The sequence below is a fragment of the Dipodomys merriami genome, unplaced genomic scaffold, assembly GCF_024711535.1.
Source record: "Dipodomys merriami isolate MVZ:Mamm:240054 unplaced genomic scaffold, mDipMer1.0.p SCAF_171, whole genome shotgun sequence".
NCBI classification, from domain to species: Eukaryota; Metazoa; Chordata; class Mammalia; order Rodentia; family Heteromyidae; genus Dipodomys; species Dipodomys merriami.
The window spans coordinates 76,264-220,442 of record NW_027203060.1 but is presented as its reverse complement, the minus strand read 5'-3'; the positions used below and the strand labels follow the sequence as shown (position 1 = coordinate 220,442).

Here is a 144,179-nt window from a genome sequence, read left to right as displayed (position 1 = left end):
ATTCCACTTTGGGGCATTTACCCAAATGATCACAAACAAGGGTGTACTAAAGCTACCAGCACAACTATGTTTATCGCAGTATTATTCACCATAGCTAAGATATGGAACCAACCCAGATGCCCCTCAGTACATAAATGGATCAAGAAAATGTGATATATATATATATATATATATTTATACACACACACACACACACACACACACACACACACACACACACACACACACACACACACACACACACACACACATTGGAATTCTATGTCCCCATCAGAAAGAATGACACTGCCCCATTTGTTATGAAATGGAAAGATTTGGAAAAATTATACTAAGTGAAGTAAGCCAGGCCCAAAGAAACATAAGTCCCATGGTTTCCCTTATTTGCAATAACTAGTATACATCTAGGATAATCTTACCAGACAAAAGCTATGTACATATGACCATATAAGATGATGATTTCACTTAGCATTAAGTGAAATGAACCTCAAGATAGGGACACAAGAGGTTTTATCTTTGTCTCTGTTGTTTTTAATGTACTATGTGGGGTTTTTTTTGTTTCTCTTGTATGTTCTACCCCCATGTTTTCACTGTATTTGATTCCTGTGCCCTACATCTTGTATGTATATTTTCTAATTTGGGGAGGGGAAGGGAAATAACAAAATGCTGAATCAAGGATACATGTTGACCCATTATAACAATGAGATGTACAAGACATTATGTTGAAAATGAACTTTACAACTTTGAGTGGAGGAGAAGAAAGAGTTGAGGAGGTGGGTAAGGAAGGGATGGTAGGAGAAAAACGAAGGAGGGTATAACAATGCCCAATAGGAAATGTACTCATTACTTTACGCATGCAATTGTAACCCCTCTGTATAATATCTTTTAAAAAATTTTTAAAAAACAAAAAATGCTGAAGACATCTAGCTCATCAAGATTATCTCACCTTATGATTATCAATAAGCCACTGTTACTGATAGTGAAAACCATTTACCCTTAAGTGTGTTAGAATAAAAAACAAACATTGAATATCACAGCCTGAGATGGCATACAGATTCCAGATTTTAGTCTTCATAACTGCCTTGAGGAGCCCTGTTGGATTCAGGGGTGATCCCCTGAGTAGTTTGTGGTTTGATTTGCAGTTTTCATACCCAATAAAGGCATATGGAAAGAGGAATATTTCCATCATAGGGAAATGCAAATGCTTTCATGAGGTCTACTTGCACTGCATAGTAATGTTCCTCTTGCACTGAGGATAGGACTGCTTAAAAGCATATGTGAGATTTTCCAAAACCAAGGGGAGAGTGTGTCTGTAGAGTTACTCTCTAAAAGGGAACTCCAAAACTGTGATTAATTGAAAAGCTTATCAGAAATAAAAGATATTTCCATACATGCATGTTTGTTCACATATATTATATGAACTGCAGCACAATTCACAAAAATATTAATAATTAGTTACAGATATAAAGCATCTGCTGCTAATTATTCTAGCTGTGCATATCAGTATACAAGGGACCTTTAAGGCATAGCTTATTGGTATTGGAATGTTTATATATCTATAGTTGAAAGTAAAAATAAGAAAGTGAATGTGTGGCTCAAATGGTAGAGCCCCATTCTTGAACAAAAAGGGCCAAAGAGAGAGAGTGTGTGGCCTTAAGTTAAAACCCCAGGACCAGCATATAAAAATGTAAAAATCAAAGAGACATGCACACTCTCTCCACTTTTTTTCCCTCCAAATTTGTGTCTATCCCACTTGAAGTGAGCTTCTCCGGGCATTATCTACTGAATATTCTCCCCCTAAGGATCACTAATTCTCCATACGTTAAATCAAGTGGATCTATCTTGACCCTATCTTATGCAATAGCTGACCATGTGGACCAGACCTTTCTACTCTCTAAGTTTTCTACTTTCTAAGTAGTCATTCTTACCTTTTATCAAATTCTCTCTTTGTGCCTATTATTGATATGTTAGTGTTTCCAGAGAATTTATTCATAACACTGTTTTCATACCAAGGTACGAACTCAGGAAAATCTTCTCTCACGGCCTCAACCACTACAATGATATACAGACATTTTTGTCTCCACCATGCACATAACTCCTTTACTTAAGATCCTGTCTCACTCAACTCTCTACTAGATTTTTATAGCTGATTTCTATTAATGACATTCTCATCTATCAAGTCACTAAATTAGACATCTAAGAGTCACACAAAAAACTTTTCTCTTCCCAGTAATGACATTTAATTGTCCACAAAAATCCTATTATATATCTTCTTTGGAATTGCCCTTAAATCATATTCCTCCACATTGTTTCCACAGTAACTGTCTTTGTTTGAATCTCACCTGGATTTTACAATAACCTTCTTTAGTCTTTTGCATCCATTCTTGCTTCCTTTCAAACTGAACTCCAGGTGGACGCCTGTGGCTCATGCTGGTAATCTTAGCTACTCAGGAGTCTGAGATCTGAGGATCTCAGATCAAAACCAGCCCAGGCAGGAAAGTCCATGAGATTCTTTTTTTTTTAATTTTATTTTATTTGTGAACATACTGTTCAGAGGAGTTACAATTACATGGGCAGGATAATGCGTACATTTCTTACCAAGCATTGCAGCCTCCTCCTGTGTTTACCTTTCACATCCCTTCCCAGCCTCCCCCCTCCCCCCAATCCCAATCCTTCTCCTTCCTCCCCCCTTCCCCCCCCCCCCCCCCGCACCAACATTGTAAAGCTCGTTTTGGACATGACAACTTGTACTTCTCATTGTTGCAACAGGTCCACCTGTATCCTTAAACAACTGGTTTTTCCCCATCTCCTCCACAAGTTATACTGACATCAAATATAGTGAAAGCAGGGGTTATACTGTGGGGGAGGGACATACAAAGCAACAAAGAGATAATCTTATAAATGCGTTAGAAACACATGCATGAAAGAAAAAAACCTTAAAATACACATCTAAGGGTTCATTTTCCTGACATCACATTATCTGACCTTTTCCGCTTGACTCATACATATACTAGATATTACGAATAAGGGAAACCATGGGACCTATGTTTCTTTGGGCCTGGCTTACTTCACTTAATATAATTTTTCCAAGTTTTTCCATTTCCTAACAAATGGGGCAATGTCATTCTTTCTGATGGAGGCATAGAATTCCGTTGTGTTATATATACCACATTTTCTTGATCCATTCATCTACTGAGGGGCATCTGGGTTGGTTCCATATCTTAGCTGTCCATGAGATTCTTATCTCCAATAAACTGCCAGAAAAAGCTGCAAGTGGTGCTGTGACTCAAGTCACAAAAGAGCACAAAAAGATTCAGGGACAGGATGTGAGGGCGATCTGGCTGTCACATCTGTCACCCTATTCATCACCAGAGTTGATTCGGCTGATCTGGCTGGCTAGGCGGGTGTCCCCTTCCTCACTGCTCCACGTGCGTCCCTCCCTAAGCTGCATGCTCAGTCGAAGAGGACAACCACCCCCAAAGAGGAGGACCGGTCAAGGGTATAGGAGTAGCTGTGCTCCCCTGCTAGAACCTCCAAATAAGCTCTCAAAAAGATTCAGGGACAGTGCCCAGGCCCTGAGTTGAAGCCTCAGGACCAGGGGAGGAAAAACTCTGCACTCCTTGTAGTTGCCAGAGTGAGCTTTATAAATTGTGACTAACACTATGCCTCTGCCAAAATAATGTTTATTGCTAAATCCAAGTGCTGTAGCATAACAAAGAAGGTCCTTCATAATCCCTCTACCTTTCCTTATTAGAAAAATCACTTGACAACAACTCAGTCAAACTGAATTTTTTACAGGTCTTAGAAGAGTCTATGCTGCTTTATATTTGGTAGTTTTGAATATGCAATTCTTTAGGCCTGGGATGATTTTTCTCTTCTCTGTCTTTGAAAGATAACTTACATGTTACTTTTTGAGAGCACTTCTCTGGTTCCCCTAGAACAAAGTTACACTGTTCTTCCTCTAAAATAGCACTTTGTCTGAGAGGTATTATATACTTCCATAATTCATGTGAGGCTCTAATTTGAAGGAAGATCTGTATTGTGGAACTGTAAGTGCTTTGAATATAAGAAACACATTTCATCTGTCTTTCTACCTCAATATCTAGTATACTGCCTGGTAAACAGTATAAGCTTAATAAAGTCAGGTAAAAAGATGAATCTGTGGGCCAGGAATGTGGATTAATGGTAGAGTGCTTGCCTAACATGCATGAAGCCTAGATTCAATTCCTCAGTAATACATAAACAAAAAAGGCTGGAAGTGGTACTGTAGCTCAAATGGTAGAGTGCTAGTCTTGAGCAAAAGAAAAGAAGCTCAGGGAGAGTGCCCAGGCTCTGAGTTCAAGCCCCAGGACTGGCAAAAAAAGATGAATCTAAATGGCCGCCTTGAGAAACACTATCTACCCTGTGTCCAAACATATGCCCTATTTAGAATACCTTGGGTCATGGCGAATGTCTATACGAACTTTATTCTGAGGATGCCCAGGAAAATAAAGGAAGGCTTTATAGCTGCAACCAAAACTACAATCACTAGAAAACTAAGTTATTGAGTTATATATGGCACTGTGATGTCCTCTTTTATTCTTTAGTATGTTCATTCTTGGCACTAAATAAGAAAAATACTAGCCTTGGGCTAGCAGTGGAGGTGGGAGTAGAGGAAGAGAGGAGTGAGAATTAGCTGACTCCTTCAGTCTCATTCACACGTTTTGGTTTCCATGGAGAAAGAAAGCACACATATTTGATGACTTGATGTCGTCAAGACTACAAAATCTTCCCTCATCATTCTTCTCTCTAGATAAGTCAAACTTTTTTACAAACTCTATTCTGCAAATTACTCTCACTCCCATCACTTGTCACACACAAAAAAGAATTTTTCTCCAGGGAGAAAAGTCAATGATGTTTTAGTATGAAGTCAGTCAATCTAACCACCTTTTTTTCTTATTATAATACCAGAAGTATATCTTAGTGAAGCTAAATATAACACAAAAGAAGAAGATTTATAGAGGAATGAAAATCCAACTAGAACTCAGCAGAACAAAGGTGGTTAGAGGAAAAGAATCTCAATACTGCAGCATGGCCATAGCTAATGGCATAGAAGAAACAAGAATCCATGCAAATCTTATGTAGATTTATTGATTGACCTGCATGTCAATGTCTTACGTTCTCAGTCGTATTAATACTAAGAGGAATATTCAGTGAGGATCTGGAAAGGCAGAACTTCATCTGTAAGATGCACTGAGTTAGATTCCCCCAAATTCATATGATGAAGCCTTAACTCACAACACTATGGTACTTGGAGATGGGACTATTTGAAGGTAATTATAGGTTTAGATGAGTTCATGAAGGTGAGACATTCAGGATGAGAGTTTTGTCCTTTAAAGTAGAGACACCAGAGAGTTTGTGTGCTCTCTCTCTCTTCTCTCTCTCTCTCTCTCTCTCTCTCTCTCTCTCTCTCTCTCTCTCTCTCTGAGGTTTCCAATTTTCAACACAACGAGAAATAATTGTCAAGAGATAGTAATTAAATAATAGTTTAAGCCCTTTCTCTGGTATTTTGTTAACATAGCTGACAATGATATTCTCCTAGGGCATCTCCAAGAGGTAGCAACACCACATAAGTGAATAGAATATGTGCTATATGTTCTCCCCATCCCTACTTCTATTCCTCAAGAAGCTCAAGGGAAAGTCTCAGACTCCATTGAAATCACTTCACTTTACTGTTCTCATTTGTACTTCATCTAGACTATGATCATGTAAACAATTTATTTTATTCTCATGCCTTGTCTTCTTGAAATACTACAGAAAGTTTGCAGACTTTACCAAATTCTGATTTTTACTCCAAGCCTCTACTTCTCCTACAAGAAAGTTGTAGGATAGAATACAGATGTAGTTGGAACAAAAGTGGACAATGGTAGGAATATATATGAGCATAAGAGAAGTTTTGAGAGGAAACACAACTCTGAGGCAAGAAATAGAGAAGGTAATTAGTAAGAGGGAGAGGAAGTATGACTAAAGAGCAGCTGAAGATGATTTCACATGTGAAGTGGACAGAAAATGACTAGGAATAGTAATAGCTAATGTGTTGTGCCCTACTGTCATTTATAGTGCCTCTGACACAATTTATTAGTGAACCTATTCTCCACAGAACTTGATTGATTTGGGAAAGGATCCATTTGAAGGACTCAATGGTAATGGACTACAGTTAAGTATCTACCTAATGAGGCCATTGGACAAATTAAATCAAATCATACTTAAACCATGCTGAACATGGAACTGGTTACTCCATAAATGAGAGTTGTTGTAGCTGTTGTTATTTTAGTGGTGATTATTGGTTAAGTTAGGGTTTGCTTATGATGTTAATCATGTTCTTAGGTTTTCTCTGAGTTGGTCTTGTGGTGTCATCAATTGTAGAAGTGGAAACAAACATGTTCATAAAAGTCCTGGAGAATAACATGAAAACAAGGCACCACACCAGGTATTGGAGCTCATACCTGTAATCCTAGCTACTCAGGAGACTGAGATCTGAGGATTGAGGTTGGAAGCAAGCCTGCACAGAAAAGTCCCTAAAACTCTTATCTCAAATTTTACCATCAAAAATCCAGAAGTGGAGCTGTGGCTCAAGTGGTGGTAAAGTGTCAGTCTTGAGTGAAAAAGCCAAAGAACAGCACTCAGGCCCTGAGTTCAAGCCCTAGTACCAACACATACAAACATGCACAAAAGCAAGAAACACATGGAATATACCATCTATCTTTGCTGTACAACTTGGGAATTATCATTGACATCCTCTCTCATCTCTCTGCCCACTATTCTCCATCCACCATCAAACTCTATTTCTCCTTTCAAATATCTCTTGATCAGCTGCCTTTTCTCTCACTTTCCTCTGTCACTGCTCTCTCATAGTCTATTATTCATACAAAGGGTCAGAGTACTCATTTTAACATATAAATTAGGACATCTCAATTACCATAATAATTTGAACACATGCATTTACCTCTACTCCTTTGCCAAAGCTCACTCAAATGACAGTAATTTGGGAAGAGAGGATAACAATGTAATTTTTGAAGCTACAAAATGGAAATATAAGGGTAACTGACTTAGCAGACCTCAGGAAATTAAGTCCCAAACTAGCAGAGGGAAAAGTTGATAGCAACACTGTTTGCAGCAAATAAACTCCAAAAGTCTCAGAAATTGGTGGAATCCGTACTTCTGGAAGTGGAAGTAAAAGTGAAACTGAGAAAGATAATATAAGTTGAATTTTTTGGGTGCCAGTCCTGGGGCTTGAAATCAGGGCTTGGGTGTTGTCTCTGAGCTTTTTTACTGAATGTTGTGCTCTACCAGTTGAGCTATAGCTCCACTTCTGGTTTGGAGACAAGGGTTTCACAGACTTTGCTGCCCAGGCTGGCTTTGAACCTCAATCCTCAGGTATCAGCCTCCTGAGTAGCTAGGATTAAAAGCATGAGTCATTGGTACCTGGCTGAAATTTTAAATAAGTATGTCAACACCAAGATCTCCACAACTCTGCAGTCAGGTGATTTTGCCCCAAACCCCATTTGATATGAGGATATTCTCTCTCAAGAGTAAAACAGGAGCCAAGTGCTGTGATGGTGCAGGCCTGTAATCTTGGCTACTCAGGAGGCTACTCAGGAAAGTCCATGAGACTCTTTTTTTTAATTTAATTTAATTTTATTTGTGAACATACTGTATAGAGGAGTTACAGTTACATGGGCAGGATAATGCATACATTTCTTACCAAGCATTGCAGCCTCCTCCTTTGTTTACCCTTCACATCCCTTCCCAGCCTCCTCCCTCCCCCCCAATCCCAATCCTTCTCCTTCCTCCCCCTTACCCCCCTCCATGAGACTCTTATCTCCAATAAATACCTGCAAAAAGGTGGGAGTGGCATTGTAGCTCAAGTGGTAGAGTGCTAGCCTTGAGCATAAAGAGGCTCAGGTATAGCACCCAAGCCATGGGTTCAAGCCCCAGGACTGGAAAAAAGAGAGTAAAACAGGTTGGAGGCATGGCTCAGTTGGTAGAGCACTAGCTAATGAGCAAAAGGGTCAAGTCCTGGTCTCAGACCAAAAAACAAAAAGAATGAAACAGAAGGTCTCTGTACTAGGAAAACGTTAAATACAACCAAGGAAGAAATATTATCTGGAAAACTTTACCAAGTTTTCCCTATTTTTACTCCAAGCCTCTATTTCTCCTACAACAAAGTTGTAGGGTAGAAAAGGAATCAGTTGGAGCAAAAGTGGTCATTTGTGGGACTATATATAAGCATAAGAGAAGTTTTGAAAGGGAACACAAGAGGCAAGAAATAGAGAAGGTAATTAATAAGAGGGAGAGGCAGTATAACTAAAGAGCAGCTTAAGTTCCCAGAGTGCTCATGGTTGTAAACTTCTGACAGGGTGCTTAGGCATTTTTCTTTGAAAATATGAAAAAATACACCCTAACAATGCTGATTTAAGGGGTTGCCCAAGAAAATGACAAAGCCATATCCTCTTGTAATGAATCCCTTGGTGGTAGAAAAACTCAAAGGAAATCACATGTGATTCCTATCTTTTGATTTTTATGGTTTTGTAAATTTGCTCTTCTTAAATGCAGGTGAGACATTTACTTCTAATCTACCAGAATATGGCAAAGGTGCTAAATTATATTGTACAAAGTTCTGCCTTATCAGACTAGAACCAGAGTTTAATCTTGAAGACTTGACAGGAATAGAGGCTATCTAAAGAAGTCTACATAGCAAAGAAAAATTTGTAGTAATTATAACCACTCTGTATGGTATTTTTACAATAAAATTTAAAAAAAAGAAAAATTTGCCAGTGACCTTAAGAAACTTTGAATGGCCCTTAGACTTGAAGGTGTCCTCTAGCCAATAAATAACAAAAAGTCAAGACCTTCAATCATAGCCATGGGGAAATAAATTCTGGACATGACCTGAATGATCTTAGAAGTATTATCTTCCCTATAGACAAGCACCAGTGTGTCACACCTGTAAACCTACCTGCTCAGAAGGCTATGATCTAAGGATTGAGACTGGAGACCAACCCAGGCAGAAAAATCTGAGAACTCTTGCCTCCAATTAACCAGCAAAAAGCTGAAAGTGGGGGGGAAGCACAGAAATGGAGGGAGGGAAGATGAACAAATGCAAAAATGGTATTCAGTAGACACTCTGTGGAAAATTAAGTATGCAACTTGTGGGCAGGTACAGGATGGAGTAGCTGGGAATGCAATGGAAGGGGTGACATTGTCCAAAAAGAATTGTACTAATTACCTGACTTACAAAATGATAACCCCTCTGTATACCTTAATAATAATACAATAATACAATCTTATTTTTAAGAAAAGCTGAAAGTGGAGGCATGATTCAAGTGGTAGAATAGCAGCCTTGAGTGAATAAAAGCTAAGTATCTACTTAGCTTTTAGTGTGAGGCCTTGAGATCAAGCCCGAATACCAGCACTACCTCCCACACACACACCAATACTCAAAAAACTCTAGGTGAATAGACAGCTGCATGGCTCTTTTTCATGGCTGCTTAAGTCACAAAACAGGTAGCAACACATTCACTGTTCCAGGGTTCTAATCTGTGTTTTCTTACAGCTCTATAAGATCCCCTGTAATTTTAATGCATACTATTTTTTTCTTTCAATGACTAATTTTAAAAGCCTTGATTTTTTTAAGCAAGTTAGCCATACTGTATTACATCCCCTTATCTTTAGTGTAGTTTGAGGGTGCAGCTCAGTCCCTACACCGCTATGTCCATGTCTTTGTGGGAGAAGGTGCTCAGCTGTCAAAGAATCTCCATGGATGCCACTGTCCTGTCATCTATAGTGTTTCTATAAAAATACCAGGTGACTTCACTTTTGTTACCTTGATAATAGCATTGGCTATCATGGTATAACATTGAAATACATAAACTTATTTAAAATACTTACAGAAGAAAAACATCTGTGGATGAGATTATACCCTTAGCAATCACTTAATTACAGTTTGTGGAGGCCCTCAGTAGAGGATTCAGTCATATGATGCCTGAACTCCTGAAGCACAATGGGACAAATTCAAATTGTAAATGTATATTGCTCAAGTTACTACATTTGCAGTAACTTGTTATGCTGCAATAAAAAATGAATGCACTCAGAGCCTACAATGACTAAGTAATCTGACATCCTAATTAGGTTTTTTGGAAAATACTCATAAATATCAGCAAGGATGAATGACAAGGTATCTTGGGGAAAGACTCTGATATCAATGATAGAAACCTAATCCAACAAACAAAGATGAACCTTAACCATTGTTCTCAAAGAGGTAAGAGAAGATACTGCATTTATCAAAAAGAAGATTATATTAAATAAGATACCCAGAGAATAAACATGCTCTTAAAATTCTTGCTCTTGAAATTCTTGTTATATAATGAAAACTTACATTTTTTTTGTCCCAGGTTCCTGGAATAGAATTTGCAAACGCTTGACATTTCTTTTTTTTTTTTTTTTGGGGGGGGGGGGTCTGGTCCTGGGGCCTGAACTCTGGGCCTGGGCGCTGTCCCTCAGCTCTTCAGCTCAAGGCTAGCACTCTACCACTTGAGCCACAGCGCCACCTCTGGCTTTTTTTCTGCTTATGTGGTGCTGAGGAATCGAACCCAGGGCCTCATGCATGCAAGGCAAGCACTCTACCACTGAGCCACCTTCCCAATCCATCCTTGACATTTCTTATGTGGTAGACAGACCTTTGTTATCCATGATGGGCCTCTAGGACCATGGCTGGATTTATGCTAATGGGGTGAACTAAGATGGATGTCTGAATAGTTTCAGGATGGGAACTGGCCACACTGAAAACACCAACCTTTTGGTTAGAGGGTTGGACCTTTGAGCCTGATGATATCAGCTCAAACTTAACCTTCTCCAGAGATCAGTTTGAGGTGATATCATCTGATTTAGGAAGGAAATTCAGTCACATGGCCAATGATTCAATTAATCAAATTTAATAAAACCCCAGTGAAGGGGAACATTGATCAAGATATATTGTATTTATAAACTGCTTTGTTAAATGGCAACTCCTCTGTACAACTACTTAAAGATAACAAAAAAGAAAAGAAAAAGGATAGAAAAACAGTGAAAATTCTGTACACCAAGGCTTGGGCATACTTCCTAGTTGATGAATGAATACATTGATATGTCAGGAGGGCACATCATGGAGAAAATACATAGAAGCTTCATAATTGGGAACCTCACAGACCTCATCTATTAGGTCTTTTTATTTCACTAGCTCTGATTTATATCTTTATTGTTAAAATTTGCCTGAGTTTTTTTAGTTGTTCTAGAGAATTATAGAACCTCCAAATTTGAAAATCCCAAATTTGTACCCATTTGGTCAAAAGTGTGAGTATCCAAGGGATATCTAGGAACTGTAGCTGGCATCAAAAGTGAGGACAACCTTATTAGGGACTGTGCCTATAACCACCATAAACAGTGAGGTCTGAAATTAACTTCAGGAACAATTGACCATATAAGATGATGCTAAGCAGTGATAGGAGGGAGGGAATGAGTGGGAAAGACAGAACAGCTGACACTAAGCAAAAGGAAAGAAATGTACATATCACCTGATATGGAAGAAATACTGCATTGGCAAAACTCATAATCTTTTTTTTTTAATTTAATTTTATTTTATTTGTGAACATACTGTACAGAGGAGTTACAATTTCATGGGCAGGATAATGCATACATTTCTTACCAAGCATTGCAGCCTCCTCCTTTGTTTACCCTTCACATCCCTTCCCAACCTCCCCCCTCCCCCCCATCCCAATCCTATTCCTCCCCCCCCCCGCCCCCCCCCCCCCGCACCGACGTTGTAAAGCTCGTTTTCGACATGACAACTTGTACTTCTCATTGTTGCAACAGGTCCACCTGTATCCTTAAACAACTGGTTTTTCCCCATCTCCTCCACAAGTTATACTGACATCAAATATAGTGAAAGCAGGGGTTATACTGTGGGGGAGGGACATACAAAGCAACAAAGAGATAATCTTATAAATGCGTTAGAAACACATGCATGAAAGAAAAAAACCTTAAAATACACATCTAAGGGTTCATTTTCCTGACATCACATTATCTGACCTTTTCCGCTTGACTCATACATATACTAGATATTGAAAATAAGGGAAACCATGGGACCTATGTTTCTTTGGGCCTGGCTTACTTCACTTAATATAATTTTTTCCAAGTTTTTCCATTTCCTAACAAATGGGGCAATGTCATTCTTTCTGATGGAGGCATAGAATTCCATTGTGTATATATACCACATTTTCTTGATCCATTCATCTACTGAGGGGCATCTGGGTTGGTTCCATATCTTAGCTATGGTAAATAATGCTGCAATAAACATAGTTGTGCTGGTAGCTTTAGTGTGGTCTTGTTAGAACTCATAATCTTTATAGACCACGATAAAGACAGTTTGCCCCATGAAGGTTAAAATGTGTTTGTGACTTTAGCTAAGTATCACTATCCCACAATACTGTGAAATTTATGTAATCAATCACAATAAAAATTGCTAAAAAATTATGATGCTAAATGAAATAAACTCCCAAGATATGGAAACAAGAGGGTTTTCTTTGTTGTGTTGTTTTTTAATGTAGTATGTGATTTCTTTTTTCTTTTGAGGTTTTTTCCCCTATGGTTTATTCCCTGTTGTCACTGTATTTGATTTTGGTACTCTGGATATTGTATATACATTTATCTGAATTAGAGAAGGAAAGGGGAACAACAAAATGGTGAGACAAAGGACAAAGTGCGAACCAACGCACAAGATGATATGTTGGAAATGAACTGTACAACTTGGGGGGGTTGGGGGAGGGAAAGTGAGAGAAAAATGAGGGAGGGATAACAAATTTGACAAGAAATGTAGTCAGTATCTTACATATGTAACTGTAACCCTTCTGTACATCACCTTGACAATAAAATTAAATTTTAAAAAAGTCTTTCAAAAATAGAGCAAATAGACGGAGTTGGAAAATGGGAAGCTAAAAGGTACAGGGAATCTACTAAAAGAATTACATGAGTTCTAGAAAAGAAATTCAATAGATAATTTAAGAAAATTTCTTGGCTGGAAATGTGACTGAGTGGTAGAGTTGCATGAAGCCCTGGGTTCAATTCCTCAGTACCACATAAACAGAAAAAGCTGGAGTGGCACTGTGGCTCAAATTGTAGAGTACTAGCCTGTTTTGAGCAAAAGAAGCTCAAAACAGTGCCCAGGCCCCAAGTTCATGCCCAGAACTGGCACAAAAAAAAAACATTTCTCAGAATTGACAGTTTTGAGAATGAGAGAGCCCACATTGTCCAGCACAATGGAAGAAAATAGACATGCATCTAAACATATCAATGTAATGCAGCAAAATTAAGACTATAAGAGGTTCTAGAGAAGAAAAATTAGAAGGTATCAAGAATCAGAATGACCTCAAATTTCACCAAAGTTAGGAGCTATAGCCTGGTGCTGGTGACTCACACCTGTAATCTTAGCTACTCAGGAGGCTGAGATCTGAGATTGCTGTTTGAAGCCAGCCCATGCAAGGAAGTCTATGAAACTCTTACCTATAATTAACTACCAGAAAACTAGAAGTGGAGCTATGACTCAAGTGGCAGAGTGCTAGGCTTGAGAAAAACAGCTTAGAGACAGGACTCAGGCCCTGAAGATCAAGCCCTATGACTGCCAAAAAGAAAAAGAAAAGGAAAACATAATTTATGATTTAATCTTGTATTTTTAAAGAAACTATGCAAAGTTTACTGGCATAATTAGAAAAAAACAAATATTCATTATCTGTTAGATGATATTAACTTATTTTTATGAGTATGATAATTGTATTGTGGTGAAGGAAAATAGCATTGCTGTTTATGAGAGATACAGATTGAAGTACTTGTGGGTGGTGTGTTACAATGTCTGCATTTAACTTTGAAATGGCAGAGAGAGAGAAAAAAGAGAGAAGTTATAGATAGCAAGTAGGGCAAAATGTTAATTAGTGAATATTAGTGAAGAAGATGTGAATGTTCATTTTATTAGTCTCAAAACGTTTGTGAAAGATTGAAATTTTCCAAATTAGAAGGTAGTTAGACCCAAGTGCTGGGGGCTCACATCTGCAATCCTAGATACTCAGGAGGCTGAGGTGTGAGTATCATGGCTCAAAACCAGCCTGGGCAAGAAGGTATGTGAGCCTCTTATATCCAATTAACCACTAAAAAAACAGGAGTAGAGCTATGGCTCAAGCATTAAACCATCAACTTTGAGGGAAGAAGCTAAGGGATAATTTCCAAGTCTTAAGTTCAAGCCCCTGTACCAATGCATGTGCACATACGCATATGCATGCACGCACGCACGCACGCGCGCGCACACACACACACACACACACACACACACACAAGTTGGTGGAAATTTTTGACTTTTGCTGTTGGTATGATCAACTTAATTACAAACTATTTTAGATGTGCAATAGATTACGCAAATGGGTAGATAAATTGAACAGAGTAGTCCTCCAGGCACTTTGTATCTCATCATCCTATTTTGTTTTCTTTATCACATTTACCATTTTCTGAAACATTTTTCCATTTATGGATTTGATAGCTTAATATCTCTGTTGCTCCAGAATTTGGAATATGGAATAGTGCATAATGCTATTTGAGCAGGGATGTTGTCTGTCTTGTAGATTGGTGAATCCAAAGCATACAATCAAGTGCCTTCCATGCAGTAGACAGATGTTCAATGATTACTTGTGGAATGAATGCATGAATGAATTAATGAATGAAGCAATTTCAACAAAGTCTGAGGGCAGGTAGCTGCAACTCTGCCCTTAGGGCCAAATTAAGGCCCAGAACCAAGTGGGAAAAGGCCTTGCTATTTCAGAGAATTTCAAAGCTAAGAAGAAGAGGAAGGCCTACCAAATTGTGGCATATGGAGTATGGTTGAAGGCATAGCAGTGACCACAAAGGTTATAGCTAGAGGAGAACTTTCAACCAAAGGTAAATGATGACAATAAAGTCCTGGAACTGATTGTTTAATATTTTAATCTCCATCTAAGGCAATTGAGTTATGTGAAACCTTGTCTTCATCTCACTTCAATTGTTTAAGATACTTTTCTCCAGAAAGAATCCCTCTTATAGCAGAACCAATAAACTGTGCATTTGGAGCTAACTTTCAGTAAGGGAAAACTGCAGGGGAAAAGAGAAGGAGACAGCTAGGAATATAGCAGGTGATTCTTGGGAGAAAAAAAATGCCTTCCTCATAGCAATTCTGCCCACAAATCCATTTTTTTTTTCAATTTTTCTCTTCTCCCTCTTCCATCACTTTCCTCCCTTGGTTTGATGTCACAAGTAAGTGTTTGTGAAGAATGGCGTTAGTAAAGTAATCTTATACAAAAATTGTTCTTACTAAAATTATACTTTTCCTTAAAAATTAAAAAAATTATACTTTTCCTGTTTTGAATATAGACACATAGAGACATGTTTAAATATTTAGGATGAGTTTTGCAAGTGTCTGCATTTTAATCACAGCACACAATAAGGGTTCTAAGACAGAATTCTTTCTACTCTTTCTAAACATCATCTTGGAGATAATATTCTCTTTCTTCTCTTTCTTGCTGCACACATATTTGTAACTTTCCACAGTAAATTCTACGGCTTCCTTTTTAAAAAATGTATAAGTATACATTAATAGTATAAAGAGGTTTTCATTTTGACAAATCCATAGATGTATACACTATGCTTTAAAAAGTTTATTTTCTCTATTATTCCTATTATTTCCTTACTTTTAAATTATTTTTCTGGGGCTGGGAAGGTGGTTCAGTGGTAAAGTACTTGCCTTGCATGCTTGAGGCCCTGGGTTAGATTTCTCAGCACCATATAAGCAGAAAAAGCCAGAAGTGGCACTGTTGCTCAAGTGGTAGAGTGCTAGCCTTGAGAAAAAGCAGCTCAGGGACAATGGCCAGGCTCTGAGTTCAAGCCACAGGGTTGGCGAGAGAGAGAGAGAGAGAGAGAGAGAGAGAGAGAGAGAGAGAGAGAGAGAGAGAGAGAGAGAGAGAGAGAGAGAGAGAGAGAGAGAGAGAGAGAGAGAGAGAGAGAGAGAGAGAGAGAGAGAAGAGAGAGAGACTTAAATTATTTTTCTGTTGATCCTGGGTCTTGAACTCAGGGCCTGGGCACTGTTCTGAGCTTTTTTTTTGCTCATGGTTTGCTCTCCACCACTTGAGTCACAGCTCCACTTCCAGCATTTTTAGTGATTAACTGGAGATAAGAGTCTCATATACTTTCCTGCAAGGCTGCCTTTGAATGTTGATCCTCAGATCTCAGCCTCTTGAGTAGATAGGATCACATGTGTGAGCCACTGGCATCCAGCTACTTTCTAATTTTTATGGGACAAGATTTTTCCAGGCTAGCTTGAAACATGATTCTCATGTCTCCCAAGTGCTGAGATTTCAGACATGTACCACCACCATGCCTTGTTTCTCCTCCACCTAGCCTATCTTCCTCCTCTTCCTTCTTGTGCTGGAGATGGAATCCAGAGCTTTGTGCTTGCTAGATGTGTGCTTTATCATTTAACTGCATTTATAGTCTTTACCACTTTTTTCTTGTGGCATTACAACAATATTTTTCTATTATTAATCTGAGCTCAGTTGAGAATCTTGGAAGTTCCTTACCCTTTTTCTTCATATATAAGCCATAGTACATCAAAGATTTGGCAAAGATTCTTTTTTTCTTCTCCTCCTTCAAACTGTCCTTGATCTCCTAATCTGCTTTCAGATCCATAATCATTCCATTCCTGCCTGCCTAGAAAGACTTTTCTCTCATTCTCTGGCTAGTTATCATCAGTTAGAATTTCAAATTAGGGATTTCATTAACATGTTGAATCCATGGAAGCCAAATGTCCCATTATGGACTAAATCCAAATGTATAGGCAGGAGGTTAAGCAGGTCGAGTCAGCAGCCTCAGCACAAGCCTTGGTAATTCAAATACAAAACTAGAAGTTGAAGCAAAATTAAAAAAAGAATCATGATTTTACAGGTGACCTCAGATTAATGGGATATCATCTTAAAGGAAAAGAGTAGATTTGTAGATGTTTCCAGAGCCAGGTCTGGGTAATATTGTGTCAAGGATAATTTTTCTCACTGGTTGGCTATACTATGTCACCCCCAGTCTTATACTCAACACAACTTTTACTCGACTTCAGTTACCTTTAAAACCAAATCTACATGATGGAATTCTATGCTTCCATCAGAAAGAATGACATTTCTCTATTTGTAAGGAAATGGAAAGACTTGAGGAAAAGTTCTATTAAGTGAAGTAAGCTAGAACCAAAGAATCACAGGCTGCATGGATCCCTTTATTTGTAATAACTAGAATAGAATGTGTCTAGGATATTCTTAGCAGAGCATCCTAATAGCTCAATAGCTAAGTGCATATGACCATATAAAATGATGCTTATCAAAATGAACTCCAAGAAATGGAAGCAAGAGTTTTCTTTAGTGTACTGTTTGCAGTTCTTTCTTTTTTCCTTTGGTTTATTCCCTGTTGACACTGTTTTTGGTTTCTGTACCCCTTGTCATATATTTATCTGATTTGGAGAGGGGAAAGGGAATCACAGAAATGGTGGGACAATGGGTGAACCAACACAAAAGTGATACTCACTAGACACTATGTTAGAAATGAACTTTACAATACAGGGTGGGGGCTGGGGGGAAGTGGGAGAAAAGTGGGGAAGGAGGGGGTAACACTGTTCAAAAAGAAATGCATTCATTACCTTGCTTATATAACTGTGATCTCTGTACATCACCTTTACAATAATTTTTTTAAAAACCTGAATCTTCAAATTTTTAATATATCATTCAAAACCTATTTTTACTCTTTCCCCTATCACTTATTCTACTCTAACTTCATCTCTCCTCATTCTGCAGTTTTGTCTCTCTTCCTCAACATCAAGTTTCTATTCTTCCCCTCTCCTTGCCTTCAATCCTTTTCCTCTTCCTCCTTGCTGATCCATGTTAACAGATTAGGCCCATTCAAAATATACTACCTTCCAATAATCCAATCTCAATTCACTCACATCAATGGTAATTTGTGCTAGAATAAATAAAATTAGTACCTTCTGAGTGAATTTTTATATTGTACATATATTCAACATGGTTCCTCTAAACAGCGAATTTGGTTACATGTTAGTAAAAGAGATGGGGGGACATAAAAGAGAGAACATAAGAGAGAGGGAATATAAGAGAGTGAGAACACAAGAGAGTGCTGAAAACATGGAGGTAAAAATGTAAGAGTCACTGTTCTTTACAGTCTTGAAAAAAAGAGCATTAAGGCAGCTTCCCACTCTGCTACAGAGAGGATTTACACATCTTCTGTCTCACAATGTCCTGATCACCACTGTGCTCTGGTCTCTCTCAGCTGGGAGCTGAGTGACACAAGTTCTAAACGTCTGTTCCAGCACTAATTATCTCTGTGACCTAAGACATGGCACTTAATCTCACCGGATTTATGTTTTTTTGTCTGCAAAAGGTTAGGGGGTGGGGATGTGCAATAGAAGTCCAGACTTATTTGACTCACACATTTGTTCTGAGGCTCAAGGGAGATAATATATGTGAAAGTCCTTTAGAAATCTAAAGGTATTATATAAATACAAGGTATTAACTTTCTAATTCTCTAATCCTATATCAATTAAATCCTCTGAGACCAGAATGAGTGATGGATAATAAGTTTGCATTTTATTGCCATCAAAATGAATTGTCTGGACCCTCTACTTTTTCCATAAATGATGCCCTTTACCCCATCTCTTTATTTTATTTAAGTTCGCTGGGTATGATGGCATGTGCCTATAATCTTAGCATTTGGAAGGCTGAGGCAGGAGGATAGCTAGTTTAAGGTCCATCTGACCTACATAGTGAGATCCTGTGTCAAAAGAGTCAAATTGATTTTATTTTATTCAGAGGATTGTTATAAAAATGACTATTCTAGGTGTGTACATTTCTGAGGTGCAATTCAGGGAGTGGCTGGTAGCTGCTAAAACTCAGGAAAGGCACAGAGTCCTTCCCAAATAGCTCAAAAAGGGAGGTCTCAGGGAATTTGAAACTATTGGAGATAGAGAAAAGGAAGGAAAGTGCTTCTAATACTCGTATTTAATAATGAAAGGAAATGATCAAAGGAGGAAGAAGAGTTTTAATTTTTTTCTTCAGATTTTCTCTTTTGTCCCTCTGGAACTCTTAGTATGTCTGAAACCACAGAATTTTTATGTTAGTTTGGGTGGATTTTATTTGGGGGTGGAATCAGAGAAAATGCTGGGGTAGAGGTGAAGCAGAACACTGCATGCTCAGCAAACATGAACCCACTGTACTGTTCAACCTTTCATGCTATCCAATCAAATAACTTATATAAGATGTCTAACAGGATTGGGTTAGGGAAGGACCTTATCTACCCTGGGACATTCAGGACCATATCTCTGAGGAAACATCTAAGACTAGAGGGCTGGTGGTACAATCCAACTGGTAGAGTGCTTATCTATCAAATCAGATGCTCTGAATTCAAACTCAAGTACCACCAAAAAGAAAAACAAATGTTCATCATTTCAGGTATGCCTGACTGAAGAAATTCTTACGTGTATTTTGACCATTTTTAATAAGTATTGTTTAATTAGAAAAGAGCCTCTGAGAAGTTCAAATTAATTATCTGATATATCAAATACTGCTAAAAAGAAATATAGGGGGAGGTGGGGAAAGCAGGCAGTACCTACAATGAATCAGCCATTGAACATACATTTGCTGAATACTTTCTATGGTATTAACACTGGCTTATTTTATTGTTGCTGCTTTGTTTCAGTTTTTTGTGTGCCAGTACTGGAGCTTGGGCACTATCCTTGGCTTTTTTGCTCAAGGCTGGAGCTCTACCATTGAACCACGGCTTCACTTCTAGCTTTTTGGTGGTTAATTAGAGATAAGAGTCATAGATTTTCCTACCTGGGCAAACTTCAACCATCAGTCCCCAGATCTGAGTAGGTAGGATTACAGGTATGAGCCACCATACCATGAGTGCCAAGCTGTGTTAGGTTTTGAGGAAAATACACAAGCAAAGTTCTCCCTGTTTAAAACAAAACAAATCCTTGAGGGGGTGAGGAGAGATTAGGATAGATGGGAGGAGAAGTTGGAAAATGGTGGAAGGAGTGATACTGATCAAGATGCACTGTACACAGAAACTGACATTTTAAATTGAAACTCTTTTGTACAACTATTTAAAGATAATTAAAAAATCCAACAGGTTACAAGAGAGAGGAAGGTGTACAGTAGTTACAGCAAAAGTGCCTCCCTCAGTCAGGCACTAATCAACTATTCTGGTTGTGGAGTGATCAAAACAAGCAAATAAGAAACACACAATGAAAGAAGCTATAAAACACTGGTAATATGACAGGAGACATGATAGGCTGAGAAAAAAATTAGAAACTCTCAAATCTAACATAATACAATTTGGGTTATATATGTCCACCCTTATTAGTAACCCTTATTAGTGAAAACAAAAGCCATGCACAAACAACCTCAAATTGACCTTGTAGCCAGAGTTTTCATCATTAATTTTGAATTCAACTGGGAGCTAGCAGCTCATACCTGTAATCCTAAGTACTCAGGAACCTGAGAGCTGATGATCTAGGTTCAAAGCCAGACCCTGAAGGAAAGTCTGAGACTTTTATCTCCAATTAACCAGCAAACAAAGCTGGAAGTGGAGGTGTGGCTCAAGTTGTAAAGTGTCAGCCTTGAACAAGGAAGCTAAGAAAGATCATGAAGGTCTAAGTTCAAACCCCAATACTGGCATAAAATAAAACTAACTAAATAAATATTGGACTCATTGTTATTAAGTACAGAATTATAGATAAGAGTGCCGATGAACACAGATAAAGCAACAGCTTCAAGTCCCCCCCCCACCCCTGTGGTGTTCTTCTTGAGGACACACTGTCTATGTCCACCTCCATTTTGTTTCTCTCTAATCCAAGGGTCACCTTACCTTACTGCTCAGCCTCCAGCCCTTCTAAATACATGTTAGAATTTAGAGGAAGGTAAGATTTAAATGTGAAACACTGTCCCCTTCTAAGGACAGGGATTTCACCAAAGGTGTGAAAGCTTGAGAAATGAGCTCCAAGCCTGAGCTTACCAGCTGGTCATATCTGGCAGCAGTAGGTTTCAGTTATGAGCTGTCAGAGTTAATGTTTCACTGGGAGGTAGGAGAGAGAACCAAAAGCCTAAGGAGGATGAGAAGGTGGGCTCATAAGTGAGAAGGTGGGCTCACAGGGTGAATTTACTGGAAGGATGCAGATCATGTGAGAGAGTTTAGCGCTCACCTCAACAGGGTTTCTCCTTTCCCCCAGAGGTTAAAGATAGACCCTATACTTGGCTTAATAGCTGTCAGGCAGTATAAAACATTTCCAGAAAGAAAGGCTCAGATTAAAATCCTGCAGCAAAGATCTGGGAAATGCAGAGATTCTGGTATTTGGAGGGGCTAGGTGAAACTGTCTTGTATAGGATTATTTGCTGCTGAGGTGTGGTGTAGGGTTAAAGAAAAAAAAAAAGAACCCTGCAGGTTCTAGAAAATTCTGAGCAAGTCCTGTGTCAGTTGGCAAAAAGAAGAGCAATTAGTGGGGAATGTGGTCTAGGAAGAGATTGCTAGAGGAGGGGCTGCAGATGGAGGGCTGCAATCCACAATTGCAGCAGTATGTGTGGAATGAGATAGGTTTACAGGCATTCTTTTTCCAGTTCCTACCCAGTAGTGGCTTCACGGGAAGTCTTAAATTTTATTTGTGATTAGTAGTATATTGGAACCTAAAGTCTAGGTCTTAGATACTGGTTTGTATGTATGTGTACATGATTACCAACTGAAAGAGCTTCTATAGTCTCCTGTAGTTCTTTCTGCAACAGAACCTCAGGTCAGAATGCTTCAGGAGGTGAAAAAGGCGTGGGTGTTGTCGTAAATTTGTGAATTTCTCCCAACACACACACACACACACACACACACACACACACACACACACACACACACACACACACACACACAGCGGGGAGGGAGAGAAAGGTCCTGCTAATGCCTGGAAAATCAAGCTGAAAGCAAAAGACATCTATGTATTGCAAAGCCCAGACAGACTGATGCCAGATAGCTGCGGAGATAAAGCTCCCCTTAGCTCAGGGGAGCGCTTAAGCCGCCAAGCCACCAGATACTAGGGCACTTGCTTTGGTCTTGGGGCTACCTCTGCAGGCTGCGGAAAGCTAGAGCTCCTTGTCCTTCCTTTCCGAACGCACCATAAACCCCATATCCAACAGCAAACCTCTAGGATCTGGTACAGCGCAGAAATGCAAAAACTGAAGAGGAAGAGTCTGTGAGGGGGAATAATTTTTACTTTAATCTAAAGGAAGTGTCTTCCCCTCAACCCCTTGCAGGTTGATTTCTCCATCCCCCCACACCGCCCCGGGGTTAGAGAAAAAGGTTTACAAGCCCAGCAAGGCTTGGAGATGGGGCGGAAGGGAGAGGGGAGTTATCAGTTATTTCCTGGCTAGATTCACCTGCTGCTAAGTGGTGAGAACGTCCATAGGATGAGCAGCAACTTGGCTGAGGTGGTTTGGGGGGATTTCAAAGATCTTCAACTTTGCCTCTGGTCCCCCTCTCCCCCCCACACACTCCATTTGAGTCACTAAGGGGTTAAACGCAGCCAGGCATCAAAACCTCCAACCAAGCCTCTCCACTCCCCCTCCTCTTTTTGCCTCCCCCCTCCCCTCCCGTGCGTCGCTAGGAGGTCATCAAGCTCTCTGCCCAGTCCGCGTTCTCAAGCCCCTCTGTTTCCCGCCCATCAGGCTGGTGGCTGCTTACGGAGAGGTGTGCGCTCACCGAGGGGCGTGTTCCGACACAGACAGCCGCTTTGCGCCCCCAGCTTAGACTTCAGAGCGGAGCCAGCCATGGAGCGCGGCGGGTGAAAGTTTGGCACCCCGCGAGGGGATGTCAGACTGGAGTGGGTGGGGCGCGCGAGGGCTCTTTAGCCCTCCAAGCTTAGGGACGCAGGCTGCCCAGACCTGAGGCGGTGTGCAGCTATGGACCGCGAAGCTGATGCGGCCCAAGGCACTGCCCCGCCTCAGGATGGAGAGCAGCCCGAAGAGTCCCCAGAGCCACCGCCGCCGTGGCCGCCACCGCCGCCAGCTCCACCGCCTGTCCCTCCGCCACCCGCTCCTCCACCACCAGCTCCTCCACCGCTCTCTGAGCCTTCGCCAGAACCCAAACCCGAGCCCTGTCCAGAGCCTGTTCCAGGACCCTGTCCCGAGGCGACTCCAGAACCAGCTACAGAATTAGACACCCATCCTGCCACAGAGCTGGCCACAGAGCCAGTCCCAGAACTAGCCATAGAACCGGCCCCGGAGCCGGTCCCAGAACCTGCCGCAGAACCGGCCCCAGAGCCGGTCCCCGAATTAGCCACAGAGCCGGTCCCGGAGCCGGTCCCCGAACTAACCACAAGACCAGCCAAAGAGCGGGTCCCTGAACTAGCCACAGAGCCGGCCCCGGAGCTGGTCCCCGAACTAGCCATAGAGCCTGTCCCCGAGCCAGTCTCAGAATCTGCCGCAGAGTCGGCCCCAGAGCCTATCCTAGGGCCAGTCCTAGAATCTGCCCAGGAGCCGGTCTCAGAAACAGTTCCAGAGACGGCCCCAGAACCTGTCACGGAGCTGGGCCTAGAGTCCTATCCTGAACCAGCTCCAGAAACCTGTCTGAAGCCAAGTCCAGCACCATGCCGATTGCAGTGTCCAGTGGTCCCTCAAGAGAGGGGACTAAAGACCTCGCCATTGCCATCGCCCCGAACGCCAGTGACATGGTCCAGAATAAAGGTAAGGAAAAGAACGGATGAAGGAAAGAAATAAGGGAGGTAGGGTGGCTATGGAGCTTGCTAGACTCAGGGTATTGCTTACAACCTGGCCACTACTGGTGGACCAAGATGCTCCGAAAGATGAGGGAATGGGGGAATGGGAAGGGACTGGAAGGCGGGAAGCAACATGTGGGAAGTGAGAGTGGGCTATTTAGGGCTAGGGATGGGATAGTGACAGCAAAGCTGGGAGAGAGGGCAGCCTCCCCCCATCCCCCCTGCCCCCGGGAGGGAGCCACAGTGCCCTGAGTGCCTCTGTCTTGAAAATGGTAGAAGACGCCCTTGGATAGCGGGTTGGGGGAGAGGAGGGTTCAAGAGATGTGAAATGTTTGTAGCTGACCTGGATACATAACTGATGGTACTGAGTGGGGGCAGTGGGACACGAGTTTTAGTGATGGTCACTGCCGCAGAGGCCCAAGCTACAAAGCCACTGTCTGCTTGGCCCCTTTCCTGCCACTGAGGAGGGGGCGCCTCAACCCAGGCACAGCTGGCGAAGCTCCAAGGAGGTGTCCAGCACCTTGGCTGGCTGCTGGGAGCTGGTACTCCCAATGGGGATATGGGGATGGGCGGCGCCCACGCGCACTGCAGGGGATGGGCAGGGTTCGCTGGGAGGAGGGGGAGAGCTAGAGTGTGTGTGCTGAAGCCACCATTCCATCTGTCTGCAGGATTTCCCAGCAGGTAAATGCAGTGATACAGTGATATATCACAAGCCCGCAACTGGAATCCTGCACCAAGATCAATTAGAATGGTTCAACTGGAGTCCTGATTAAAAGATTAAAAAATAAGAGTTGGGGTTTAAGAGCTTGTAACGGAAACCCTTCAGTCTACAGTGATGTCTTAGAAAACGTGGCACTTAGCTGGGAGGGAGGGGGAAGTGAAGGTACCTCCTACAACAGCCCAAGCGGGAGGGGGGAAGAAGGTTTTGTGTTGACCCTGAATATTAAAATTCCCCTTCTGTACATTTTCCAGTGGAAGACTTTTTTGGTGTTTCTGGTCCCCCTACTCATTCTTCTAAACTTTGTTTCACGAAACTGTGGTTTATGCATATATACACCTCACTTTAGCTTCCAATAAGGGGAAACACACAAATGCAAATAACAACACATTAACAATGCTGGTCCATCTGCTTGCTTAGTTGGGCTTAGGGATGTGGTTAGGGAACCCTTTAGCTGAGGATGCACACCTGTAGAATGTAGATGGGGAGACAGAGGAGTAGAGTTTGAAATCATAAAATGGAAGTGCTGCTTGCTTCCTGAGTTCTGGGGTGGGGTGGGGGAGATGCAAAACATCTAATTTGCAATGAAAAAAGACAAAGAAGTGGAAAGCTAGGGCAAAGAAAAGTTTCACAGAAAACAAAATGCACATTTTTAAAAATAAATAAAATGAACAGTAGGAAACTCAGACATTAAAACAAAATTCATATCTGCTTTCACCAGGGGATGGATCCTTCTCCTTCCTGCAAATACCTTTCTCAGTGGAGTTTTCTAGAAAAGGAACAGTGGGGTAGCTACACAGGGAGTTCATTCTAATCCTGGGGCTTGCTCTAGTCGTTTGGAAGAGTTTGAATTAAGTTGGTGGGAGGGAGATGAGCCAGTCACCTGAACTGTGGCCATCTTAAGTGAAATTTGGGAAAACTGGCAAAGAAACTGACACCTCAATTACCTGGATTGTCTATAAAACCATCCTTTTTTGACCTCTGGAAGGTATCCGCCACCTTTGTCCCCAATGAAAATTATCTTTCAGTGTGGAAACATCTCCTAGCAGCTTAACAAGAAAATGTCTGCCAGACAGATAGGGAGGATTAAGGAAAGGGGAATTGGTTTAGCTTCTTCTCCATAGATGTGCTGACCAGCTGGCTGAGACACTGGCAGCACTGGTAGGAGACAAAGACCCCAGTATTTTGACTTGGTCACCAGAAGAGCCAGACACTAGTTGAATCATTTATCTCTAGAACAGAGTTAAGAATCCTATCTAACAATTCTGTCATGTTGATTAACTAATGGATGGCTCCGGAGGATTTTGAAGGATTTAGGCAAATGCTTACATTGCTAGGAGCCCAACCCTTCTCCAGTAGGCTCCGTGTTGCTATGCAGTTGCTCCCTTGTGCACTGGGGAATAGCTGATCTTCAGTGATAGCACCATTTTTTTTTTCTGCATCCACCTGCAACCAGCTGACTTGATCTTAACATTTAACACAAACAGGTTGCCATCTTAGCTGGAGTGACATTATTCTCAAACACTGCCTCCTTGAGGACAACTTGGGGAAAAACAATCACACACACAATCAGAAAATAAAACAAAATACAAGTTGCATCATACAATGAATACCTACATGATAATCATGAAACTAGCCTGAGAATTCAAAAGAAAATAATGAGCAAAATCAAGTGTTTGAATAAGACTGAAAATTTATGCCAGGTAATTTTGCTGACTGGTATTGCAGTAAATAAGTAAATAAATAAACCTTTAAGCCTGTATTCTGTTCTTTTTAGGGATTTCAGTAAGGTTTCAGATCCTGCTGTTGGAATCCTTTGCTGAGCATAAGAGTAAAAACTGACTAAAGTGGGCTTACATTTTCTTTCAAATAGCTACCAGGGTAACACAATCTATGAATCAAACCTGTCTATTTCTTCCATTCTAAAATGCTTTGATTCCCAGGAAATGAGCCATGGTCTCCCACCTGGTTGCAGCAAGTATAAATAAGGACATGAGAATTGGTTCTTTAACAATGCTATCACTCTCTTGGAGGGATGGGTTTTATATGAAGTAGACCATATTAGTTTCTTCCCCTTCAGCTATGCTTGAAGAAAAACAGTTTGTATTGTTATTTATTGGATTTTGAGTACATATGAAATTATGATCACACCAAACAAATGATTGGTGAAAATTTGGGGAGAACTATGTTTTTGTGGCATTCATTTGAGAGGGAAGGAATATGTATACTCCTACTAATGACTACATAGTAATTACAATTACTCTTAAAACATAACAGGTTTTGAACATAAAACTGGTATTTTTGACACACATTTTCATGTAAAGTAGCCATTAGTTGTTTATGTAATGTCTGGTATGAACATTTTATTACTTTACCTATTTGTGAGCTTATCAAAAGTAGGATTTTCGCTGTGCTTGGTACAATATGGTCTCCCTGTATTGCTCAGGAAACATTTACTGAAGCTTGAAACTTATTAACTCTATTTCCAGCAATATAAAGTATAGTGCTGCAAGTGAATAAAAATGTATTTCATCGGTTTATGAGTTAAAAGAATACACTTATTTAAATATCCAATAATATATAGCCATTAAGGACACAGTCAGTTTTTTCAGAATGGACAATGGAACCATAGTTAAGAAACAAACTACTAAAAAATTTAATGGTTTGCAAAGTGTCCTTATCCTATGCAGTCATGACAGCAGCAGACTAATGGTGATGTTTGTTTCAGGAGTGGGTAATAATTTTTTTCCCTAAGTGAACCAAATTTCTGCAGTGACTATGAACAGCTTTGGAATTATAGATTCAGATATTTAACCTGTTGAAGGGCAGAATGGAATTACTTTCTTCCCAGCCTTTATCCCCTTCCTTGCCAAGCTTTAATGGTACCATATGATTTATTTGGTATTTTCAGAGAGCTCCTGGATATTTGCTGCAGGATGTTCTAGAAAAGATAATGAGGTATTTGGTCAGTGGGTCTTTTCTTTCTGAGTGTACAATTATTATGCATTTACAGAAATTTACAACTGCAGCTTCTGCCAATCTGCAGCCTAAAAGGAAAGACTGAGCCTTTTCCTAAAGCGTCTCCAAGGAAAGGTGAAAAAATCTATAGAGGCCAAGAAACCACTCAGGGACATTACAATAAGGGCTGTATAATCTTTTCTACTAGTGTATTACTTTACAATTTACAGAATGCTTTTCTCTGCAACATTAACCCTTTATATCTCCCAAAGAAGACAGTATGGTAGAGAACAACAAAGATTATAACAACTGCTAATAGGATGTACTGATTATTATATGTATTATGAATTTTTAAAATATCCAATATATGGCTTTCTGTGACATACAGGATCCTCATTTGTCTAACAATAGTATTTTAGCTCAGATTTCACCAGCTCTAACTTTTTCTAAGGCAATGGTTGCTACTCTATTTCTAATGTTCCCAGAGGGGACCAGCATAGAACAGGAGCCTAAGAAAGAAAGAGAAGACACACAAGACCTTGGATATATTACTCCCAAAGAAAACTCTTTTTTTTTTTTTTTTGGAAAGGTAATAAATAGAAATACTGCTGAAGCCGGACACCAGTGGCTCACACCTGTAATCCTAGCTACTGAGGAGGCTGAGATATGAGGATCACAGCTCAAAGCCAGCCTGGGGCAGAAAAATCTGTGAGACTCTTATCTTCAATAAACCACTAGAAAACTGGAAGTGGTGCTGTGGCTCAAGCAGTAGAGTGCTCGCCTTGAGCTGAAGAGCGCAGGGACAGCGCCCAAGCCCAGAGTTCAAGCCCCATGACTGACAAAAAAAAAAAAAAAAAAGAAATATTGCTGAAGATAGTAATAGGGTACTCAACCATTCCAAAGACCATTGACAGTAATTTCCTCAGTGGAAAAAAAAGAATTTCTTTAAAAAGAAAAAAAGCAATCATTCATAAAGGGAGATGCCCCATCCTCACTAAAGAAAATAAAACTTATTCTCAAATTAGATAAACGATTTTATGAGTTTTTATGAAGAAAAGAAAAGCATAGTCACTGTAGGTAATGAAACATGCTTCCTCTGAAATTTGTAAAAGAGCAAGGCACCAGCAACTCACACCTATAATCCTAGCTAATCAGGAGGCTGAGATTTGAGGATCACAGCTCAAAGCCAGCCTGGTCAGGAAAGTCCAAGAGACTCTTATCTCCAATTAACAACCAAAAAAAAAAAAAAAAAAGCAAAAAACAAACACACACAAAAAAACAAAAACCACCCAAAGTGGAACTGTGGCTCAAGAGGTAGAGTGCTAGCCTTGAGAAAAAAAGCTCAATGGGCTGGGAAGGTGGCTCAATGTTAGAGTGCTTGCCTTGCATGCCTGAGGCCCTGGGTTCGATTCCTCAGCACCACATAAGCAAAAAGAAAAAAAGCCGGAAGTGGCACTGTGGCTCAAGTGGTAGAGAGCTAGCCTTGAGCTGAAGAGCTGAGGGACAGAGCCCAGGCCCAGAGTTCAGGCCCCACAACGACCCCCCCCCAAAAAAAAAACTCAGGGACAGTGTCCAGTCCCTGAATTCAAGCTCCAGGACTGGTACTAAAAATATTAAAAGAGCCAGGCTATATGGCTCATGCCTATAATCCTAGGTACATAGGAGGCAGAAATCTAAGGATTGTGTTTTGAAGCCAACTCAGGAAGACAATTTCTTTTTTTTGGGGGGGGGGGAGTCGGGTCGTGGGGCCTGAACTCTGGGCCTAGGCGCTGTCCCTCAGCTCTTCAGCTCAAGGCTAGCGCTCTACAACTTGAGCCACAGCGCCACTTCCGGCTTTTTTCTTTTTGCTTATGTGGTGCTGAGGAACCGAACCCAGGGCCTCAGGTATGCAAGGCAAGCGCTCTACCACTGAGCCACCTTCCCAGCCCAAGGCAGACAATTTCAAGAGACTCTTAACATTCAATCAACCACCAAAAAGCCAGAAGAGTAGTTGTGGCTCAAATGATATGCCCGCCTTGAGCAAAAGAGCCCAGTGAGAACAAAAGGCCATGAGTTTAAACCTGAGTCCTAGCACAAACACACACACACACACACACACACACACACACACACACACACACACACACATGCATGCAAACTATCAGAAAAAATCCTAAAGGGAGTATTTTTTATCCTCATCAAAGCTTATGAAGCATCTATTCCTAAAGAAAAATGATTTAAAAATGAGAAATTATTTATTTGGTTTTGGTGGTACTGGAATTTGAACTCATGTCCTCAGACTTTCTAGGCAAGTACTCTACTCCTTGAGCTATCTCCCCAGATTTAAAAAATCACCATGTTAAACACTATTTCTAATCTTTAAAACTTATGAAATTTATAAACTTTATTTGTATACCATTTCTCATGCCTATTTCCTAGTACAAATTGGGGGATGAAGACAAATCTTCCAAAGGGGAGCTACATCAACTTCATTAAAGCTCCTTAACATTATTTCTTCTAATTCTACAAGATGTCCAGAATAGACAAATCTTTAGAAGTGGAAAAGAATGAGTGGCTGCCAGAGTCTGGAAGGAAATGGATGAAAATAAAGGGATGATGGCTAAGGGGTACAAGGAAGTAATAATAATGTGAGTAATAATAATGTTTTAATATTATATGATGTTGATTCTTGTACAATATTGAAAATACACTAAGACTCATAGGATTGTACCAATAAATTGTATAGTATATGAGTTACCTCTCTTTTCAAAAAAAAAAGTAAAAGAATTAGAGCATATTCCCAACCTAAAGATAAACCTATTATCACAAGTGCCAGTGGTTCACACCTGTAATAATAGCTATTCAGGAGGCTGAGATCTGAGCATCATTGCTCAAATCTAGCCTGAACAGAAAAGTCCACAAGACTCTTCTCTCCAATTAGACACCAAAAAGCTGGAAGTGGAGCTATGACTCAAATGGTAGAGTACTAGCCTTGGGCAAAAGAGCTCAGGGACAGTACCCAGGCCCTGAGTTCAAGTTCTAGAACTGGCAAAACCAAAACAAATCCCCCCAAAAGCTTACTAATATTCTCCCACAAAAATGTAAATAAACAAAGAACTTGAAAAAAATTGAAGGAATAATTTCAAACAAGAGAGCTTCTTAGGGATAGGGCTTTACAAAATAAATAAATAAACAAATAAAGAAATAAGTTTTTTAACTTTTAAAAGAAAAATGTAAAAGGAAAGCTTTTCAGGGAGAGATACTCTTAAAATCACCAACCAATGAATTATACTGTCCCCCTCATACATTCATTTTAATTTTAAAAAGTAAAGAAATATTAAAGGTGGGATGCAAATCTTATAAAATGTCTTGAAATTTTAATTCCATGCAAGAGGGAAAAGAAACAAAGAAAAGCCCCCAAAGTGACCAAGGAGGAGCTTAATCTAAAAGTATCATTATTTATTTATTTATTTATTTATTTATTTATTTTGTCATCATGGGTCTGAACTCAGGGCCTGGGCGCTGTCCCTCAGCTCTTCAGCTCAAGGCTCGCGCTCTACCACTTGAGCCACAGCGCTACTTTGGGCTTTTTCTGCCTATGTGGTACTGAGGAATTCAACCCAGGGCCTCATGCATGCTAGGCAAGCACTCTACCACTGAGCCACCTTCCCAGTTCTAAAAGTATAATTGTTAAGAAAAAGCATGTACTGACAGCACAGATATTATTAATGAAATAAAAACGTAGTTCTCTCAAAGAAAAGTCCTCCAATCTCACAAAACTCAAACTTTACTGTCAAAGCACAAGGTAAACAAATGTCATTTATTTTAAAGGTGAAAAAAATGAAGCAAATTCTTCTAATGACAGTTGACCAAAAGTCACATGTTTTATTCTTAGTATAGATTTTTTTAAATTGGAAAGTAGAGGAGAAACAAAGCTAAGAATGATTACTTAAGGGAAAGCATACCCAGCCTCCACAGAGCCCCTCCATTGTTTTCTCAAAGTAAGTGAACACATTTTAGGGGCATGGTGGGAGTCAGGGGGGAGAAGGCAGAACATGAATAGGATTAATTTTTTTCTACTTTCAGGAAACAAAAATGCCCCCAAAGTTATGGAATTTCTCTTTCAAAACAAGAGAGAGAAGCTCAAGGCCCTGAATTAAAGCTCCATTATGGGCACAAAAACAAGCAAAACAAAAATAAAATAAAATATAATAAAATGTGTGTGTGTGTGTGTGTGTGTGAGAGAGAGAGAGAGAGAGAGAGAGAGAGAGAGAGAGAGAGAGAGAGAGAGAGAGAGACAGACAGACAGACAGACAGACAGACAGACAGACAGACAGACAGACAGACAGAGGAAGAGACAGAGAGGCAGACAGAGGAAAGAGGAAGAGGTGGGAGAGAGACAGATAAGGAGAAGAGGAAGAGGTGTGAGAGGCAGAGACAGAGAAAGGGGAAGAGGTATAAGAAAGAGAAAGATAAAGAAAGGCAGACACAGAGCTGTAAGAAGAAGATGTGTTCCTGAGAGACGAAGATTCAAAAGAGGAAGGGGTGGGAGAAAGGGAAAGAAACAAGGAAAGAGAGCTAATAGGGAAGAGAGGGAGAGGGATAGAGAAAGGGAGGGGAATAGAGAACAAGAGGAAGGAAAATGGGGAGATAAATCAAAGGAAAGAGTGACAAAATGCAAAGAGGAATACTGCAGAGGAGGGTGAGGTTTGAGAGAGAATTTACAAAAGTAGACCTATCAAGAAGGGGAAGAGAGAAAGGAAAGAAGGGAGAGGGAAGAAGGAGTGAAGGAGATTGGGAATGAGAAAATAAATAAAAGGGGCTGGTGTGTGTGTGTGTGTGTGTGTGTGTGTGTGTGTGTGTGTGTGTGTCTCAGTGGTGGAGCCTAGTGTGCTCAGGGCCCTGGGTTTTATCTTAAACATGGAAAAATAGGTACACAGTCAGACAGCCAGAGGGGTGGCTCATGCCTGTAATCCTAGCTACTCAGGAGGCTGAGAGCTGAGGATCACGATTCAAAGCCAGCCCGGGCAGGAAAGTCCATGAGACTCCTATCTCCAATAAACCACTAGAAAACCAGAAGTGGTGCTGTGGCAGAATGCTCGCCTTGAGCTGAAGAGCGCAGGGACAGCGCCCAAGCCCAGAGTTCAAGCCCCACAATCAACAAGAAAAAAAAAAAGATAAAGCAAGAGGATTTCTCAGAACCCCCTGACACATGTACATACCCTTTGTTCTCCTTTGTTTTTCCAGACTGAACTCAGGGTCTTCTTTTGGCATTCCTAGGGTTTGAACTCAGACTTCAAACTTGCTAGATAAGCATTCTATCATTTATGCCAGCCTCCACTCCTTTTTGCTTCAATTACATTTCAAATAACTTCCCTGGTCACACCACCAAGCCAAAGTTGTTTGTTGAAGGTCTGGATTTTTACATATGCTTGCCTATAACTGCAAACCTCACAATTTCCCTCCAGGGGGAGGAGCCATGAGCCACGTTGACCAGACTCCACACCTATCTTCTTGAAGACATTTAATGTTATTTCTGGTCAATTCAGCCTTACGTACAATAAGGCAAAAAGTCTTTAGCCTCTTTAAGGGACACATTATCTTTCAGCCTTCATTGTTTTTTAAAGAAAAGAAAAAGAATTTTTTGTCAAGGAGAGGTATTCCTAATATAATTTCTTCCAAAAACTTATTTCTGTTAGAAAACTTAAAAAAAAACCCTTGGAAGGTTTCCCAGGGGTTCTCACTTGTAGCTGTTTTTCATAATCCCTTTCTTTTACCTTTCTTTTCATTTTTTTTTATTTTTCATTTTTATTTTTTGTGAACACACTGTACAGAGGGGTTACAATTACATGGGCAGGTTAATGCGTACATTTCTTATCAAGCATTGCAGCCTCCTCCTTTGTTTACCCTTCACATCCCTTCCCAGCCTCCCCCCCAACCCCATCCTCCCCCCCCACCAACATTGTAAAGCTCGTTTTCGACATGACAACTTGTACTTCTCATTGTTGCAACACGTCCAGCGTATCCTTAAACGACTTGTTTTTCCCCATCTCCTCTACAAGTTATACTGACATCAAATATAGTGAAAGCAGGGGTTTTACTGTGGGGGAGGGACATACAAAACTACAAAGAGATAATCTTATAAATGCGTTAGAAACAAATGCATGAAAGGAAAAAAACATTAAAATACATATCTAAGGGTTCATTTTCCTAACATCACATTATCTGACCTTTTCCGCTTGACTCATACATATACTAGATATTGCAAATAAGGGAAACCATGGGACCTATGTTTCTTTGGGCCTAGCTTACTTCACTTAATATAATTTTTTCCAAGTTTTTCCATTTCCTAACAAATGGGGCAATGTCATTCTTTCTGATGGAGGCATAGAATTCCATTGTGTATATATACCACATTTTCTTGATCCATTCATCTACTGAGGGGCATCTGGGTTGGTTCCATATCTTAGCTATGGTAAATAATGCTGCAATAAACATAGTTGTGCTGGTAGCTTTAGTATGGTCTTGTTTGTAAACATTTGGGTAAATGCCCAAAAGTGGGATTGCTGGGTCATAGGGGAGCTCTATGTGAAGTCTTTTGAGGAACCTCCATACTGCTTTCCAAACCTTTCTTTTCATTTTTTAAAATATAAGGTTTCTCTATGTAGTCCAGGCTAGCCTGGAACTACGCTTGTAGCCAAGGCAATTCTGCCTCAGCCTCCTGAGTGCTGAGATTACAGGTGTGATCCCATGCTCAGCTTCTATTTTTTTCAAATGGAAGTCCTTCGGGTTTAAAAAGAGCTGCTCCAGCTGGGCACTAGTGGCTTAAGCCAGTAATCCTACCTACTCAGGAGGCAGAGATCTCCGGATACTGCTTTGAAGCCAACCCAGGCAAAAAAGTCCCTGGAGACTCTTATCTCCAACAAATCAGTAAAAAACCAGATGTGGCACTGTGGCTGAAGTGGTAGAGTGCTAGCTTTGAGCACAAAGAAACTCGGGGATAGTGCCCAGGCCCTAAGTTCAAGCCCCACAACCAAGAAAAGAAAAGGACTGTTTCTTCAATTCCACTGCAAGCAAAGAGTTACTGCTCCACCACAGGTATATACTTTAAATAAAAATCTTATTGTAAATTCTTTCAATTTCACTAAAACCAATGGATGGACTTTATTTCTCTACACACCTAAGAGGAAAAAAGATAAGCAAAAAAAAGAGAAATCCTTTTAACCCAAAGCAAATTGGTCATAATCTTACCAACACCTTGGAACTTTCTTGCTTTAATAAGATTTTTCAAAAACAAAGAGAAAAGAGAAAGTCCTTTCAGGCCTGTCTTCTAAACAAAATCCATCTCTCCACCTATCCCTTCCACAGACTCAGACTATTATTATACAAAAGAAAGGCAATGCATACCATTTTTTGTGTTGGTCCTGGGACTTGAACTCCGGGGCTAGGCACTGTCACTAAGCTCTTTTGCTTGAGGCCAGTGCTCTACCACTTGAGCCACAGCTCCACTTCTGGCTTTTTGTGGTTAATTGGAAATAAAAGCCTCTCAGACTTTTCCTGTTCAGGCTGGCTTTGAACTATGATTCTCAGATCTCAGTGCCTTCCCCCACCCACCCCACCCCCAGCCCCGAGTAGCTAAGATGACATGTATGAGACACCAGTGTTTTGGCAATATATACCATTTTTGGCGGGTGCCAGTGAGCCTCAAATTCAGCTGTTTACATATTTACTAATCCCAGGCTTCCTTCCCTCTGCTCCAGGTTCAGTTGTTCTTACCTTTTTATTGGCTGAACACAGGAAAGTCAGACTCAGTTCAAGGAGAAAGAATGAGGAAGGTAAACCTGCTGGGAGAAAAGCCACATACCTATTTTCCAGACTAAACAGAAATGACTTATAGTTTATTTGCATCCTTGTTTCTTCTAAAATTGATGAGAATCAAGACTTGATCATAAAACCTATAGTAGTGACAATCTTGCTATTTACTTACAATAAGACACATGCCCCTACCTAGCAGGGGAGGATGCTTAGCCAATTCCTTCATGGGCTGACATACTATCTTGCTGCAGTCCTCTTATGTGCTGTTTTTGATGTCTCTTCTTGTAGGGTGATAAAGGACTTGATTTTCACAGACCTATTAAAACATCCAAGTCATTTTTAAGCAGAGAGTAAGACTCAGTGTTGGAAATGGAGGTGTGGATCAAGTGATAGAGTTGCAGCCTTGGCCACAAACGCCAAGAGAGAGAGCACCAGGACCTGAGCTCAAGTCCCACTATTAGCACACACAAGAAACAAGACTCAATGTTTTTCTTTTTCTGTTTTTCTGTTTGTTTGTTTTTGTGGTACTGAGGTTTGAATTCAGGGTCTTTTTGTACTTGCTAGGCAGGTACTTTATCATTTGAGCCATACTTTAGCCCTCCATTTATTTTTGTGCTGGATCTGGGGCTTGAACTCAAGACCTGGGCACTGTCTCTCAGCTTTTTTTGCTCAAGGCTAACTCTTGAGCCACCTCTCCTCTGGCTTTTTGGTAGTTAGTTGGAGATAGGAGTCTCATACACTTTTCTGCCCAGGCTGGCTTCAAACTGTGATCCTCAGGTCTCAGCCTCCTGAATAACTAGGATTATAAGTATATGTCACTGGTGCCCATTTAACTCTCCAAACTTTAAAATTCATTTGCTACTTAAAATTTGAATGTAATACTTGCTCTATGTGCCATGTTCTTACCATGTGCTAACATTGAGGATTTCTTATTCAACAAAATCACATAGGTGAGACTTATTTTAAATCAAACTGGTAAGTAAAAGACTCAATTACCAAAACAAACATGAAAATATGTAGTGATTATTTGTTTTACCAGATGCTTTGCCAAGATAGTCACTATTAATAGCCTCTTAGTATACCTCTTCTCAAACAAATAAGTTAATGTGATAAAGATAGAGAATGTGCTATGGCACCAGTGGTTCATCCTATCTGTAATCCTAGCTTCTTGGGAAGCTGAGATCATGGTTTGACGCCACCCCAGGTAGGAAATTCTGTGAGAATTTTTCCAATCAAAACAAAAAAAACCAGAAGTAGAACTGTGGCTCCAGTGGCATAATGCTAGCCTTGAGCAAAAGAAGATCAGGGACAGAGCCCAGATCCTGAGTTCAAGCCTCAGGATGGCACACAAAAAATAATCCGTGAGACCTTTATCTATAATTTTGTTAAAAAGCTCAAAGTGGAGGTGTGGCTCAAGTGGTAGAGCATCAGCCTTCAGTGAAAAAGCTAAAGGAGAGTACCCTGACCCTGAGTTCAAGCCCAGATACCAGTATAAAAAAAGGAAAGATGGAAAATGTGGAAAAATCAAGAAGGTATCAAAAAGTAAATAAAAATCTTCTAGCACTCCACCTCTGACAGTTAATCACCTTTAATATCATGCTATATTTTTCCTTTTATTTTCTTAGAATATATACTTTTAGTCTACATAGTAAGACTTCAGGTCATATACAATTGTGTCATAGCCTTCCTCTTCTTGAGTGGTTCCTCTCTTCACCCATCCCACACATGTAATTATTGTAACTTAGTCATTGTATACACTGTTTTTAGGAAACATGTATTAATTTATCTCATCTGACTCCTATATGATTTCATTGGTAAACAAGTACTTGATTTGGACAAAGAGCTATGCAACTTGTGGGCAAGGGAAAACTGAGGGAAAGCAAAGGAAGGGGTGGCATTGCTCAAAAAGAATTGTACTCATTACTTGACTTATGAAATGGTAACTCCTTTGCACAACACCTTAATAATAACAATAAAATTATATGTGCATATATATATAGAGAGAGAAATATACTTGAAATCTAGGTATGGATGTGCTATGTAAAGCAATGAGTAAATGTATTTGGAGACAGCATTTTAGAGGCTCCCATATAAAAATGTCAGTTTTATCTCAGATTTCAACTTTTTGGATACACAGATGTCATTTGTCTAGCTATTATGACTTGCCCTTGGAGAAAAGGATCTAGAATGAACTCCACCATCTTTCCACTATTAAGTTCCCAAAAGTAAATTTAAGTCATAGAGGTGTTTGACATCTGGGCAGGTATTCTACCTCTTGAGCCATGCTCCTAGCCCTTTAAATCCTCAGTTATTTTTCAGGTAGTATCTTGCAGTTAGCCAGGGCTGGTCTTAAACCTTGCCCAATCTCTGCTTGCCAAATAGCCATGATTACAGGTGAAACTTAGGCTACCAGGCCTGGCCCAAATTTCTGGGCCTCTGTTTGGATCACTTTTAACCACATGCAAAAAGTTACTCATGTCCTTGTCTCTAATACAATTACCATATCATGATCAGCTGGATACTTCCTACTGTGAAGGAAAATATGTGTGAAGACATTATCAATTATTATAAGGAAATAGAATATTCAATTCATCTACTTTAAAAGGCAAGTGTAATACATTATTGAGTAAGATCATATTCTTCAGCCTTGTCTGGGTAGCACTTAGAGATTTTCATCTTCCAAAGCATTATAGGCATTTAGTGTTTAAGCCTCTAGCTTTAAAGAGCCTACAAAAGAGATATTGGCCCCAAGGGACAGAGATTCACACTTCTTTTCCCTCAAGCACAGGGCCAGAGCCAGAAGATTCCTAATCAATAACTGGTATTCTGAGAGGTATATTTGCTGCTCCCTGGCCCCAAACTGCAGATTTCTTCCAAAACAAGAGCCAGGGTCCTGGGGACCACTCCAAGAAGAGAAGGAGGATGAAAATACTACTTATAGGACTTAACTAGCACCTTCCTAATCCTATTCATTAATTTGCTTTCTCCTGCAGCTCATGTATCTGCCTGTTTTCTTCTGAGATTTTTTTTGTGGCAGAAAATTAATAGTACTTGTTGAACAAAATTGGTTAAGTTACTGACTGTGTATAGAGACTTGAAACCCCAAGACTGTTTCTATTAGCCCTGGTATCTGTCAGTTGAGTCTTCCTAGCTTTCATACCAGGGTGCCATTCTCTGAACGTTAACTCTAACAGTAGTAGTTTCAGCATCCCATTTGATAAAGACCTTTAGTGTTAATTTTCCTTTGATAAGTATAATTTACATTTAATATGCACCTCCAACCTTATTTCATGGTTTATTTACATCATTATACACATTCCCTGTAGTGTAGTGTGAAGGAAAATACTATACAGCTTTATTATAAGAACTAAGCATCAACAGTTAAGGAAAAAGTAAATGAAGCTACAGAATGAGATTCCTGCTTTCCAAAAAGTTAACCACTTGGTAACCTTCTCACTAACCTCAACTAATGCTTACAGTGACAATTTCCCTGTTGTCAGATGAAGTAGAACATAACTTTTCTCTTATCCCCAAATTTGGATATTGCTCTACCTTTCTCCCATCCTCCACCTCTGGAAGCAAACTGCTTATGCTATTTGACTGTTAAAACTCATTAAAATGATCGTTTTGATGTCGATGTAGTCTCTTCTGCTTTAATTTATTCAACTTGATGACAAGATCTCCAGACCTTGTGGTGGTGGGGATTCACTTTGGTTTCACATGGAATAAAAATACTCAGCTAATGGCTTTCTTCTCGGATTTCCTCACACTAGAAATCCCTGAAAAGGTCTTACTTTGCTTTTCCATTATCCCTTCAGCACTAAACTTTTAAAGAATTTCTCCCATCTTTGATGGGAGACATTGATATGAAGTGGGCTTTTGGGGGGAAGTGCTGATGGTAGAGCTTAAACTCAGAGCCTGGGTGCTCTCCCTGAGCTTTTTTGCTCAAGGCTAGTGCTCTATCACTTGAGACACAGCTCCACTTCTGACTTTTTGGAAGTTCATTGATGATAAGAGTCTCATAGACTTTCTTGCCCTGGCTGGCTTTGAACCACGATGCTCACATATCAGCCTCCTCTAAGTAGCTAGGATTACAGGTGTGAGCCAGTAGTGCCTGGCTGAGGGGTGTTTTTTATGGAAATAAAAATATAGATATATAAATAAAATTAAGCAGTAGAAGTGAGGTTGTGCTTGAATTGGACAGGTAAGGCCAGGGCCAGGAGACAGAGAGTGAAGCTCTGATGGATAGTTATTATAAGATCCTCTTCCAGAGAGCATTGGGAGTTTGAGGCCAGCCTGGGCTACATGGTGAGCCCTGGTCTCAAAAAAAATGGGTACTCTTTGGAGCTGGGGATGTGAGTGCTTGCCTAGTATGCACAGGGACCAGAGTTCCAATCCTAGGACTGCAAAGAAAAAAATTATAAAAGGAATTTTGATAGAATCACAAGCACATATTGAAATATTATGGAAAATAAAGTTAATGGGACAAATCTTACTGAAACTATGAAGAAAATTGTCACAATTTTATATATCTGATTGATGATGTAATCATTAGAAGCCTATTGATAGGTATAACATAGCTGAACTGGAGGGGGTCCTGATGTGGCATATAATTAAAAAATGAATATTCCAGTGTTTATATGTCACTTAAACCTAAATAAAACTAAAGTAGGCAAACATAATTACAATTTTGGCCAGTCCTGGGGCTTAAACTCAGGGCTTAGGTATTGTCCCTAAGCTTTTTTGCTCAAGGCTAATGCTCTACTCTTGAGTCATAGCTCTACTTCTGGCTTTGTTTTTGGGGGTTACTTCTTTGGAGATAAGAGTCTCATGGACTTTTCTTGCCCAGGCTGGCTTCAAACCATGATTCAAAGATCTCAGACTCCCTAATTGCTAGGATTACAGACATGAGCCACTGATACTTGGCCATAATTACAAATTATAGTGCCATTTTTCTACTGGTTCAGGCCTTCTTTGACCCATATCTCACTTTTTGTAAGTCTGGTCTACTTTCTCTAAGATACTTTTTTCTACTTCATATCTCAGTGTTTTCCACAATGAAAATATGATACCATATCGGGAATCCAGTGAAACATATAATCACTATTATAGATTTATAAAATGTACTGAAAAGGGTCTTTGAGCATCAGCTTTTCAATGTTTTTAAAACATTTTAGTGGTATATTGTTAGTTTTTTCTTGATGAAATCATAAATGAAACTTGATATTTAACACAAACAACTAGTATTTCATTGGTTTTCTTCTATGCAAAAATAGGGTTGTAATGGAATTATATTCCTAATTATTTATTTTAGGCTAATAATGCAGTAGGCAACCCACTGGGTTGTTTATTCCTGTCTCTTTAGCAAGAAAACTAGTGACTTAGGAGCATATTGGTGAGGGAAATCAAAATCTAAAATTTGGCCTGTCATATTCTAGAACATAGTAAAAGCCTATTTTCAATACAGTCATTTTTGAAAGTTCCTTTTTCTTGCCCTCCCCCAAATGTGTTAGAATTATCCTATAAAGTAGATTTGCATTACAGTTCCTTTTGCTTATAGAAATATTATTAGAAACATTATTATTAAGGATTGTGTTCCTGAATAAGGACAGCACACCAAGTAAATTATAGAGATAATTTAAAATATGTAGTAAAAGCCTCCATAAACATTTAAAACAACAAACTTGTTCCAAGTCCTATAAGTGGGCATAAATGTAGCCTACACACTGATTTTGTAAGGTACCCTAGTGTACTATAATGCATACATTAAGCTTATAAAAGAGTCAACTGTACATAAATTGAATCTATTGTTGAGAATTTATACTCTTTCATCCAGAAAGAATATATCTTACAGAATTATGTGTATATCAGGACGATTAAGCCAAATAAAAACAGGACAAAGAAAATACAAAGTAGTGTTAAGACTTAAAACGAATGTGTGGCAGTTATAATAAACTCTAATTGCACATTTAATTAGCAGTACTTTTTCTGATTCTGGGTAGTTGAAGGACTTTGGGGAATGATTTGAATGACTCAGGCCTCTTAAAGTTGGTATCTGAGGAAGTTTGAGCTGATACCTCATTTTTATGTAGTACATCTTCCTGTAGCAAGCTATAGCAACCACAAAATTAAGAACTGAAGGTTGCCAGAATTGTAGTATAGGTGCTAATTAGCTGTCCTAGAAAGCTGTAGGCTTGGGTTATTTAAGTGTGCTTGAATTTTCTAATATCCAAATACAAGTGCCTGCCAGGCACACCAATATAAAACATTCTCAAATATATTATTTTCTCATGGGGCTCAATGATATACTGTGGCCAGTGGTTTAAAGGTTTGTCGTCGTCGTCGTTTCCTCCTCCTCCTCCTCCTCCTCCTCCTCCTCCTCCTCCTCCTCCTCCTCCTCCTCCTCCTCCTCCTCCTCCTCCTCCTCCTCCTCCTCCTCCTCCTCCTCCTCCTCCTCCTCCTCCTCCTCCTCCTCCTCCTCTTCCTCCTCCTCCTCCTCCTCCTCCTCCTCCCTTCTCCTCCCTTCTCCTCCTCCTCCTTCTTCTTCATTGGTCATGGGGCTTGAACTCAGGGCCTGAGAGCTATCCCTAAGCTCTCTTGCTAGCATGCTAACACTTTGAGCCACAGCTTCACTACCAGTTTTTTTAGTGGCTAATTGGACATAAAAGTCTCACAGGAATTTTTCTGTCCAGACTGGCTTTAAACCGTTATCCTCAGATATCAGCCTCCTGAGTAGCTAGGATTACAGACATGAGCCACCAGCACCTGGTGACTCTTTCTTAGATTAAGAGTCACTTCTCTTTGATTCTAGCATGGTTCTACTTTGGAAGTCCTGCAATGTAAGTTAAATGGCTTGCTCTTCTCATGGATTATGTCTCTTTTTTTTCCTTTTTTTATTGTGAACATACTGTATAGAGGGGTTACAATTACATGGGCAAGATAATGAGTACATTTCCTATCAAGCATTGTAGCCTCCTCCTTTGTTTACCCTTTTATGTCTCTTTCAAATGAAGCTTAAAAATGTACCATTGATTAAGCTCAGGTATTTCCTCCTGTAAGCTTTCAATAGTACCCTATGTGGGGTAGATACCCTTACTCTGGTTCCCAGAACACCAGATGCAAACTTTTCTCATGTGCCATATACTGAGATCACCAAATTGTGTATAACAACAAGGCACTTAGTATGCTAGGTAGTACAGTAGCATATAATAGCATAACTATCTTAGAAAAATATTGTAAAGGTTAGGTGAAAAAGTAAATTTTACTGTTGACATGGTACTTGTATATATTTATGGAATAGTTTTATATTCCCATATATTACCCAAAGATCAGGATAACTGGCATATCCAACATCTCAAATATCCATCTGAAAAATTAGATCTTATATATTTTAAAAATAAAAATATGGAACAGTATTTTCACAATAAAAATATAAATAAATAAAAATAAAAATATGGAAAATGTTAGTCTATTTTAGTGTCATTTCTATATGGACCATGATATTTTCTCTTAACATTATATGATTAATTAAGTAGATATGTTTTAATATATTCAGCTCTCAAAAAATAGACTTAGCAATTCAGGTGCCTTACAAGTAGGTGGTAGATACCAGGCAGAGCTGTCTTCTATCTTCTCAGAGAGCTGTGACTCCCAGAGGTACTTTATGTACTTGAAGTAGCTGTGTTCTGATTATATAGTCTTGAATTATTAGTATTCAGTCATAGACATAGTTAATTTTGATAAAAATGAAAACAATAAACTATCTAGACAGTTCTCAAGAAAAACAAAAAGGAAATTTGTTAATATATTCAATGCTATTAAAATTTGGGAATGTTATATTTATATACACATGTTTATGGTTATTTATGCTGTTGTAAACAGCAAGTATAAACAAATAACTATCATGTGATATTGTTTTCATTAATCTTAATTGTTAATCATAATTTAATCTATTTAATTATAATGTAACCCATTACTTTCGTATTAAATTTCTCTTGGAGTCCACACTTGAATTTGGAACTAGGTGTCAGTGGGATTATTCCAAGATTTCTCTTTTTCCTAAGAACTGAGAAGTAGCAGCTAAGCTTTGATGTTCCTTTGGCAGTCCAACCTGTGTCCAAAATAGCTTTTCACTAATTATAGGAAAAGTCTTAACTTGTTTTACCAGTGCCTCTGATAAGATTAACACCCATGATGTTGAAAGTAGCCTAGTTTTTATAAAAAGAACATTGAATCTTAATTCAGAGGGCACAGTACTCAAACAGTCATCTTGTATCCAAACAAAAGGAAACAGCTTTTTTTTAAGGTGAAATAGAAAATGTCTACCCTTCACAGAATTTCTGCAGGGCAGGATTACCACATAGTTATGTAGGTTGGACTCTATATGAAGGAAGCATTCCTAAGACAATATAGATCATAAACATCATAGATGTTTATCATCATTAACAATTTTATGGCAGATAGTAGTCAAAAGCCTTACTCTAACAAAATCAATGTGACAAATTAAAGTGAAGTATCTTTAGGAAACTCTATCTTTTCATGATTGGCCAAAAGTGTCTTGTAGGTTGACTTTGATACTAATTTGTTACGAGTAAATACAATGGCTTCCTTGACAACTTCCTAGAATCCAAGAAATAATATGCTCAGAACTGATTTCTAGAAGTACCCACTATATTTCATATCACATTTAATCTGAGCACCATTTTACAACAGACATGTGTAACAAAGAATCAAAACAGGAATTTAATGGCTCAAGCAGCCACAAATACATACTGGTACATTCACTGTGAGAAACATACCCAGATATATGTATTCCAAATGCTGAATAGCCCAGTAGGCATGCATATGTGCACCAATAGAGATTTGATTTAGGGGAGCAGGTATTCTATTTTATAAAATATGGGCCTGTTGTAGAATCACAGGAGAGAGGGAGGGAAGAAAGGGAGGAGGGAGGGGGAGCAAGAGAGAGAAAAAGAGAGAGAAAGAGAGAGAGAGAAGAGGAGAGAGAGAGAGATTTTGAAGCATACAAAGGAGTGAAGGAGCCCTGTTGCTAACTCCTTGCTCAGCATCCTACTTAACATATTTTAGCCTGTATCATTTCCACAAGCAGTGAGTTTCCTAAAGTCTGCTTGCACTTATGTGAGTTTAATTATGTAAATCTTTACTGATGGTTTACTAGTGATGAAGAACAGTGCTATGTAGAAATGAAAGCCATTCAGTTAGGAAGGTTGTCTGAAGCAGTCCTACCTACTGAAGAGTAGGTAGGACTTTAATGGACATGAGAAAAGACTTCCATTATACATACAGAATACCTTGAACATAGACATGGAAGAGTCAGAAATCCCACAAGTATGATTGGAAGTTTTAGTGCATTAGCAAGAAAGGTTGGAAAAGTCAGGCAGGAGCTACATTGGAGAAGTACTTATATGACTGGAGAAGGAATATGTGTTTTCTTCACTAAGTAATAGAGAATCCTGTAAGGTTTTTGATTGAAATCAACATGATCAGGTTCAGATTAAGGAAAACTGTCAGTATATATAATGCTTTAGAAAGAAGACTCTCAAGAAAGTAACAGTCTAGGTAGAGGATACTGAGGACTTAAACCTAAGGCAATAGATACAGGAAGAAGTTATAGAAGATGCTGTTAGGATTTGGTTTGCAGTTGGTTGATTAGGGAGAGAAGAGTAGTAGGTGACTCCGTCCAGGAGCTGGTGGTTCATGCCTGTAGTCTTAGCTACTCAAAAGGCTGAGATATGAGAATTGTGGTTTGAAGCAAGCTCTGGTAGGAAAATCCATGACACTCTTATCTCCAATTAACCACCAAAAAAGCTAAAAGTGTATCTGTGGTTCAAGTGGTAGAGCACTAGCCTTGAGTGAAAAAGCTAAGGCACAGTACCCAGGCTTTGAATTCATGCCATAGTACTAACACAAAAAACACAAAACCAAAAAAAACCCCACGATAATTCTGAACTTTGTAGTCTATAGTTGTAAAATTAAGATCAGGCTTAAGTAACAACTAGAAGAGATTAGGAATTCAGTTTTGGAGAATTTGAGTTCAAGGTGTTGATGAGGCTAAGCTCAAGGCAGTGATTAAAGAGAGACTAGAACTTATGGGTTAAAGAACCAAAGTGTGCATGTTTTTCAATAAAAGGTAGGCAGGGTGGAAAAATGTGTACTCTCCATTTGCATCAAAAGCAATAAAACTAAATCAGTAGGATCATATGAGAGAAGAGAGATAAATGTAGGCAAATGATGTTTAGAGAAAATACTTGAATTAGAGGTTGAACTACTAGAAGATAAAGGAGAAGAAAAAGGTATAATAGTTTAAAATTATTTTAAAGAGTAGATCTTGCCATGTGTGAGTGGCTTCTGCCTGTAATCCTAGCTACTCAGGAGGCTGAGATCTCAGGATTGCCATTTAAAGCCAACCTGGGCAGGAAAGTCTATGAGACACATATCTCCAGTTAACCATCAAAAAGCCAAGAGTGGAGCTATAGCTCAAGTGGTAGCATGCTAGCCTTGAAAAAAAAAAAACCAAGCTCAGGGACAGTGCTCAGGTCCTGAGCTCAAATCCCAGTACCAGCACAAATAAAAGAGATCTTGAGTAATTTTTTTCAGTAACTTCTGATTGACTTTCAGAAATTACCTAGTCTGAAAAGATCAGTTTCCTTGTCCATTTCAAACAGGACCAATTTCTACACAAAGCAGCATCTATACTGAATCAGTAGTATTCAGGAGACTCAGTTTTGCCGTCTGCATATGTCAGGAGTCTGGGGATATGGCTCAGTTCTCGTGCTTGCTAGCAAGCTTAAGAGGTAAGGTTTGATCCCCAATACTGCAAAGGAGAGGTAGAGGAGAGGAGGAGGAGAAGCAACAGAAGGAGGAACTGCTAGATGTCAGTGGCTCATACTTTTAATACTAACTACTCAGGAGACTGAGATCTGAGTATTGCGGTTTGAAACAAGCCCAGGCAGAAAAAGTATGTGAGATTTTTTTTTGCCAGTCCCAGGACTTGAATTCAAGGCCTGAGCACTGTCCCTGACCTCCTTTTGCTCAAGATTCGCACTCTACCACTTGAGCCACAGCACCACGTCTGGCTTTTTCTGTTTATGTGATACTGAGGAATCAAACCAGAGCTTCATGCATGCTAGGCAAGCACTCTACCACAAATCCATGTTCCCAGCCCCAATATGTGATATTTTTTTTTATCTCCAATTACCCAGCTAAATGCTGGAAGTGGAGTGGTGATTCAGGTGATAGAGTGCCACCTCTGAGCAAAAATGTTAGGGGACAGTGCCCAGGCCTCTGTACTAGAGAGAGACAGAGAGAGACAGAGTCAGAGAGAGGAGAGACGAAGGAAAGAAGGAAGGAAGGAAGGAAGGAAGGAAGGAAGGAAGGAAGGAAGGAAGGAAGGAAGGAAGGATGGGAGGGAGGGTGGGAGGAAGAAAGGGACGAAGGGAGGGAGGGAGGGAACGATTGCCATATCTTTGGAAAGTCTTGTCATGCATGTAGAAGGTGCTACTCCTAATTGGCCCTCCTTATGTGGTTAAAATGCTGACATTGCAAATTCAGCATGTGATAACCATAAAATATAGTGGTTTTCTAGACTGTCATTTGATTTTTGTATCATACTCTACAGCCTTACAAAATGTTTTCACATTTTCCATATTCTTTTTTTTAAATTTTTTTTTGGTTGGTCGTGGAGCTTGGACTCTGGGCCTGGGTGCTGGACCTCAGGTCTTCAGCTCAAGGCTAGCACTCTACCACTTGAACCACAGCACTACTTCTGGTTTTCTAATGGTTTTTAAGTGTCTCATAGACTTCCTGCCCAGGCTGGCTTTGAACCATGATCCTCAGATCTCAGCCTCCTTAGTAGCTAGGATTACAGTCATAAGCCACCAGTGCCTGGCCACATTTTCCATAGTCTATATCAGTGAATGCTCACCTAACTCTGGAATTAACCATATCAATTCCATCCTTATTTTTCATTTAGGAAAACAAAAGCTAAAGGACTAAAGATTCAAGTTTCAAGTTCAAGGCCTCTGACTAAAAAGCAATCCCTAACCCATCTCAAGCTTATTAGTATAAGGTTTTTAAACCAGAAATTATTCATGTTCCTTTAACCAAAATGAAATAAATGGGGACCACCTGCTTTCATTTTAGTACTAATTATTTTCTTTAAAGCTAACCAAACTATTGACTTAAGATGAGATACAGTTTTAAGGTAGTTGTAATTATTGTCTTTTTTAAAAGGTAAAAGCTGATTTTGAATATTTGTAATGATTCATCTTTTAAATGGCTTTTGGCTTCCTAAAATAAGAATTGTCAAAGAGTTCTATAGCGCTTAAAGGATTAAAAACACACTAGTGTAGTAGTTTACGCTCAGAATTGCAACTTAAGAGGCTGATTCTACTCCTAGGTGTGCCTTTGTGATTTGAGGCATATCCTTTAATCACTCAGTTCTTATTTATCCATTTGTAAATAAGCATACTTCTCATCATAGAGTATCTAGGATGCCTTACAAATTCAGTAAATCAATGCATAGCTTTAAAATAAATATAATGTCCATATAAAGTTGGAGGCTGATGCAAGTGGATGGGAAGTTTGAGGGATGCCTAGGCTAAAAAGTGAAACCTATAAAAAAAAGACAAAGAAAAAATGACAAATGTAAAGTATATGGAGACAGGGTTAGAGCAGAGATTTCTCTCTCTTTATTGAGTGGTTTTGTTTTGTTTTTACAGGTACTGGGTCTTGAACACAGGGCCTCGGAGATGTCCCTGAGCTCTTTTTGCTCAAGGCTAGTACTCTACCACCTGAACCAGAGCTCCATGTACAGCTTTTTGACCACAACTCCACTTACAGCTTCTTTTAGTACTTAATTGAAGAGTCTCACAGACCTGTCTTCCTTAGCTGGCTTCAAATAACAATCCTCAGATCTCAGCCTCCTGAGTAGTTAGGATTACAAGCATGAGCTACTGGCTTATTGGTCCTCTACCACCTCTTTTGATAAGAGTTGTTTTGAATCAACCACCAAAAACAAGGATTGCCTTGTAGTTTGTGACTGCAACATAGGATTACTGGTACTGAGCCTTGAACTCAGGGCTTCATACATTCATCTTGCTTTTTCACTCATGGTTGGAGCTCTACTACTTGAGCCACATCTCCCACATATGAAATGATATGAGTGAGCAGAAAACTAGGCGGATAAGTATATTGTTTAGTAATTGGTAGTGTAACACTTGCTAATATTAAGAAATCTGAACCGTGACATTAATTTTGGCTGCCCTGAAAATGTGTTCAAGATCCTGGGGATCCTAGGAGTAGATGATTCTTGTACAACTAATTATCCACCAAGAGGTGAGACCACAAGAGATTCAAGTATTTAATCCATGGCATGAAGAATCCTTGAGATGTCATAGAGGATGATCATGGCAGAACATATTGCCTGTCCTATGGACAATTCTTAGATTTAGTAGTTTAATGATAATATTTAGCCAGGTGCTGGTGGCTCATGCCTGTAATCCTAGATACTCAGGAGGCTGGAATCTTAGGATCACAGTTCAAAGCCAGCTTGAGCAGAAAAGTTCATGTGACTCTTATCTCCAATTAACCAACAAGAAGCCAGAAACTGAGGTGTGGCTCAAGGTGTGGAGCACCAGCTTCAAGAAGAAATATTCAAAAGGAGAGTAGAGGATGCTGTGTTCAAGCCCCAGAACTGGCACAAATAAAATCTGAGTTCCAAGCAAATGGTTATAACTGGTTATGGAGAGACAGGTCTGTATCTCTGGGAAGTATGAGCAGACCCAGCTTACATTTTATCCTATAACAGAATCAATCTGTCCACAGTTGACATGCAGTGGAAAGCTGCCACTTAGAGCCATATAAAAGTTATGCCAGCAACATCCAGGTTCCCACCACACCTTGATTCTTCTGATTCAATGCTGTATGAATGATATACAATTACTAGAAAGTAACAGCAGGCATAGTAAGAGGTAACATCCTGAGAAGCCTAGAAGATGAAGAAAAGCTTCCAAGACATAAAATGAATCTTAGCTACAAAGGTATGAAAACACATGGCATAAGTAATGGACAAGACTGGTCTCAAAAATAGGGTTTGTGTGTAGAGGATAGGGTTTGTATATTTATAGCCATGTGTATACATGACTGGTCATCACTCTCATCTGTAGCACATTTCCAGCATGAATGACAAGATATGTCCATTGTTTCCATCTCAAAAGGCTGATATGCATGTTTTCAATGATTTATGGAAGAAAATGTTTAAAAAGTATATACTTTTTAGGCTAAAGTCAATTTTACAGGCTCTATTGTGGTTACCAGGGAAATTTGTGTAAGGAAAGTTAAAGCATTGGGACTGTAAAGAAGAATAAAATCATGCCATTTGCAGGAAAATAGATGGAATTGGAGATCATCATGTAGACCAAGATAAACCAAGTTCAGAAAGACAAAGATTGTGTTTTTGCTTATGCAGAATCTAGGCCTAAAAAATATGGCAACATTGTAAAAAGGCAACTGTTTATGGGGGACAATAGTGGGAAGAGGAAAAAGAAAAGGAGACATGTAAACATGATCAAAGTACAGTAAATGTATGCATGAAAATAGCACAACTAAGCCCTATAAAGCATTTAAAAGAGGAGCGGAAGGGAAGTGGATTAAGAAAGAGTAGTAGAAGGGGTGAAAAAAAATTTGTTTTGGTCGTTGTGGGGCTTGAACTCTGGGCTTGGGCACTGTCCTTGCACTCTTCAGCTCAAGGTGGGCGCTCTACCACTTGAGCCACAGAACCACTTCCTGTTTTATAGTGGTTTTTATTGGGCTTTCCTTCCCGGGCTGGCTTTGAACTGCGATCCTCAGATCTTGGCCTCCTGAGTAGCTAGGATTACAGGCATGACCCACCAGTGCCCAGCGAAGGGGTGAATTTTATTGAACTATATTATATACATGTATGAAAAGATCACAGTAAAAATCCTTTGTACAATTAACTAATAAAATTCCTGGGTGCAGGTGGCCCACGCCTATAATCCTAGCTACTCAGGAGGCTGAGATCTTGGGATTGTAGTTCAAAGCAAGCCTGGGCAGGAAAATCCATGAGACTCTTATCTCAAATTAATCACCAAAAAAACCAGAAATGGAACTATGGATCAAGTGATAAGAGTGCTAGCTACACACATACACACACACACACACACACACACACACACACACACACGTACACACACTCTCATACATATTAAAATTAATCAATATAGCTGGAGAAGTCATCCATGAAAGCTTCAACTCAGTTGTAGAAGCTATGAACACATCATACCAGTTGTGTAAAGAACAGTACAGGGATGAGTGGTTGTAAGCTTCCTCAACTCTTACAGCCAGAATGTGTTATTTTTTCTAGGGAGTCTGGTAATTAGGACCAGGACCCACTCTACTTTGCTCTGAACCCACTATACTCTGCTCAGAGGCAGCATAAACTTTCTGTTCTCTGGCATATAACTTCTTTCTAACTCTGGACATAGAGAACAATAAACAAATAATCAAAGTGTCTTCTCTTTCCTCAGTGTCTTCTAGTCCTATTGCTGTTTAACTCTGTTTTAGCAGATACATCATTTGAGAAATGGCTATTGATGGGACATTTGGCTATGTCATTACACCTGAGAGGGTCCTTGTCAGCTTGTACTTGAGGAATAACAAAGTGGGAGGAGTAGGGGAAGACAGGAGGCTTCAAGTGGGTAATGTCTCAGAGGCTGTTACTTATTTCTCTCTGCCCATTCCCTGAGGAGGGACACATAGTCCTTGGGGTTTTTGTGTGTCACCACATGCTTTGTCATATAATTCCTGTTTAAGAGCTTGCTTGGAGTTCTTGCCCAAGAGTATCAGTATAGTGATAAAAAACACTGGTAATGTTTGCGAGAAATAAAACTGCTTTGAGCAGACTACAGAGGCTGACAACAATGAGTTCTGCTTTACAATCCCTCATCCAGAAGAAAAAAGCTTAAATACTAACTATAGGTAAAGATGCCACTTATGGGGCTGGGAAGGTAGCTCAGTGATAGAATGCTTCTCTTGCATGCATGAGGCCCTGGGTTTGATTCCTCAGCACCACATAAGCAGAAAAAGCCAGAAGTGGCGCTGTAGCTCAAGTGGTACAGTACTAGCCTTGAGCTGAAGAGCTGAGGGACAGTGCCCAGACCCAGAGTTCAGGCCCCACGACCAGCAAAAACAAAAACAAAACCAAAAAAAGCCACTTACGCCAGTAACCAGTGGCACACACCTGTAATCCTAGCTACTCAGGAGGCTGAGATCTTCGTATCAAGAAAAATTCATGAGACTCACCTCCGATTAACAAGCAAAATGCTGGAAGTGAGAAGGTGTGGTTCAGGTGATAGAGTGCCAGCCTTAAGCAAAATAGTTAAGGGAGCCTGAGGTCCTGAGTTCAAGCCCCAGTGCTGGGACTCATACACACAATATAGATAGATAGATAGATAGATAGATAGATAGATAGATAGATAGATAGATAGATAGATAGATAGATAGATAGATAGATAGATAGACAGATGACTCTTAGTTCATTCTTATATACTGACAAGTATTTTGTCTAATCCTCCACAGGTCTCTGTAATCCCTCTGGGACAGTAAAAGTGATTATTCCCAGGTAATCCTGCAGGGGGAGTTCCAGGTCAGGAAGTCTTTAGCTTTTGTGGAATGAAACTTGTTGGGTCACTATTGGGACACCTTGAACCATGACTCATAACTTGCACCTGATCTTCTGAGTCACCACTGTTAAGGAATGTTGGTTATCTAATACTCGTGGTGAGCTCTTGATAGTTAATGGAGACTTTTACAGGCTCACAAAAGGACAAGAAAATCTATTTTTAAGCTTGTCACCTGCTACTTCACCTCCATCCATGCACTGAGTCAATTTGTGCCTTTCTGTATACTTATGTATATTCATATAAATTTATCCCTGCTAATATAAGTATGTTTCTATTCCTGCCAGTATGAGTTAGTATTTCTTTGTAGGAATATATAAATATATATTTACTAGTTTACATAGTTTATATATATTATTTTTATTTTTATTTTTTGTCGAGTCCTATGATGGGCGTTCTCAGGAGAATTAATGGAGCAATTTGCTTAGAAAGCATTTCGTACCTCCAGATGTCCCTATGCAGACTAGGCTGATTCCCAAAAGGTCCATATCAAATAAGAGCCTTTTGGAGAACTCCCCCCAAATTAAATAACCCAATTTAAAATCAGCTGTTTGGGATCTAGGTAAAAGATATTGGGACCAGAACCTGCAAGATAGAGGTCCTAGAGATGGGAAAGAAAGAGGAGAGAAAGGTTCACAAAAGGTTAAAAACACCCCTTCTATGAACAAAGGATGTTATAGCCCCTGTCAGATGCCTAGTTTCTCTTTAATGTTGGGAAATACCACATAAATGGCTCTTGAATTTGAGCCAACCCTGTGGTTGGAAACCTTCTTAATTTGTACTTACCAAAGGGTTAAAAGATCTTTGCTGATATGTTTGCATAAGGAGCCCAAATAAACTTTCACCACAGTTATCTGAATGTGAATTGGAGTAACAATAGTATATCGAATGTTTAACTTGTTAGATGATACTCATTTGAAAGAAAGCAGCATTTATGTCCAGAAGTTTTTTCAAAAAGAGTTCAGAAAAGTTTTGGGCTGTTGTACCCCATTCCTGAGAGAATTTCCCACTGGGAATCCAACCAAGTCACTTTGACTTTATGTCTCCCCCAAACACAAGAAACTATTATGAAAATAACAGGAATCAACAGTTAAGTATTAGTAGAAATCATGAGATACCTCAGAAATCTAGTCCTACTTTGGTCCAAGTAGGGTTTCAAGAGCTGACTGATTGGCCAAGATCTAGTGGATCATGCCTATAATCCTAGCTACTCAAGAAGCTGAGATCTGATAATCACAATTCAAAGCCAGCCTAGACAGAAAATTCTATGAGACTCTTAACTCCAAATAACCAATAAAATGCTGGAAGTGGAGGGGCTGGGAAGGTGGCTCAGTGGTAGAGCGCTTGCCTTGCATGCCCAAGGCCCTAGGTTCGATTCCTCAGCACCACATAAGCAAAAAGAAAAAAGCTGGAAGTGGTGCTGTGGCTCAAGTGGTAGAACCCTAGCTGTGAGTGAAAAAGCTAAAAGACAGTGTCTAGACCCTGAGTTCAAGCCGCAGTACTAGTACAAAAAAAATTGGCTGGTAAGGACAAGTAGACAGCAGCTTACAATGTAAACTGTTGAATCTGATTGTTCTTGTACAAAACAACTAAAACCAGTATTTTGTTGTGAGCTCTAATTTACTAAATTTTGATTCATGTCTGTGTCTTAGTAAAGTAACTTTCTCAAGAATTTGTTATATGTCAGCCTCAGGGCTCAATTACTGTAAAGTATATACTGTTTCTACTAGAAGTAAAGCGATCTTTAGTTTTAGACAAAAGATTTCTTGTTTGTTTGTTTTGCTTGTGTATGGCCCCATATTTTCCAAGGTAAGATCTCATAAATTTATGTTGCATTGTTTGTGTGTGTAATAGGCTTCCTTATTTCTTTTACCTATGTAGAGGGCAGTTATATTTGTAACTTTATGAGCCATTTTTCTCTTGCTCACATCAGACATTGTAAACTAGATAATATACTGAAATTTGAACTTAGAGCCTTACACTTGGTAGGCAGGCACTCTACCACTCAGCTCTAGTCATTTTTGCCTTCATTATTTTAAGAATAGGATCTCACTTTATGCTAAGGCTGGCCTGAACTGTGATCCTATAGTAGGCTGTCAGCATAACTGGGATGACAGGCATATGACACTATACCAAGTAGTATCTTGATTAAGATGGAGTCTTGCCAACTTTTTTGACAGGCTGACCTCAAACTTCCATTCCAATCTGTTTCCCAATAGCTACGTTTATAGGCGAGAGCGACCATGACTAAATAGAAATTATATGTTGAAGTATTATGTTCAGTTCTAGAAGCTATGGTTCTATGGATTCTATATGTACAAAGTATATGTGTATTAGCAATTATGCACAAGAAATAAGGGCATGTGTTCACATACATGCTGGCGTATATGTGCACACACACACATAAAATCTCAAAAGGCTTGGAAAACAGCAGAAAAAAACTCTCAGGGAATATTTCTCTAAAGGTATAGCCAGCACATAATAAGGTGCTACTAAAAGTGTGATCTACAAAAGAAAAAAATTGATAAATTTAAAAGTCTTTTGGGGAAAAGGTCTTGCTAAGGGGATGAAAACACAAATTACAAGCTAAAAGAAAATATGTTTAAATCACATATACAAAAAAGAACCTTTATCTATAATCTATAAAAAAAATCTAAAATTCATGAAATTCTGATGACCTAAAAGTTGAATAGTAATTATTAGAATTATTCAAGGTTGGAAAAAGGAAAAGGGATAGGATAAGCAGATAAAGTGAGGCTGTATTTGATCAGTGTGCACAGTGTGTATGTATGGAAATACATTTATGCTTATTCATCTGTACTATTAGTATATGCTTACAATTTTTAATAAAAGGGACTAAAAATCAAATTTTAAAGAGCAAAAGCTTGCTGGCACTGGTGACTCACGCCTAGCTACTTAAGAAGCTAAGATCTGAGGATTACAGTTTGAAGCTAGCCTGAGGAGGAAAGTTCATGAAACTCCTATCTTTAATTAACCACCCAAAAGCCAGAAGTGGAGCTGTGCCTCCAGTGGTATAGGACCAGCCTTGAGCACATGGAGTCTTTTCTGCCTGAACTGACTTCAAATATCAGTCCTCATGATCTCAGCATCCTGAGTAGCTAGGATTATAGACATGAGCCTACCTGGCTAATTAGCACCAGCTAATTCTCTTGAAATAGAAGTAAAAAGAGTTGCTTCACACTTGTCTTGCTGATCACATGTCCTGAAGCAGGGTCATTTTTTTCTTAATAAAGAGAATAGATACTAGACTTGGATGATCCCAGAGTTTTACAGTTTCATTGTTAAATTGAATCTTTTATTTAACAAGTAAAATATTTGTTAAATATTTTATTATCTTTAAGTAGTTGTACAAAGGATTTGCTGAATGGAAAATCTTAATAGGGTTGTTTGGTTAAGATTTTATAACAATCAGTTCTCCATTGGGGTATGACTAATGAAAGTGTATTTGACTTTTAGAATGTGTTTTATAGTTTCCCTTAAATAAGGGTGTGTGTCCCTGATTGATGACATATTCCATTCCGAAAACAGCAGTATATCTTAGACGCAATGTAATAGAACACCTGTTGAGGCTTGAAAAAGATGAGCATCACACATATTTCTTAGCTTTTAGTTGCTCTATATAGTTATGATTTATTTATGAGGAAATAGTCTTGTGACTTTTACCTTGGGGAATTGAGCATTCTGATTCAAAAACCTCTGTGGGAGCTATAGTTTGCATTGGAATATAGAACTTAAGGAAATAATAAAGGATTTTATCAATGGAATTTCTTAAGATCCTTTGGTATAGTAAGCATTTTGCACAGCAAATGGCATCATTTTTACTTATTTATTCTAATTTACTAAAAGGTTTACATGTTTGTGTGTGTGTATGTGTATGCGTGTGTGTGCGTGTGTGTGTGCGTGTGTGTGTGTGTGTGTGCGTGTGTGTGTGTGTGTGTGTGTGTGTGTGTGTGTGAGAGAGAGAGAGAGAGAGAGAGAGAGAGAGAGAGAGAGAGAGAGAGAGAGAGAGAGAAACACCTGTGTGCTTAAAAGCTAGTTTTGCTGAAAAGCACTAACTCCTTACTTAGGCTCACAAATTAACTAAAAGCAAGATAAAAGCTAGGCATTCTCGCTTACATTTTATACATGTATCTTTTGCCCTGAGTCATTTTCTTCTGTAGTCACTTTACAGCCATCTTGGAACTCAGGAATGAGCAGACTAGAGACCAAATCATTTGCCAGCTACCAGTGACTCACCAATCCTGAGACAATGGGGTTGTCAAAACACTTGCCATGACCACCTATAACCACTAAAACATAACTGTGTGACTGAGACTATTTATGCATACCTCTCTCCTTCTGTCTCCGAAATAGTTCTTTGTCTACTTAAACTTATAGCTCATATCATACCCCAAAGATAGTTGAACATGGGTTGAAGTGTTTTCTTCCTGTGGCTGCCCTTGCTACCTAATAAATCTCCTTTCTCTGCCCTTCACCATCATTATCTCTTTATTTAGTGTATAGAACAAGTGGCCAGACCTGATTTACAGACCTCCTGGATTTTGGACCTTCAGCCATAAAATCCAGTTTTATAAACACACACACAACATATATATATATATATATATATATATATATATATATATACATACATACATATATATATACATACATACATATATACATATATATATATACACACATACACATATACAGTGATAAGGTGATAATACAAAATGAACTTTGCCTTTAATACATTTCACTTTCTTTGAAACAGATGTTATTGAGAAAATATAACATTTTCCACACTATAAACTATCTATTGAGGCAATGAGTTATAATAAAAGTGATAACCTACTTCCTCAATTGTCTTTGTAGGATGTGGAAAGGACAAATCAGGCAGAGTGTATAAAACATTTTAAGTTTCATGACAACTGTGTGCTTGATATGCATTTTCCATCCAGTAAAAGGTTTTATACATTGAATTTTGCTTTCCTGTTATCTCTTCACTGACAATTTTCCTTCTATGGCTTCTGTCTTTGATGCTACTATCTACTCCATACAGAACATCTTCTCTCATTCAAATACCCTAGTTTAAAGCCATCAATCAGCACATCCACTTAGCTCAAAACATGCTATTTGGAGGCCACGTACATGTAGGACTCAATTAAATAACTGAAATAGACCTAAGGGAACCCAAGATCCTTCAGAGTCCTTGAATGAAAAGATAGTATGTTTATGTACTTCAGACATTTTGAGGTAAGAAAGACTGTTCCCTTTCATACTTATTTGAAGTTTTCAGTTCACTTTTCCCTTGGCATTTTTATTATGTAAGATGCTACTTCTGAGTAAATATAGTTTAGTGAGTCATGATTAGCCTGGAACAGAGTCTGGCCATATCTCCAGGTAAGAAATATCTGGACCAAAATTTAAAAAGCAAACATCAAGTTGGAAACACTAAGATGAAAGTTTTTCTCATCTGGAAAACCACTGGGAGTTCCCTTATACCTAATTTCTCTGTAATAACCAGAGAGAATTTATCTGCCTGAGCTATGCTTAATCTACATTAGCTCTGCATTAAAAATATTCTTGGGGTCTGGGAATGTGCTTAGTAGTAGAGTGTTTGCCTGGCAGGCATGAGGCCCTGGGTTCGATTACTCAGTGCCACATAAACAGAAAAGGCCAGAATTGTCACTGTGGCTCAAGTGGTAGAGTGCTAGCCTTGAGCAAAAGAAGCTCAAGGACAGTGCCAGGTCCTGAGTTCAAGCCCCAAGACTGGCAAAAAAATATCCTTTGTTTTCCATTGGTCTCATGTTTTTATAGCAAATCTTCAGTTGAAATAAAAACTAAGTAGAATGAATAAACACTTAGTTTCTCTATATCAAGGATTAGAGGAAGAGAAATCTTTAAGAAAGAAAAGAACAGCTACTTGAGATGGCTTAAGTTCACAGTCATCCCGTATACATACGAGCAATGAGAAGGATATTTGATCATGTAGTCTACTCCAACCCTTTTAAGCTTTTCAAAATTATAAAGATAAAATAAGATGCACTTGCTAGCTTTCATTGTAGAAATGTACATTTTGACTTCTCTTAAGATCCCAAAGTATTTGAATGACAAGAACAATATTTTGTCTTTGTATATGTCAAAAACATTAGTACATAGTTGTAGACTTCTAAATGCTAGGCAGTAAAGTCATAGATAAAACCCTGCTTGCTCCTTAAAGTCATGTGTCATGTGGAAAATTGAACTCGTGATATTTACTCTTTCTTTATTTAACTGGTATTAAGTTTTCAAGGTTAGTCTTTAAAGGTAGTGGTTTCCTCCTAGGTATTTGGCCCAGAATTAGAATATCACATGAGGAGAAGAAATTATTAACAGGTAAATGATGGTACTTTAGTTATGACATACTATATTACCCTTTGAAACTATGTTTCCCAAAGCTTGAGTAAAGTAATACAACAAAGAAGAATATTTTCAACTCAGTCAACCTTTCTGGGCTTTGAAAATTAATTGTCTTTTTGTTTCAATATAAACATTAAAGCATATTAGATTTGAAAATTCTACATGCTAAGTTTAAAGAGATACAAGCACTTGTGTTAACTAACTGTGCTTATCACCACTTGTTCTAAGTTTCTAGTGTCTCTAAGTTTCTAAGTTTCCAGGCTTAAATATAATTTTATTTTGAACTTACCCTAAATCTTCATACTTATGACAGAAGTCCTTCTGATGTTCTAGGTTCTGCTTTTTCTCAGGAACTCATATATCCCAGCGCAATGGGGGTCTTTATAGGGACATAGTCACAAATTCCTCTGAAGACTTGATTTGATTTTCTATTTATAGGCTTTGTTTCCTTTCCCAGTGATCCTGACTTTATTGCTCATGGGAAGAAAATAATACTCATGTTCATGGACTAATTCACAAAGAGTGAAAGCACCCTTATCTGTATTAGCAAAGACTTCCTTCAGCTTGGACTATTATATGTAAATTATGCTCCCAAACTTGAGGCAAACATTGATTTCAAATGAAGCTACCAAATCTTGTTTAAAATGTGCACATTTGGGCTGTGAAGGTGACTCAGTGGTAGAGTGTATGCCTTGCATGCATGAGGCCCTGGGTTTGATTCCTCAGCACCACATAAGCAGAAAAACATGGAAGTGGTGCTATGGCTCAAGTGGTAGAGTGCTACCCTTGAGCTGAAGAGCTGAGGGACAGCACACAGGCCCAGAGTTCAGGCCCCATGAATGACCAAAAAATCCCCAAAACAACAAAAAATATGCACATTTGAGAAGCCTTGTGTTCAAATTTACTGGCCCAAAAAGTATGACTTCTGTATCTACAAAAAGGAAGAAAAAAATATGTATTACATTTCTACCTCACAATAGGTACTTCCATCCCTTATCTTGGTCCTTATTAGAGTTGAATGTCACTATATGTACTTTTTTCAGATAAAAATTCTAATGTTTGTATATCAAATGACTTCCAAATACAATTAATTACAATTAGTACTGTAAGTAATGGAGCTGATTTTCAAGTTTTGCTTAAGTCCAAAAACACTGCATTCCTTTTAATCTTACAAAATTGGATTTGGCTTAAATAGAAGTTGTAGGATATATAAGAATGTGCAAGTTTTCTGTAAGAACAATTAAGTTTTAGAAATTAATTGGTAAGTGCTGGATTCCTGAACATTTGAGAATGCCCTTTCTCCTTGTCTTCCCTAGGTATGAGTTTTCACCATTGATTTGCACTCTATAAACATCTATCTAGCATTTGCTATGGCTAAGTTGTGGCATTGTGAGTAGTGTGCCTGTTAGGTACAGCTATGACACATACTGTAATTTACCAAGAGAATTTTCTGCTGAGGTTTTTCTCTGCTTTGAAAAAATTCCTATTTTGGGCTGGGAAGGTGGCTCAGTGGTAGAGTGCTTGCCTTGCATGCATGAGGCCCTGGGTTCAATTCCCCAGCACCATATAAGCAAAAAGAAAAAAAGCCGGAAGTGGCGCTGTGGCTCAAGTGGTAGAGCGCTAGCCTTGAGCTGAAGAGCTGAGGGACAGCGCCCAGGCCCAGAGTTCAGGCCCCACGACCGGACCCCCCCCCCCCAAAGAAAAAAGAAAAAAAAGAAAAAAAAAGAAAAAATTCCTATTTCTATGCCCAAGAGCTATACATGCAATCTAAACCTCAGAAGAAAGCTACTTTATGTCAAAAGACCTGAATGATATCATTAGAATCCTTCACCCCCCTCCCCCCCCTTATGTCTTACCTTCCATTGATGATTTTATCCTTATCCACAATTCCTTGCAAGGAGATAGCAACTTGGGAAGTGATGTGACTTGTTTATATGCATCTTACTACTGAGGGTCAAACTCCATGGAATCCAGAGCCCATTAGACCCTCATATTTCCCAGGTGCCTTATTGCTGTCCATATTGTACTTGTATACAAATGCTGCATTGAAACTCACAAATGGGCTCATTCTCATCTCTTATGGGTGTTCAGACTATCCACTCTCTCTCTCTCACCTAAAACCAATCTTTATTTCCAAGATACAGAGGCAGTTTATATAGTATATATCGTGTAATAAATAAAAATCAGGCTTTGGAATCAGAAACACAAGTTTAAACTCATGGCTATTTGGAACTATGTATCATTTTTGAGAACTGGGTCATCATTCTGAACTTCAGTGCTTTATGGTAGGAGGGAGATACTGTACTCCTTCCTTGCAATATTTTTGTATTAGCACTAATCTACACAAAATCTTAGCAGGATGTTTCAGAAAAGGTGTGGGTATCAGATGCTAGTCTGATGAGAATGTTACTTCAATAATTTGTATATAGAGACAGAAAGGGTAAGAGGGGGATAACTGAGTCTCTATTTCTCTATGCTTCAATTTGCCATTAGTGAGTTTGTTTCAAACTGGATTTTCTCCTGATCTTTTCCTTTCTTAAGCCCTGTAAGGACCTGTTTCCAATTAAAGGACAGTTCCTTCTCCCCTCCTTTTCCCCTCCCCCAGGACAAATTTGCCCACTGTTTATTTTTTGTGCAATTCAAGACTAGCTGTTCCTCAGATTGCAGCTGATAACAATTCTCTTCCCATTTTAGTCACTGCTGCTTTTTCCCTAACAACTTTGAACAGGGAACAGCACACTCTGATTAGGGTATATAATCTCAGAGCCTACTACAAGGTAGTTCTGAGATTGTTCCAGGACCTGTGGGAATCCTATGCGTCATTGGCGGAGATGTGAGCATCTCTTGATATCTATAAGATCTATAAGACTGTGAGTGTTTGCCCAGCTCTCCAATTTAATATTCTGATTTCTTTTTATTCCTCTTCTTCCCCATTCCAGATTGAGTTATAATACCACTGATCTTTCTCTCTCTTTCTTTCCCCATTTCCTCTTTTAGTCAATTTGTACTTTTCTCTCCATCCTTTTTGCATAGGCTATCAAGAGTCAATCAGCACAAAATCCTCATAGTAACAGCCAGCTTGCTCTAAAGGCTGGCCAGTGGGTGTTAGAATTTAATTAATATAAGCAGTGGCCATTTAGGAGTTGAGAAGCCTTAATCCCTTACATATAGCCTGGCTTGAGTAGAGTAGAATGTGTGATTTTACCAGGTGTTTGCCAGCAGGGAGATGCAGAAAAAGAATACTGATCTGGATGGTATTTCAACAAGGAAGTAAATAAATGCAGGTCCCTAAAGCATACAAGGGTAGTTGTAGGTCTTAAGGGAAGACATATTAATAGCTGTGGGAAGTGGTTTGTGGGAGGGGAAGACAACTACAAGAGCAGAGCTTTCAATTTTTTTTTTTTTTTGCCAGTCCTGGGCTTGCACTTAGGACCTGGGTGCTGTCTCTGAGCCTCTTTGTACTCATGGCTAGTGCTCTACCACTTGAGCCACAGGCCACTTTTGGCTTTTTCTTAGTAGTTTATTAGAGATAAGAGTCCCCGACTTTTCTGTTCAGGTTGGCTTCAAACCTCAATCCTCAGATCTCAGATCCTGAGTAGCTAAAATTGCAGTATGAGCCACCGGTGCCTGGCTGCTCTGTTTTTTGTTGTTGTTGTTGTTTTGTTTTGTTTTGTTTTGTTGGTTTTTTTTTAAATCAAGTACTGAAGGACTGATTTAATCAGTATAAAATTGATTTGTAGTAAAAATCCCGATTTGGGGAAGGGCAAACTTCAAAACAGCAGCCAAGTAGGGAAGGTTAGGGCAAGGGATGAGTGAATAGGAGATCTTTGTGGGATGCTTTTGTGCAAAAGTTGCCTGGCTGAGTTTATTTTTTTAAAATATTACTAGGACGTATCCAGATCAGAGAAGAATTTCCCTTTGGTCCAGCATAGCATTAACCTCATGAACCAAAGATACCTATCAATGATCTATTTTGAGTGTTATACTTGTTTGTCAACAATGATGGCAGAGTTATAATGCAGGATGGCAAAAATATAGAAATCAGGCTTTGAACTATGAACTGCTGATTAAAATAATATCAAATACAGATAATATAAAATGTAGAGATACTGTGAAAAGAGACCTGTACCAGAAGTGAGGAAGTAAGAACTAGTTTACCAGAAAGTGATTATGGGAACCTCATTTACCTCACTTCCTGTGTAACAGTGTTCTTACCTGAAATAAGAGCCAGTAGCAATGCTTATCTTGCTTATCTCTTAGAGATATCTTCAGAGTCAATTGAGAACCTTCAAGATCATTATAGTCTGGTAAATGCTGTGTAAATTAAATAGTGATGATCTCAATTACTTTAGCATTCACTATTAAAAACAAAAGCAAAGCATAACTACCATTGACTTAGATAAGGGTATAACTTGAAATAAGACCAGTGATTTAAACCTTACTTTTTCATCCTGAGTAAATAATAGGTCATTCATGTCCTGTGAAGACCAAGAGGATTTTAGCTCTTCAATTTGGAGAAATTAGTTAGTCTCTGCAAGATAATTATAAAATTTCTCCAACTACAAAATAAGGTTATTATGATAACAACCTTTTGGTGTTGTTGTTAGGATCATCCCACACAGTGAAGGACTCACTAAGAATTAGAAATTTGTATTACTACTACTACTACTACTACTACTACTACTACTACTACTACTACTATTCCAGGAAGCTTGTACCTGGAGGCCTCCTTTACCAGTTGGCAAGGTTTCCAACTTTGTTACCTTACCAGTAATTTCTCTGGAACCAAGGTCCACAGCAGCTTCTTCTATGACAGATTTTAGTGTTTCTTGCAATCAAAACTCTTCCTTCCCTTTCCCTATTTGCTTCTGACTACATTTAATATTGCTTATGCAAGGACTATCTCCTTCTTAAAGGCATAAAGGCTATCCACAGCTCTCAGGGTTGACTTGAATCTTCCTTCAATCTATCCCCAAGCCAATCCTACCTCTGAGTTGGCTTTACCTGATAACTTACTCATATTCTTACCTTCCTATGGAAAGGCAGATCAGATAAAACATTCTTTTTTTTCTATCTCAAATACATACCACACACACACACACACAAACACACACACACACACACACACACACACACACACACACACACGCCCCTCATTCTAATCTTTCATACACAACCACTAGTGAAGAATTTGTGGATTTCATCGTTCCAGATCAGAATTGCTGCAAGAAGCATGCAGAATCAACTGGTTAGGCATCAGTTCCTGTCTACTGTTTTCAAGTTTGTCAATGCTACTCCATTAGGCTAAGAAAAAAATAAAAGCCAAACCCTGACATCCTCTATTATCTGACAACTTCATCCCTAGAGAAGTTGGTAGTGAATGTTTTCTTAGGTCCTACGTGGGCCTTCAGATGGCTGGCTGCATAAGACCAGTTTGGCAATAAGGCAATTTAACCAACTAAACAAATATTTACTTCCTAAGTATGTATAGTTAAGCATATAGACTCAATACCTCCACAATCTAAGAGACATTTACAGCAATTATTGGCAAGACTAGAGCACAGAAAGCACAAAATTTGAGTCTTCACTGTTTCACTGTTTGAAGGAGCTGTAGCCAAATAGTTTCCTTTTTAGTGTTAGGTTAAAAGCATTTGTAAATTCCCCTGAAAACAAAAATTTCCAGCTTTAATAGTTTCTAGGCATGGTGTATCATATATCATATTGTTACTAAAAAGGACTGTGTTTTTTTTTATTCAACCTGTTTGTGAAACTATTTTCTATACATCATTTCCTTCAAGAAATTCAAGAAAACTAGTTGGAAATCCACAGGTATAAGCTGGTCTCTGGCATTTCCTGCTAGGTACAACAGTAGCCCTTAGGATTAAAAAAGTCAGCTGGGCTGGGAAGTTGGCTCAGTGGTAGAGTGCTTGCCTTGCATGCCTGAGGCCCTGGGTTCGATTCCTCAGCACCACATAAGCAAAAAGAAAAAAAGCCAGAAGTGGCGCTGTGGCTCAAGTGGGAGAGCGCTAGCCTTGAGCTGAAGAGCTGAGGGACAGCGCCCAGGCCCAGAGTTCAGGCCCCACAACCGGACCCCCCCAAAAAATAATAAAAATAAAATAAGTCAGCTGAAGTTATCCCTAAGTTAGATCTGACACCCAAGTGTCATGATGCCCACCATGTGGATATTTGTTATTAATAGACAGGTAGACAGGCAGTAGAATCAAACAGATTGAGGGTCAAATCACTAGTGCTATAACTTAGCACTAGTCATTTAACTGTTCTAACTCTCAACTTTTCAATTGTCCTCATAAGACTTCCTCTGGGCAAAAACTAAAATAATACATATAAAGCAAGAAAAATAACAGGCATTTGTCAGCCAGATGAGATGTAATCATCTTCTTTGGAGGAGAATGATTGACAAAAAACTTAAGAAGAAATTGCTGCTTCCATTGCTTCTAATGAGAAACCTCATCAGAGTCAGAACAGGAGTTACTGGTCTATAGTATGTGGCTAAGATAGAAGACAGGTAGCTTACTGGTAAAGTAAGTGAGAAGTAGTGAGTTGAAAATCCCTGAGAAGGGAAACATTACATAGAATGTTAGAACCTTTATCTCTGGTAGTTAATGGCTACTGGAAGGGTGGGGAAAGGCAGTGGGAAGCAGCTATTGTTCTGTCACTCTTTGTAAGCTGGTAGCACTAGATAATCTAATTGGTATCCTCTCTTATACTTAAGGTAAGGTAAGGACTAGAGTCCAATTTATCCTGGTACTTTTCTTTTAGGGACTTGGTATGACCACAGAATTTCCTTACTTAGTTGACAATAAACTGCTACTGTTGTAGTAGAGGTCTTCCACTAAACTTACACTAGTGTTTCATTACACTTCTTGATTCTTAGGCATTTTGACTCTTCCATGATGCAAAAACAAATTTCCTTTGTCAAAGGGTGAACTAATACAGCAGTGATACTCACTAGACACTAGTTGGAAATGAACTGTACAACTCAGGGAGAGAGGGGTCGGCAGAGAAAAAACAGGGAGAAAATGAGGGAGGGGTAACACTTCAAAAAGAAATGTACTCATTACCTGACTTGTGTAACTATAAGCCTCTCCACATCACCTTTACAATAAACAAAGGATATGTAGGTATTAATCTGTTATAAAATGCATTTTCTTTTATAGAAACCAGTATAAACCAGTATAAAATGCATATCTATATAGCCACCTATCTTATAGATTTTACTCAACAATAAATATTTCAACATCACTTCAAAGAAAAAGCCTCCTCTAAATAGGGTGGTCAAAGGCCCAGTTCAAATTTTGTCTCTAATTTGCTATTTGACTTGAGTACATGCAGCCCCTCCCAAGACCTTCTTTCCTTCCTTCTTTTTTTTGTTTTCTTTCTTTCTTTCTTTCTTTCTTTCTTTCTTTCTTTCTTTCTTTCTTTCTTTCTTTCTTTCTTTCTTTCTTTCTTTCTTTCTTTCTTTCTTTCTTTCTCTTCCTTCCTTCCTTCCTTCCCTTTTTTCCTTTCTTTCTTTCTTTCTGTCCCCCCTCTCTCTTTCTTTCATTCGTTCTTTATTTTTTGCACCACTACGGGGCTTAAACTCAAAGCCTCCCACTATCCCTTAGCTTTTTTTTTTTTTCTGAAAGCTGACACTCTACCACTTAAACAACATCTCCACTTCTGGCTTCTTGCTGGTTAAGTTAAGGTAAGAATTTCATAGACTTTTCTGCTCAGGCTGGCTTGGAACCATGATTTGAGGCTGTATTTTCAACATCTCTAATGAGGTAAAGAGGTCTAAAATAATTTATTAATTACTAAGGTCAAAGTTTGTTCAGAAAGTTAAAAGGAAATTCTGTGGCAATAACACAGACTTTGAACTAAGTAGATCAGAGTTTATGTCCCCATGAGCCAACTTACTCGTAACAGTAAAATGTCTTGTTCAGGGCTGCACAGCCAGTAATGTAACAAAACTAGTAAAACTGGAGTTGAAGCCTCATTTGGGACTTAAAGTGGAAAAGTGAGGTTCCCCACAGACAAGCACACACTCCAGGTTTTCCAAAAGCCAACAGCCCTACAGCCCTCTTCCTCTTCAGTAGCTAAGGCCATCTCAGGACAGTGGACAGAGGCATCTAGAAGCACTCACAAGAAAATGAACTGTAAGCTCTGACCTTAACTCTACCCCCCAAGAGGTAAGAAGGCCACCCCTTAGGGGCAGATCCCTGCTGCCCTGGTTTTCCTCAAATGTACATGGACTAAGAGGAGGCCAGACCCAACCTGTGTGTGGGGTTGGGAGCCGCTATGGGTCGATCTGTGCTGACACTTTGTCCTGGTTCGGAGGTTCTTTGACTGTACTCTACCCTGGAACATTTGTATCTCTTTGCTTTATAATAAAGGCTGCATATTTGGAAAAAATAATACTAATATGCATACTTGTGTATAGGTCTTAGAAGGCTCAGCTGAGCTATTTTCCCTTTCTGGATGCTGGCTAATTACCAGGAGCTAAGTTTCTACTTTCTACTGTCATCCTGGGCCCAGATAGCTTACCTCCCCCTTCTCAGCAATTGGTAGCTCTTACCTTTCCTAGGAAACTCCAGTAATAGAAAAGGGAAAGGGAGAGGCATATAAAGATTTAAGAAGGCAGGGCTTCTAGGCTAAGCCTCTAGTTCACACTGTTCCTTTCACTACATTTCTTGCTTCTAAGATGTTAGCTCCCCCCAAAGTTATGAGTGTTTATGCTTTATTATCCCAGTGGACTACTTTCAATATCATCAGCCCCTGATATTTATCTTATCAATGTACTTACACCAGAGAAAAATGACATGCATGTACAAAAAGTCAGAGCAGTCTTGTTTGTAATAGAATGAGATCTGAAGTGATTGCCCATTAATAGGAATCCATTTAAACAAATGACATTATGTATCCATACAGTAAAAAGAGATGAAGCTACTCAGCAATGCCAATATTGTAAGGGCTCCATAATATATTAAATGTGTAAAGCAAGAAATATTATACACAAGATACTGATTTATGTGTCTCTTCTTCTGTAGCTTGGTGTAGAATTTTGATGCACGAGGCTTCAGCGAATTTTTTTAACTCTTTCCTAGAAAAAAAGGATCCTCTTTTACATAGCTAAATTGAATTCTACTTGTACCCAATCAGAAAGTCGCTAATCATGTGATTATATATTTATGTGTATAAATTATTTTAGGATGATACAAGAAGAACTGGTAACAGTTTCTACACATCTAGAAAAAATAAATGCATACAGCATTATCCTTGGCCTTCTTTCATTTCCCTGATAAAGAGCTGACACACAGATGATCCTCTATAGTCCTTTCCTAGCACAGCAAGTAGCAGAAGAGGATTTATAGCTGCAGTCCTGGCAGATAGAAAGATTTGGCTTTCCAGTGCTAGGCTAATCATCAGGTCTTATTTTGCTGCAATTCTCCTGGTCTTAGTGCTGAAACTCCTAAGGAAGCCAGACATCAAGTCATCCTATTTCTCATCCTTTTGCAGCAGCTCTTAGCTGGCCATGGAGGGATGATTCTCATAGTGGTATGAGTGGACCTATACCTTATCCCCTACCTCCACAATCTTCAAGTTACAAAGGATTCACAGAGTGGTAGACATGCTCTTCAGGGTATCTTCATTTAATAGACAAGAAAATTGAGGCCCAGAGAGGTTAAGTGATTTGCCCAAGGTCACACAGTTAGTAAGTGCTGGAGCCAGTCTGTCTGACTCTTGCCATGTCAACTTGACCCTGGGGAATGTAAAGCTTTCAGTAAAGCAGAGAGTCTGGCCTTTCTTAAAGTCTAAAGCACATGGAGTTGCATTTTAACTAAGTCAAACACTGTTGCTCTGAAGCAACTTGGGCAGGCCTGTGTTAAGAAATGACTTTCTTCCCATCCCCCTACCCCCAAAGCAAAGAGAACATATAGTCTAGGTTTGGGGACCAAAGGAGCCATAGGCAAAAATCCAACTGACCTCTGCAGCTGTGCCCATAGTGGGAGTCCAGTTCTCATTTAAAGAGTGATCATCCCCCCCATCTTGATCCAGCCTTCCTCACAAGAGCACCATGAGCAGGTAAAACAGAAGAACAGCCAGCTCCTGACAGGTAGCAGTGCATGTCCTGATGTTTGCCTACTTTTGCTTGGGTGGGGGTGGCTATGTCATAAGGGTTCTATTAGCCAGGAAAGGGTAAAGTTTTCCCTGAAGCCTCATGCATCAAAACCCCACCAAGCCACAGAAAAAAGAGATACAGAAAATAGTTAGAAGCTTTGGAGAGCTGGAAGGAGCATAGGAAAAGGTCATGGCAGCAATGGTACTTGCTCTTTCCCAAGCAGCAGGTAGACATTAATTATATCTAGAAAACTGGGCTGTTTTAAAGACCCTGTTGAGATATTTTATAAAACCTCTTTTATAGTATGGGCTAAAGGAAATTCTTACTTTCACTGTTGTGAAATAATGTATACATTATGAGTTGTAGAGAGCATCAGGTGTGGGAGTTTCTAGGATAATAGGATTTGGGGACTGGCTTATCAAAGAAAATTGAAAATGAAGTATAAACAGTTTCCCAAAGCTCTTTTTTTTGTAAGTCTGCTACAATTTTGGCAGACATTTTGTATGAAGGCTGCATACAAAGTTTAAATTGGAGTCTTATATTCTTTTCTTTTGTGTGTGTGCTGGTACAGGGGCTTGAACTTGGGGTTTCACATGCTCACTTGGCTTTTTTAGCTGAAGGCTAGCTCTGTGCCACTTGAGCCACACCTCTACTGGTTTTTTGCTAGTTAACTGGAGATAAGAGTCTCACAGATTTTTCTGCCTAGGCTGGCTTTGAACTGAAATCCTTAGATCTCAGCCTCCTGAATAGCTAGGATTTACAGGAATGAGCCACCAACACCCAGTTTTGGAATCTTGAATTCTTGAGATCTGAATGAAGCCTTTTGATCTCTGTAGTGTCTGAAATTGGACAATAGACTCATTAGTACTAACACTTGCTCCCAGTGAAAAATATCTGGCCTTGAGAGTTTAGTAGCAGAGACCAAGGTATTATTTGAGTTTTGATGCCAGTGTCTACAGTGTGTTCTAGTTTAAGAAGTGCAAGATGGTGGGTGGTGTGAGCATGTGTCAATATGCACAAGGGTCCTGCAACCTTTCCTGACTTTTCCCTATCTGCTATATCACTGATATTTGCCATAAGAATGTGGAGTTTAAACCAAGAAGATAATAGGTATGTCTTATTTTGTGAAACATTTATGTGCTTATTAACATGGCCACCCAGAAAATTTCCCCATTCTTCATTACCTTTCACACTAACTTAAGAAATATATTCTTCTGACAAGTGTTTTAGCTCCAGGATGCTGAAAAGTTTCAAAAGTGAAAAGCAAAATGAGCTATCTTATTTGAGAGAAAAATGGCAAATTCTGTGTTGATTCATTTAAAATAAAAATATATGGGCAAGCCACGTAAAGAAATATAAAGTTTAACCTGTGTTTCATAGGACACAATTAAGTTAGAAGATGACTTTTCTATCTACTTCAGGGGACTGATAGAATGACTTCATAATGAAAATAAATTAATTTTATTAATTACAAGGCACTGTATACATGTGAATTCCAGTTAGTCTTTCTGTCAGTCTTAAACATTTGATTTTTAATAAACTTGTATTTTGTTGTCATTATAAAGGTGATATATAGAGGGGTTATAGTTACACAAGTCGTGTGAACCCTTTGCTCTTTCCCCCCACCCACATTTGTATAGTTCATTTTCCACATAGTGTCTAGTGAGGACCACTGCTGTATTTTTTGAATACTCAATCTTGTGTGTGGTCCATTACTGGAGCTTGAATTCAGGGCCTCATGCTCTCACTTGGCTTTTTCGCTCAAGGCTAGTACTCTCTATCACTTCAGCCATACATCCACTTCTGACTTTTTGCTGGTTAATTGGAGATAAGAGTCTCTTGGACTTTTCTTTTCTTTTCTTTTTGAGGGGGAAGGGTCCGGTCGTGGGGCCTGAACTCTGGACCTGGGTGCTGTCCCTCAGCTCTTCAGCTGAAGGCTAGCACTCTGCCACTTGAGCCACAGTGCCACTTCTGGCTTTTTTTTTCTTCTGCTTATGTGGTGCTGAGGAATCGAACCCAGGGCCTCATGCATGCAAGGCAAGCAAGAGCTCTACCACTGAGCCACCTTCCCAGCCCTCTCTTGGACTTTTCTGCCCAGGCTAGCTTTGAGCTGCCATCCTCAGATCTAAACCTTCTGAGAAGCTAGGCTTACAGGCATGAGGCACTGGTGCCTGGCTTTGAACATTTATATTTTTTGTCAGTTCTGGGGCCTGAAATCTGGGCCTGGGTGCTATCCCTGGGCTCTTCAGCTGAAGGCTAGTGCTCAACCACTTGAGCCACAGCACCACTTCTGGCTTTTTTTCCTGCTTATGTGGTACTGAGGAATCGAATCCAGGGCCTCATGCATGCAAGGCAAGCACTCTACCACTGAGCCACCTTCCCAGCCCCTGAACATTTATTTTTTGAAAAACAGAATACTCATTCACTCACCATGAAACATTAGGTCTCTAGATAAAGAAGTATTGCTTGTTGCTTCTTCAAGGGAAGCATGAACTCAGTTGTAGTTATGAGTATTCAGAATTGTTTACAGAACTCCTTTTTAAAAATGTTTTTATATAACTTTTTAATTCTTAGCTATCTGGGGCCTTGTCTTTTAGGACAAAGTTTAGTTGGGGCTAAGATGGGGTATGTGTTCACTCTGTTCTGTACATATTAATTAATGAAGCACTCCCAGTTTCCTTGTCATAGGGAAAGAAAGCACAGAGTCCATCAGCATTTTGTAATTGAAAATCTTTGACCAAAGTAGTGAAATATGCCCAAGTTTTCAAAATTAACATTTGGAAATTAGAAAAGACACTCTACTTGGTTGTGATGAAGGGGAAAATGTTATCTGTAAAAAGCCATGGATTGATTGCTTGTATGCTTGCTTGCTTCTACTTTTCCTCTCAAGTCCTTGTTCAATTTAGTAGCCTCAAGCAGGTAAAGATTGTTTTGTCTGCATATATTTTATTGATTGAGAAAATCCACTGACTGAGTGATTTTTAGCTTCTGCCTGTTCAAACTGGTGTCCTGGGGCTGCTTTAAACAAATAAACAGGACCCAGAGTAGGCCTGGTTCACCTCTGTAATCCTAGCTATTCAGGAGGCTGACATGTGAGGATCTCAAAGCCAACGTGGAGAGCAAAGTATGTGAGACTCGTCCCCCCCTCCCCCACACACACCTCGGTCCTGGGGCTTGAACTCAGGACCTTGGCACTGTCCCTTAGCCTGTTGGTGCTCAAGGCTAGAGCTCTACTACTTGAGCCACAGCACCACTTCTGGCTTTTACTGAATAGTTTATTGGAGATAAGAGTTTTACAGACTTTTCTGCCCAGACTGGCTTCAAATTGTGATCCTCAGACCACAGCCTCCTGAGTAGCTAAGATTATAGCTGTGAGCCACCAGTGCCCAGCAAAAGTTAATAAGACTGTATTGTCCAATTACAAACCAAAAATCTAGAAGTGGAGTTTTGGCTCAAGTGGTAAAATGCTATTCTTGAGCAAGCCATAGCACTGGCACAAAAAAAAAAGATAAAAGCTCTGGTGGTTCACACCTTTAATCCTAGCTACTCAAGAGGCTGAGACCTGAGGATTGCCATTTGAAGCCAGCCCAGGCAAAAAAGTCCCTGAGATTCTTATCTCCAAAAAGTTGGAAATGGAGCTGTGCCTTAAGTGGTAGAGTACTAGCCTTAAGCACAGAGGCTCAGGGACAATGACCAGGCCCTGATTTCAAGCCCCAGGACCAGCACACACACAAACACACACACACACACACACACACACACACACACACACACACACACACACACACACACACACACACACACACACACACACACACACACTACCCAGCTATTCAAGAGACAAGGATAGAGAGGATCACCATTTGAGACCAGGCCAGACCAAAAGTTATCAAGAACCCATCCCAACCAAAAAGACAGGCATGGTAGTGTATATCTGGGACCCTACCAACACAGGAGAAATAGGTAGGATGACAATGGTCTGATGCAAATTGGGCAAAACAAGAAACCCTATCTGAAAAAAAAACAACTAAAGTTGAGAAGAAATAGGAGTGTAGCTCAAGGGTAAAGTACGTGCCTAGCAAATGTGAGACTATTGAGTCAAACCCTAGTACTGGAAACACAAACAAACAGATATTTAAATTTTTCAATAAGTTACTACTGTTGGAAAATCACAAATTTTACACAGAAACACTTGGATAGATAATTATGAGTAAAACTTCTATTGTACCAATCCTGGGGTTTGAACTCAGGGCCTGCACATTGTCCCTGAGCTTTTCTGCTCAGGGCTAACACTTGACCACTTAAGCCACAACTCCACTTCTGGCTTTTTGGTGGTTAATTGAGGATAAGAATCTCTTGGACTTTCCTGCCCAGGCTGACCTTGAACAGAAATCCTTAGATCTTAGTCTCTTTAGAGTAGCTAGGACCACCAGTACCCACTTTATATACAGGTTTTTGTGTGAACATGTTTTCAGTGCATTTGGATAAACACCAAAGATTGCAATGGGTAATTTTATGCTAAACTGTCTTCCAAACTGGCTGTACTATTTTCCATTCCTACCAGCAATAAATGACTGTCTTTGTTGCTCTACATCCTTGCCAGAATTTGGTATTATCAACATGTTGGATTTTAGCCATTCTAATAAGTGGCATTTCATGGTGTGGTTATGGTGGTGGTGGTGGTGGTGGTGGTGGTGGTGGTGGTGGTGGTGTGTGCCAGTTCTGGGGCTTGAACTCAGGGCCTGGGTGCTGTCCCTGAGCTTTTCTGCTCAGGGCTAGCACTTGACTACTGAAGCCAGAGTTCTATTTCTAGTTTATTTTGTGGTTAATTGGAGATAAAATGCCCCAGATAGCTTCAAACTATGATCCTCAGCTCCCAGCCTCCTGAGGAGTTAGGATAACAGGCATGAGCTACTGGTTCCTAGTTTAACAAAGTTTTAAAGTTATTTTCTTGATAGTTGCTCTAGAGCTTGTAATATGTATCTTTTAGGGGAAGTACTGGGGCCTGAATTCAGACCTTGTGCTTACTAGGAAAGTGCCCCTAGTATTTTTGCTTTATTTTTCAGATAAGGTCTTACACATTTTCCTTGTCTGGGCTTGGACTTTGGACCTCCATCCCTCTACCTCCTCTTCCTCCACTACCCAAGTAGTTGTGATTATAAGCATGTACAATTATGCCCAGCCCCACAATATAATTCTTATTGGAGTTGACTTCATGTTTATCATTAGTTATAATGATATATTGAAAAATTGCTCCTCTAAGATTTTATTACCTGTAATGATCCATTGATTTGTAGAGCTTGGCTAAGGTCCCCTGACATAGGGATGGGAGTCTGGGTTATTGAGAAGTCCTTGTTATGTATGGTTTTCTGGAGATGTGGTCTAATTGTAAATAACATAGGAACTTAAAGAAACATATCATTTTTCTCCTTCTTCCTTATAGTAATATATTGAAAGAGCTTGGGATATGCCTAAGCTAAAGTCTCAGTCTTCTTGGGTTATCATATTCACAGGTTACAACATAGGAGATCTTGGCTTACTGCTCTATAGGTTCTATAAGGGAGGGTATCTTTCAGAAGAGAATGTAATTCTATAGATATCTGTCAATCTGAGTTATAGGCTTTAAACTGAAAATCAAAGGAAGGTTTTATAAGTACCTACATTTATTCCAGCACTGTTCATAAGCTATAGTTCACAGCCAAGGTATAGGTCTAGCTTAAGTGTCTGCTAATAGATTAATGAATAAATAAAATGTAGCATATAAACACAATGGTTTTATGAGCCATAAAGAAGAATAAAATTATGTAGTTTTTTGGACAATGGATAGGATTAGAGATCATCATACTAAGTGCAATAAGCCAGTCCTACAAAGAAAAGTATTACGTTTTCTCTCATTTATAGAAGCTAGGGGTAAAAAACAAGGTCATGAATGTAAAAGGAGGATTACTGGGAAGGAGAAAGAGAAAGCTAAGGGAAGGGGGAAAGAATAATGGAGGGTGAACATGATTAAAATATATTATATGCATGCTTTGATAATCACAATAAGGCCTCTTACTTTTTATATTAATATGTGGTCATTAAAAGGAAACTATATAGAAGGGACAAATAGCCAACCAGAAACAATAAAATAAGCATACTACTAATGCATCATATATGACAAAATAAGAATTGTGAAAGTATTTAATTATTGACAGAGCTGAATAATTTGAGGGAAAGGACAGAAATAATGGGTGTGGCTTCAGTTTATAATAGAAGTGAAACATTTAAATTTTTTAATTTAAGTATTTAACAGAATGGGGTAAATATGACCTTCTGGGTATCACAAAGACTTAATGTGGATGATAATATGGCAGAAGTGAGAGAGTTAGAAGAGAGAAAATATAATGCCCTCATTTAAATAGTCTACTATAGGTCACCTGGCAAGAGATAGGAAAGAAAACGTATTCATTATGCTTAGATGTATTGTTTTTGTATTGATACCTCAATTTCAACCATTTAAATACAATTTCTCACTCTCTATGCCATGTCTTCCTTTTCCCCAAGATCTTATTTTTCCCCTGCCAGTCTTAGGGCTTGAACTCAGGACCTGGGCACTGTCCCTAGCACTCTACCACTTGAGCCATAGTTCCAGTTCTGGCTTTTGGATGGTTAATTGGAGATAGGGGTCTCACAAACTTTCCTGCCTGGTCTGACCACAAACCAGGATCCTGAGACCTTAGCCTCCTGAGTAGCTAGAATTATAGGTATGAGCCATAGGTACCCAGCTCTCCCTCAAGGTCTTATTGTTCTCTGTCCCTCTCCTCAGCTCCATTCTTTTGCACCTTGAGAGCAGAACAATAACCTTGAAACTCTCCTAAGTTATCACAAAGACTTAGGCAAATTGTGACTGGTCATGAACTGATGGATAAGTTGACATACAGGGATTCTGTCCATTAGTGCTATTTAATTGGCTAGAGAACCAGAATATATAGATGTGTGTCTGTATGGGGGCAATGGGAGTGGCAAATAATTGCTTAGATCAGGGTCTCAAATTCAAATGCCTACTGAGTCAGGCATTCCATCTGAAGAGAGCAACTGCTATATAGTTGAATCACATTGTTGTCATATGAGAATGCACTGTTGCTGGATGTTTTGATATTTTAAATAAACAGGAAATCTAAACTTTATATGAAATTTTCTACCTTTAAAATATCAACTAATTAAAATCTTTGAAAAATATTAGGTAAGCCAAGCAAAACACTTCTGAAGTCATGCAGTAGTGAATTCTAATTTAGATGATAGGGGTAATTCATGGTAAAGAATTGATTTGTATGCTTCCATCAGACAGAATAACACCACCCCATTAGTTAGGTAATTGAAATACTTGGAAAAAAATCATATTAAGTGAAGTAAGCCAGACCCAAAGAAATATAGATCCCATGGTTTCCCTTATTTGCAATAATTAGTATATGTCTAAGATAATCTTATCAGATGAACAGAAAATCCCAAAAGCTATGTACATATGACCATATAAAATGATGCTAAGCAAAATGAACCCCAAGATATGGACACAAGAGGTTTTTCTTTGTTGTTGTTTTTAATGTACTATGTGATTTTTTTGTTTGTTTTGTATGTTCTTCCTCTTATGGTATATCCCTGTTGTCACTGTATTTGATTTTGGTACCTTGCATCTATCTAATTTGGGGAGGGGAAAGGGAATAACAAAATGCTGAAACAAAGACACAGGATGACCCATTGCAACAATGTTCACAAGACACTATGTTGGAAATGAATTTTACAACTTCAGGGGGCGGAGGGGGGGGAGGGGAGGGGGGGGAGGGGAGGGGAGGGATAGGAGAAAAACAAAGGAGGGAGTAACAATGCTTGACAAGAAATGTACTCATCACTTTACTCATGTAACTGTAACCTCTCTGTACAGTATCTTTACAAGAAAATAAAATTTACAAAAAGAATAAAGGCAAACTCAGGTAAAAAAAAAAAAAAAGAATTGATGTGGAGATTTACATATCTGGCACTTTGTCTAGTTAGTGTAGGCTTGTTTTGGACTTGGTGGGATTGATTATTTCTTCCAAATTGTATCCATGCTATGTTAGTTTGTATCCCATAACATAACAGAGAATTTATTCAATTGTGAAAGTGGTAAGTGTATTCCATATTTCGTTAGGATAGTCTGTTTTGCAGGTAACTTCAAAATCAGTGGCCTAGGAGTTATGCAAAGAATGCCACAAGAAGGTGTCATTTGGAGTTCTTTTAATGTGCCAGTTCTTTAAGAAGATCATGAGTCCCCTAAAGGCCTTGGTAAAGAATTTATATTTGGTTCGAAAAGTATTAGAAAGCTATTGGAGGATTAGAAGCAGGGAAAGGACATAATCCCATTCAATATTTTAAAAGAGGTACTGTAAAAGAGCTGATAGGAAGACCCTATTCTAGGGATATAACCCAGGTACTTTGGAAAAAATATGTCCTAGAAGTGTTATTTTTATATTTATGTCTAGGTTTCTCCCTCTTATGTTCTACCATGAATGGAGGTGTTCTCCACAGTTCTTTGGCCATGTATCCTAAGATACTTGAAGCTTAGATCATTTTAAATGTGTTATATGTGGGTAAATAATGCTTTTTATGGTAGAGCTAACTTCCTTGTGTTTACTCTTAGACCATGGGACAGAGATGCAGTCTTTTTTTTTTTGTCAGTCGTGGGGCCTGAACTCTGGACCTGGACACTGTCCCTCAGCTCTTCAGCTCAAGGCTAGGGCTCTATCACTTGAGCCACAGTGCCACTTTCGGCTTTTTCTGCTTATGTGGTGCTGAGGAGCTAAACCCAGAGTCTCATGCATGCAAGACAAGCACTCTACCACTCAGTAGCCTTCCCAGCCTAGAGATGCAGTCTTTTTTTTAATTTAATTTTATTTGTGAACATACTGTACAGAGGAGTTACAATTACATGGGCAGGATAATGCGTACATTTCTTACCAAGCATTGCAGCCTCCTCCTTTGTTTACCCTTCACATCCCTTCCCAGCCTCCCCCCTCCCCTAGAGATGCAGTCTTATAGATAACTATCTTTCTACCTGAGAGAACAAGTAATAAGGTCTTGAAAACTGATTTAATCAATCAACTGCTTTGATTCTTATCTTTCAGAAAATATTGAAGGAAGGACCTCTGCTGAAGAACTGCACCTCCTTCAAAAGATGGAAACTTAGATATTTCTTAGTTCAAGGACAGAAGCTCTACTTTGCACATCATCCCGCGGTAATACATAGAATCTTATCACTTGAGTTAGTGAGTGGATGCCAAGAAGTGTATGAGTGGATTGGGAGAACAAATAGGTAAAGGTATACTGACAAATAATAAGATGGAAGTTAAAACACTATAGCATAAATGATTGGTTGACACAGGGAAGAAACATTAGGAAGAAAAATTCTCAATAGGATTCCCTGGTTGTTAATATTTCCTAGAAACATGGCTGCAACACTAAATTCCCAGTGTAATAGTTCTACTGGATTTTTTTATACTCATAAATGCAAATGTAATGAGGAAGACATGTAGATAGACAAGCATATTGAGCCCTATCTCCTATGCTCATATGCATGGCTCATTGTCTTGTTGGACTTCATTTATAAAGTACAAGCTCAAAGATAAAAGTATTAGTAAGAATTTGAAAATGGGGGCTGGGCAGGTGGCTCAGTGGTAGAGTGCCTTGTATGCATGAAGCCCTGTATTCTATTCCTCAGTACCACATAAGCAGAAAAAGCCGGAAGTGGTGCTGTGGCTCAAGTGGTAGAGCACTAACCTTCAGCTGAAGAGCTGAGGGACAGCACTCAGGCAAAGAGTTCAAGCCTCATAATGGACAAAAAATAAAAGAATTTGAAGATGATGATAGCAGAACACCAAATCAAGTGTGAGACCCTCTGAACACAGGACCCTATGTGACTGCACAGATGACTGCTGAAACTAGCTCTGTGTATCTTGGTAGTACTGATTTCATGCTGCTGGCTGGGTAGTATCTATTACATCCAATGTATAAAGTGATAGAGGCATACACTGAATAAGACAAGCAATATAATCAAAAGCTGCCACTCAAAATAACAGGAATCAATAACAATCAATACTACTAGGCATTTTTGCTAGACAATGTTCTATTATCTTCTCTAGAATTAACCTTTATATTTGACTAATTCTGAGCTGACCAACTAAACATTCCTTATAAATCCACATAAAAGATTTGAGAATATTGTACTTTAGTTTAGCTTTTTTTGTCACAAAATATATCCACAAAAATAATGCTGCTAAATAAATTCCAGCCCTCCAGACCAAAAAAAAATCATGACTGCCCTAAAATGCCCTTTCAGTGTGTGTATGTATGTATGTATGTATGTATGTATGTATGTATGTATGTATGTGTTTCCCTTTTTAATGTCTGTATTTGCCCAGTTAACCAAATTGTCTCTTTTCCCTTTCCTTCTTATATTTTTCCAGTTTGTACACTTTGAAACAATTGATCTTTCGCAAGTCACCTTGGCAGAAAGCAGCTGTAGAAACCTTTGCCACAGTTTTTGTGTAAGTAAGATTTGGAATGACTAAATAGACATGAGTAAGGGCTAACTAGGCAACCACAGTGGTTAGGCAATCCAGTAAGTGGATTATTATACCAACTTGTTACATCTGGACATCAAGCTTCCCAAGTCGTCTTCTATCATAAAGTGTCATTATTCAGACAAATGTCTACCAGTCCACTGATAGAGGGAGAAAGTAATGGCCTTGTTCCATATTAGTAGCCTAACATAAAACTAAGCTGATTTCAGGGGTTTAAGGAATTTGTGACCATTATAAAATTCAGTCTTCCTGCTAAAGGTGATTTAGAAGAGTATCACTGAGAGGCTTTCAAGAGACTAACATGCCATAGAAAACATCAGGATAATCAAGTTACATGACATCTTTTCCTTTGATGAGTTAGATAAGAGTCTAAATACAAAGTAAAATCTATTCCATGTTGAGATTAATAATGAAAGAGTACCTCAAAGAAAGCAGAGGATTTTCTAAGAAAGTATTCAGGGCTTATTGTGCTCAAAATATCATGTGGTTTGAGTCATTCAAGTGAACTCAAGACCATAAAACTCTGATAAATAGTGAGTCCATAGACCTAGGACTCTCTTACTCAACTCATCCAAAACTGACTAGTGTTATACTTTGTGTAGGAAAGGGATAATTTAGCAGATCAAAAGGTCTCAGACTCCATGCCTTTTTTCTAGGGGTACCCCATGTTCTATCCTTTGAAATGAGAGCAGCTAAATTGGAGAGCCTCAGCTTTTGTTTTTATCTCATTACATCACATTGGCCCAGGATAAAACTGGGGATTTCCTTGACTGGTCTCCCCCCATTCTGCACCTTTGAATGAAGAGCCTGTAGGCTAATGTCTTGGGTCTCTATTCCACTAAGAAATCTAAGGCTTAGGCTTTCTCTTAGTCTAATGAAAACACAGAAGCACTGTCCATTATCCCCAAATAAGAATGAGTCAGGACCAAAGAAGTCTATGATCATGATCCCAATATACTTATCCTGTGCTGCATGAGAAAGGAAAAAAAAAACTTGCTTGTTCGGGAGGTGAGGCATTGGTGATAAAAACAAATAGATGCATCAATGCAATGACATTCCATAGTTAGAAAAGACCAAATTTACCATGTGTATGCTAGACCTTCAGCTTGGCTTTCTTATATTCTATATTGGTTTATGCCTCTCCCTAGGATTGAGACCACTGTAAAATCTCTTCAGGTTGTCTCTTTCCGTAAGAAATCAAGAAACTGGACTTAGGGACATCTCATTCCCCCCCCCCAAACAGAAAGAGACACACTTTAATGAAGTAAATTAACTTTTACTACTTCTGGTAGACAGAGCAGCAACCCAGTTTTGATAATAAATAGTAAGCACATGGCATAATATGTAAGAACATGGATTCAAAGACCAAAAGATCTGGTTTTCAATGATGACTTAGCTTTTTACCTGTTGAGTGACCCTGGCATATCATTTAAGTTTGTTTGTCTAGATTTTTTCTGGCTATAAAATGGGAAAAATAACAATACCTATTTTATTAGGTTGTAATGAAGTTGGATTTAAATAATATACCTATAAAGTGCTTTTGAATATTTCCTGGCACACAGAAAGGGCTATTAAAGTCTTAATTATTATCATTATTATCCTTTTTAGATGGCTATCTAAGTTGCTATGAATGGCCCCAGAGAATTTGTGTCTTATATTGAAGAAGAGATTTGGGATGTGCTTCATAGATATGTCTAGTTCCTAAGGGAGTGCACAGACTCTGTTTGGGGGAAATGCTGTGGAATGAGAATCAACTAATAATATGATTTTTTTCAGGTTATTACACCAGAACGAAAAGTCACCCTGGCCGCATCCAACCGAAAAGACATGGAAGAATGGATTAATATCTTAAAAACTGTCCAACAAGGAGAAGTTCGCAAGGTAAGGGAAAGTATAAAGAATGCATATAACTTTCATGTGTTAATACTTAATTACATTAGTTAAGCCACTTTTCAAACAGAGAAAAAATAAAATGGAAGCAGATACAATCTGGTCTGAAATTATAGATAGATAACATTAGGGAACTTGTTTAGAACTATTCATGAATAAAGGTAACTCACTTAGACACAAACCTTGATAAGTTTGCAACTTAGATATTTCTGTACACATCCACTTGATATGTAGATGTCACCATATGACCAAGGAATGAAGCACTCAAAAGATATGTGAGAAGCTACCTTAGATGCCCGTATGTTAACAAAGCTACAACCAGTGGTCTTGAATTGGGTCTGCTGAATGACTATAGTAACAACCAAGAAAACTGCATCTCAGAAAGAGGAAGGAACCAATTAATATGCAATAAATATTCAGTGGCAGAACCAGAATTTAGACCCAGGCTGTATGACTCCAAAGCTTATGACCTTAACTACTATGCAAGGGATCTTATTTTTCTTATTTTCCCCCTTCACAAATGTAGAGGGAAAAATAACATGCAGTCCTCCCAAAAGCTTATCAGGGTTCTTTTTTTCCTCCCTGACAATATCAAATCTCTGGCCACTGATCCCTAACAATATGTGGTACCATTTAAACTCTTGGTTCTGCCCTCAGCCTGATCTTTTATAGTTGTATAGTTATGTAAGTTCCAAGAGGGAGATTTTGTATCATTTATTAACTTAGAAACATGTCCAGCACTTATAGCTGTGTAAGATCAGTAAGAAGAAACTAGTCTGGAGACAATGAAGCTAGTTTTAGGTTTTGTCATACCAAAGCAATTAGTTACTAAAAGCTAACTTCTATATGAAGAATGCCAATAATATTATAATATTGTTTCTAGCACAGTAAAGGCAACTAATTTTCATTTTTAAAATGTCCAGTATAGGGGCTGGGAAGGTGGCTCAGAGGTAAAGCGCTTGCTTTGAATGCCAGAGGCCCTGGGTTCGATTCTTCAGGATCACATAAGCAAAAATAAAAAAGCCAGAAGTGGCGCTGTGGCTCAAGTGGTAGAGCGCTAGCCTTGAGCTGAAGAGCTGAGGGACAGTGCCCAGGCCCAGAGTTCAGGCCCCACGACTGGACCCCCCCAAAAAAATTAAAAAATAAATAAAATAAAATAAAATAAAATGTCCAGCATATAGCTAGGCACTGGTAGGCTCACACCTGTAATCTAGCTACTCAGGAGGCTGAAATCTGAGGATTGTTTTTCAAGGCCATCCCAGGCAATCTATGTAACTTATCTACAATTAACTACTAAAACAACAACAAAAAAAGCCAGAAAATGGAACTCTGACTCAAATGGTAGAGCACTAGCCTTGAGGGGGAAAAAAGTTCAGAGACAGCACTCAAGCCCTGAGTTCAAGCTCTAGGGCTAAGATAAAGGAAGGAAGGAAAGAAGGAAGAAGAAAGAAAGAAAGAAAGAAAGAAAGAAAGAAAGAAAGAAAGAAAGAAAGAAAGAAAGAAAGAAAGAAAGAAAGAAAGAAAGAAAGAAAGAAAGAAAGAAAGAAGAGAGAGAAAGAAAGAGAAAGAAAGAAGGAAAGAAAGAAAGAAAGAAAGAAAGAAAGAAAGAAAGAAAGAAAGAAAGAAAGAAAGAAAGAAAGAGAGAGAGAGAGAAAGAAAGAAGGAAGGAAGGAAGGAAGGAAGGAAGGAAGGAAGGAAGGAAGGAAGGAAGGAAGGGAGAGAGAGTAGGGAAGAAAGAAAGAAAGAAAGAAAGAAAGAAAGAAAGAAAGAAAGAAAGAAAGAAAGAAAGAAAGAAAGAAAGAAAGAAAGAAAGAAAAGAAGAGGAAGGGAGGGAGGGAGGGAAGGAAGGAAAGTGTCCAGCACAAAACAGAGGCTCAATAAATATCTTTAATGGATAAATGACTTTGAGTTTGGAGAGGGAATGATGCATGGTTCATCCTAAAGCAAAGTTCTTTGAGGGTCTTAGGGAAAAAAGAGAAGATAAATACAAACTTTAAAAGATTCTGATGTCTTCCTGGGGGCATAGTTCAGTGGCAGAGTACTTGCCTGGCATGCACAAGTCCCTAGGTCCTATTCCTAGTAATGCCAAGGAGAAAAAGATCCTGAAGCTTAAATAACTAGCAGAGGGCAGATAATTGTTAGAGGCATTTGGGACAGAGCATCCTGCACTGTGACTCACTAAAAATGAGCTTAGAAATAAAAGAATAATAACATTGAGATGAGCTATCTATCCCCACATCCATAGGACTTCTCAGGTCTTGGGCTTTTTAGTCTCATAACTATATACTCTGCTACCCTATGTATGATATGGGAACATGCCATATGGTCAAGGTTTCCCAGGCCTATAATGTACACACTTCATTGAGAGATCCTTTGCTCAGTATCTGGTGTTTTTCACATAACTAGCATTTAGCAGTTAATTCTTTTATAATTTTTATTCTTTCTTTCCTGATTGAGAAGCACATCCTCTATCTGGCAATGTGGACAATATGACATAGCATTAGAGGTAATCACAAAGAGTTGTGCATTCTATACTTCGTTTCCATTCTCATTTCTGGAATTTCTGTCTTTCCCTTGATTACTTCTGTTCAAACTGAAATGCTTCTTAAGAATCACATAACATTTTCCAGTTTGGCATAAAAGGTCACAAATTATATTTTTAATTTCAATTATTGCTTGAGAAATGCAAAAAATGCTATAGAATGTCATCAGAGAATTGATGTGCTATTCCTGACTCCATTGAATTAAATGCCTACATATTGACTACCCAGCATGAAGTTAAAAGGGAAAAAAATCTTCCTACTTAACTCACTTAGGAGAGTTGTATCAGGTTGTAATCACAACCTCTGTGGAGCATAAAATTTAGCTGATAGAAAAATATCTCACCATGAGCATTGTGGCAATTCATCTTGCTTGAGGTTTAAATAGCTACATAGGTTTTCTTCCATATAAACCTTATCTCTGACAGTTCCTTCTACCCTCTGTCACCACCAATGCCTGACAAATAGAATGTGGAAAGATTAATCATGGATTTAGTGGTCTATCAAAGTAGTGACAACATAATTGGATAATCTATTGGAAATTATTCAGCATACATTACTGAGACAGCCCCTAGTAGGTGCTCAGTTCTGTACCCTAGAGATTGAAAAGAAGGTATTCTGACTTCTGGCCCCAATGAGCTTTTAGGTTGTTGGAGAGACAAAATACACACAAAAGAACCATTACATGATAGTGATCAAGATAAATTTTTTTGTCAGTCATGGGGCTTGAACTGGGTCTAAACGCTGTCCCTCAGCTTTTCAGCTCAAGGATAGTGCTCTATCATTTGAGCCATTGTGCCACTTCCAGTTGTCTGAGTGGTTTACTGGAGACAAGAGTCTAACAGACTTTCCTGCTGGAGTTGGCTTTGAACTACAATCCTCAGGTCTCAGCCTCCTGAGTAGCTAGGATTACAGGTGTGAGCCACCGGCACCCAGCTTAAGATAAGTTGTTTTTATAGATGTTGCAATGCATGATTGACCTACAGATAAATAAAACAAAATTGTATAAAACTTCAAGGAATGAAAAGTAAATAGGCTAGAATCCCCAGAGAAGAGTTAATAGATAGGAAATTTGAGACTAATCTTGAAAAATGGTTAAGATTTTATTATTGCCAAGGGACTGCAGCAGGGTAAAGTCCTGAGGAGGAGAACTGGGATAAGAAATGCAGAGTAACAGGAAAACAGAACGTTTATAGAAACAGTGAAAGAATAAATCTACTCTACCAGTTTAGTTTTGGAATGTCAGCACAAGAATCATGTGTAAAGGCTGGGAATGTGGTTTAGTGGTAGGGTGCTTGCCTAGCATCATGAAGCCTTGGATTTGATTCCTCAGTACCACATAAATAGAAAAAGCCAGAAGTGGCACTGTAGCTCAAGTGGTAGAGTGCTAGCCTTCAGCACAGAGAGGCTCAGTGACAGAGCCCAGGCTCTAAGTTCAAGCCCCAGGGCCAGCAAAATAAAATCATATGTAGAGATAAGGTAGAGAGGCTTTTCAATGCTAAGAGTAGGGAAGGGAAGATAATATGATTAGAATTCATTTCAAGAAGAATTGGAGAAGGAAGACAGTTGGTTAAAGGGACTCTAGAAATATGGGAAGGTGGCTCAATACTTGCCTCACGTGCATGAGGCCCTGGGTTCGATTCCTCAGCACCACATAAGCAAAAAAGCTGGAAGTGGCGCATTGGCTCAAGTGGTAGAGCACTAGCCTTGAGCTGAATAGCTCAGGGACAGTGCCCGGACCCAGAGATCAGGCCCCACAGTCGGCCAAAAAAAAAAAAAAAAAAAAAAGAAATGTAGGATTGGTTAGACAACAGGAAAACTAGAGACCAGAAGTCAGAGAGCAGGCTATAGATCAATTTAGTCAACACAGAGTTAAGGCCCAGAATGAGGATAGGAAAGGGGGACAAATAGTAAATACTAACTTGGGGAAAAGGGAGAACTTAAACATAAGAATGAGGCAGCAGGACATGGTGACTCACACCTGTAATTTTAATCAATCAAGAAGTGGACATTGGCAGGATTGAAATCAGAGGTCAGTCTGGGCAAAATATTTGTGAGACCTATACCTAAACCAATAAAAAACTGAGAATGGTGTGAATAGGAGGACTGTGGTTCAGGCTGGACCAAACTGAGAGGCAATTCAAAAAGTAACAAAAGCAAAAAGGGCTGGAGATATGAACCAAGTGGTAGAGAAACTGCCTGGCAAGTTTAAGGCCCTAAGTTCAAACTCCAGTACCAGTAAGTACCTTAATGGTAGAGTGTCTGTGTCTCATGCAAGAAGCCCTAAGTTTGACCCAAAGCACTGAGGAAAGGAAGGAAGGAAGGAAGGAAGGAAGGAAGGAAGGAAGGAAGGAAGGAAGGAAGGAAGGAAGGAAGGAAGGAAGGAAGGAAGGAAAGAAGGAAGGAAGGAAGGAAGGAAGGAAGGAAAAGAGTTACAGACAAAAAGTCTGAGACTGGGGGGTTTAAACAAGGTCTATACAGGAAAAATTGAAATAAGGAGCTCTTTGGAAGGCTACATGAACAGATTTGCTGTTCCCAACAAACTATTATGGAACTATTGATTAGAGAAACAGAAATGTTGTTGGTGGCTCACACCTGTAGTCCTTGCTACTCAAGAGGAGGCTGAGATCTGAGGATCATGGTTTGAAGCCAGTCCAGGCAGAAATATCTAGTACTAAAAAGCCAGAAGTGGAACTGAAGCTCAAGTGGTAGAGTCCCAGCCTTGAGCACAAAAGCTAAGACATAGTGCCCAGGCCCTGAGTTCAATCCCCAGGACCAATCCCCCCCACCCCACCCCCAACCCCTACATAAATAAAAACCTGCAACCTTTTCATTCTATAAGCCATTCCAAACAAAAGTCCTTTAAAGGAATTATAACTATAGAAGAGTTTGTGTGTATTATGGGATGTTTCACCTGACACTCTATGCAATTTTCAAATATTTGATAGTATTAAATCATCACATTTAGATCAGCCTTTAGAATTTACAGAGCACTAGGACTGAAAGAGTGCATGTACAAATAATGTACACACTTTAGGTCCCTGTTGTACTTTAAAGGGATGTAGGAACTGGGGAAATAGCCCTAGTTGCCCTAGCACAGCAATGTCTTAGTTCATAGTAATATAACCAAAACACCATAGAGTGGGTGGTTGGCTTAAACAACATTTATTTTCAGATTTCTTGGAGTTAAGAAGTCCATGATCAAGGCTATGGTAGATTTTATGTCTGGTGAGAGCCTGGGTCACAATAACTGGCTTCTCTCTGTGTCCACACATGGCCGAAAAGAGGGCAGGAGAGCTACCTGTGATTCCTTTTAATAAGAGTATTCATTTCACTTAATGAGGACTCTACCACATCCTATAATAATCACAGTGTGAATTCTTCTATCAACATATGACTTTGTAAGGGGCATAAATTCAGTGTATGAATAATCTGTCCTTGGTTCCCTAAAGCTCATGTCCTTCTCACATACAAAATAAATTTATTCCAATCAAACAACTCCCAAAGTCAACTCATTTCAGCATTCGTTTTAAAGTTAAAAACCCCAAATATCTAAATATTTATATCAGATATGGGTGGAACATTCAATCTGAGGCAAAGTTCCTCTCCAGCTGTAAATCTGTGAAGTGAATCAAGTTACGTGCTTCCAACACACAATGATGGGACAAGCTTTGGACAGGCATTCTTATTCTAAAAGGCAAATGTGAGAAAGGGATGCCAGATTGCATGTGTGCATGTCTGTATGTGTATATGTGCCAATATTGGGGCTTGAACTCAGGGCCTCACATTCTTGCTTGGTTTTGCACTCAAGACTAGAGATCCTTCTACCACTTGAGCCACACCTTCCACTTCCACCAGATTAATTGGAGACAAGAGTCTCACAGACTTTCAGGCCTGGGCTGTCTTCAAATAACACCCTCACATATCAGCCTCCTGATTAGCTAAGATTACAAATGTGAGCCACCAGAACCTCGCAAATACCTTAAAATCTTAAGACTTAAAGAAACCTTCTTTGGCTTGATGGTTTGCCTTCCAGACCCACTAATGTGGCAATCCCACATTCCAAACCCACTGGAACAGAGGATCATCTTTCCAGACCCACTTGGATAGCAATATAAAACCACAGATCAGGAGGGATCAGCCAATGCAGTGTCCTTCTGCAGTGGCTCACCCAGGCCACAGTTACTTGCTGGTACAAGGCTCATTCCCTCAAGGTCTATCAAACTGATTTAACCAGAGCAGATCTGTTAGACATTGGTGCTAATCTTTGGAATGAAGTTGAGGCAGTCTTACTCTCTAAGCTTGAGTACTTTGAGTCTGTGGTGAGAGTGACAGCCCTGATGATCCAGGAATCACCTTGGGGGCCCTTCTTTCTTCTTGAAGAATAGCCTGAATTTGCAGCCAAATATTTCTATTGTCCAATACCCTAATGTCTAAGAAATCCTACAGTATTCCTTTCATTTTGTTCCATTTTCTCTTTCCTTTAGTCTCAGCTTGCAATATAATCTGCTAATATAATCTCATCTCTTACTGGCTTTTGTTCCTATGGTTGATTAATCTGACATTCATATCCTCACTAAGCTCTCAATCAGATAGTGAGTCTGTCACACCCTTCCAAACATATTTTCTCATTGTTTTGTAATATGGGCTGAGTTAGCCACATCTTAAAATTTGAGTTCCTATTTGCTGAACATTTCCACCTTAAACTCATCTCTTTTTTAATCTCTTTTCTTTGTTTTTTATTTTAATAATTAACCAAATATATATTCATAATGTTATAATTCAACTGTAGTCAAAATTTAAAAGACTAGCAGACTATTGTATTTATTTATTTTTGTCAGTACAGGGATGGAATTCAGAGCTTTTTCTGTACTAAGAAAATGCTTTATACTGAGCTTCATCATCAGCCTTATTTCTTATAATTAATTAATCAGTCAGCACAAGGGCTTTGAACTCAGTGCCTAGGCACTGTCTTTGAGCTTCTTTTGCTCAAGGCTAGCACTCTACCACTTGAGCCACAACACCAACTTCCAGCTTTTTCTGTTAATGTGGTGCTGACGAATCAAACTCGGGGCTTCATGCATGCTAGTAAAGCACTCTACTACTAAGCCACATTCCCAGTCCTTATTTGTACTTTTAAAATTATTTTTGGCTGTTAATTGAGACTGAATTCAGGGTCTTGTATTACTTGTAAGGCAGGTGCTCCACTACTTAGCCATGCCCCATTTAACCATCTAATTTTTTTCTTAATGTGTATGTCAAGTTCTGGAGCTTAAACTCAGGGTCTGGGTGCTCTCCCTTAGCTTATTCTGTTGAAAGACAGTACACTACCACTTGAGCCACATTTTCATTTCTGGATTTTTGCTTGTTAATTGAATATAAGAGTCTCATAGACTTTTCTGCCCTGGCTGGCCTTGAACCTAATTCTCAGATCTCAGCCTCCCAGTAGCTAGAATTTCAGGTGCAAGCCACCAGTGCCCACCTCATATAATGTTTAGATTTATGTATATAAGCTGGCATGATTAAATAAAGGTGATTGCCATATCCATCCCCTCACTTATCATTCTGCTCTCTATTTTTTTTGTCGGTCATGAGGCTTGAACTCTGGGCCTGGGTTCTGTCCCTGAGCTCTCAGCTCAAGGCAAGCCCTCTGCCAACTGAGCCACAGCACCACTTCCAGTTGTATGATAGTTAATTGGAGATAAGAGTCTCAAGGACGTTCCTGTCTGGGCTGGCTTAGAGCCAGGGTCCTCAGATCACAGCCTCCTGAGTAGCTAGGATTACAGGTGTGAGCTACCAGCACCTGGCTGCTCTCTATTTTTATAAGTTCAACTTTTTTAGGTTTTGTCTATGAAGACTGGGTGGCTTATAAAAATATTCACTAATTTTTCACAATCACTAAGTGCTTTTGTTTTTAGAAAAGGTCTTCTAACCTGTCTGGGCTGGGCTTGAATTGGGAGTACTGTTTCCTCTGATATGCTCAGAAGTGGGATTATTGCTTATATGGTAGTTCTGTTTGAAATGTTTTTGAGGAACCTCTATATTGTTTTCCATAATGCTTATGATAGCTGGCATAATGTCCGTGTCTCATGCCTGCAATCCTAGCTACTCAGAAGGCTGAGATGTGAGGATATTGGTTCAAAGTCAATCTGGGTGGGAAAGTGGATGAGATTCTTGTCTCCAATTAACCACTAAAAAGCCCAAAATGGAGCTGTGGCTCAACTAGTAGAGCACCAGCCTTGAGTGAAAAAGCTAAGGGAGAACCAGGCACCAGTGGCTCACACCTGTAATCCTAGCTACTCAGGAGGCTGAGATCTGAGTTGCAGTTTGAAGGTAGCCTGGGCAGGAAAATCTGTGAGACTCTTACCTCCAATAAACTACACAGAAGAAGCCAGAACTTGTGCTGTGGCTCAAGTGGTAGACCACTAGCCTGAGCAAAAGAAACTCAAGGACAGTGCCCAGACCCTGAGTTCAAGCACCAGGACCAGACGAAAAATCTAAGGGAGAGCTCCCGAGCACACATACACACACACACACACACACACACACACACACACACACACACACACACACACACACACACACACACACACACACACACACACACACACACACACACACATGCCTATGCTAATTTACATTCTCCCCAACAGTATATAGAGGCTCTCTTTTCTCAGCATCATTTCTAACACTTGTTATAGTCGTGGTTCTTTTTTTTTTTTTTTTTGCTGGTAGCCATTCTCACCATGGTTTTACTTTGTATTTCTCTGATGATTAATGGTGCTCAATGTATTGGGTTATTTGCGTATCTTCTTCAGAGAAAGGTTACTTAACGCCCTTTCTCCACTTTTTAAATTTTTAAAAATTTTCTGCTTACTTTTGAGTTGTTTGGCTTGCCATATACATTTTGGATATTAAATCTTTATCAGATATATGATTTGCAATTATTTTCTCTCATTCTGAAGGCTTTCACTTCTCTTTGTTAATCATTTATTTTTCTGTATTTTAGCATTAGTTTGATGCCATCACATTTGTCTATTTTTCTTTTCATTCCCTGTACTTTTGGGTAATTTTATCTTTTAAAGTCACAATCCAGAACAATGTCATGTGGCTTTACTCCTATGTTTCCTTTTACCAACTTTACAGCTTCTTTATATTCAAGTCTTAAACCTATTTTGAAGGAGGGCTTTTTTTGTATAAAATTAAGACCTAATTTTGTTCATCTGCACATGTATGTACAGTTTCCCTATCATCATTATTGATAAAACTGTCTTTTTCCTACTGTGTATTCTTGACATCTTTCCCAAAGATTAATTGACTGTAAATGCACAAGTTTATTTCTGTTTTTTTTTTATCCTGTTCTATTGGCTTATATGTCTTTTTAATGTCAGTACTGTGCTGTTTTGACTACAATCACTTCTTGTTTTGAAATCAGGGAGGGGGATACCTTCAACTTTGTTTTCCCTACTTCAGATTATTTTGGCTATTCAGAGGTATTTGTGGTTCTATACAAAATTCTGTTTCAGTGAAAATGACTTTGGAATTGTCACAAGGATTGCACTGAATCTGTATATTACTTTGAATATCAGGGACATTTTCATAATATTAATTCTTATAACTGATGAATATAGATATCTTCTCATTTATTTATGCTTTCTTCAATTTGTTTCACCATAGTTATATAATTTTCAGTTTTACCTCCTTGGTTTAATTCACACCATGGATTTTTATGCTATTATAAATGGGATTATTTTCCTAATTTTTTGGGTAGTTCATAATTACTATGTAGAAACATTAATGGCTTTTGTATTGATTTTTGTATCCTGCAACGTTAATGAGTATCAGTTCTAACAGTTTTTTGCTAGAGTCTATGTGGACTGAATATAGGGTCATATCAGCAAATAAGATATTTCTTTACTTCTTTTTCTAACAGAATGCCTGTTATTTATTTCCCTTGCCTACCTGTTCTCATACCTCTTTTTTTATCATTATACAATGATTTTCATTGTCTCTTCATAGTTTTTGACTTAAAGTCTATTTTATCTAAGCACAGCTACCTCTTCTCTCTTTTAATTTCTGTTTGCATAAAATGCCTTTTTTCCATCCTATTATTTTCAGTCTATGTGTGTCCTTACTGGTAAAGTGAACCTTGTATAAACAGCATATGGTTGAATCTTGCTTTTCTGGTCATTCATCGGCTTTTATGCCTTTTTATTGAGGAATTGAATCTATTTACATTTAAGACAACTATATAAAGGCAAGGACTTGCTACTTTCATGTAGCAGTTTGTTTTCTGAATGTTTTGCAGCTCCTTTAATTCTTCCTCTCTTGCTGTCTTCCTTTGTGTTTTGATATATTTGGTGATTATATTGCTTGAATCCATTATTTTAATATTCTATGCAACCTCTACAGGATTTTGCTTTGTGATTAGCCCAGGAGGATTACATAAAATACCCTTATTCTTAAAGTAGGCTTCCTTAAACTAACAATCACTTGCCTTATTTGTCCACACAAAATATATTTTCATTCCCTCTTTCCTTATCTTTTATGATTGTAATATGAACATTGGCATTTGTCCATTTTAAATTTATCCCTCAACAATTTATTAAGTCTCTGGTTGTTTTTAATAGCTTCATTTTCTGACTCTCCTAGTAGGAAAAAATTTGCTTTATACACCACCCGAACAGTATAAGAGGATGCTCGGTATGAACATTATATTTTTAAATTTTCATATATTTTGTTATTAATTAACATTGTTTGTTATAGCTTAAAGAATTTTTAAGCAATGTGTATCAAGCAAGCCTAGTGATGATGATTTTCCTTTGCTTTTGTTTCTCTGGGTGTTTCTATTTATCCTTCATTTCTGAAGGACAGCTTAGTTGGGTTAAGTGTTTTTTTTTTGTTTTTTGTTTTTTTTTTGCTGGCAGGGTTCTTTTTTCTTCATTATTTTGAGTAAATGATCTGTGATAGTCACCTTTTTATCTCTGTGATAAAGTACCTGAGAAAATAACTTAAGCGGGGGAGGATTTATTTTGGTTAATGGTTTCATTAGTTTTGGTCTATGGTTGGCTGGCTTCACATTTTTGGACTGTAGCAAGGCAGAAACATTGGGGAAGAAGGACATGATGAAGGAAAGCTGCTCACCTGATGTTAGCCAGGAAGGGGAAGGAGAGAGAAAGATGGAGAATGAGAGTGAGAGAAGATATGACTGAGAGAGGGGAAGAAGAAGAAAACGAAGAGAAGGAGGAAGAGGGGAAGAAAGAAGGAAGAAGAAAGAAGTAGTGGTGGTGGCAGGGACAAGTTATTCCCTTGAAAGAGATACCTACACTCCTAGTTACCTAATTCCTCCAACCAGGCCCCATATCTCGCGCACGCATGGCGCGTGCGCGTGCGTGTGTGTGTGTGTGTGTGTGTGTGTGTGTGTGTGTGTGTGTGTGTGTGTGTGCGTGTGTGTGTGTGTGTGTGTGTGTGTGTGTGTGTGTGTGTGTGTGTGTGTGTGTGTGTGTGCGTGCGCGCGCCAATACTGGGGCTTGGACTCACAGCCTCATATACCCTCCCTCCCTTAGCTTTTCTGCTCAAGGCTGGCACTCTACTACTCAAGCCACATCTGTGCTTCTATCTTTTCTCTAGTTAATTAGAGGTAAATGGCTCACAGATTTGTTGGCTTGGGCTGGCTTTGACCCTCCATCCTCAGATCTCAGCCTCCTGAGTAGCTAAGATTACAGGCATGAACCACCATTGCACAACAGACCCCACTTCTTAATTGTCCTTCTAGTATGAATTCATAAGTAGATTGACCCATTGAAGAAGGTAAAGCCTTCATGATCCAATTACATATCAATAGTCCCACCAGGTGGGAACCAAACTTTCAACACAGAAGTTATTTTCTGGTGGAGAGATTACTTCATATTCAAACCGTGACATCATTCTACCCTCTCCTTTTTTCTGCTAAAAAAATTCACTGAAAGCTTTGTGGCAGTTTTCTAGAATTCTATTTGTTTCTTATATTTCTGCTTTTAGTATCAATTTATTATCCCTTATTCTTAATGTTTTTTTGACTTTCATTGGTAAACACCCTTGGGGGTTGAATTTGATTGGCAATCACTGAGTTTCCTATATATGAATATGATCATCTTTGCTTACATTAAAAAAAAACTTCAGCCTGGTACCAATGGCTCACATCTATAATCCTAGCTATTTAGGAGGCTGGGACCTGAGGATTGTGGTTCAAAGCCAGCTCTGACAAGAAAGGCCATGAGACTCTTATCTCTAATTAAGTACCAAAAAGCTTAAAATGAGCTGTAGTTCAAAGTGGTAGTGTTTGCCTTGAGCACAAAAGCTCAGGGACAATGCGCAGGCCAAGTTCAAGCCCCAGGACCAGCACACACAAAAAAAGATTTTCAGCCATTACTTCCTTTTATTTTCTAGGCCCTTCTCTTTCTTTCTCTTCCGTTATGCAAAAGTTAGCTCATTTTATTGTGTCTCATAATTCTTAAAGATCTTTCTGTTTCATTTTGTTTTCTTTTGTGGCCACTGATTGGATAACTTCAAACTCCCTGTCTTTAAGCTTATTGGTTCTGTTTTATGCTTGATAAAATTTGCTATTGAACTTTTACTGAGTTTTTTTTTCTGTGATTGTACTTCTTATTTGTAGGATTCTATTTATTTTTTGATATTTTTATTAGCTTTAAGTAGTTGTACAAAGGAGTTGCCATTTAACAAAGCAGTTAATAAATATCTTGATCTCTTAGGGGAGGAACACAAAGGCACAATGCCTCTGCGCCTCTGGCAATATGAAATAATATTTATCAAAATAATAAAAAAGCTTTATATCTTGATTGTCACCCCTTTCAATATTCTCATCCATCCCTCTCTATCCACCTCTTCCCTCACTTTGGTTATTTTTTAAAGATGTATATTGAATTATTGATTGCATTCTCCCCCTCTTCTCTTCATTTGTCCACTCCTTGGCCTCATTCCATTCTTTTTGAGTACACACTTCTTGGTAATTTATTTTGCTGAATTTTGACTTTGTCTTTCTAAGGAATTTTTCTATTTGAGCCCTTCCTTGAATCCACTATATTTCAGTTAATACATTTTTATACACTTGCATACCACCCAACACATTTACTTATACGTTTATAAGCTAAATCCAGTTTCCCCATATAAGGAAAAACATGCATCTTTTGTCTCTCTGGGCCTGACTTACTTCATTTAACATAATTTTCCCAGGTCTTTCTATTTCTTTACAAATGGTACAATATCATTCTTTCTAATAGGTGAGTAAAATTCCATTGTGTATATTCCACATTTTCTTGATCCATTCATCCACTGAGGGGCATCTGGGCTGATTCCATACCTTGGTTAGGGTGAATAGTGCTACAATAAACATGGGTATGCTGGTGGGTAACGGATATAGCCAGCAAGATAAAAAGCCAGCCTACATGGGAGGTTTTTGCCAGCTACACATCAGACAATGGTGTAATATCCAAAATATAGAGAGAACTTAAAAAATAAAGTCATTTAAAAACCAACAACCCAATAAATAAATGAGCTAAAGAGGGTCTACTTAGAAGAAGTAAAAGTGGCCAATAGACACATGAAGTAATCCTCAACATCTTTGCCCAAAAATGAAATACAAGTTAAAACAACATTGAGATTCCACATCACCCCAGTTAGAATGGCCATTATCAAAAACAAACAAACAAACAATAACAGATGATGGCAAAACTGTGGCCAAAAGGGCACCCTAAATACTGTTGATGGGAATATAAATTTGTTCAACCATTATAGAAAGCAGTGTGGAGGTTCCTCAAAAAAAAAAAATTAAACATGGAACTACACTAGGATCCAACAATTCTACTCCAGGGAATTTATCTATCTTTTTTTTTTTTTGGTCATGGGGCTTAAACTCTGGACTTGGGTGCTGTCTGGGGTGGGGCTCTGTCCCTGGCACTCTTCAGCTCAAGGCTAGCACTCTACCACTTGAGCCACAGCATCACTTCTGGTTTTCTAGTGGTTTGTTGGAGATAAGAGTCTCACAGACTTTCCTGCCTGGGCTGGCTTTGAACCATGATCCTCAGATCTCAGCCTCCTGAGTAACTAGGATTACAGGTGTGAGCCACGGGTGCCCAGCTTATCTATCTATTTTTAATTGTTTCTCTTTATCAAACTTCTCTTTCCCTTCATGAATTATTTTCCAAATTTCTCTGGGTTTTTTTGATAGTTTTATGAACTTTTTACAAAGTATTGTGATAAAGTCATACTAGATATTTAATAGCTATTTTCCCTCTTTTGGGTCTGTTTTTAGAATTTTATTAGTTTCTTTTGGTGGTCACATTTTCCTGATTTTGCATACTTGCATCCTTATATGGCTATTCATTTAGGGATGTTCAACTCTGCTGGCCTCTGCAGATACTCTTTGGTGATAATAGGTCTTTACTATATAGTTCACCCTGAGTCAACTGGTAGCAACTGAAATTGGCCAGTCTTGATATCTCTTCTTAGACATGGTTACTGCCTGGATTCTGAGGTCCAGTGGTTTTAGTGGTTCTGTTCCATGGTCCTGTGAAGCCATTGGCAGGATTCTGCCATTAGGTGAGGTTGTTGATTTGGTTCTGCAGCCAGTCTATCTCTGACTGGGCAGGGTTACAAGTTTTCTTCCTTAGCTGGGCAGTACTATTACTGGACTTTCTAGTTGGACAGGGCCATGGGATGAGTGGTTCTATGGTTTGGTGAGGTTTCTGGAGTTGCTACTCAATCCCATAGGGTGGCAAAAATGTTGGTCCCCAGCTATGTGTGGGTTTTGGCTCACCTTCAGACTTATGGTAGACTTAAACAAAGCACCAAGGCCTTGACACCCCTCTGTAACAGCAGTGAGATGAGGCCAGATGTTTCCTTAGCAAATAATTGCTGTCCTTAGTCTGGAGAATTTCTTGGTTTAGGGAAGAGTTAACAGAAGCACCAGAACTTAGATCACCTCTCTGCTACTGGGATAGGAAATTACTCTCTATGGGTAATTTCTGACCTACAGTCGCCTCTACCTGGGAAATACCCAAAATTACCTAAGCAGTATGGGTATTTGGACCTGGAAGACTTAGGGACTATTTCTTGCAGGGTGATGCTGTTTGGATAGTTTCTCTGGTGTGATACTTCTGTTGGCTAGCATCCAGAGCAACCACACAATGTACATATGAAACCCATCTCTGATCTTTGTTTCTAATTGAACCCAGGTGGTCTTGCCTTGCATGTAGTCACAATACTTCTAATGAGAAAAGACAGCAGTGAGCATTCTGCAAAGAGTCCCAGGATAGTAGGAAAGCTGAACGTCCACTTCTAAAACTTTTCTCCACTATAGAAAATGTGTGTTCAAAGAAATTCTCTATATGTGGTAATGTAATAGCTTGGGGAAACAGAGTGCAATTTTAAAAAATAATCCACCCTTCCTACCTTCCTGTCACAGATTTTTTTTAGTTCTGCAGTCCAAGGCAGGGTGGGATGGGCTGAGTCCTAGGAAATTCATATTTTTGCCTGTGAGTAGTTCTTAGTTAGATATTCTGGGTAGGGAGTAAAGTTGAACAACTGTTTTGTCATCTTGCTAGCATCACTCCTCTTACATTTCACTACAACAAACCAAAAGGGACCAAATCTCCTCAGCTAAAAATCTAGTTTCATCAATCCCAAATTCTACCTTCCACAAAACAGAATACAGACAGAGTTTAGCCAAGTTCTTTGCCACTTTCTCCTATTCTCCAATAGTATGGTCTTCATTTGCATTGAGACCTCAACAGAATAGCCTTTCCCAATTATCTTGTAAAAATGTTGGTAGGTACTCTCTTTTCTTTTTGAGTGCTGACCAAAATGGCCTTTAAATCTCATTCATAGAAACCTAGGCTTTTCCTAGCATGTACCTCAAAACTCTTCCAGCACCTTTGCTCCAAATCCATTTCAACATTTTGGGTATTTGTTATAGTGTTACTTCTTTTTTCCCCCAGTTTATAGGTAACAGTCTTCTGTGTTCCCATATGGTAAGAGAAGGAGAGAACTGTCTGGGGTCCTTTTTTTTTGGTGCCAGTCCTAGGGCTTGAACTCAGGGCCTGGCCACTGGGCACTGTCTCTGAATGTGCTCAAGGCTAGTGCTCTACCACTTGAACCATAGCTCCACTCCTGGCTTTTGGGAGTGGTTAATTGGAAATATAGACTTTCCTGCCTGACTGGCTTCAAACCTGGATCCTTAGATCTCAGCCTCAGCTAAGTATTACAAGAAGGAGACACCCAGGCCTGGCTGTCTGGTATCTTTTGTAAAGGGACTAATACCATTCATCCTCATAACCTAATGAACTCCCAAAGGCCCTATCTCCTAACACCATAATATAGAGGGTTAAGATTTCAGCATATGAATTAGGGAAGGTCTACATAAAGTTTTCTCCATTTAAGTGCTCTGATTGGAACAATGGACTATGGGTGAATGTATTCACCTAGGTAGAGATGATAAAAATCAAACACAAATAGCCAAAAGCCACAAACTGAAAGCTTTAAATCAGCATGACTTACTTAGCATTTAGAGATTTGTGGTTTGTTTACATACTACAGTTTTGAATCTGTTTTCAAAATGGATTTAAAAATCTATATGCACAAACAGAAAGGCCAGTAGGGTGACAATATCTCATGCCTACAATACTAATCAGTAGGCTGAAATCCTGAGGAACACTCTTGGGGGTCAGTCTAGCCAGAAGAGTCCACTAGATTCCATCTTGAGTTGGCCAGCAAAAAGCTTGGCTGGAGGCATGGTTCAAATGGTAGAGCAAACAAGCTAAGTCAGTGCAAGGCCTTAAGTTCAAACTTCAGAACTACTACTAAGTTCCCTAGGGTTACTGTAACAGATTACCACAAAATTTGTGGTTTAGCAGTATGTCAGTGGCGTATGCCTATAATCCTAGCTACTTGGGAGGTTGAAATCTTGGGATCTTGGTTTGCAGCCAGCTCAGGGAGATAAATTTGACAATTTTATCTCCAATTAATCAGCAAAATGCCACAACTGGAGGCATGGATAAAGTGCTAGAGCACTACCTGTGAGTCAAAAAGCTAAGGAAGAACCCTGCAAATTCCAATACCAGCACACACACACACACACACACACACACACACACACACAAATTGTGACTTAAACAAACAAACAAAAACCAGAAACTTAGCAGGGTGCTGGTGGATAATACCTAGAATCTTAGCTACTCAGGAGGCTGAAATTGGAGAATCACAGTTCAGAGCCATCTAAGGGGCAAGAAATCCTGAGTCTTATCTCCTAATAGGCACCAAAAAAGCCAGAAGTGGAGCTGTGGCCCAAGTGGTAGAGTGCTAGCCTTGAACAAAAAAGTTCAAGGACAAAGCCCAAGACCTGAGCTCAAGCCCCAGGACTGGCACACACAACAACAGCAACAACAACAACAACTGAGAAACATTCTCTCAGTCATGGAGGTCAGAAATCATGATCTCTCTGAAGGCTTAAGGAAAGATAACTTTGCCTCTTCCTTGCTTCTGGTAGTTGCTAAAGTGCCTTGTTCTTAGCTTGTAGCTTGTAGACATAGCATTCTAACATGTGCATCAGTGATCACACAGTGTTAGCCTTGTATCTTCACAAATTGACCACTTGGTGGGTGTATTCAAATCTCCCTCTTCTTATTAGGATACTAGTCATTGGCCTATGGCTAAACTACAATCCAAAGTGAGTTTATCTTAAATTGATTACATCTCCAAAGATGCTATTTTCGAATACCAGAGGTCTGGACTTGAACATATCATTTTGTGGGGACACAATTCAATTTACAATACTACACCCTCTATGTACAAAGTGTATTCACCCTATCCTAACATCATCAATGGATTTAGCCAATTCTTCGAGCATTAACTCTAAATCCAAAATCTTACCTTCTATCGGTGTGTAAGACACTAGGTAAAATTCTTCTCTACCCGTATACATATGAAACCTAGAACACAAGTTATTTGCTTCTATAAATCAATGTTGAAAGTGACATAGAACAGACATTGCCATTATGAAAGGGAGAACATAGAAGGAGTAAAAGGGCTACTGGTCTAAAGAAAGTTAAAAAACCTGAAATGCAAATTCCCATTAGGTTTCCTGGCTTGAGCATAATTATCTGTGGCTTAATGTTCTGTCCTCTGGCTCTACCCTTACAGTTCACCTGAGTAGCATCCTCTCTCTATAACCAAACCAGTGACCCACCTTCTGGAACCTAGAAAACAATTCCATCTTCTGGAATCAAAGAAGCGATGACTTTGTTCCATAGACATACACCCCTATGAGGCCTTTCTGAACCTATCTTAGCAGACTTAATGGCTTCTCAGCTATATTTGGAAGTCATTCTTCCCTTTCACTGAAGGATAATACAAGTTCAAAGCTGAATAGTTTTATCATTCTGTTCCATGCTGTAGAATCTCATCTGTCTTCCTTCATTTTATCCTGTGCCTATATCCTTTCTATTCATAATGACAGTAATCAAATGAAATAGTTTATAAGATCCATGTGTCTTACACCTAATCTCTCTAGAAAGTTTTCCAGATATGTACTTGATGTTCTTTCCAGAATATAATCTCCTTTGTTTTTGTAATATGACTAGATTAAGAATTTTCCAAATCTTCAAGTTCTGGTGACTTTACTCATTCTTTTCTTTTTTTCTTTCTTTTCTTTCTCTCCTTCTCTCTGTATTTCTCTCCAGTCTTCCTTCCTTCCCTCTGTTTCTTTTTTCTCTCTCTTCTTTCTTCCTTTCTTTCCTTCTTCCTTCCTTTCTCTTTCTTCCTCCTTCCTTCCTTCCTTCCTTCCTTCATTCCTTCCTTCCTTTCTTTCTTTCTTTCTTTCTCTCCCTTTCTCTCTCTCTCCCTTTCTCTCTCTCTCCCTTTCTCTCTCTCTCCCTTTCTCTCCCTCTCTCTCTCTCTCCCTCTCTCTCTCTCTCTCTCTCTCTCTCTCTCTCTCTCTCTCTCTCTCTCTCTCTCTCTCTCTCTCTCTCTCTCTCTCTCTCTTTATTTTTTTGCCAGCACTGAGCAGTACTGAGGTTTGAAACCAGGGCTTCACACTTTCTAAACAAGTACTCTACCACTTCAACCATACCTCCAGCCCTTAAAAAAATATAAGATAGACTCTTCTTTGTTCTCTGGTGGCCTGGATAGTAATATTTCTATTTACACTTCCTACAAAAGCTTGGATGTCAGGCATGTACTTTGGTGCTTAGCTTTTTCTATTGAGATGGAAATCTATGAGATTTTTTTTTGCCTGAGGTGGCCCAATCATTCTGACTTCAGCCTCCCACACAGTTGAGATGACATGCATGTACCACTATACCCAGCCATAGGTTAAGATGATGTTTTGCTAACTTTTTTCCCAGGCTGGCCTTGAACTATGATTTTTCCAATCTCAGCCTCTTGAGTAGATGTGAACCACTTAATAATTCTATTCTGTAATGAATTATATTCTACTAGTCTCCAAAATTCATATATTGACTTGTTAGCTTCTAAAATGAATATTTGAACACAGAACTTTTAGGAGACAATAAAGTTTAAATGGGATCCAATAGGAATGTTTAGCCTCATAGGAAAAGAAAGGGGAAAAGAGATTTCACGCACTCTCCACATGCATACATTCAGGAAAAGCCATGTAAGAATAAAGAGGAAAAGTGACCATCAAAAATCAGTAAGACAGTGCTCACTAGGAATCAAATTAGTTGACACTTTTCTCTTGGATTTCTCAGCTTTGAATTATATGAGAAAATAATTTGCTGTATTAATGTATGCTAATAAATAAGTAAATAAAAGAGATTTCTACTGTTTAAGCCACTGAAGCCTGAGTGCACTAATACAAATTCCTTCCTCAATGTGTCTCTTTCCTCTTGTATTTTATATGAAAGTAGAGAGTAACCAGACTTTACCTTCCATACTTCCTTCAGCTTATTACTTACACTTTCTACTTTCTACCCAACCACAGAGCTAGTTCTCTATCACTCTATAAAAAGGATCACCTTTCTGCCAGTTTTCTAAAATGTTTCTCATTTCCATCTGAGATCCCACCAGAAACAGTTTTTTTATTTCCATTTCCTGGACAGAAACCTCTTTAATATTCTTATTTCTAGCAACATTCTGTTGAAGACAATCTAGGTTTTTATTATCATGTGCCTCAAATTTCTTACATCCTTTACCCATTACATATCTGCAAAGCTACCTCCATACTCTACAATACCATCTGCATACTCTACAAAAATCTTACTCATTTCCTAAGAGTGTTGTAACAAATAATCTCAAACTGTGCTGTTTAAAAAATCAGCAATGTAGTCTCATATTTCTGTAGTCTAAAAGTCTGAATTCAAGGTGTTGACAGGACTATAGTCTCTCTAAAACCTCTACGGGAGGATCATTTTATGCTTTTTCCTGGTTTCTGGAGATCACTGGCAAACCTTGACATTCCTTGGCCTTCAGATGCATCACTCATTTTCTACCTTCATCATGTGTTTGCCATGTCTGTGAGCTCAATATCTTCACAAGGTGTTTTTTATGCATGTGTCCATATTAACCTCTTATAAGGACATCAGTCATTTGATTAGGTCTCACTCCAACCCAGCATGACTTCATCTTAATTTGATCACATATGTAAAGACCCTATTTCCAAACCATGTCATAATTTCATAATACCAGAGATTAAGACTCAAACATATTTTAGGGGACATAATTCAAAGTACCACATATCCAGGGTTGAATGAGACTCTTATTCTATAAACTTTCTTATAGAATAAGGTGAACACAGAAATATAAATTCTATTTCTTTATTTGCTGAACTTAAGCAATATCATTCAATTCATTCCTTTATATTTAATAATATTCAACATGCTACATAGTTAGAATTCTGAATTTCTTCTACCTGATTCTGCAGAACCTTGCAATTTTTTTGTTGGTGCCAGCCCTGGTGTTCTCCCTTAGCATTTTTGCTCAAGGCTGATGCTCTAATACTTGAGACATCACTCCACTTCTGGCTTTTGGTAGTTAACTGGAGATAAGAGTCTCACAGACTTTCCTGCCCAGGCTGACTTTAAACTGTGGTCCACAGACCTCAGCTTCCTCAGTAGCCAGGATTATAGTGTGCAGGATTAAACAGTGCAATTTTGATTCTATAATAGAATGATCTTTCAGAATTTGTCCCTTCCAGCATATGATGAGCTCCTGGAGGGCAACAACTGTGGCTTATTACATTACACAATGGAATCTTGTAGTAATTATTTAAGGAGGGGAATAGATTGGAAGGAGGAAAGATGCTTGTTAGAGCTACAGTACAATAACTTGATGAATAGAAAGAGGCTGGGAGCCCTAACTACACCAAGCAACCCACTTGCTACTGATATTCTTTGAGCATTCTAAGGTCTCAAGGCACATGAAATACATTTCATTCACAAAAATTTCAAGGCTATTATTTGATAAGCCTTTAGATAATCAGAATAGCTTTTACTTCTAGAAATGCCCAGGTCAGTACAGCAGTAACTTAGTACATATGCAGCATGCTAGGGGAAGAGATGAAGATCATAGAATGGTATGTGCAAGCTGTGCCTAACTTCTATCCAATGACCAAGTCTTAATGTAGGAGATCCCTCAATAATTCCCCTTCTAATGACCTACTATAAACTGACATCAGGAGAATACATAGTCCTTTTCAATGTCTTTTCATAGCTTTATACACTCAACGCAGTATAATGTCAAGAATAAAAAGCAGTTTCTATGTCTATGTATACATTCTAAAGGAAGGCAGAGAAGGAGAAAAATCAGACATTCACAGGAATTAGAGAGTCCTATGAAAAAAGTATACCCAGAACAAAGTCAGGGCTTTTCAGTGATCACTCTTTCCTTCTCCAATTTACCACAAATGTATTGCTGGTATACATGATGCCTTCCCCCAATCATGAGAGTCAGGCTGTGATATACAGATACAGTATTCATAAGCATGTTAACAATAATACTAAATACAGTACTGTTGATGCCAAACAGAATGTCAGTCAATGAGGACAGAGACTTTGTGTTGTTCATCAAAACATCTAAATGCCTTAAAAAGTACCAACAATATAGTAGTCATTCAACAAATGTGTGTTTAATAAATGAATAATTTATTAAATGAATTAAGTTAACTGGGAGGCTGCTGTAGGCAGTCAGAGCATGGTCCTTAGAAAAGAATACTTGAATCAGAAGCTCCTGAGATAGGGAACTAAAGATCCTTTAACTGTTGCCTAGGTTAAGCAACCTCTACTCACTTGGCAGCAATGTGTACCTCCAAGAGGTAGTTAAAACCTGACAAGTAATCCTTTACCCTGACTTCAGAGCCCTGACTTCCCATTTTCCTGGACAGAGCACTTGGAAATCACTTCCAACTTACCACCCCCTTTTTGCTTTCTACTTAAAAAGAACAAAGACTGAGGCTAAAAGAGCAAATTTTGCTTGTTCTAAATAAGTTTAGTGCTTGGCCAAGCAGTAGAAAGAGCACTGTTCCTGCCTTCAACTCCTATATCAGGATCCTCTCCACTATTTTGCCCTTTCTAAAGCCACTAGCAAAGCAAAAACAAACCAAGAATAAAGCCAGGAATTGGCTCCAACTTTCAGTCTTCTCCTTGGCATGCTCTGACACCTGCATAGCAGACCATTTTAGCTCTAGCAGCAGATTTTCCTTGCTTTTTCCCTAATTCATCTCTGTGATTAACCCTCCATTTTCTCTTCTCTTTTATTTATTTTAGATACCTGCAGCAGAAAATAATCCTTTCCTTATCGGAATGCACTATTGGTATTCCAGCCACAGTCCCCGGACACAGCACTGCAATGTTTGTCGAGAGACTATTCCTGCCTTGTCTAGAGATGCCATCATCTGTGAAGGTACCTATCTGTTTCCTTTCAATGAACCTCAGTAGGTGGAGGTAGAAGTGAAGTTTATGTACCCTTAGTATCATTGACTCATATTAGGTTACAGACTATGTATAAGGTTAACGCTGGCCAAGAAAAGGAGAAACTAGCACAAAGGGGAGTTTTCATGTATAAAAGGAGAGTTGGGTATGAGAGAACGGGACTATATAATTACAGGATTGGAAAGGCAAAAATTACTTCATTCCTACCATTAAGTTCCATTCAAGTTGGAGAATACAAATTTTAACCACTAAGAATCAAAAGGAGGCTGAAGCCAACTCAAGCAGGAAAGTCTGTGAAACTCTTATTTACAATTAACTACCAAATTGCCAGAAGTAGAGCTGTGGCTCCAGTGGTAGAGCACTAGCCTTGAGCAAAAAAAGCTAAGGGACAGTGCCCAGGCCCTGAGTTCAACCTCCAGTGCCATCATAAAAAGAAAGAATCAAAAGGTTCTGGTTTATATCTGAAATAAGGCCATTGAAAGTGGGTCAGAACCAATTAGAATCATGTGGATTCTAACTTTCAGAGCAGCTTAAGGAAGGGAATTCAAATTGTTGTTGTCACTAGATTCATGTCCATTCTTTTTCTTCTCTTCTCACAGTGTGCAAAGTTAAATCTCACAGATTATGTGCTTTGAGAGCTAACAAAGATTGCAAGTGGAATACCTTGTCTATTACTGATGACCTCCTGCTGCCTGCAGATGAAATAGTAAGTACTAGTTGTGCCCTTCCATAGTCATCCTCTCCTGTGCCCTCAATTCAGGCATGACACATAGGAATAGAAAGACTTCTTCTTAATTAAAAAAAAAAAAAGACTTCTTCCTGTCACTAGACAAGCAAAGTAGGCCTTTTTCCCTGGCTCTCAATCCAGTCAAACTCAAATAATTAAAACTCCACTTCTATCTTTCATTGGTTACTACCATTGGAATAGGGAGAGCAGGATCACTAAGAACTTGAGGTTTTGACCTAATGTCTTCCCTGCATCCTACAATTATTCCAGCTGGCCCTTCTTTCCTTTCATCACTAACGTCTATTTTTTGTCTTTTTGTTCCTTTCAGCAAACAATGCCCCATCAGTGGGTAGAAGGAAATATGCCTATCAGCTCGCAATGTGCAGTATGTCATGAGAGCTGTGGCAGTTATGAAAGACTTCAAGATTTCCGCTGTCTCTGGTGCAATGCTACGGTAAGACTCTTCCCATCTCATTGATAAAAAAACTTAGCTTCTAGAGGAGGGGTGGAGTGGAGCTTAATAGTGCAGACATAGCTAGAAATTTCAGATTCCCTTATCCCAATATATTATACTGATTCCACAGTATAGATTTCAGTATCTTGTCCTTCTAGATCTAGCTATAGAATCTGTGGGAGAAAGATTTAAGATGCTTAAATCTGATGATTCTTAATTGGTGGGATCTTCTAGCAAATAGGAAAAGCTGAACTTTCTTCCGTCTAACGTTCTCCCAACTGAGCTATTTCGGCGAGGGTGAAAAGCTGAACTTTCTAATGGTGATAGAATAGGCAATTAAAAATAGAATTCAGAGTCTATCCTTAAGAAATTTCTTCCTTCTTCATTCAATACTCCTTAAAGACTTGGAATCTTTATAAATTAATAATGGCTTATAATATGATATGAATAAATTATCATTACTATTGTGTACTGAATATTTTTATATTCATTATATCAGTCCTTACAACAATTTTAAATTGACTTTATTGTACCCATTTTACAGGTGAGAAAAGTGAGGTTAAGTAAGGTGAAGTGATTTGTCTAAGATCATGCAACTAGAAAACATGCTTTAATTATTACATAATTCTGTAAAGACCAGGCTGCTAACTACAAACACCACCATGCCTCTAAACCAGTGGTGCTTAACTGGGGGTAATTTTGTCCCTCCTCCCCCAGCCAGGAAGTCATAGGCAATGCTTAGAGATATATTTGATTCTTACAACTTGAGGGGAGGAGAAGTGCTGTTGGTAGTAGTAGGCCTCTAGTAGGTAGAGGCCTAGAATTCTACTAAACTTCCTACAATATACATGATAAAGCCAAGAACTATCTGGCCCAAAATATCAACACTGAGGTTGAGAGATGCAAATTTAGACTTTCTGTTAAATGCATCCCTCAAACTGAGTTTTCTTTTTGTCTTTTTTCCTTGAGGGTGTCAGTACTGGGGCTTGAACTCAGGGCAACTCATACTTGCTTGGTTTATTTCTCATAAGGCTGGCACTTTATCACTTGGCCCACACCCCACTTCCAACTTTTGTTGGTTATTTGGAGATAAGAGTCTCATGAACTTTTCTTCCCAAGCTGGTTTCAAACTTTGATCCTCAGATCTCAGTCTCTTGAGTAGCTAGATCACAGGCATGAGCCACCAGTGTTCAACTCAGCCTGAATCTTCACTAAAGACTCTTGTTTCTCCATTTACTCTCTTTTAATTGCTTTTGAATAACCCAACCAGTTCCAGTTCCCCATAGAAATTGTGTAATTAATTATCCAGGACATAGTCCTCAGAAATGTCAGAAATCTAAGAAGAATAACCACTTTTAGCCATTCAATTTTTTTCAGCTCTCAGCTCTTTGACCTTAAACAAGACCCTTTACCTTTAGCATATGCTCATTTTGTAAGATGAATCTAATAATGTCTTCTTTATCATACATTATTGTTGTAAGGACTGAAGTGTAAAACCATTTTACCAGGAATAGGACTCATACTGAAAGAAAGCTTCTCATTCTGTGGGTTTCTAAGATTGAACCAAAACTAATGACTTCTCAGTACTTGTAGATAGGTATCTTCTGAAATCCACCTTTGAAAGGACCAATGTTTTTCGCTTTCAGGGCAGGCTCAAGATGAAGTAGGGGTAGTCAGGTATATTAGTATATATAAAGCTAGGTCAGAAAGGGAGATTTGAACATTAATTATCTAATTCTTTGTATTGGAACTCGAAACTGATCAAAGCTCTTCTTTTCTCTCCCCCTCCTTTTTTTCTCTGCTCTGTTCTTATCGTTTCAGGTGCACAGTGACTGTCGGAGACGGTTTTCCAAGGAATGTTGCTTCGGGACTCATCGCTCATCCATAGTCCCTCCCACAGCTCTGAGCGATCCCAAAGGCGATGGTGAGTAGCTAAATCTTAACTTCAGAAATATACTGAGGGAGGAAGGGAAGAAAGGAGGGAGGAAAAGAGGAAAGGAGGGAAGGAGGGAGGGAAGGAAGAAGGTGTAAAGGCCAAGAGAAAGCCCTCAGTGCATCTTTGTTGAATGAATGGATGGATCAATGTGTCAGAATTAGCATTACATCAACATTTGTTTAAAAATGCTGATAAGGATATTACTTGTACTCAGAGAAAGTAACTACTTCCAAGCTATACTACTGATGGGACCCAGTAGGCTCCTTTTGTAGCTCCAAGTCCTGGCAAGCCCTGGAATTTTGGTGCTTGACTGGTTTAGAATGCCTTCAAACTCTACTGGCCAGTGAATGGGAATTGTCCCATAGAGAAAGACTTCATAGACTCTTTCCAGACCAAGCAGCCATGAAATCTCTTCAAGGAGATATTCTTCTGGCTCCTTTTCATGCAGGTTATAATAAATCGTATATCTCAGCCCACACATCCTACTTAGAAGTGAGCCACATGTTTTTCCCCTGTGAATCCTCTTTTACTGGGTCATCTCTGGAAAGTTATGAACTCAGAGGTTTGGGGAGTTGCTATTTGTCCAGCAGCCCTCACCTAGGAGGCCACTGTTTCCTGCCTAGCTCCCTGCCAACATCAAGACTGAGCTCATGAGCTGGCAGAGCTTGGCTATTTAGTGTTACAACTCCACTTCTCCATGGATGACCTCAATGTTGAGGATTATTAAAAGCCTCTCTCTTTTCCAGATAATTTCTCTATAGACTTGTTTCCTCTGAAAGTGGTTTGATAACATTGAATTGGCTCTACCAGAGATGTAGAGAAGTGATTAGAGTTCTTTGTTTCACCCCATGCCAATATGTTCTCCCACTACCTCCACCCTAAATGACAGCTTTTCTTTCCCCTCTGCTGTCCTGATATCTTCTCACTGTGAGAACTGAGATAACACAAACAGAGAGAACTAGTTGGAGTGTTGATCTTTCTCCTAAGCTCTCAGTTTTCTCCTTCCTTAGTTTCTCCACAGAGTTTCACTAACATTTGGTGTGGCATATGTTTCTTTACTCCTTGCATTTTAACCCACTTGTTTGTGTATGCATTTGTCTCCTCAGCTTGGGGGCAAGAGCTAGTAGTAATAGTTGCTACAACAATGCATTTTTGTCTAGAAATAGTTGAAAAAAACTTTCAAGTCCCTTTTGCTGAGGTCTTGACTTTGCCCTTTAATCTCAAGAGACTAGGATCCGTGCTCAAAAAGTCTTTGTAAACTAGTTACAGTTGCTCATGCCTGTAATCCCACCTATTTAAGAGTTGGAGATTGGAAGGAATGTGGTTCAAGGCCAGCCCAGGCAAAAATATGCTGAGATTCCATCTCAGTCAATAGTTGAATGTGGTATGTGTGTGTGCGTCTGAGGTCCCAGCTATGTGGGAAGTATACATGGGAGGATCATAGTCCAGGCTGCCCTGGGCATAAATGTAAGATCCTATCCAAAAAATATCTAAAGCAAAAAGGGCTGGGGTCTTGGTTCAAGCGGTAGAGTACTTTCCTAATAAGCATGAAGTCCTGAATTCAACTTTCAGTACTGCTTTTATAAATTTTTTTCAAAATGTGATGCTAAATTATTTTTTCTCATTTCCACCAAAATGACCTGTTTTTTTTTTCTCCTTTCTCTTTTTTTCTCTGTCTGTCTCAGGCCAGTTAGTAGTATCTTCAGACTTCTGGAATCTCGATTGGTCATCTGCTTGTTCATGCCCTTTACTCATCTTCATTAATTCCAAAAGTGGCGATCATCAAGGGATCGTCTTCCTCCGAAAATTCAAGCAATACCTTAATCCGTCTCAAGTGTTTGATTTATCAAAGGGCGGGCCGGAAGCAGGGTAAGTACAATGTAAGCAATAGAGCTTTCCTCTATACATTCTAGACTAGAATAGGTTCCTAGAATCAATCCTTGCACCTGGGCAGGTACACAAGCATATACCTCCAGAGCATTTGGGTTTGATTAGTTGAAGAACTTTTGGTTCTTTCTCAGAAATCCTTTCAAGCTCATGTCCTGCTCCCAAATTTTTTTTACCACTTCTGATTAAAATAAATAAAACTAGGGGCTGGGAATGTGGCTTAGTGGTAGAGTACTTGCCTAGCATCCATGAAGCCCTGGGTTTGATTCCTCAGTATCACATAAATAGAAAAGGCTAGAAGTGGCATTGTGGCTCAAGTGGTAAAATGCTAGCCTTGAGCACAAAGAGGCTCGGGGACAGTCCTAGGTCCTGAGTTCAAGCCCCAGGTCCAGCAAAAAAATAAAATTATGCCCACTGACTTCAGAAGAAGCAGCAAATGGATATTTCTGTCCATCTGTTCTTTCTTTCCCTGGGGATTACACACAAGCATCACTACTATAGGCCTATTTAATTTTTAGACCATCTGGCTGCTCAGTCCTGGTTGCTTTGAGTCCACTGGCACTCTGCAATGCATTGCAAATGGGCTAGAATATGTTACTAATAGCTTCCACAGCAAGGCTAGACACAATAGAATATAAGTTGAGGCAAGGCATGATCTCTGAGATTGTCTGTGGGTATAACCAGAAATAGAGGCTAAGGAAAAAAGGCAAGTAGTCTGTTATAGGGATATCCTAGCACTTGAGTCTTGATACACTGTAAGACAATTATTTTTTTAATACAGCTATTCATGAAATGATCATTTCCCTATCTTCTTTACAGGCTGTGTATGTTCAAGAACTTTGCTCGTTTTCGTGTTCTGGTCTGCGGTGGAGATGGCAGTGTGAGCTGGGTGTTATCTCTGGTTGATGCCTTCGGATTACATGAAAGGGTAAGTCCTTGATTGACTCAGTTTGGCCATTACTAGAAACATCAAGGGTTCAGAACTGGCCACTCCAAAAAGTCCAAAGTTTTTTCTCTCCCTGACAATAAAATGTGTATATTCTATAAGGCCAAAAGCTATTTTGATAAATTTAGCCATTTTCCAGTCATCTCCCTATGTGAAAGAGATTGGAAAGAGTAGGCAGGGGCTGGGAAGGTGGCTCAATGGCATAGTGCTTGCCTTGCATGCATGAGGACCTGGGTTTGATTCCTCAGCACCACATAAGCAGGAAAAGCTGGAAGTGGTGCTGTGGCTCAAGTGGTAGAACGTTAACCTTGAGCTGAAAGGCTGAGGGACAAGTCCCAGGCCCAGAGTTCAGGCCCCACGACCAACAAAAAAAGAGTAGGAAGCAAAAAAATGAGTAGTAATCATCCCCTAAACTTGAAAATGAAGAGCCAAAAGGGAAGAGAGTAAACAAAACAAAGGGGCCACAAGCTTTCTTTGATCTCTCCCCCAGTCTCTAGGTAGCCAGCCCCTCTAAACTGATTCTAGTACTTTTCTTTTCTGAGGAGTTTTCATGTATTCCAGTAACTTTCTACTTTACTGAGTAGTTTATTGCTAAAAGTGAGGTCCAACTCTTTAAGGACAATCACACACAACTTCTGATATCCTTCTATTATAGTTCCTAGAATCTAAAGGATGTTTCCTTCTATTCATACAGTGTCAGCTGGCAGTCATACCGCTTGGAACTGGCAATGATCTGTCCCGTGTCCTGGGTTGGGGTGCATTCTGGAGCAAAAGCAAATCACCACTTGACATCCTCAACAGAGTGGAACAGGCTAGCGTGAGGACACTTGACAGGTGAGTTCCAGTTCATATCAGTTACTCCCAGTTCTATCATCTCCATCAGGAATATTCTCACACAGAGAGCCCTGCATCCTTTTTGGATTCAGTGTAGGCAAGTTCGTCTTTTGGGAAGCCAGAGTCTATAATGTATCTGTTAAATTCATTGAAGCCCCTCTTCAAACCTAAAAAAATCTGTGAGAAGGGATCTCACAGCTATATTTCAAAGATCCTGTGAACCCCCTTTAAGTCAATTACAAAAAGAGTAGTTTTCCTTTGGGAAATCTTATCTATATATATCAGATTCTCAAACAAAGGAAAAGTTCATTAATAATTGCAGACAAGAGAGACTATTGCCATACTATCTCCAAAAAGGAAGACTTTCTAGGCTACATAATATTCAGGTATTTGTTTTATGCTTGTTCATAAAGATTTAGTAGGGCACTCTTTTTTAGTGGGGTACTCTTTTAAAATACTTATCAGGGCCCAATACAGACTTTAGTAGGACTTGGGCAGGATCCTGTTATGTATATGTTACCAAATCACCTCCAATGATCTTGATGCTACCTTTGGTTGGGAATCACTGTTCACTGAGAGCCCTGGGAAGAATAATTTCCATTCCACTGGCCTAGAGTAATCATGAGGCAGTCTCTTTTTGTGGTAAATTTTGTGACCAGGTGGCCAAAGGTTGCTAAACTACTCCTTATAACCCACCTCCCTCCACCACACAAACATTGTAAGTTCTTTCTTGACATGATACGTGGATTCCAACTTATGATAAAGCAGAACTCTAAATATCTGCCTTTGAATTTCATTTCAGATGGAGTGTGATGATTCGCGAGACTCCCAGAAAAGTTCCACTGCTAAAAGGACAGGTTGAAATGGATGTACCAGAATTTGAGGTAACTACAACCCTGCTATAATTCAGGTCAACATATTTATCATGAATGAAGTAGTGGGCAGATTCCCCAAAAGAAGCTTTTCTATTTCTACAGACTTAATAAGGATGAGATAGTTGAGGACTATGAACAAGTTAATCAGTTAAGGAATGTGTTAGGCACTGGGGATAGAATTCCTTCAGCTATTTCAAAATATTTATGAGGTAAATACTATATGTAAAATACTAGTCTAGGAGTTGTTCTTACGCTAGTGAGTAAAGAAGAATGGCATAGTTGTTGCTGTCATGGAGCACATAATATACTTGGAGAGATAGAAAAATAATAAAGTAATATGAACATAAGGAAGTAGAAGTACACATAGATGATAGAGAAGGGAGATAGAAAGAAAGAAAGGAAGGAAGGAAGGAAGGAAGGAAGGAAGGAAGGAAGGAAGGAAGGAAGGAAGAAAAAGAAAGAAAGAAAGATAGATAGAAAGAAAGAAAGAAAAAGAGAGAGACAAAGAAAGAAATTATATCAATCTGGGTGGGGTCTGCAAAATCTTCTTAGAATAAATGCCATCTAAGAAGAGACTAGGACAAGTTAAGCAGAAAAATTGGAAAGTATAAGGCTGTTATAGACAAATGGATTAGGCATGCATTGTTCCAAAGGTAAGAATAGGTATAGAATATCACTGGCACAGAGAAGAGAGAGAAGGAGGGTAAGAGAGAGAGGAAAGAAGACAGGGAATAGAGGAGAGGAAAAGAGAGGAAGAGGAGAGGAGAAGAGAGGAGAGGAGAGAGGAAAGACAAGACAAGCAATCAGGGGCCAGACCAGGAAGGCTTTGTAAACCATGGTAGGAAGTTTAGACTTTTATCCTAAGACTAATGAGAATTCTAGAAGGGGGTTCTTCTGTATCTTATGATTTAAAAAATTCCAAGGAGCCGGGCGCTGGTGGCTCACGCCTGTAATCCTAGCTACTCAGGAGGCGATCTGAGGATCGCGGTTCAAAGCCAGCCCGGGCAGGAAAGACCGTGAGACTCCTATCTCCAATAAAACCACCAGAAAACCGGAAGTGGCGCTGTAGCTCAAGTGGTAGAGTGCTCGCCTTGAGCTGAAGAGCTGAGGGACAGCGCCCAGGCCCAGAGTTCAAGCCCCACGACCGACAAAAAAAAAAAAAAAAAAATTCCAAGGGCTGAAGGTTTGGCTCAAGTGATAGAATACTCGCCTAGCAAGTACAAAGCTCTGAGTTCATGTTCCAGTACCATTCCCACCCTCCCCCCCCCCAAATTCTAGACATTTCAGCAGAGGAGCTGAAATGGTAGATTTTATCATCAATATTTTCACCCTATTTGATTTAATACGTATCCAGCAACCAATCCATGCTTCTATATAACAATAGAGTTTTAAGTGGAGGGATTCTATAGTTCTATAATTGCTTCTATAATTCTAGCAGCAGGAAGAAAATCTAGGAGATGCTAAAACTGCCTATGCAAGAGATGATGATGATTTCAACTGCTGAAGTAGTAACAGTAATAAGAAGAGTTGAACATATTTGAGACAAAATGGAAGATGAGAATTATCAGGACTTAGTAAATTTTTGAATGTAAGGAGTGATAGAGAGCATGAAGTAACTGTAATTAGGAGAACATATATAAGACCCAGACTAGCTGGAATCCAGTCTAAGCTTCTTCTTCTCTGTGCTTCAGTTTTCTCCTCAGTGAAATGAGGATAATCTTAGTCTGCTAATATAGTTACTGAGATTACATGAAAATTATATATATATAACTATATATATAATATATATATAACTATATATAATATATATATATATAACTTGGAACAAAGCCTAGAACATATATAAGTAGATACTGTTATTAGTAGTAATATTATTATTTAAGAGGTAACATGTTGATATTGAAAAGATATGAATATAAATCAAATTTATTTACTAGCTATATAAGATTGTTTACTCAGCCAAAACATGGAACAAACAGTACCCCATCTACATTAGTTTTTTATGATTAATTGATTAATTTAACTTAGAAAAATCAAGTTAGAGTAGTTCTAGAATGACTCTGATCCAAGATGATCTCTGGTACCCTTCTATGAGAATTCTCTAATTGTGATTAAAGCAGAGTTGTTGGTGAAGCATGAGGGAGCAATAAGACTGTAGGGAATGAAGGTAGACAGCACACAAGGTGCAAGTGTTAAGATTCTGGGACTGAGCATTTTTTCCCGTAGGCTGCTGCTATCCAACACTTGGAGTCTGCAGCCACTGAGCTGAACAAAGTCCTAAAGGCCAAGTATCCCACAGAGATGATCATCGCTACCAGGTCAGTCTTCCTTTGGTGCATTTCCTTAGTCTTTATGGGCTGTCCCCAGGTCAGATATGGGGCTCATTTTGATAGTGCAGGGTGTCAAGGCCAAGGAAAATATGTTTATATTTCCAAGTCAGATTTCTCCCAACTCAAATCTCTGATTAGAAAGTTTAAGAAAGGGCTGGGAAGGTGGCTCAGTGGTAAAGTGCTTGCCTTGCATGCATGAGGCCCTGGGTGCTGAGGAGCACCACATAAGCAAAAAGAAAAAAGCCGGAAGTGGCACTGTGGCTCAAGTGGTAGATCACTAGCCTTGAGCTGAAGAGCTGAGGGACAGCACCCAGGCCCAGAGTTCAGGCCCCATGACCAGACCAAAAAAAAAAGAAAAAAGAAAAAAGAAAAAGTTTAAGAAAGAAAGATGAAATTCAGGTGAGGCTTCCTGCTGCTCTAAAAAGACAAAGTCATAAGCCAGGTATTTGGAAGGAATGTTACAGAAGAATGTAAGGTATATTAAATAAGTAGGTTTCATTAGGTAGCTGATGAAGAGAACATCAAGCGCTATTTGGACAGGAGAAGAAGTTTATTTACTGAACTGCGGAAATTTATTTACTGAACTGCTGCCCCCAGCGTGCATAGTGGAGAGGCATGGCTGAAAAGGAAAGGGGGTGACCCACCCTAGGTCAGGATTTATCTAGGGGAGGGGCAGGAAGAGGTGTGGCCAGGTGGGGGAAAGGTGTGGCCACACTGATTCCGGATGTGACTTCAGGGTCAGGGACCCTCCTAATGTCAGATGGGAGGCATGTGACTAGAGGTGGCCCATGATGTGACCTAGCAGGAGGGGAAGGTGACTGCTTCCAGGTCTGCCAGTTACCTAGGTAACAGATACTGAGCAGAAACTTAGACAAGAGGTAGGGAGGTGTCCCTGTACAGACCTTACAAAGAGAAGCACAACATGCCAGACTATTCAACAGTATAGACACCTTGTTTTCCATCTTTGGCACTGGAAAAGGTCTCTGAAGCACTTATTTATAACTAGCAGCTATTGTATAACTTAAGTAATACATCCTCCCTTCTATGTGGATCATTTATTCCTTCCAGAACTCTCATTAGAGTAATACTCTTCACAAAAGAGCTCTCCTAAAGTCACTATGTTTGTATTTTATCATCTCAGCTGACTAATGCAGAATAAAACGTCTGACCAGAGATGAATCTGGAGATTCAGAAATAGGACTAAGAAATGCCAGTCAATCTGCCTTAGGTATTTCACAAAAGAAGTGGTGTGAAAATTAAATGGAGATAGAACTTATCTGGCCATAAGTACAATGGGGAAAAAAACAAAGAAGGAAGTGATGAGGGGAGATCAGAAAAGAGACAAAGAGGAAGAGAAAGAGAGACTAATGATTTTATAAGATAAAAGGGCTCTGGGATTTACAGAGCACAGCACATCATGCATTCTATCTTATCTTTCCAGATTCCTGTGCTCTTCAGCAGAAGATTTTGTGATTGATATTGTAAAGACCTGGCAGCAGATAAAGCAGAACAACACAGCAGTAGAGTCTGTGATTTTGAAAGTAAGTTTCCTGGGGCTGGGAAGGTGGGAAGGTGCCTTGCGTGCATGAGGCCCTGGATTTGATTTCTTAGCACCATATAAGCAGAAAAAGGAAGACGTGGCGCTGACACTCAAGTGGTAGAGTGCTAGCCTTTAGCTGAATAGCTAAGGGACAGTGCCCAGCCCCCATGACTGACAAGAAAAAAAAAGAAAGAAAGTTTCTTTTCCTTTTGTCTATATTCTTTGTGGAACCAAGATCCTCTTTTCAATAAAAGCAAATGTGCCTCTTACTGGAAATTGTAAAAGAAAGACAGAGAGGCAGCTAATAGCCTTCTTAATAGAGAAGGTCCAATCTCATCATTTTCCATCTTTGCCAAATGGAAAAATTACGCTATGCATTCATACAGAAGTGCCACAAGCATCCACTCAAAGCATATACCCAAGTATATATGTGCACTCTGGTTATATATGAGATGATTTTTGGAAATAGATGCCTACAAATACACACTAGAAATATGCCTATATTCACCTCTATAACACTAGCCATCACTTATATAGCACTTACTCTGTACCAGAGAAGATTTTGCATGCTTCTGATGTGTTTGTTAATTTATTTAATTCTCAGAGCTGTTGTAGAGTATGGATGAACACAGTTAAGTAACTTGCCTGAATCCATACAGGTCAATGTAGATGAGTGGTAATATAAAGGGGAGGATAGAGAATGACTGATAATGAGTAGTAGGTTACTTTTGGAAGGATGAAATCTTGTAAAATTAGTGTGATGGCTATATAACATTGTGAATATACTATAAACTATCAAATTATGTGCACTTTAAAAGGATAGATTTTATGATATATTGAATCCAAATAAAGTTTTTAATAAAATGAATATGCCAGGACCAGTGACTCATGTGCCTATAATCCTAGCGACTCAAAAAGCTGATATCTGAGGATCTCAGTTCAAAGTCAGCTCAGGCAGAAAAGTCCATGAGACTCTCATCTCCAGTTAATCACAAAAGCCAGAAGTGGAGGCATGGCTTAAGTGGTAGAATGCCAGTCTTGAGCAAACTAAGGGAGAGTGCCCAGGCTTCTGAGTTCAAGCCCCAGTAATGGCACAAAGGAAAAAAAGGATTAATCAGTCTGACAAAGGAGCAAGTCTGCCAGAAATCTTTTTGGGAAATCAGTGAAGAAGAAGCTGCTCTTATCTGGAAGAGGGAAGTAGGGGAAGCGAAAAAAAAACTGTGATCAGTTCTTCACTAATTACAAAATCTGTACTTTCTATGATTACTATTAAAACAATAAAAGCTTGCTCATTCAAGAACAAGTAACTTACCTTACATCATATTCATCCATTAAATGATGGCTCTAGGAATCAATGTCTTAACTCATGCAGCAGATTTACAACCTCAATCATATATATATATATATATATATATATATATATATATATATATATATATATGTATAGGCACATTCATATCTATAGAAGCATGTGCCACTGTAGACATGCTTCTTTCCTAAACTTGCCATGTTATACATCATCATTTTATAGGCCAATCTGACTTGAGATAGATTAGGAAACCTATATAGATGTTTCAAGCTGCTCAGAAACTAATGTATTTGCTCCACTATCATGCATTTGGTATCACATCTACCCGTATACTTTTTACCCTCTGTACTTCATCACCTCACACATGACTTTGTGTGCTCAGCATTTCTGTGCAACTATGGCCACCCTTCCCTATACATCCACATTCCTCATTTTGTCCTCTCAAGCACTGGTCCTTCATGACAATGTCCCATCTTGTTTCTTCATTTTTAGAGTGACTTAATGTATGATAAGCTCAGTGTCCTGATTGATATCCTGGCTGAGGAGGCAGCAGCTACTTCAGCTGAGAAAAGTGAAGATGATGGCATAGCAAGTGGAACGCCCTTCTTCGTCTCTCAAACGGACCAAATAACCAAATGCAAGTTGGATCTGGCCACAAGAGCCAAGAATCTCCAGAAATCCTTGAAACTCATCATATTCCAAGTTGAACAAGGTAAGAACACCAGGTGTGTGGTAATTGGGTAGGGGAAAGAGAAAGTTTCAATGGATTGAACAGTGATCTCCTTTTCTCTGGGTTCAGTATCTGACCTCATTACCAAAAGCTTGACTAGATTCTGCATTCATGTTTCACTTGAAGTCAGTCTTAAAAAATATATAAGTATTTTTTAATGAAGTCAGTCCTCAGACAACTCATGTGAAAAGTTACAATCAGTCCTTATGAGCAATTCCTTTGACTCCTTCATCCTCTTAACCCCTCAACTATCTCTACTTAGTTATTTTATTTATTTATTTATTTATTTATTTATTTATTTATTTATTTATTTATTTGGTCGTGGGGCCTGAACTCTGGACCTGGGCGCTATCTCTCAGCTCTTCAAAGCTAGCACTCTATCACTTGAGTATCAGCCCCACTTCTGGCTTTTTCTGCTTATGTTGTGCTAAGGAATCAAACCCAGGGCCTCATGCATGCAAGGCAAGCACTCTACCACTGAGCCACCTTCCCAGCCCTCTTAGTTATTTTGAGAACATTCACACTAAACAATTACAAGTGCTAAGTAGCCTGGCTCAAAGCTCTGTGGGATTTCACCTGTAGTCATGGACGTTTTTTCTACATGTTCGTGTCTTTTTCTAACCACCAGGTCTACTCACTAGCCTATGACTATTTTGTTTAAAAAAATGGTGTTCATCTCTGCATGTCTGACAGTATTAATTGGGCATAATGGCCCCAAGAGGTATCCTGGTGGCTCTGACACAGATTGCCATTGCTCAGAACACTTGATAGTTTTCAAACTAAGTATAAAAAAAATCAGCTGCCTCAACTTCCTCATATAACATTTTGGTGACTATCTCTTCCCTATCATGACTGAAAAACAGAGTGGTAAGATAGTGTAAGATTCAGAGTATCCTAATTTTGATCTTTGGTAAAAATTTTGTACCAACTAATCTATTGAAATTAAGCAGAAGTTCCATAAAGCAAAGGAATCCCCTTTGGCTGGCCTTTGACTTTTATTTGTGATACCTTAACCTGCCTAAGTAACTTTAGATATAACCTCAACCATGTTGCTAAGAAAGGAAACTTCTCTTCTTCAATATGAAAGAATTACACACGTAGCCTTTATTTCTATATGATGAAAGTTAGATTAATCTGACACAGCCATCACTGTCACAACTGACCCTCAGTCTGTTTCACTAACACATATATTAGATTTAGAAGTGAATCTTGTGCCTAAGGGACAAATAAATGCTTCCTTATAAAGGACAGATTGAATGTACAAGCTTTGGTACAGGCTAAGAACCAGAACTATAAAACATATAGATTGCTGAAAGGAAGGAACTACCTCAGATGTAGTAGGTATGGATGAGACATCTAAGTAAAAGGGTAGCATGATCCTAGAGGCACATGGCTGGACAAGTCATGTGAATAAATGAATGAGTGGAATGAAAGTAGAAGGGCAAAGTATTTTCTACTCTGTTATCCCTACCCAGGACTCAAGGATCTACTCACAACCATGTGTGGTAGGTGATTAACAGAGTATCCAGGGAAACAGAAAGTTTGGGCATGAAAAAGACATGGCAACAATGAAATATGGAAGCCAGAAGTACTTAAAGCATCACTGAGGATAGGTGATAGTGAAAATGAGGGTCTCCTTGTCTACATACTGATTGACATTTAATACATTAAACAGATGCTCAACAAATGTTCAATGAATGTGACTAATCCTCCCTCCCTGTCTTTTGTAGTTCTGGACAAGGAAACCAGACAAACAATATCAGTCAAGAACTTTACATCAACTTTACTCCTGGGAGATGAAGACTCAGAAGATTTTAACCAGATGAGCCCAAGACACCGTAAGACTCTTTCTTTATTTCTAATATTCTAGCCTTCATCACTGTCATTTAGTTCCCAAGAAGAAAATACATATTTGTTATGCATTTCCTCGTTAGCCATAATCCTTCTTTGAAGTAGAGGGAGGAACCTCCCTCTTTTCCAGAAACCCTATACTGTAAGATCGCTCTATATTATCTTATATCAGGCTATCCTTATGAGAACCAAGATTAGGGAATGCCTTAACTGCCAACTAGCAAGTAGCATAATCTTGGTACTGTCCATATATTTTTTATTTTATTTTTTATTTTTATTTTTGCCTGAGGCTTGAACTCTGGGCTTGGGCGCTGTCTCTGAGCTCCTTTGGTTCAAGGCTAGCACTCTACCACTTGAGCTACAGTACCACTTACAGTTTTTTCTGTGATTTAATTGGAGATAAGAGTCTTACAGACTTTTTCTGCCCCAGCTGGCTTCAAATGGTGATCCTCAGATCTCAATTTCCTGAGTAGCTAGGATTATAGGTGTGAGCCACTAGCACCCAGCTTCACTGTCCATCTAAGAAGATTCCCATTTCAGATGCTGGGAATGTGGCTTAATGGTAAAGTTCTTGTCTAGCATGCATGAAGCCCTGGGTTTGATTCCTCAGCACCATATAAACAGAAAAAGCTGGAAGTGGCACTGTGGCTCAAGTGGTAGAGTGGTATCCTTGAACAAAAGAAGCTCAAGGACAGTACCCAGGCCCTGAGTTCAAGACCCAGGACTGGAAAAAAAAGATTCTCCTTTCAAATGAGATCTCTGAATATTATTTAGCAGAAAGTCATTGAGCTTAACTTTCCTCCAGCAGAGAAAACAGGGTTGAGCACAAGTAGGGAGAAAGAGTTTTTTGTTTGCATCAGACTCCAATGTTATATTTGTATCTAGGTTCTCTTCATGGTACACTGTCTTCTATCCCTTCTCTCAAGAGTGAGGACCTAGACAACCTTAACTTGGAACATCTACATTTTAATCCTGAAACAATGTAAGTATTTAACCCTATTATGTTTGTGTGTGTGTGTGTGTGTGTGTGTGTGTGTGTGTGTGTGTGTGTGTGTGTGTGTGTGTGTGTGTGCGCGCGCCTGTACTGCAGCTTGAACTAAGGGCCTGGGTACTGTCCACAGCAATACTTCTGGTGGTTAATTGGAGATAAGAGTCTCACGGACTTTCCTGCCCAGGCTGGCTTAGAACCTCAATCCTCAGAACTCAGCCTCCTGAGTAGCTAGGATTACAGATGTGGGCCACGAGCACTGGCTCTAAACTGATTGTCTTTTAATGGTATCTTCCTTTGTTTGGTTAAGAGCACAGTATCAGAATATCAAGTGTCTATTTTTTTTTTTTTTTTACTTTTGGGTTTTTTTTAAAATACTTTACTCGTTTTTACTTTTTTATTTTTTATAAGAGTCAAATCTTTTTTTGCTTCTATACATTAATTCTAATTATTTTGAGGCAACAAAATTTAATAACAAGTGTTTAACAAACACCCATCATAATTGCTAAACTATGGAATCAGCATTACTTATATTTGATCAGCTATAAAAAAACTCATCAATTTTTCTTTAACAAAAGATAGTAGAAATTATAAAGAACAGGGGAGAAACTATGAAGTAAAGGTCTTGTTTGCTAATAAAACACCATAATTCCAGTCTTAGAGCCTCCCAAGTAGACAGAAGGAAGATAGGGGAGAGGCAAGACTGTTGGAAGCAGAAAGGAGTTTTGAACTTGTGGCCCCATATCTGCTCTGACGCAACACCAAGGGTCTAGCAAGGAAGCAATGGCTGAGACAAAATAGGTGAAAGAGCTCTCCAGGGCAGGTGGGCAGAATCCGTGTATCCAAAGTGCAGTTCTGGAGAGTGCCTCAGGAACTAGGTTTCTTCTTAGCTTTGAAGTCCTTTTTGATCTCTCTCTTCAATTATTTTAGCCAGTTTGGTATATCATAGTTCTGAGCCAGATAAATACCAACCATGTTGCCCAAAGTAAATACAAGCAAGAACTGCAGCATGGTGTCAACGGGGAAGGCTGGGGGAGGGTGGGCGGGGAACGGCTGGCAAGGAAGGTGATGCAGCTTCTCCTGGGGTCTTAGCTAGCCTCTCATGACAAGGGTGGTACCCACTGTCCATTTCCGTGTCACACCCCACCCCACCTCTCACTAAGAGTCAAATCTTGACTCTTTTTTACTCGTTATATGAACTAGATAATGACTTACCCAATGTTTTTTTTTTTTTTTTCAATCCTGGGGCTTGAATTCAGGCCTGGGCAATTGGCACTGTCCCTGAGCTTCTTTTGCTCAAGGCTAGCACTCTACCACTTGAGCCACAGTTGCCACTTCTGGCTTTTTCTGTTTATGTGGTACTAAGGAATCAAAGCCAAGGCTTCATGAATGCTAGACAAGCACTCTACCACTAAGCCACAGTCCCAGCCAAAAGTGTCATAGCATATAACCATACAATATATTTCTCCAGTCTTGGGGCTTGAACTCAAGGCCTGGGCCTCTTTGTGCTCAAGGCTAGTGCTCTACCACTTAAGCCACAGTGCCACTTCCTTTCCCAATGTTATCCTCAGTTTCCTCACATATAATGACAAAGAAACTGTCACATGGGTTTTTTTTACTTATATATGAAAAGTTCTTGAGTTGAGTATCCACAGTTAAGTGTTATATGTGTTAGAAGTTACTAACATTGTTATAAATAGTGTTAGTTGTTACTTTGGAGGACTATTTTTCTACTTTTTCTCTTAATTGTAATTTTTTTAGTGCTAAAACTGGGGCTTGAACTTAGGGTCTTGTGCTCTTACTTGGTTTTTTCCACTCAGGTCTAGAGCTCTACATTTGAGCCACACCTTCATTTCTACTTTTTTTTGGCTGGTTAATTGGAAATAATAATCTCATGGACTTTTCTGCCAGTGCTGTCTTCAAACTACAATCCTTAGATCTCAGCCTCCTAAGTAACTGGGATTACAGGCATGAGCCACCAGCACCAACTATAAATGCTTGAAGATTCTAAATAACAAATGATTATTTAAGGGGCAAGGTAGCAAATCTAAGGACATCTCTCTCTTTCCTACTTCCTTATACTATTCTAAGCAGTCAAATTCTGGCACATTCATTTATTTTTGAGTCCAGTTAACATTGATTTAGATATTAGAAAGAGAAACTCCAATTTCTGGACTATGGTGAATAAAGGTAAATCTTCTTTGTGAGAGGTAGGGTCAGTTTAGTAACTATTTGAAAAAGATAACAACTACTTTTAAATTTTTAAAACTTAAAAAGGGATCACAGGCCATGTTAGAGATGGGTACTAGTGGAGAGAGGACCAATGGAAAGGACAAATGAAAGTATTGTCAAAGTATTTTATGTATAAAAATACAAAAATGGAACATTCTGAAATTGTTTTAAGAAGGAGGAAAAAGGATGAGGGAGAAATACGGAGGGAATGAGTGTGATTATATGTATATATGAAAATGTCAAATGAAACTCTTCCTTATACAACTAATATGTGCTGATAAAAATCTCTAAAATGTTACCTATTATTAAATAGCTAAACATACGTGTTTCTAGTTTCTCAAAAGAACACAAATAGCCATTATTTATGTTTCCTTAAATAATTTAAGAAAACTATTGTTACTCCTAACCTCCAACCACCAACTCCCTTGCACTTCACCATTAGCTTATATTCATGGCTGAGGTCTCAGTGATCTTTAATGAGGCTTGATCAACATTCATTGCAAGTGTTTCACAACCAACTCTCCAGGGAGAGAAGCATTGATTTGTTACCGGTGTAAACCCTCCCACTATGAACTATTTCAAGATACTGATACTGATATGTCTTTGAATTAAAAGTTGGGAACAGGGCTGGGAAGGTGTCTCAGGGGTAGAGTGCTTGCCTTGCATGCATGAGGCCCTGGGTTCAATTCCTCAGCACCACATAAGCAGAAAAAGCTGGAAGTGGTGCTGTGGCTCAAGTGGTAGGGCACTAGCCTTGAGCTAAGCAGCTGAGGGACAGCATCCAGGCCCAGAGTTCAGGCCCCAGGACCAGCAAAACAAAACAAAACAAACAAAAAAAAACCCTGTTTTTACTGTATTTGATGTTGGTATAATTTGTGGAGGGGAAGGGAAAAAACAAATTGTTTAAATAGGGATACAGGTGGACCCATTGCAACAATGGGATGTACAAGATGTTATGTCGAAAAATGAACTTTACAACTTTGGCGTGGGAAGGGGGGGACAGTGGCGGGGGGGGATGGGTAAGAGGAAACAAAGGAGGAGGTAACAATGCTTGATAAGAAATGTACTCATTACCTTGCCCATGTAATTGTAACCCCTCTGTACAGTATTTTCACAATAAAAAACCCAGTTGGGAACAGTTATGCATAATCAGTTGACATGCATATGAACTGGCTCTAGCACAGTACTGGGTTTTGATATGACACACTAGATAGATGGAAGTGACACACAAAAAAACTACTTGCCTTTTTTGTTGTTGTGTACTTACATGCCCTCTTTTTTTTTCAGTTTTTGTCCGCAAATATGTGCCTTTTGATGTACACTTAACTCTCAAGATACATTTTATCTGGGATGGATGCTCAAAAATTTGTCATAGGAATAATCCAATGATATTTCCCTGTAGAAAAATATATGGCGATTCACATTGGAGGTCTTCAAATATTGCTAAAATCATAAATGATACTTCTTTACTATAAGTCCCAACCCCACAGAAACTTCCCAACTAGCTTAGTGGTCCTCTCAGTTAACAAGTGTTAATACAACAGAAAATCTCAATGTACCTCTCAAGAACATTGTTTATACACAATGTAGAGAAGACCTTCTTTCAGTGGTTTTTAACCATGCAGATAATATCTGCTAAACCAAACGGCAAAAGCACTTCTTTTCTTCATTAGTGTTTGTCTTTTCCCTTGACTGATTTCAGACGCTTCAAAGAAAAGTGTGTCATGAACAACTATTTTGGAATTGGACTGGATGCGAAAATTTCTCTGGAGTTCAACACCAGAAGAGAAGAACGCCCAGGACAATACAAGTAAGGAAAAGAAACTCCTTTCTCTGCATGAAGTCACAAATTTACAAGATCTTATATGTTCCTACTTTCCCTACTTCTCAGAGAAACAACAGAAAACAAAAGGTTTTTTGGAGGTAAAATGTGTTGGTCCCAAGCTTAGCCTAGTGGGTCAGTTTGTCCCAAATTGTGAGTTTATCTGTAAGAACTCCAATGGAATCCTGAACTTGGAGTTTTTTCTAGCCTATACTTACAGATTAATGTATACATATAGATATTGGTATCATTGGCATGAAATATTAATACATTTAGTGACTTGTCTAGGTTTGTTCTCTCTGCAAGAGTCATGGTAGTAGCTTTAGGCCTATTTTTGCTTGGTAAGGCTAAAAGGTATTAAAAATTCCCTTATTATACCAGGCACAGGTAGTTTATGCCTGCAATCCTAGCTACTCAAGATGCTGAGATCTGAGGATGGTGGTTTGAAGCCCGACTGGGCAGGAAAGTCAGTGAAATATTTACTTCCACTTAACCTCCAAAAAATAGAAGTGGAGCTATGGCTAGTGATAGGGCACTAGCCTTGAACAAAAAGCTCAGGAACAGCACCCAGGATATACTCTGTGTGTGTGTGTGTGTGTGTGTGTGTGTGTGTGTGTGTGTGTGTGTGTGTGTGTCTGTCTGTCTCTCTGTCTCTCTGTCTCTCTGTGTCTCTCTGTCTCTCTGTCTCTCTGTCTCTCTGTCTCTCTCTCTCTCTCTCTCTCTCTCTCACACACACACACACATACACATTTCCTTACTAGTTCTGGGTGTTCCTAACCTAGTTCTACTCATTCATGGATTTTACCTTATCTAGTACTTTTTTTCTGCTTTTTTTTTTATTGTGAAAATACTGTACAGAGGGGTTACAATTACATGGGCAAGATAATGAGTACATTTCTTATCAAGCATTGTAGCCTCCTCTTTGTTTCCCCTTCCCATCCCTTCCCATCTTACCCCCCCATTCTCCCCGCCTCCCCCACCAAATTTGTAAAGTTCATTTTCGACACAACAACTTATACATCGCATTGTTGCAATGGGTCCACCTTTTTTACCTTATCTAGTACTTTTTTTTTTTAACCTTATCTAGTACTTTTACCTTTTCTCTTTTTATCTTCTAGAACCTTTGTACCTTAAGGCAGATATACCCTAAGGCAGCCTCAGAGTACTTGTAAATTAAATATATTTGCCATTGTAACTCTTTCTTTAGAGCAGTTCTAGGATGAAAAGAAAAAGTACTTTATCAGATATGTGATAACAAATAGTTTCTCCACACGGTGCTAGTCTTTTTATTTTCTTAGTAGTATTTTTTTGTTTTATTTTGTTTGTTTTTTTACCTGTCCTGGGGCTTGAACTCAGGGCCTGGACACTGTCCCTGAGCTTCTTTTGGTTAAGGTAAGCACTCTCCACTTGAGCCACAGCACCACTTCCAGTGGTATCTTTTTAAGTTAAAAAAAAGTTTTGGATTTTGATGAGATCCAATTAATTTTTTCTATGGACCATGCTTTTGATTCTGTGTGTGTGTGTGTGTGTGTGTGTGTGTGTGTGTGTGTGTGTGTGTGTGTGTGTGTGCACGTGTGCGCTTGCACATGCATGCACAAAATAGTGCTTGAATTCAGGGCCTGAGCACTGAGCTTGCTTGCTCAAGTGAGCCACAGCTCCACTTCCAGCTTTTTTTTGGTTAATTGAAGATGAGAATATCAGAGTTTCTTGCCCAGGCTGGCTTTGAGCTACAGTCTTCAGATCGCAGCTTCCTAAATATCTAATATTACAGGGGTGAGCCACTGGCTCCTAGCTGGCTTCTTTTGATAATATTTATTTATTTGTTTGTTTGTTTGTTTGTTTGTTTATTTTTGCTTAACCCAAGGTCTTAAAATTTTGCTCCTAAGTATTCTTGTTAAGTTTTATTGTTTTGGCTCCTACACATAAGTACATGTTGTACTTTCTATTAATCTTTGTGTACAAGAGGACATCCTGATTATCTTAGCACCATAGTCTTTGTTTGTTTAGGGGCAGTATTGCAGTTTGAACTGGTGCTTTTCCGCTTCAGTCATGCCTACAACCCTTTTGGATCTGTTAATTTTGAGATATAGACTTCCTTCTTGCAAGACCCATACTCTTCTTTAAACTTCCTGCCATAAACAGTAAGACAGGCACACTCCACCACACCCAACCTTTTCTGATGAGATGGGGTCTGGGAACTTTTTGCCTGGGATGGCCTCAAATCACAGTCTCCTAATCTTTATTTCTTGAGTAGCCAGTAATACAGGCCTGGGCCACTGGATCCTGGCCAACACCACAGTTTTTGGTTTAAAAAAAAAATCTATCATTTTCCCAGTGAACGGTGTCCATATCTTTGTCAGAAACCAACTGACCATAAATGTACAGGTCTATTTCTGGACTCTTTTGTCCTATTGTCCATTCTATGCAAGTAATACAGTGCCTTGATAACTATGGGTTTATAGTAATTTTTGAAACCAGGAGGAAAACATCCTCCAACCTTGTTTCTTTACCTCCCCCCCCCAAATTGTTTTGATTATTCTAGTCATTTTACATTCCCATATAATTGTATGTTTTTATAAATGAGTGAACTAAAATGCCCAGAAAACATTTACTTTAAACCTCATTTCTGTGGCTCTGCTTTAAAAGCTCATAAATGATAGCTACCTAGTGCTTGTAAGCTCTCTGCCTGCTTTTAATCAGAAATCCTACAATTAGCAAGGCCCTGTTCTTCCCAACTCCACTTCGAGTCTCCTGACCTTTTCTTGTCTTAAATTTCCTCCAGTGGCTCCTCTCTAAATTTTTCTTACTAAGCTGAGCCCTGTTCTATGACACTGAATTAAGTATTTAATATATTGTTTTTTATTTAGAAACAACTTCCACTTTGCCAAAACGTCACTGCTTCAAAATATTACAAAGAACCGGCTGTTTAAAATAAAATTGATCCCAAGCAAATAAAATCTTGTGCTCCTGGAAGGGCACTGTGAGGATAGCTATTGTAAGTCAGCTAGCTCTACTCATAGATTTTTGTGAGCATTGCTATTTTTTGAGCATTGTTTTTTAAAATATAGCTTGCTTCTTTTAAGTCTGGACCAACACTGGCAGCAAGGAGAAGTGGGATTTTTGTCTATGCTAGTACTGGGGCTTAAACTCAGTGCCTAACCACTGTCTATTAGGATTTTTGCTCAAGATTGGTACTCTACTACTTGTGTCACAACTCCACTTCTGGCTTTTTACTGGTTAATTGGAGATAAGAGTCTCACGGGTTTTCCTTCCTAGGCTGCCTTCATACCACAATCCTCAGATCTTAACCTTCTGAGTAGCTGGGAGTATAAGCATTAACCACCTGCACCAGCTTGAGAAGTGGAAATTTTATCTAGCAACAGAATGCTATAGATTCAGAGAAGCTCATCAATCAGTTTCCAGAAGTAGCTAGATGAGAATACCAGTCCTATTAGACGTCTTGTGACCAGCTACCATCTAACATGATTCCTTCTATAAGAAGGCATTTATGAATAAAATAGTTTCCCTTTCCTTTTCCCCATTCATTTATCTTTATATTATCCTACCTCCTGACTATCTTTCTCTTCCTTAATCTCCTTATAGTAGTCGCTTTAAGAACAAGATATGGTATGGTCTTCTGGGAGGCAAGGAACTACTGCAGCGGTCTTACAGGAAACTGGAAGAACGATTGCACCTGGAGGTTAGTAGAAATGGAAGTGGTTGAAATCAAACAATGAGACCTGTTGAAACAGTTTTAATGGAGAGTGAAATGGGAAGAATGATAGAGTAAGGCTGAACAGTATATGATGTATACTGTGTGAAAACGTCACAGTTAAAACCCTCCTTGTGCAACTGATTTATGGTAATTTTAAAAAACTGTCATATAAAAAAGAAACAAGAGGGCTGGGAAGGTGGCTCAGTGGTAGAGAGCTTGCCTTGCATGCCTGAGGCCCTGGGTTCGATTCCCCAGCACCACATAAGTAAAAAGAAAAAAAGCTGTAAGTGGTGCTGTGGCTCAAGTGGTAGAGCACTAGCCTTGAGCTGAAGAGCTGAGGGACAGCGCCCAGGCCCAGAGTTCAGGCCCCACGACCGGACCCCAAAAAAAAAAACAAGAATGGTCCTTCCTGTGTATGAAAAAGGAAATTACATAGCCTTGGAAACTAACTTTCTCCTATGATCAAAGACTTGATTCTGTGATCCTCACTCACCATGCATGAAAGGAAGGGGAGGGCATGAGGATGAATTTCCTTTTTTGTGTGTGTATGCTGTTCCTGAGGCTATCCCTGAGAAGTGTTTTTGCTCAAGACTAGTGCTGGGCCACTTAAGCTATAGCTACACTGCCAGCTTTTTGGCAGTTAACAGGAAATAAGATTATTTTCCTACCTGTCTTGGCTTAAAACTTCTTGAGTAACTAAGATTACTGGTACGAGCTACCAGTACTCCACACATTTCCATTTATGGATAAGAAAATGATAGCACGAAGAAAAGAGAGGTCTGAGATGTAGCGGTGGCAAAGCACTTGCCTAGCAAGTGCAATATCCTAGGTTTGATCCCCAGTACCAAAAAAGAAAAGAAAAAAAGAGAAAGAAAGCCCTTTCCAATTTCCTTAAATTTCCTTTCACAGGGCTGGGGATGTGTCTCGCTTGCGTAGCAAGTGAAAGCCCCTGAGTTCAAACCTAATACTGCCTTAAGAAGGATATTTGGGGCTGTAGGTGTGGCTCAGTAGTAAAGCACCTGCTTTGTAAATGCAAGGAACTGAGTTAAAACCTCATCCACAATATAAAATGTCCCTTCACGTTGGGACATTCCAATGACAAAAGGAAGCATGCATGTAAAAGACAAGTCACGCAAAAGATAGTAACAGCTACTCTTTTTTTTCTTTCTTTCAGTGTGATGGAGAAGTTATCTCCTTGCCAAATCTGCAAGGAATTGTAGTGCTTAATATTACCAGTTATGCTGGAGGTGTCAACTTCTGGGGAAGCAATACAGCAACCACGGTGAGTATGGAACAGAGAATAGGGTGAGAGGAAGGCATGAACCTGGTAGTCTCTCAGAAAGGAGTTAGGATGGCTGGAGTGGGAAATGGCAAATGGGAGAAAAGGAAGTGGTCTGGAAATCTTTAACAGCAGCAGCTGTAGGATCATTTTTTAGACAAATTCCATCTCAGAATTAACTGAGTAACTTTCTCTGGGCTGTGGAGATGCTGCTTGATGGTAAATTCTTGGACCCAGAGCAACTAAGTCATAGCTATTTTTTTAAAGGGCAGCACTGCAGTTTAAAATCCAGGACTTGGTACTTGCTAGGCAGGTGCTTTACCACTGAAGCCATACCCACAGGCCTAGGCAACTACCATCCCAGAGCACAGAATTAACTAAATGCTTTAAGATTAGTTTAATTCTTAGGTGATACCTGGGCTTTTAAATTTTCCACTCCTCAGCCTTGACAGATCCTCAAAAGGTTACAGGCTGTATTCTTTTTCCTAAAGGGGTCTACCAACAAAATCTTCTGGAAACAAACCATGAACAATTTCCTCTGAACTTACCCAAGAAGGCCATGAGGCTTTAGGTATTAATAGTGCTAAATTGAACAAGGGGAAAAACAGCTTTGAGTTGTCATCTTAAAGGGGACTACAAAGTTATTGCAATATCATTATCCTTTTCCCAGATTAGCTTCCTCACCTAAACTTTTCCCTTTTTAATAACTTTTTCCCACTCTACATAAACTAGAAAAATATCATCAGGAGTCTTCAAAGCACAATTGTTGGCTATAGAAGAAGTATGGTTCTCAAAGGGGAGAGGGGATGTGACACAGTTCTTCCTCCTTAGGAATATGAGGCTCCAGCAATAGATGATGGGAAGCTGGAGGTCGTGGCAATCTTTGGTTCTGTGCAGATGGCCATGTCCCGCATCATCAATTTGCATCACCATCGAATTGCCCAGGTATGCATGGGGTTGGAGTGGCACCAAGAAGGGGCTGAGTTTTTTGGGGTCATGGGGTAATACCAGGGATTACTTGGGTATAGGAGTTATAAGGTGAAAGAAAGCTGGTTATCTGGCAGACAGGAAAGTGCTGGCTGAGGACAGAGATGGAAATGACAGGAACTAAAGAATAAAAGGTCATAGGAAACAGGTGTTTCTCCTTGGAACAATCTGATTCATAACTTTGCCATTGCTACTTCAGACTCAGGTTGTGACTGTGAGATTATCTATATTAGTCTACTGTGATTATTTCATTTTTTTCTTCTTTATTCTCTCTCCTCTTCTTTGGCAGTGCCGTGAGGTGATGATAACCATCGATGGTGAAGAAGGTATTCCAGTACAGGTGGATGGGGAAGCCTGGGTCCAGAGGCCAGGCCTAATAAAGATTAGATACAAGAATGCTGCCCAGATGTTGATGAGAGATCGGGTAAGAGGAGACAGGCCCATCTTGGGTCCTGACACTGCTTTATTTATAGCTAGCACATGAGTATGCAAATAAGAACTCCCCTAAAGGAAGTTCCATGCTCCTTGCACCCCAGTCACCTGGGGTGCTGGTTATAAATACAGACTTCTAGGTCCCACAGAAGACCCAATGAACAGAATGGAGAGAAGGGGTTCCTAGAGCTTGTATTTTGTAAAGAAATTCCTCAAGACATTGAAATACATAATGACATTTGCAAACCACTATCCAAGAGAAAGATACCAGGGCTAGAAGTAGAGGTGTGGCTCAAGTGGTAGGGTGCTAACCTTGAACAAAAAAGTTTAGGGATTGAATTCAAGCCTCAGCACTGGCGCACACACACACACACACACACACACACACACACACACACACACACAACACACACACAAATTATATTTGATAGTCTTACTCTAAATTCTATCACAATGTATATCCTATATTTGACAAAGAAAGGAGTATGAAAGGTACTCTACTCGCTGGTAATTGTGTCTTCATATCCAAGCTTCTTGAAAGCAATTATCTGTGTAATTTAAGACTGATCTCTTATAACCCAGAGTCTAAACAACAAAAACTAGAAGTACCTAGAACAGAAAAGATGTTAAATAGAGAAAGGCATAGATGGGTATACAGGGGAATGAACAGTGGACCCTGCTTCCTTTTTAACCACTATACCCACACATTACCAACAAATGTCAGACTCAGATCTGTCACATGCCCTCATAGCTACAGCAATCATTAGGATATGTCACTGTACCCATCTACAGGACTTTGAGAATTCAATGAAAATATGGGAAAACAAACATACTGAAATTCAAGCTATACCTCAACCCCAGCTGGACTCCCAAGAATCTCAAGACAGCCTCTCTGATGAGGAATATGCCCAGATGAAGCATTTAGCTCAGCTTGCAGAAAACCTCATTAGCAGGTAAGTGGACTGACTAGATACAGGATTAGGAAGAAGGAACAGTGAGAAGCAGCCAATTTTTGTCTGTCAGCTACTGGGGAAGTTGGCCTCAGAGAGGTATCTTATCCAATCCTCTGAAGATTAACAGCCCTGACAATTCTATGCATGAAATATTCTTTTTTTTCAGCATTTAGCTAGTTTCAAGATTTTTCCTTAGATCCAGAAATAAATATTGATTTCCTCCTGCTGCCAACCCAACAGAACTAAAAATGTTTATCCTTGCCTTTAACTATCAGAAAGGCCTTGGAGTTTCTTCAGGAATGAGCTACCCTTCTTTATTGTAGCCCCTCAACCTATTCAAATTCCTATATCTGTATCTAAATTCAGGAGAAAAAACATAAACAAGGATGAATACTTAGAGAAGAGTAAAAACATTTTCTGTTATTTGTGGCAACCTAGAGAACAAAAATAACAAGAGGGAATAAAGAGTTAAAATCCAGTACCTAGAGCTTTTATTTCTATACTTTACCCATCAGCATCTAGGCCAGAAACCTAAAGCTTCTGGTTCATCTATCTTTCTTTACTTTATTACAGCCTCAATGACCTGAGCAAGGTCCACCAGCATGTGTCTGTCCTCATGGATTCTGTAAATGCCAGCACTAACATCCTGAATGATCTATTTTATCCACAAGACACTGACAGTGAAGCAGCCGCAGTTTACTGTACTCCCATTGAGGTAAGGGGGAAGGGACAGATGAAGGACAGGAGTGAAATTAGATAAGAAAAGGGTTGAAAGGGAAGGAAGGTGAACCAGAGGTTGTGCATTAGCACATGGATCCAATGAAGAGAGTAGATGAGAAGGAAGGCATTCCTTGACTTTTTGAAAGGCAAGAAAAAGGCTACTTCCTTAGGGAATCCCACAACAGATTTCATCCATCTGAGGACAAGATTTCTTTCCCAATAGCTATCCATAGCCTCAGGAAAAAATGTTAATGAGTGGATAGAAACTTAGTCTCGGACCTTCCTTATCCCAGGTGGTTTGTTGTGTAACCTCAGAAGATGACACTCACCACTGTAACCAGAGCTTCAGAGTGCTTTGGCTTCCCTCCTGTAGGAAAGGTCCAGATAAGACACTTAGTGTCAAATGTAGAATCTCATGGTTTACCCACTCTCAAGAGATCTAAATGATGCTTTAGAAAGCAACTTTAGGCCAGGTACCAGTAGTTCACGTTTGTAATCTTAGACACTCAGGAAGATGAGATCTTTTGATCATGATTCAAAGCCAGCCCAGACAGAAAAGTCCTTGTGAAACACTCATCTCCAATTAACCACTCCAAAATCAGAAGTGGTGCTGTGGCTGCAGTTGTGGAGCACTAGCCTTGAGCACAAAGAAGTTCAGGGGCAGCATCCAGGCCCCGAGTTCAAGCCCAAAACCAACAATAAAAAGAGTAACTTTAGCTTTGTATATCATCTTTACAATAAAAAGTCCTTTTGTTAAAAAATAAAGAAAAGTAACTTTAGAACTGGAGGATATTGATAAGTGGTAGAACCCTTGGCTAGAAGGCAGAAGTCCCTGGGTTAGATCTTCAGCACTGGAAAAAAGATAATTTTAAGGCAAGTGCTAGTGGCTTGTGCCTATAATCCTAGCTACTTGGGAGGCTGAAATCTGAGGACCATGGTTCAAAGCCAACCTGGGCATGAAAATCCATGCGATGCTGATCCCCAATTAATTACCAAAAAGCCAGAAATGGAGCTGTAGCTCAAGTTATAGCAAAAAGTTCAGGGACAATGTCCAGATCCTGAGTTTAAGCCCCAGGACTGGCACAAAAATATAGGCAACTTTAGAACTAGATAAAATATAATAGAGCCAGGGTTTGCTAAAATGTGTGTTGACTATTTTTGGCCATAACTTAGTTAGAGGAGGCCCAGAACCTAAGGCCTATATAGTTGGGCCTAACTCTATTAGGCAGGACTAAGATAATTTTAGCCTATGGACAATTAATCTCCTCATATTTGCTCTCTGATTTACATATTTCCTATTTCCCTATACCCACTATACCTAATAAAGGATGCTAAAAGCTAAGTTGTGCTGTGCCAATTTATAGGATGCACCTGTACTAGTTAAAGCTAGTATCAGTTCTGATTGGTTGGTGCACTTGTTGTGCTATATTTTGAATATTACTTTTTCATTTAGAGCCCACATCCTACTAGCCTGTTCCTACATTCCAATGGAGAAGCCAACTGCATGCTTACTAACCAACAACTCCTCTGTCTTTGTCCACTTCCTTTCCATTCCTTTCCTTTCCTTCTTCTCTCAGACTCTAAGCAGAAATGACGCAGTAGATGTTACATTTAGTCTTAAAGGGCTCTACGATGACACCAAAGCTTTCCTGGAAGAAAACTTGGTGAGTGCAGGGGGTTGGAGCATGGGAGGGCAAAGCATCCCATGTAAAGATGGCGACAGTTTGTACCTAATTCAAGGGTACTGGAAACATGGGAACATTTTGCCTGCCCAGAAGTTTTGCTTTGTCAACCAGGATTGTCACTGATTTTATTACTTCATAGATAATGCTAAGTCATAGGGATTACATACCCTTGAAAGAAAATATCTCCCTTGGCAAATATCTCCCAGGTAGATTAGGCTAATCAAACGTAGAGTGTTGTTCTCTTCATACCTTATACAACATAAAAGAGTGAGTTCTGAGCTGCTTTATAGATCCCAAGTTTCTATATACCTCTTTCTCTATGTACAAAGAAGGCAATTTGAAATAAAGGGATGACTGGAGAAATCTGGGCTCAAATTTTAAACCTGTTACTTAATACTTACATATTTTTAAGGCTGCCATAGCTAAGTATCAAGAACTTAGAACAACAGAAACCTACTGTCTTGCAGTTCTAAAAGCTAGAAATCCCAGATCAAGAAGTCAGCAGGGTTGTACTCCCTGAAACTGGTAGAGAAAGACTTTCTTTCCTTTTTCTATTTCTGGTGGTTTGCTAGAAATCTTTGGTGTGTGTTGGTTTATAGCTCTATCATTCTAATCTGTCTTCAGCTTCACATAGCATTCTCTTTGTGTCTGTCTTACTGTCTTCTAAGGACATGAGTAATGTTGAGCTGGAGTCTGCCCTATCCAATATGACCTCAACAATAATTATATCTGCATTGACTTTGATTCCAAATGAAGTCATATTGGGAATTGGGACTTCAACATTTGAGGGGACACAATTCAACTCAAAATACTAGCTGTGTGAAGTAACTTCACACCTCTGGGTATTTATTTCCATAACTACAAAATATGAGTTACAATCCTTAGCAGTCTAAATTGTTGTGAAGATTTAATAAACTATTATAATCTAGTGCTGGTGACTCAAGCCTACCTACTCAAGAGACTGAGATAGAAGGATTGTGGTTTGAAGCCAGTCCACGAAGAAGAGTCTGTGAGATTCTTATCTCCAACTAACTAGAAAAATGCTAGAAGTGGAGGTGTGGCTCAAATGGTATAGCATCAGCCTTGAGCAAAAAGCCACAAAAGTTCTATTGAAAGAAAAGTAGATAATGAGGAAGGAAAGTAAGGCCAGGTTAGATTGTCTGTAAGACTGTCAGAGTTAAATATATAACTGTTTTTGTGTTCCAAGCTCATTACCTACTGGAATATAAATAATCTTCTGAATTAGAGATTGTCTTAGAAAAATCTATTTTAATCTTCTATGACATTATTTGGAGTTTATACTGTGGGTTCTGGTGGCTACTATGGAACACTTAAGCTTGGTTTCCCAAAACTATGGAACAAGTCACCTGGAACTTGTTTTTAATTACTAAGAGAAAATGGCTAGGGGTTACAGCCTATTGAGGCGGGTCCTCTGTCAGAAAGGAAATATTTGAGGCAGTGTCTCTCTAGCTCTCTTTCCTCACTTCACAAAATAGCTTTTAAATTATAGAACGTATATAATACAGATTCCTCCAGCATCTAGCCAACTAGAACGTGTTGTATGAAAGGTAGGATCTTGAGATATGGTTCTATTAGTCATTTGATCCTGAGTACTAAACTTCTTTGAGTCTGATTTCTCACTTATGAAATGAGAATCAAAGTATCTTGGTAAGTATTATAAAGCTATTGTGGGAGCTGGAATAACATTGTGTGCACAGTGCCTAACATACACCATGTGCTCAAAGCTTGGTAGCTATTATTCTAGAAGGACTCTAGGATGGCTCCAGGAACTTGAGGTGAAGTGTAGGACTCTTGTCCTAGACCCTAAGCTGTAAGGGAAAACTCAGTGCTAATTCATGCTGAACAAAAAACTTTTACTTGCTAAACTGTGAGCATACTCAGCCCCAAGAAGAGTCCAACCTTTCTTGGAAAAGAAAAAAGAAAACGGATTATAGACCAAAGGAGCTATAAATTCTCACCCTCTAGTATCTTCCCCACAAGCAGGGACTGGTAGTAGGGAAGAGAACAAGAGTCTATGAAGGCAGGTGCTGGGCATTGGACACTCACTGATTTTCCTGTCTGTACTAGTTGAGAAATGCTGAAGATAACACCACACTACAAAATGCTCTAGATGCCATGAATAGAGAGTTTGAAAAGCTATCAGAGATCGCTTGGATGAATCCTATCCTTGTTCCAGAGGTGAGTAACCTGGAAAGTTGGAAATAAAAAGGAAGAAAGGAATTTTCCCTTGATTCCTTACCTTTCCATGTGGGTCCCTACATAGTGCCTGATGTAATAGAGGGAGTTAGTCGCAGATTTCAACTTCAACCTGGATGGGACATCCTGCTCCCCTTAAGAAGGCAGAAAACATGAAAAGTTAGATGACTAAGGAAAAATAACCAGAAAAAAAAGACCAACCCTATAGCAGGACATGTTCAAGAAAGAAAAGGGATGGACTCCAGTAGGTCACACCCATAATCGTAGCTACTCAGGAGGCTGAGATCTGAGGACCTTGATTCAAAGCCAGCCCAGGCAGCAAAGTCCATGAGATTCTTTTTTTTTTTTTTTTTTGGTCCGGTCGTGGGGCTTGAACTCTGGGCCTGGGCTCTGTCCCTCAGCTCTTCAGCACAAGGCTAGTGCTCTACCACTTGAGTCACAGCGCCACTTCCGGCTTTTTGCTTATGTGGTGCTGAGGAATCGAACCCAGGGCCTCATGCATGCAAGGCAGGCACTCTACCACTGAGCCACCTTCCCAGCCCTCTATGAGATTCTTATGTCCAGTTAACCACCAAAAACCTAAAAGTGGAGTGGTGGCTTGTGAGAAAGGAAGAATGAATGAAATAGACAGACAGAGAGAGAGGGGGGGGGGGAAGGAAGGAAAGAAGGAAGGAAGGAAGGAAGGAAGGAAGGAAGGAAGGAAGGAAGGAAGGAAGGAAGGAAGGAAGGAAGGGAGGGAGGAAGGGAGGGAGGGAGGGACGGAGGGATGGAGGGATGGAGGGATGGAGGGAGGGAGGGAAGGAGGGAGGGAGGGAGGGAGGGAGGGAGGGAGGGAGGGAAGGGAAAGAAAAAAAGCAAGAAAATGGAAAACAAGGAAGGTCAAGATTGTTTTTTTATGTTATTCTGACTGTAAACTTTCCCTACTCAGTACCTGCTACCAGTGCTTAAAGTTCATCTGGTTCATACCAGCATGGCCATACCAGCTGTTTACAGGCAACAACTGTTTAAGTGATGTTCAGGTCATATTGATAGTTAAATCTTCCAAATGCTATCTCTCCCTGCTGCTTCCAGCCTGTGACCTTGTCCCTGACTCCTGCCACTGTGAGGTTAGCAAGATCTTTCCAGTGCCTGCCTCAGCAGATATGTGGCTTAAGAGAAAATAAAGAATGGCCAGGCACTGGTGGCTCAGGCCTATGATCCTAGCTACTCTGGAGGCTGAGATCTGAGGATTGCAGTTCCAAGACTGCCTGGGCAGGAAGGTCGGTGAGACTCTTACCTCCAATTAACCACCCAAAAACCAGAAGGAGTTGTGGCTCAAAGTGATAAGAGTACTAACCTTGAGCAAAAACAGTTCAGGGACAGTGCCCAGGACTGACAAAAAAAAAAAAAAAAAAAAAAAAAGAATGGCAATAGCATAGTTATAAGGATGATGTCATTTTTGACAACTATGAGTTGTGCTTTGAGTTTGTGCTTTTCTCTAACTTTGAAGAATTATCCCTTTTTCATAAATTAAATAACTCAAATATGCTCACACATAATTAAATTATCTCTGTGTGATCTCTCAGTTTTTCTTAAAAATTCCCTACCACAGAAACATTCATTTCAATCTGTTAGAATCTCTGCCCCCTCACTATACTTCTTTCTGGTTCCAATACCAGTTATATGCATGTGAACAAGCTATATACATACTTAGACATGTGTACTGCCATTTTGGAGAACAATCCATATAAATAACATATCTTAAAAATGAAAACATTTTCTTGCATGTTTTTGCTGATGACCCAAGTACCTTAGGCCTTTTGTACTCAATATTCTTGATTAGTAATACTCTGGGGAAAGAAAACTTACTGTTAGAGAGTAAGAAAGGTAATCTCTTTATCCCCATTACATAATTACTTAGTACAGCTATGTCTTACCAAGCTCCTAAGCTAGGCAAATGGGATAGATATTAAAATAAATTAGACAAATAAAATAAATTAGACAGTTTATACCCTGAGATCCTAATTTATATGGGAATCTCCCTGGCCTAGGACATAAGCTCTTTTCTGAGCTCCAGAAGGAGGCTATAAGAAGATAGGCAGAGGGAAGTCAGCGACTTTGCTGGGGAAAACAAGATTAAGAGTCAATTATTCATTGGGCTTTCCAAGGCTTTGGTGGCAAGTACAGCCTTGTGCCTTTCCTTGAGGTTAATTCTGAAAGCTGGTATACATAGCCAGGAGTAGTAGTATGGCATAGAGGGTAAAGTAGAAGTCAGAGCAGGAAGAGAAGGAAGATAAGTTTATACTTTTCTCCTAATAGAGAGGATTGGAGGTATAAATAATCCTGAAAGGAAGATGACCCCAGTGCCTTGGAATATGTTTGGCTGGATTTTATGGCAAGAAAGTCAACCTCAGATTGTTATGCTGAGACTAATAGCATACTGATAACACTTTCTTAGGAGTGAGACTCAACCAGCAGGCTTATATTATCTGCAAAAAAGAGAGCCCATATTCATAATTAGAGATGTAGTTAAAGAGTCCTTTGCATTCTAGACTGGAAGTGGGTAGCCTGGAAGGCCAGGTTTTTTTCCCTATAGGAGGCACTTGGTTAAGAGATTGAGCAGGGATTCATCAACTGTATGTATGAAAGAAAGAGAGGATTTTTCTAATTCATGCAAGTGTCATGAGCTAGCTAAGATACTGATCGTTTCACACTTCTAATCCCTGGTCATATGATTTCACATGTAATATTTAAATCTCCCTGAACCTCTGCTTTATTTCTAATATAAAAATTATATGAAACACTTTGGTGTATTGTAGTATTTTGAAGCTTATAGGAGAACATTTATTGACCTATCTAGCAAGGTACCTGGCAATGAGTAGGCTCTTGGTAATAATCAATTCTTTTCTCAGGATGTGTCCAGTGAGTAGGAGTGTCTCCCATATCTAGATAGAGAGTAGATCAGCCTGTATTATGTAGCTCTCCTGTTCACCACCTTACTGGACCCATAGGAATTATTTTGGAATGTTAAGTAACTACCATTTCAACCTTCTTCTTGCTTTTGTTTCCCAGGAAAAGTCTTCTGATACTGATAGTAGAAGCCTCAGGATAAAAGCTAAATTTCTCAAATTTGGGAAAAAAAAGCTAGAAGAGGAAGACAAGCCTAAAGCAGCCCCAAGATTCCATGGTTTTCTTGGTAAGTCTCCTCTATAAGCATAGAGCTGATGGAAAAATACCCAGTAGCTTGGGTGCCTCTAAGGAACCTGATGCCCCCATTTAAAATATTCATTGGTGTGGTAGTTATGGAGAATCCAAGTGGTTTTCAATATTAGTTAATGTCAAGCAGTCTCTTAGACAATGTAAGAGTTAAAAGGTTATATGGCACTAGTAGGGGGACAATTTGAGAAGGAATATTTCTATGTAGCACAACAATTTCTATGCACAACTGAAAAGAAAATGCAATCAAACAATTATTTTTCTGCTTGAATCATTTCTAAGCATAGGAAAAGGTTAAATTATCCATCTAAATACTTTCTGCTATATATATATAGCTAGTCCTTAGAAATAGGAAATAAAAGTTTTCTACAGATTTGTTTGATTTTGGTTCTATCTTGTCCTTCTTAAGCATTGTTGGCAAGTCAATGTGAACTAAAGAAAGTTATTATAGGTGTTAGTTGTGTTAACTCTGATATCTATAGTCTCTACTAAATCCAGAGCCCAGACAACCTGAAAACTTATGAGATAATAGCAGTAGCAGGCATCAGAAAAAAGGCTAGATGGTATCAGTTTGTTTTGGTCTTGAAGAACTAAGTGTTCGCCCAGATACCAAGAGAGAATATCTTGGAATAAGAGGTATTTTCCCAAGTATGGTCAACCTAGTTTGATTCCTTAAGAATCTGCCAGATGGTATTCCATGGTATTTGAGAGCAGTTCTTTCTAAAGTCTGAAAGAACTGATATCCATTCCATAGAATATCAGGCTTTAAAAATTCTTCCCAGAAAAGGATTAGAGTTATCTTGTATTTTGTTTTTCTATTAAAATGTATTTTTTGTCAGTCAAGGGGCTGAACTCAGTGTTTGAGACCTTGTCCTTGAGTTTGTCTGCTTAAGGCCAGTGCTCTACCACTTTGAGACACAGCTCCACTTCCAGTTTGGGGTGGTTAATTGTAAGAGTCTCATGGACTTTTCTGCCCAGGCTAGCTTTGAACCACATTCCTCAGATCTCAGCTTCCTAAATAGCTGGATTACAGGCATCAGCTACCAGTGCCTGGCTTAAAATGTATTTAGTTTCAAAAACTTCCTCCCATTTGTGTTTAGCTCATATGGTATCAGCTGGCCTTCTCAATGATTCAGAGACGGTTGATAAAATAGAAGCAAACCAGTTTATCTCCTAATAGAATTTTTACTCTCTTTGAGGTTCACATATTTGAGCATCTGGCAAAGTACTAACCTTATTATTTCCATCCTTATTTTTTTCCTCTGAAGGGAATCTGTGGCATCGCAGATATCGCAAAGATGAAACAAAGGGTGATGATCTTCCAACATCATCAAGTTCTCAACTGTAGCCCTTGAGATCTGGAAGAACTCAAAGCACTTAGAATTCTACTAAAACTCTGAAAACCTCAATATAGGCTGGACTAAATTATTTCTGAACAAACATGAGCACCACCAAGAAAGACCCTCAAATTCCTTGCATTAATACATTGTCCCTGGACTTAATCAGGTCTCCTTAGAGGTTTATATTTTCTCATTGGCCAAAGATTCTTGTTCTGAGTTGTCTTGTTCAGTTCCCCTTCTCTTTGTATATCTTGAGCAACTACTACAGTGTATATTTGGATAAGCTCTTTCTGAATGGCCTGGGGTCTGTAGGGATCCAAGGAGGGTACCTCATCAGGGAGTTTGGGAATGGCTTTTTCTCACTGGCAGAGAAATTGTTAATCCAAATGAATGAATGAATGAATGACTCTCAGAGAGATGAAAACATAGGGGAAGGACAGCTAAACTTGGTTGAGTTTCTTCCTCAATCCCTGCCAACTACAAATTGAAATTTCAAAAGATGTCCCCTAGTTGGGTCATTAAGATGATCTAGGTCCTGGGGGCTTTTCTGCTTGCCTGCTACAATGATTATTTGAAATCTTTCCTCTCAGACATGGGAGTCAATCTCTCTCACTTGCTAGCTTGCTTGCATTCTCATATTCTGTTCTCTTTCCTCTTACTCTCAACTCTTATTTTATAATCTCTTGCTCTCACTTTTTTCTCTCACACTCTCTTCTCTTACTTTCTCTCTCCTATATATATTCTCTCTCTCTCTCTCTCTCTCTCTCTCTCTCTCTCTCTGCAAATATTTTTCCTTGTGTGCATGTATGTCATTGCACATGTTCAGGTGGTGCTCTGGTGGCTGGGTGGGTGCATTGGTTGGAATTCACCCCTCAGGGCAACCATACAGGCTCCCTTCCTGCTGCCTCACATGCCTCCATGGAGTTTCCCTGCATTTGCGCTGGATTTTTAACTAAATGTTTTGCCGCTGTGCTGCAGTATAGATTATATAGAAAGACATAAAGATGTATATGTATATATAAATATATTTTTAAGAACTGAAAATACAACTCAACCTCTAAGTGACCCTCTAATTTATTGTGCTAACCCAGGAATCTTTCCCTACTCCCATTATTCTGCACACACATACATCTCTGCCCTAGTTCTTGGTGGAGCTTCTAATTTTTGGTGCATTTTTAGTGTCTTAGAAGTAGCTGGGATCTATCTATATCCCAGTTGAATCTGACACCCACTTAAAATTCTGAACCAGGCCACGGAAGGGGAACAAAAATACTAATGTCCTACAGAAGGGGCTAGGAGGGCATATGCTGCCTTTTATGCTTTGTCCTGAATACAACATCAGCAATTGCCCCAATGTATATTGCCCTCTTCCCCAATAAAAAGACTACATGGAGCAACCAGATCTTGAGCTCTGCTGCTTGGATGCCCAAGCTAGGGACTGTCTTACAATCAAGTCACAGCCTACACTCTTCTCCATATTGACTCAGTCTCCAAATTATCTTCAAAGCTCTCATCTTGTCCCTTTCCCTTGAGTAACAGAGGGCCAATCAGAATGACTAGAAAGAACATGGACCTGGGGAAATAAAAACTTAAAAGTCCATCATGGTTCTAAAGTACTTGTGAAAACAAACTAAGCCTAAATTGCTCCAAATTCTAAATTGATTTTTTTAATGTATGTTCATAGTCAGGCAAATCTACTCAAAACCCACCACCAGAGAGGTTTTCTCTGTATTCTTCTTATACCCACACCTCATCCTCAATTCATATCTTTGGAGAAGTTGTCCCTACCCACTATCAAAAGAAATTCAGAAAACTGGCCTCTCCTCACTTCTCAACTTAGTGTCTCAGTCCCCTGACTCAGTCTAATGGCTGGTTCATTGAGGTGCACAATCCTGACTCAAGCACTGGTTCTCAACTCTAGAAACACCAGCCTAACCCACTTAAACCAGCCACCTGTGTTCCACCTCTGCAGGGGTAAGGAGAAAAATACTAAAAAAAAAAAAAAAAAAAAAAAAAAGGAATAGTCTCCAAACGTCTGATGGCTGTGCCAGACCAAAAACAAAGTCCTAGCTCTACAACTAAAGAAGAAAGTCAGTGTGAAAATATGACAGAAAACATTTTTAAATTCATTTAAGCATCAAAATGTGTTAACTTACAGTATCTGAGTGGGGAGTGTGCTGTTGCTGTGACTTTGGCTTTTTCTGCCTCACTTGTTTTTCCCAGGAGGAGGTATTCAATCTAATTAGCAAGATCTCCATTGTAGTTGACTTGGCTCCTCCTTGGCTGCACAAATTAACATCTGAACACACACTCACAGAGTTGGAAACCAAGTTGCATTCTTCTCAGAGGAACCTTTCCCAAAGGGAAAATTTCCAGACAAACTTAAGGAAATAGAAGGAAGTCTTATCTTAGCAGTGACTAGGCAGGGCTATGTCTTGTAATTATTTTGATCACTGATGATAGTGAACCGTAATAGAAATCCATCTCTTGTGCTTACTTTGCTGAAGTATTTACTATTGATCAATGTGCACTGTAATTCTGATATTGCTCTATTGTACCATCTGGATTCCCTTTCATCCTCTCTGTCCTTCCACCTGAGTCAGAGTGATATTGAATCAAACCACCTGGATTTGGGAC

At 39.3% G+C, this 144,179-nt stretch overlaps 1 protein-coding gene across 1 annotated transcript; it reads left to right on the top strand.

Moving 5' to 3' along the window:
• The first annotated feature begins 23,072 nt into the window (after nucleotides 1-23,072).
• Dgkk (diacylglycerol kinase kappa) lies at nucleotides 23,073-141,654 on the top strand. Its single transcript, XM_070025730.1, has 28 exons — nucleotides 23,073-23,855; nucleotides 77,738-77,848; nucleotides 79,076-79,156; nucleotides 80,969-81,073; nucleotides 104,394-104,529; nucleotides 105,158-105,264; nucleotides 105,614-105,739; nucleotides 107,561-107,663; nucleotides 109,361-109,544; nucleotides 110,382-110,490; nucleotides 111,203-111,342; nucleotides 112,145-112,226; nucleotides 114,444-114,535; nucleotides 115,989-116,088; nucleotides 117,889-118,108; nucleotides 119,857-119,964; nucleotides 120,863-120,959; nucleotides 124,900-125,007; nucleotides 128,623-128,719; nucleotides 129,909-130,016; nucleotides 130,845-130,958; nucleotides 131,290-131,424; nucleotides 132,225-132,385; nucleotides 132,959-133,100; nucleotides 134,683-134,769; nucleotides 136,879-136,989; nucleotides 140,059-140,182; nucleotides 141,471-141,654. The coding sequence occupies exons 1-28, from the start codon at nucleotides 23,073-23,075 to the stop codon at nucleotides 141,548-141,550; spliced, it is 3,951 nt and encodes a 1,316-aa protein (XP_069881831.1). The 3' UTR covers nucleotides 141,551-141,654.
• The last annotated feature ends 2,525 nt before the right edge of the window (nucleotides 141,655-144,179 follow it).

Coding starts and splice junctions, on each gene's coding strand:
- Dgkk (XM_070025730.1), top strand. CDS start 23,073: ATGGACCGCGAAGCTGATGCGGCCCAAGGCACTGCCCCGCCTCAGGAT. Junction 79,157..80,968: donor ACCTTTGCCACAGTTTTTGT/GTAAGTAAGATT, acceptor GATTTTTTTCAG/GTTATTACACCAGAACGAAA. Junction 104,530..105,157: donor AGATGCCATCATCTGTGAAG/GTACCTATCTGT, acceptor CTCTTCTCACAG/TGTGCAAAGTTAAATCTCAC.